The sequence below is a fragment of the Phoxinus phoxinus genome (genome assembly GCF_949152265.1).
Source record: "Phoxinus phoxinus genome assembly, chromosome: 21".
NCBI classification, from domain to species: Eukaryota; Metazoa; Chordata; class Actinopteri; order Cypriniformes; family Leuciscidae; genus Phoxinus; species Phoxinus phoxinus.
This window is the reverse complement of record NC_136896.1, coordinates 27,503,769-27,633,299: the sequence shown is the minus strand read 5'-3', so window position 1 is coordinate 27,633,299 and position 129,531 is coordinate 27,503,769. Positions and strand designations below refer to the sequence as shown.

At 38.9% G+C, this 129,531-nt stretch overlaps 3 protein-coding genes across 5 annotated transcripts; all 3 read right to left on the bottom strand.

Annotated features, from left to right (window-relative positions):
- Window positions 1–29,309: 29,309 nt before the first annotated feature.
- LOC306989195 (carbonic anhydrase 4-like) lies at window positions 29,310–33,644 on the bottom strand. The gene is made up of 9 exons (XM_079594634.1): window positions 33,490–33,644; window positions 33,302–33,371; window positions 33,134–33,160; window positions 32,832–33,002; window positions 31,760–31,911; window positions 31,569–31,670; window positions 31,397–31,469; window positions 30,053–30,219; window positions 29,310–29,922 (listed from the first exon to the last, which is right to left on the bottom strand). Exons 2-9 carry the CDS (start codon window positions 33,369–33,371, stop codon window positions 29,737–29,739), a joined length of 948 nt encoding a protein of 315 aa, XP_079450760.1. The 5' UTR covers window positions 33,490–33,644; the 3' UTR covers window positions 29,310–29,736.
- Window positions 33,645–46,408: 12,764 nt separating this feature from the next.
- LOC306989188 (uncharacterized protein) lies at window positions 46,409–53,295 on the bottom strand. The gene is made up of 6 exons (XM_079594625.1): window positions 52,190–53,295; window positions 48,492–48,580; window positions 47,330–47,398; window positions 47,122–47,176; window positions 46,912–46,948; window positions 46,409–46,758 (listed from the first exon to the last, which is right to left on the bottom strand). The coding sequence occupies exons 1-6, from the start codon at window positions 53,043–53,045 to the stop codon at window positions 46,737–46,739; spliced, it is 1,128 nt and encodes a 375-aa protein (XP_079450751.1). The 5' UTR covers window positions 53,046–53,295; the 3' UTR covers window positions 46,409–46,736.
- Window positions 53,296–54,403: 1,108 nt separating this feature from the next.
- LOC306989182 (transient receptor potential cation channel subfamily M member 4-like) lies at window positions 54,404–128,975 on the bottom strand. Of its 3 annotated transcripts, none has more exons than XR_013795595.1 (29): window positions 82,980–83,226; window positions 81,976–82,037; window positions 81,726–81,903; window positions 80,757–80,937; window positions 80,054–80,223; window positions 77,575–77,743; window positions 76,402–76,466; window positions 76,087–76,320; window positions 75,877–75,979; window positions 75,601–75,722; window positions 72,907–73,143; window positions 71,662–71,763; window positions 71,395–71,523; window positions 70,290–70,419; window positions 70,056–70,201; window positions 69,849–69,961; window positions 66,384–66,488; window positions 66,243–66,292; window positions 65,858–66,093; window positions 64,719–64,834; window positions 64,068–64,200; window positions 63,168–63,342; window positions 62,896–63,061; window positions 62,613–62,794; window positions 62,182–62,314; window positions 61,428–61,500; window positions 61,247–61,340; window positions 55,982–57,264; window positions 54,405–55,946 (listed from the first exon to the last, which is right to left on the bottom strand). XR_013795595.1 is itself a non-coding variant. In XM_079594613.1 (29 exons), exons 2-29 carry the CDS (start codon window positions 128,676–128,678, stop codon window positions 99,148–99,150), a joined length of 3,678 nt encoding a protein of 1,225 aa, XP_079450739.1. In that variant the 5' UTR covers window positions 128,679–128,801; window positions 128,885–128,975; the 3' UTR covers window positions 96,790–99,147. The 3 variants fall into 3 exon arrangements, 2 of the variants coding, with proteins under 2 accessions (XP_079450738.1, XP_079450739.1); XM_079594613.1 differs by lacking the exons at window positions 54,405–55,946; window positions 55,982–57,264; window positions 61,247–61,340; ... (24 more) ...; window positions 81,976–82,037; window positions 82,980–83,226 and adding exons at window positions 96,790–99,170; window positions 101,670–101,766; window positions 101,853–101,922; ... (24 more) ...; window positions 128,622–128,801; window positions 128,885–128,975; XM_079594612.1 differs by having other exon boundaries at window positions 54,404–57,264.
- Window positions 128,976–129,531: the final 556 nt, after the last annotated feature.

Genomic DNA, 129,531 nt, shown 5'->3' with positions numbered 1-129,531 from the left:
CTGCGATTTTGGCTGGCCACTAAACTGAGCAAAGAGGACGGCAAAGTGCAGGTCAGTTCGCTGATTTATGCCATGGGGCCTGAGGCTGAGAACATTTTCAAGTCTTTCACATTTGAAACGGAGGGGGATGAGAAGAAGATTGACGTTGTGTTGGGAAAATACGACGCATACTTCTATCCTAAACGCAACGTGATTCACGAGCGCCCCTGTTTTCACCAGCGATCGCAGCGGTCTGGTGAGAAAGCTGAAATGTTTATCAGAGCCCTTTATGAGTTATAAGAACACTGCGACTTTGGTGTAAATAGAGACGAACACATCCGCGACCGCATTGTTGTGGGCATTATGGACAAGGATTTGTCACGCAAATTACAGCTAATGGCTGATCTTACACTTTCCCAAACGATCACAACTGTTCGCCAGTCTGAGGAGGTTGCACTCCAAGTTCACTAGCAGGGGGAGTCACATGCAGCAGTACAGGAAATCCGCGAGAGAGGATTAGGCAGAGGGAAGCCCAAGTGGAAACCTAAAAAGAGAGAAAACGATCAAGGAAACTCAAACTGTGGAAAATGTGGAAAATTGAAACACAAAGATCCGGAAAGGTGCCCAGCCAAGAACTCCACATGCAACAAGTGTAAGAAGGTGGGTCACTGGGAAAATAAATGTTATAGTAAATCAGTCAGAGAAGTGACAGAGACTGTTTCACAAACACCATACTTCCTGGGTGCAGTCACAAATTAAAACAGAAGTGATGAACGATGGACAATACAGTTTACAATTGGAGCAACACCGGTCAAATTTAAAATTGACACGGGTGCAGATGTAAACATTATGGGAGCAGAGGCGTTCAACAAACTAGTTCCAGACAAGAAATTGGAGACATCTAATATCACACTGTGCAGTCCAGGTGGTCAGTTGGACTGTTTAGGAAAGTTCCAAGCCAGCACAGCATATAAAAGGAAAGCCATACTCTTTTCCAGTATATGTCATCAGTGGACGCGAACAATCTGCTAGGCAGAGCCACCGCAATGACCATGGGGCTTGTGAAACGTGTCGAGGAAGTCCATACAGCATTCGGTGAGCACGGAACACTCAAAACCGAACCTGTTAAAATCCGGTTAAGAGATAATGCTGAGCCATACACAGTGCACACTGCTCGGCGTGTCCCGCTGCCTCTACTTCAAAAAGTAAAAGAGGAATTAAAACGTATGGAGGAAAATGAGATGATTGAGCCTGTGACTGAGCCCACTGACTGGTGTGCGCCTATGGTGCCAGTTCCAAGGAAAAATGGTAATGTGCGCATATGTGTTGATTTGAAGAGGTTAAACGAGGCTGTAAGGAGAGAGAGGTACGTCCTTCCAACTGCTGAGGAAATTACTGCTAAACTTAGTGGCGCAACCATGTTCACATCCTTGGATGCCGCCTCCGGGTTTTGGCAGATACCTCTACACCCTGAAAGCACCAAGTTAACCACCTTCATAACACCCTTTGGGAGATATGCATTTAAAAGACTCCCATTCGGAATCACGAGTGCTCCGGAAATCTTCCAACACAAAATGACAGAGACCCTCAATGGCCTGGTAGGCGTGGCTATCTTCATGGATGATGTCCTCGTGTATGGAGATACTTCAGAGCAGCACGACCAACGTCTCAGCATGGTGCTGGAAAGGATCGAGTCAGCCGGCCTGAAGTTAAACAAAGAAAAGTGTAAGTTTAGGCAGGACCAGCTTCACTTCTTGGGTCATGTCATTGACAAATCAGGTGTAAGACCCGACCCTGAAAAAGTCAAGGCAATCCGCGAGCTCCCACCACCACAGAACGTGCAAGACCTAAAGCGTATTTTGGGCATGTTCAATTACTTGGGGAAATACATTCCAAATTTGTCTACAGTGTGTAACCCACTTTATGACCTGTTAAAGTCCAAGTCAGTATGGACATGGGACCACTCCCAACAGGAGGCATTCCAGCGGATTAAAGACATCCTGTCCACTTCTCCAGAATCTCCCTGAGATTTGTTGTGGACATTTGAATTATTTACATTTTCAGCACTGAGTGTAGCTGACCGTAAAGTTTATGCTAAAGTTAAATCAGCAGTTCTGAAGGTCTACGAGCTTGTGCCAGAGGCATATCGTCAACGTTTTCGTTACAGAAAAAGAAGGTCCAGAAAAAGGTGGTCTACTATTCCTAGGAGTAAAGTTATTTTTATGGTGCATGTCACTGTTTGACTCAAAATGGCTTTTATGTGTTAGCCTGTACTCATCTGCAAGGAATGCTGCATCACTTGGAGACTTAACTTTACGTTCATTAATGTATCTAGCAACCTGGTCAGACACAGAATTTTTAAACTGTTAAACCTGCTGTGAAGGCAGCTCCTGTCACAGCCTCTGACCACCAGGGTGAGCTTTTTCAGCCGCTAGTTGAGTTTGGTTCTCAGTCTTCCCACTGTGATTTTTCAGCCTTTATTTCAGATGGTGTAGTGTCCCTGGTAGATGGTAACCAAAATGTTCCAATTATGATCTTAAGAGACACTGTGCTCAGGGTCTAGGAGAACCAGTTTTTCAAATAGTTATACCTACTACTTTGCAAAATAAAGTGTTGCAAACTTCACATGGTGATGTGGCAGGTCACATGGGTGTTCGTAAAACTTATGATCGCATACTCCGTTATTTTTTTTCTGGCCACGTTTAAAGCGGAATGTAGCTCAGTTTAAAGGAACACTTCACCTCTGGAAAGATGAATGTGTATTTAAAATGGGTCATTTATGTAGAAGAAATGTGAAATTATTTTTGAATTTGGAGCCTTCTAGACTGAGAAAAGCCAGAAAATGTATTTTTGGCTTATGGGGATGAAAGACAACAACTCCCAGAATGCACTTGCTTCGCTGCCCTAGGAGGCCACGACTACCGGTAAGAGATCGCAGTAAACAACAAGGCTATGCTACTAGTGAGTCTCCGTGAGTCTGCCCAGTATTTTGATGTCGCCCAAAATGTCCAGGATTCGGCTTTTGCGTTCTTCAGTCGCCATTCCTCATGTTTACTGTGACGAGCAGGAACGAGACTGACGGCCGCGGAGAACGATGCGAGGCCGGTGGCGTGATTACTGATGAGTGGCGCCGGCTACTGTGAGACGCACCGGTCTCGTATCTCTCACGGAGGATTTTCCTAGCAATGTTAAAACGCACATCAAACGATCACTTGTTTAGCGTTTATGTAAACACTACATTCAGATTCACCGATCGGAATGAATTCAGTTAGATTGAAACAAAAGGTGTGCATGTAAACTATGAATGCGACTGCAGAAAGCAAAAGCCGAATCCTGGACATTTTGGACGATCTCGACGGCCGGACATGTCCGGGAAAAAGAGGATGGTCACCGCTACTACTCAGCTTTCTCCACAGAATAAGAAACTGTTTGCTTAGCTTCCAAATAAAGAATGGCTGACACTATATGTACATTCTGTGAGTGAGATCCCTCTATGGGTGGGTTGAAAACATGCGGAACAGCGCCTTCTACTGGATAAATGATGAGCTAGTGTTTGTAGTCTTACCCTTATTCAAAGAAATTTGACTTCCTGCTTTTTATGACGCAAATTGACGATTTTTGCGTCATAAAAAGCAGGAAGTGGAACACTTAAATCCTTATTTCTCCCATCTCAGGGGAAAATAAGGGAATAAACCATGACCATTCGAAAATGTGACTGGGTTTCTAAAGATACAAAGTCTAATGCAAATGGGTGAAGTGTTTCTTTAATAAACTTGTCATACGTGTCAGCGCACAAGCAAGCCAAACCAGGTTGTAAAGCCAGCACATTTGTATCCAATACCAGCCATAGGGCAACCTTTTGAGCATCTTATTATTGCTTGTGTTGGGCCTTTACCACGGTCCAAGTCAGGTCATAGCTACTTATTAACTGTTATGTGTCAAGCAACATATATCTGGCATAGATAGGCTAACATAGATATCTGGCAGCTTTTTCCTTACGTACCATAACATCAAAATCAGTAATAATAATACATTTTATTTATAATGCGCTTTTATAAAACCCAAAGTGCTAACTAAACGCTTTAAGTAGTTAAAGCGTTAACTAAATTTCAACATTTGGATTCAAAAAATCATCCAGTCAGATCAGGGGTCTAACTTTACCTCCCATTTATTTGCTCAGGTTCTCAAACAGCTTAAAGTTAAACACAACAAGTCTACTGCATTCCATGCCCAGAGCCAGGGAGCTTTGGAACGTTTTCATCAAACTTTAAAATCCTTGCTTTGTGCATGCTGTACAGAACTGTCTGCAGATTGGGAGGAGGGGTTACCTTGGTTGTTATTAGCTGCTCGTGAAGTAGTGCAGGAAAGCACAGGGTTCAGCCCTAATGACTTAGTGTTTGGTCACAAGGTACGTGGGCCTTTAGCAGTGCTGCAGGATGGTTGTTTGCCTGAGGAACCACCTCGGAACCTTACTGACTATGTAAATGGTTTTAGGCTGAAGTTCTATAGGGCTGGTGAACTGGCGAAAGAAAAACTAAAATGTTCTCAAAAGAAAATTAAACTGAGATATGACAGACAGGCTGAGCTGTGCGAGTTTAGTCCTGGTGATCGTGTCCTCGCTCTTTTGCCTATTGTAAGCTTTTACACCTTTTCAGGCAAAATACTGTGGTCCTTTTACTGTGTTGTGCAAAGTGTCAGATTTGAACTATCTTATTGAAACGCCTGGTCACAGGAAGTCCTCTAAATTATGCCATGTGAACCTGTTAAAATGTTATCACTCTCGTGATCTAAGCAAAGTTGAAGGCACTCCAGCGGTGAGGTCAGCGTTGACTGCTGCTTTGTGGAGGGGGGAGAAGAGGAGGTAGTTAGGGTTTCGGAGGAGGTCTTTATAACTCCATCTGGTTTGTTCTCTTATACAGTGATGCCTTTCGGCTTGTGGAATGCTCCAGCACCTTCCAGAGATTGATGAATCGGGTGGTCTCAGGTCTGGAAGGTTTTTTTTTTCCAGGCACATTTTTCCAATTCCAAACCACATTAATCTTAATTAACTACTATTAATTTTGTATTTAATCATTTAGAAGTGATAATTGTTCATGAAGGGTGGAAATGAAAATCACCTTATTTTCAGGTGTGCATAATTATTAGGCATGTTTTCTTTTGCATGTTTTGTAAAAAGAGATTTAATGAAAAAAATATTAAATTCCCATGAGAAGGATGGTAAAATATTAAAATATTAATATTAAAATATTAAAGGCCCAATACTAATGCAATACTAGAAATTGCAGTTAAGGCATGACCATTGGACAGTGAAATGCTCATTCGGTCAGTAGGGTCAGACAAAAACAGGTGGGGAAGAAAAGACACATGTTAACTGCAAAATAATTATGAATTAAGGTGAATAATTAAGTGTGAAACCATCAGCAACCATTTAGTCTCCAGTGCCACCATTTTCCAGAACTGCAACCTACCAGGAGTCTCCATAAGTGCAAGGTGTCTCAAGGAATTAAGAGAGTCAAGGTGAGTCAAGGCACCTCAGAGACTTATGACATCTCAGCAGATGTCATGACAGCAACATCTCATGACAGCAGAGCGATGACATCTCAGATCATTATCTAGTCTCGTGTAAATTACATTTAGCCAAGGCTGCAAAGCCGACTCCGTGTTATAAATATGTTAGACCTATCACTTCTGCCACTAAAGATTGCTTTATCAATAATCTTCCTAATCAGTTTCATCATCTCAGCATCCCGGATAGCTTAGAACAACTTGATATTGCAACAGAAACGTTTAACTCTCTCTTTTCCAGCACTTTAGACACAGTTGCTCCGTTGCGCTTAAAGAAGATTAAAGAACATAGTCCAACGCCGTGGCACAATGAGCACACTCAGGCCCTTAAGAGAGCAGCCAGAAAAATGGAGCGCAACTGGAAGAAAACAAAACTAGAGGTGTTTCGGATTTGATGGAAGGAGAGCTCGATTGCTTACAGAGAGGCTTTAAAAGTTGCTAGATGTGCATATTTTTCAACCCTATTAGAAGAAAATAAACATAATCCTAGGTATTTATTTGAAACAGTGGCTAAACTAACGAAAAAGAAAGCTTCAAGCCCAGAAGTTTCCAAGCAACACAGCAGTAATGACTTTATGAACTTCTTCACTTATAAGATCGATAATATCAGGGACAAAATTATAACTATGCAACCGTCTAATACAGTATCGCATCAGGGAGTGCATTGTAGTCTCCCTGAGGGAAAATTTGATTCATTCATTGCTATAGGAGAGGAAGAATTTTGCAAACTCGTCAAATCATCTAAATCGATAACGTTTTATGTTAGACCCTATACCGATTAAGCTACTGAAAGAGATGCTTCCAGATGTCATAGATCCTCTTCCTAATATCATTAATTCATCTTTGTCTCTAGGATACGTACCAAAAACCTTTAAGCTAGCTATGATTAAACCGCTTGTTAAAAAATAGCAATCAAGAGCCAAGTTCTTTAGTGACCCCTTCTGGTTTACAAAAGGTCTCTTCGTAAAGGAAAAGAGCGGCAAGCTGGTAACATCAAAAGAAGACTTCGAGGCATATTTGAGGGAGGTCCATTCAGACCCCCATCGTAATGACCCAATTGTCCTCCCCTCTGACATGCCACCTATACATCCTCCACACTCTTCATTCAAAACCTGCCCACCAAAGTGGAATGAGGTAGTTACAACAGTCCGGGGTGCAAGAACAGCATGTTCCCTGCAAGATTTACAAGAATGCACCAGGTGTTCTAAAGTTCTTGTGGAAGCTGATGAAAGTGTTGTGGCAGAAGCAGGAGATACCAACGGTATGGAGAAGGGCAGGAGGGGTCCTTATCCCCAAAGAAAAGAACTCTACTACTGTCGACCAATTTCGTCAGATCTGCCTCTTGAATGTGTTTAGGGCAAGATTTTTTTCAGCATTCTGGCACGTAGATTAGCCCTTTACCTTGAGAAAAACGGGTACATTGATACAACAGTGCAAAAAGCAGGTATTCCGGGCTTCTCAGGGTGTTTGGAGCATACATCCATGATCTGGCACCAAATCCAATCTGCCAAGAGGGAGTCCAGAGACCTGCATGTTGTTTTTCTAGATCTTGCAAATGCTTTTGGATCTGTCCCACACAATCTTCTCTGGGTGGCATTTTGCTACTTTGGTGTGCCAAAACCGATCCTTAATCTAGTCCAGTCCTACTTTCAGGATATACAGCTATGCCTCATAACAGAGCAGTATACTACTGCATGGCAGCACTTGGAAGTAGGGATAATGGCTGGATGCGCTCAGCAGCCGGACTCAGGCTCCCTCCAATCAGGGCATACATTGATGACCTAACCACTCTTACGACCACCAAAGCTTGTACCCGGCGACTCTTAGGCAAGCTTCAGAACACCATCAAGTGGGCTCAAATGAAAATAAAGCCTTGTAAGTCCAGGAGTGTATCTATTGTGAAAGGAAAGTTGGCAGAGCATCGTTTCTTTATTGATGGAGAACCAATACCAACAGTGGCAGAGAAACCTGTTAAGAGCCTCGGACGATGGTATGACGCTTCATTGAAGGACACAGAGCAGGTTGTCCAACTCAAAGAGGTCACCAAAAATGGCTTGAAGAGCATCGACAGCACCTTATTGCCTGGCAGTTTAAAAATCTGGTGCCTGCAGTTTGGCCTCCTCCCACGCCTAATGTGGCCACTGACTGTCTACGATATTTTTCTTTCCAAGGTCAAAAAGCTGGAGCGGCTGGTTAGCTCTTTTGCAAAGAAGTGGCTTGGTCTTCCCAGGTGCATTACCAACACAGCACTGTATGGAAAAGGTGTTTTAGAGCTACCTGTGTTCTGCCTTACCGAGGAGTTTAAGTGTGCCAAGGTGAGGCTTGAGATGACTCTGACAGAGTCTCGAGACACTGTAGTTGCCAGAACTGTCCTTACCCGATCGACTGGAAGAAAGTGGTCCTCAGCTGTGGCGTTAGAGCAAGCAAAATCTGCTCTCAGGCACCAAGAAATTGTTGGGCGCGTGCAGTTGGGGAGACAAGGTCTAGGAGTTGGGACATTCTGGCACAAAGCAACTTCTTTACGACGGCGAGGTTTAGTCGTGGAAGAAATACGCAAACAGGAGCAGGTGATGAGGCTTACAAAGGCAGTTTCACATGTGAAACAAGGCCAATGGACACATTGGAAGGACGTAGAAAAGAGGAAACTCTCCTGGAGGGAGCTGTGGGGGATGGAGGCATACCGAGTCAGCTTCCTCATTCGAGCAGTTTATGATGTCTTACCATCACCAACTAATCTTCAGCAGTCGTATGGGGAAGATGCCACCTGCTCCCTGTGTCCCTCTTCAGCAAACCTAAAGCTCATCTTGGTTGGCTGTAAAACAAGCTTGGCACAAGGTCGTTATACATGGCGGCATAACCAGGTGCTAAGGTGCTTTGCGGCCAGCCTTGAGGCCAAGCGAACAGCCACAAATACCCTCCCTCCTCTGCCAGCCAAGCAGTATCCATCAATGGCCTTTGTTCGTGCAGGTACAACACCAAGTAGATCGCAGGGATCCAGCTCATATCCGGGCCTGCTGCACAAAGCACAAGACTGGAAGTTATTAGCGGATCTAAACCAGCGGTTGAACTTCCCCATTGAGATTGCTGTAACAAACCTTAGACCTGGCATCGTCTTTTGGTCCTCCACCCTTCGCACGGCATTCTTAGTGGAACTGACAGTGCCATGGGAGGACTCAGTGGAGGAGGTGTATGAACGTAAGAGACTAAAATACTCAGAGCTGGCAGCTGATGCTGAGCAGCGTGGGTGGAAAGTAAGGATCTACCCAGTGGAGGTCGGCTGTAGAGGGTTTGTCGGCCACTCCTCAGTCCGGTTTTTGAAGGACCTAGGAATGCGAGGTCAGGCTCTGCAACAGATTGTGAAATCCCTTTCCAATGCAGCAGAGGAGGCCAGCCGATGGCTGTGGTTGAAGAGAAAGGATAGTATATGGGCCTGTAGACAGTAACCGTAGTTGAGCAAGGGGGGATCACAAGCCGAGGGGGGCTCACCTGGGACGCTAGGTGTTGCCGATGAGCCCTCTGGAGGTGTTGTGGGTTAATCATCGAAACACTCGTGAAGGAGGGTGCCCACCTGATGACCCCAGTGAAGCCAGTGATCCTCAGCACTTGTCTCAATATCTCTCCTATTTCCTGCTTATAGTATATCCATCTTGGGATACGTGGATTCCAGGATTGTAACATCTAGTCCTTTACCTGAGAGTTAAATAGACTCGAACATTATGTTGGCATTAGTGGAATTGCACTAGCATGGTTTAAATCATACTTATCTGACCGTTATCAGTTTGTAGCAGTAAATGAAGAGATGTCTTATCAATCACAAGTTCAGTATGGCATAGCACAAGGCTCAGTACTAGGACCGCTGCTGTTCACTCTGTATATGCTACCATTAGGAGATATCATTAGGAAACATGGAATTAGCTTTCACTGTCATGCCGACGATACTCAGCTGTATATTTCTTCAAAACCTAACGAAACCTACCAATTCACAAAATTAACGGAATGCATAGCTGATATAAAAAATTGGATGACTAGTAATTTTCTACTACTAAATTCAGAAAAAACAGAGATTCTAATTATTGGACAAAAAACTCCCACACGTAATAACTTAGAGTACTGTCTAACACTTGATGGCTGCTCTGTTAAGTCTTCGTCGTCGGTTAGGAACCTGGGTGTGCTCTTTGATACCAATCTTTCATTTGAAAGTCTAGTATCTGTAAAACCGCTTTCTTCCATCTTAAAAATACATCTAAATTACGTCATATGCTCTCAATGAATAATGCAGAACAATTAGTGCATGCGTTTATGACCTCAAGGCTAGATTATTGTAATGCTCTACTGGGTGGTTGCCCTGCACGCTTAATAAACAAACTACAGCTGGTCCAAAACGCAGCAGCTCGAGTTCTTACCAGAACCAGGAAGTATGACCATATTAGCCCCGTTCTGTCAACACTGCATTGGCTGCCTATTAAACATCGTATAAATTTTTTAATATTGCTGATCACTTACAAAGCACTAAATGGTTTAGCTCCGCAGTACTTGAGCGAGCTCTTAACGCATTATAGTCCTTCACGTCTATTGCGATCTCAAAATTCCGGCCAGTTAATAATACCTAGAATATCAAAATCGACTGCTGGCGGTAGATCCTTTTCCTATTTAGCTCCAAAACAGTCTTCCTAACATTGTCCTGGAAGCAGACACACTCTGTCAGTTCAAATCTAGACTAAAAACACATCTCTTTGATCTAGCATACACATAACACATTATAGACTTCTATAATTCAATGTTAGGCTGGATAGTTTAGAACAGCCGGGACCGGGAACACTTCCCGTAAATCCTGATGTACTTGGTACATCATAAGAAGGATGGCGTCTACGCTAATATTAGTCTCTCTGTCTATCCCGAGGTTTACCGCTGTCCACCGGAACCAGGCCGTATCCAGATCTGATGGACCAGCGCCAGGACACGACGACGCCGCTGAGCTGAAGTGTCAACCAGTCTCTCCTCCTCTCCACTCCGACTTCAACCAACCGGAACTGGACAAATACTCTGATTCATTCTGACTTCTGACCTGTAATGCTCCTGAATCATAATCATACACTGTTCACTCATTGGCCAGAGGAGAACTGGCCCCCGACTGAGCCTGGGTTCTCCCAAGGTTTTTTTCTCCATTCTGTCACCTGATGGAGTTTTGGTTCCGTGCCGCTGTTGCCTTGCCTTCTGGCTTGCTTAGTTGGGGACATTTAATATTCAACAACATTATAGATCTGCCTTAAAGGTGGACGATGATGAAATTGTTTTTTTGTATTATTTTCATGTTATCACTGTGAAGCTGCTTTGATACAATCTGTATTGTAAAAAGCGCTATATAAATAAAGATGACTTGACTTGACTTGACTTAGGTTATGTATGGAATCCTAAAAAATTACCCCCACTTAATACGAATCACAAGTTGAAGTGCAGTAAAATACATGAATACTGTTTTTTTATAGGCTTTATAGACAGACAGATTGAGAGTGACTCTTGAAGGACCAGTAGCACGTCCTCTTCTCTGTTTGAAGAATTCATCTTCCAGAATCTGACAGTAAGTTTAGGAAGTACATTTTTACTCTATCTCTGCAGAATAAGGATGCACGTATCTTTGTCTTTCGCTTCGGAGCCGAGCAGTGGACTGTAATTTCTCCAGAGAGTCAAAATAAAACGAGCAAAGAGTTCCTGGGAAGAGTCTCTTGGCGGTGTTGGTGTTATGACACTTTCAGCGGTGACCGCGAACTTACAGCTCAATAATTTCTGTTTTTACAGCACTGCAGATTTCTGTGTCGGTATCGAGGGCGTTACCCCGATGGTAACCGCACCACTCCCTCCCCCAGAGGATTTAGAGTGCACAGCAGGCTGCACTTTATCCTGCTTGTGCACCCTGAGTGTTTCAGCACTATAAAAGAGTATATACCGCACATACCCACTCCTGAAGCATACTCTGGTGAGCCTAACTTCTGCAAAGCATTTCTTACCAAATGCTTGTTGTTCTTTTCTCTCCAGCCCTGACGTTTTCCACGGAACAGTCTAAGGTTGCATTGGTTATGACTTTACTGTTGGGGCGCGCAGCTCAGTGGGGAACGGCGGTGTGGAAGAACCAACATTCTGCTGTTCCTCAGTGTCAATCAACAGTCGTGGGCGGCGCTTGTGCAATTCTACGTCACATTGCATTGATTCTGAGGACAGCTCGTTCTGAGACAGTGCTTATGATTTATGGGGATTAAAAAAAAAAAAACACTGGTTGGATTTTTATCATTATAGGGTGGTTGTGTACACACACTGCCAACACACATTTATGTTCAAACACCATGAATGAGGTTTGAGAATGTCATAATGTAAGGTGTACAGTATGTAGAATGCAGGGATGCGTGAATCTCTGTGTGTGAACATGACTGAGTGGAAACTAAGTAAAACTACAAAGGAACAGGATAAAAAGGATCATACCTGGAGGAGCAGAGAGAGAGAGAGAGAGAAGAGTGGTTAGTGAAGCAGTTTAAATACCCTGAGCCCAGGTGGCTCCAATCACTAACGACCCTCCTCTGCCTGCAGGAGGAACCGCCCCTTTAAGGCAAAGGAGGGGCCGTGATACATTTTAAATAAACACACAAAAAAAGCTGAAATTATCAGGAACAGAGAAATGAACTGAATTAAGAAATTTACTTTTGCTATGGTTAAATGTTCAGTGATATCTTCCAAAGATTTTTTAATGTTGCACATTTTTTAATTTTTAATTTTAAACTTTCAAAGACTATATTTTTTCTCTATATAGTCTTGATATGGCAACTAGTAAGTACGCATGTGTGGAAAGTTTTAAACCATGTGTGTTACAACTAGCCGCGCGTTAGTTTGTGCCCCGCTCACCCCTATTTAAAAACATTATGATACTTATGACCAAATAAATTCATCATACAATTCCAACTCCACTGGATTTTATCTTAGCTTCCAAAATATCTGGAATAATAAATATTGACAGAGGGATTGCATGATGCAATACGATGCCAAATTGTTGGATTTGTATAAATAAATAAATAAAACCAACTATCTTAATCCCAGTCCCCCAATATCAATACGAGGAACAATGGAAAAACAAAACATGAGATTCTTTGTTAATGGTGCATGTATTTAAAAGAAAAAGAAAATGGAACAAAGTTTGGTATTGTCACAAAAAAATATTGAGAAAAAAAAAAAAAAACTAGGCTTATTTAAAAAAATAAAAAGGCTTTTGACTGATTTGAGCTTTGCTTTCAGCAGTCCTGCCCTGAAGTACAGGGATTAGTGCACTGGAACTGCTTACTACTGAGGCACACACAATATTACACGACAACGTGGCATTCTAATATCTGCTTGTAGTGGCATCCTGCCAGTATCATAGCCTGAAGCCCTGGCGTTCTTACAGTAAATCTTAAGACTGTACATTTTTTTATTAAATAAAAATTTTGCTTTTGTAGAAACTGTCACTAAAGTGATGTGATGTGCCAGCTATCGCATCTCACAAGATTATGTGCATATTTTTAGGGCTGCATATGACATCTATGATGTCATTATGAGATTCCAGCTGTAGAAACTTCTGAGCATATTAAGATTTGTCATGCAGGTTACATTAATGCTGTTGATCATATTAATTTATATTTTATTAATGCACCAAGTGCAAATAGCTTCTTAGTTGGCCGAGGCTAATAGCACAAACTCCACCCACCATTGTCTGATTGATCCAGACAAAATTAAAAAATAACAGATGCCATTCATCTGAACATTCGTGAGAATGTGAAACGCTCTTTACAGTAACCTCTAAAGAAGAATGAGGATGACTGACAGTTTGCAAAACAGGTATTGAGCTCTCTCTCTATATATATCTACAGATGCTGACAGAATTATTTGCACCCTTGGTAAATTTTATTGAAGCAAGGATACATTTAACAAGTATTTAACAATTAAAAACATTTAAAAACATGTAATGTGGTTAACCCCCTACTTTCAATTATTTAAATTCAATGTGGTCAGATGTTTGCAACATTTTTGAATGAAAGATCAAAAACAATGCAGATTTATGTATTTTTTACAGCCATCTTTGATTATATTTACCAGTGGTGCCAATAAATCTGTTATCGTTTGAAGTTATTGCTCCGGTAATAATAAACTATTGTTTTTATGAAACCTTAGACTATTCAACACCCAGAAGTGTTTAACTGTTGATATAATTCAAATAAACTTAAACTATTGCTATTGACAACCATTTATTTAGGTTATTTTGCCAAGTTGACAGCTAAAAAACATTTTTACTCATTTTAAAGGGAAAGGAAATGAACAATCATGAACTGTGCTTTTCACCTCCATCACGAGAGGGTTCGAGAACATGACCTGAGAGGTGAGAACACTGATGCTGAGAGTTACGAATGTGATCATTCAAGTACTGACAGCAACTGGAAAGTAGGATGAATAACACTTAGCAATGTGATCACATGCGTTTGATGTGGAATGTAGACGAGTGGATTAAAAATGAGTTGCGAAGAGTATATAAAGTGAGTGTATTACATTGCTTCGTGATATCACGTGCGCAAACACAAATAACCTATATTTATATATATTTATACTACAGGGCCGTTGAATGCTTGTATCTGAAAACCGAGAAGCTATTGTAATTATTACTTTACCCCACCTCTTCATGCCGAGTGAACACCAGCTGGTGCAGTAAACATAGCCTCGCTGGGTCAATATCATTATAAAGTGCCTTTGGTGTCATCATGAACATAATGCAAAATAATGATATTCTGAGGTTTTATTATAAATGGCCAAACACTTACACACATACAAGTACAATGATACATCTCTTGAAATGTGTTTGTCTAATTTTATACCATTTTCTTTGATTGGATGTAGCCTATGTGATTTTGGCATGTCCCACACGCTGCTCAGCTAACTTCAGTGAATTACATAAAGTTAAAATACTTTTTGAATGTGCTTATTATCCTCAGCAAGTTATTTAATAAACAAGTAATTTTGATTATTTATATTTTATTTTCATAATAATATTAAGCAGTTTGCATGTGTCCCTGAAATTGCTGTCCACCCTGTCATTATGGGGTAAACGCCCCTTTAAGAAACCAACTGATGTACTCGGTGACATCCTCTCCCCCATTTGGTCTTTCTTCAGTGGATGTTAAAACATCTGCAACATACACAGTAAGTATCTGCACTTATATTTCCTAATTTTCATCATATTGTGTTTGTAGTTGCGTGTTGTCAAGCTTAACATGTCCACCCTATCATTGTGAAATATTAATTAATATAAAAACTTTTCAGAAATTCAAAATATTTTAAACAGTGCACAGTCAGCTTCAACAGTGAATCGCTTTGCTAACTGTTGACACCATGTGCTCATTAAATGCTAACTTTAGCCAAAAAAGCTAACTTTTGCAACTCCTGAAAATCAGCCTGAGCCAGGCCCCTCCTTCTTTATATTGGTTAAGGGTTTCTTGAAGTTCCTGTTGTTTTTCTAATTTTATGATGAAAATAAACAAATTATTTTAACAAGTTAATAAAACCTTGTGTGTGATAATAAACAAATGAGGGCCAGTTAGTATTGTTTTAAAGTTGACTAAATATCTTTGTTGTTAGATTTTATTTAGAATAAAATGTGCAACTATCGCATATTTGATTGGGCAATACGTATTTAGGCAGTAACTTCATTATTATCAAAATAGTTTTACCATTAACTAAAATGTTTTGTTGGCAAAGGGACACATTATCTTTCTGCAGATCTACATTTTATAATCTCCATGCAGTGAAAATTTATTTATTCTAATATGAATTTGTCCATGACAGGGTGGACATATTTTATGGTTTGCTCGTGTATTGTCAGCTTGCAGTTAATTTATAAAAAGTGCTGGAGCTTGACCAATGTGCATTTCTAACAGCCTAATGTCTCCTTAATACAACACAAATTAAGTTAAATGTAAAATCTCAGATTTTTTGGGGGAAATTGTGAAGTCTCAAAGGCACTTTATGGTGATTTTGACCCAGCTAACGTTAGCTGGCTACGATTTAAGTACAATAAGATCAAAGATCCTTGCTCCTTCTCAATTATCTGGTAACTGTAATGATCACCGGCTGGAGTGCCCTCGAGAGCCACCAGAGGGCGCTCCACAATAGACTGATCACTTCCTCATGAACTACATTTCCCATACTCACTGCCCGGACTCATCAGCACTCATCTCATTCACCTGTGACACCTGCAGCTCATCCACACTCACCCATATAAACCTCATTCACTCTCAAGTTCATTGGGAAGTATTGCATTGCCCCGGCTTTCAATTCCAAGCGGTTTTCTCTGTCTGGTGTTCTGTTTCTGACCTTGGACTGTTTATACCGAACTCTGATTGTTCTCCGCCTGCCTTGACCCGGATTGCTTATTGGACCTACCCTTTTGCCGCCTGTGGATATCGGACAGGTTTGGACAATGCACGTATGTTATTAACCCTTGAGCAGGGCTCTCGATCGCTCGAGGATTATATCCAAGAGTATTTACATCTCGCCTACTTTTCTGATATGCCGGACTCTGTGCAGGGCTGAGCTCCACATCAGCCCTGCCCAGCCAGAAATGATTCACGTCCAGCCTGAGATGTTTCAAGTCACGTCTGTCGACCCAGAGGCCGTTCAAGTCACGTCTGCCCACCCAGAGGCCGTTCAAGTCACGTCTGCCCACCCAGAGGCCGTTCAAGTCACGTCTGCCCACCCAGAGGCCGTTCAAGTCACGTCTGCCCACCCAGAGGCCGTTCAAGTCACGTCTGCCCACCCAGAGGCCGTTCAAGTCACGTCTGCCCACCCAGAGGCCGTTCAAGTCACGTCTGCCCACCCAGAGGCCGTTCAAGTCACGTCTGCCCACCCAGAGGCCGTTCAAGTCACGTCTGCCCACCCAGAGGCCGTTCAAGTCACGTCTGCCCACCCAGAGGCCGTTCAAGTCACGTCTGCCCACCCAGAGGCCGTTCAAGTCACGTCTGCCCACCCAGAGGCCGTTCAAGTCACGTCTGCCCACCCAGAGGCCGTTCAAGTCACGTCTGCCCACCCAGAGGCCGTTCAAGTCACGTCTGCCCACCCAGAGGCCGTTCAAGTCACGTCTGCCCACCCAGAGGCCGTTCAAGTCACGTCTGCCCACCCAGAGGCCGTTCAAGTCACGTCTGCCCACCCAGAGGCCGTTCAAGTCACGTCTGCCCACCCAGAGGCCGTTCAAGTCACGTCTGCCCACCCAGAGGCCGTTCAAGTCACGTCTGCCCACCCAGAGGCCGTTCAAGTCACGTCTGCCCACCCAGAGGCCGTTCAAGTCACGTCTGCCCACCCAGAGGCCGTTCAAGTCACGTCTGCCCACCCAGAGGCCGTTCAAGTCACGTCTGCCCACCCAGAGGCCGTTCAAGTCACGTCTGCCCACCCAGAGGCCGTTCAAGTCACGTCTGCCCACCCAGAGGCCGTTCAAGTCACGTCTGCCCACCCAGAGGCCGTTCAAGTCACGTCTGCCCACCCAGAGGCCGTTCAAGTCACGTCTGCCCACCCAGAGGCCGTTCAAGTCACGTCTGCCCACCCAGAGGCCGTTCAAGTCACGTCTGCCCACCCAGAGGCCGTTCAAGTCACGTCTGCCCACCCAGAGGCCGTTCAAGTCACGTCTGCCCACCCAGAGGCCGTTCAAGTCACGTCTGCCCACCCAGAGGCCGTTCAAGTCACGTCTGCCCACCCAGAGGCCGTTCAAGTCACGTCTGCCCACCCAGAGGCCGTTCAAGTCACGTCTGCCCACCCAGAGGCCGTTCAAGTCACGTCTGCCCAACTAGAGCCTGCAATTCACGCCAGTCCAGCCGAGCCTGCTCTTCACGCCAGTCCAGCCGAGCCTGCTCTTCACGCCAGTCCAGCCGAGCCTGCACTTCACGCCAGTCCAGCCGAGCCTGCTCTTCACGCCAGTCCAGCCGAGCCTGCTCTTCACGCCAGTCCAGCCGAGCCTGCTCTTCACGCCAGTCCAGCCGAGCCTGCTCTTCACGCCAGTCCAGCCGAGCCTGCTCTTCACGCCAGTCCAGCCGAGCCTGCTCTTCACGCCAGTCCAGCCGAGCCTGCTCTTCACGCCAGTCCAGCCGAGCCTGCACTTCACGCAAGTCCAGCCGAGCCTGCACTTCACGCCAGTCCAGCCGAGCCTGCTCTTCACGCCAGTCCAGCCGAGCCTGCACTTCACGCCAGTCCAGCCGAGCCTGATACTGAAAGTGTCATGCCCGCCGAGCCAGAGCCAAAGCCCTCTTCGCCGCTGGTCCTGTCCAGCCCAGAGTTTCACAAGAGGCCGGTCCCGTCCAGCCCAGATGGCCGCCGCCGAGCCTGTGTCCCCTGACAAGATGGCCGCCATCGAGCCGTGTCTCTTCCTGAGCCGGTGTCCGTGTCTCTTCCTGAGCCGGTGTCCGTGTCTGTTCCTGAGCCGGTGTCTGTTCCTGAGCCGGTGTTCCTCCACCCTGGCCGCCCGAGGGGTCGTCTCCGCCCTGGCCGCCCGAGGGGTCGTCTCCGCCCTGGCCGCCCGAAGGTTCCCCTTCTCCCTGCTCGTCTGCACAACACGCTCCGTCCTGGCCTTCCACAGTCTCCAGGTCCTCTTCTGCTCCACAGACCTGGCCCTCCATCCTGCCCCCGGATCCGCCTCCGCGCCACCTCCCACCTGGACAGTTTTGGAGCGTCTGGAAGCTGCTCTTTGGGGGGGTGGGGGCTATGTAACGATCACCGGCTGGAGTGCCCTCGAGAGCCACCAGAGGGCGCTCCACAATAGACTGATTACTTCCTCACGAACTACATTTCCCATACTCACTGCCCGGACTCATCAGCACACATCTCATTCACCTGTGACACAAACACCTGCAGCTCATCCACACTCACCCATATAAACCTCATTCACTCTCAAGTTCATTGCGAACCATTGCCCCGGCTTTCAATTCCAAGCGTTTTTCTCTGTCTGCTGTTCTGCTTCTGACCTTGGACTGTTTATACCGACCTCTGATTGTTCTCCGCTTGCCTTGACCCGGATTGCTTATTGGACCTAGCCTTTTGACAGCTAATGTCAAAACCAACCACCTGACAGTTTACAGTTTTTTTCGATTGCTAAACGACAGTGAGCACAACTGGAGCTACATGTGCAAAACTCTAACTACAGTCTGCACAGCAGCAGTTCATGTGGACCAAACTCTAGTTCGTTTTTCATTGCTTAAACACAGTTTTCAAAACTCTACACACTTATCCCATGACTTTAACCACAACCTGCACAACACTGTGGATTTACAGCACTTTGTTCAAATGCTAACACACTGGTGTCAAAACTGTGAACCACACATTCAAAACAGAATAGATATCAGCCTTGTGCCTTTCAAACACTGCTGATGGCAACTTCAGCTGAAACAGGCGAGAGTTACATCCTTACAGTAAATGAGAACATTACAGGAATTTATTTTGTTTTGCAATTATAGAATATTTACACAGATATATATTACAGTAAGTTTGACTGTAAAATATATTTTTACTATATTACTGTATATACTGTAATATACAACATAACCCAAAGGCTGGCCCCAACAGGAGGAAGAGGAAACATATTTTCAGATGCGCAGGAAAATGCTATTGCCGCAGATTTATGGTTTTGTACCTGCCTGCATATTCACCCTTCCTCAACCCAATAGAGGAGTTTTTCTCTGCCTGGAGGTGTAAAGTGTTTGGTCACCACCACCCACATGACCAAATGTCTCTTTTGGAAGCCATGCGTGCCGGATGTGAGGACACGAGTCCAGAGGACTACCAGGGATGGATAAGGCACTCCAGAAGGTTCTTCCCCAGGTGCATGGCAAGAGAGAACATTTGATGTGATGTTGATGAAAACCTGTGGCCTGATGCTAGAGATTAGCAGGATTTGCCCCTCAATTATTTGTTTGAATTACATGTACTTTTAGTTTCTACCTTTTTTTTCCTCATTACTGTAATTCTGTAAATTACTACAGACTATTGTGAAGCAAACTGCTAATTTTCATTTACCTTAAAGAATTATGTTCTAAAAATTTACTGTAAATAAATCATGTGAAAGAATGTCACTCTTTTCTTTGAAGAAAATATTACTTTGTATGAAGTCACTGAAATTGTTCAAACTGTAAAGATGAAAACTTTGTATTTTCTGTATTGGTGTTTGATGCTAGTGTTTTTACTCTCAGTGTGTTCTGAGTGACAGTGTGTGTTATCTCAGTGAGGGTTGTGCACAGTGTTTGGCTGCACTGAGCCTGTTTTGAGCCATGTGTTAAGAGTTGTGTTGCTTGGAGTGAGTTTTGCAGGTGATGTGAACTGTTTAGCTCAGGTGACTGTTGGTAGTGCAGACTGTAGTTAGAGTTTTGCACATGTAGCTCCAGTTGTGCTCACTGTTGTTTAGCAATCGAAAAAAACTGTAATGTAATGTTAACCCATAAAGCTAAGTGGTTTCTTAAGTTTGATAATTAATCTGCTATGTTATGTAATGTGCATGTTTAAGACATATTTATGACAGGTTATGTTGTCTTGGTTTATGTCAAGGTCTCATAAAGACATCTCAAACGATGTCATATTTGCATTACAAATGTCATAATTGAGCGAATGACACTTAATTACAGTTGTCCTAAACATGCATAAAACCTCCATATTCATGACATGTGTCATGTTATGATTATGAAGGTGTCATGTCAGTCTTATGCACACCCCTTCAAGTAAAGTGTTACCAAACAGTTTCTCAAAAAAAAAGTGTTTCTCTCAAAACGCTTTTCTTTGCTCTCGATGCAATTTCTTGCTCTCTTGTCAGAAATTTGCTTTCGCTGTGAAAATTGTGTCATGGGCAGGGCCACATTCCTATTGGCCAGTCGGGTGAGCATCGTCTTGTCTTGGGAGTCGAACTGAATCCTTAAACCATTGTCACCATTGTGCACTCAGACAGGGGGACTTGTGACTTGGTGACTTGGACTCGAGTCGACTTGAGTCGCTATTTGTATGACTTGTGACTTGACTTGACAAAAAATAAAATACTTGAGACTTGACTCAGACTTGGAAGTTAAAGACTCGGGACTTCACTTGACTTGAGACACGATGACTTGAATGACTTCAAGTGTTAATCACATCATGTTTTCAGTTTGAATATAAAATATATAAATTATTTAAAAAATAAAGTTGATTCAGCTGGAGCACAGGCTGAGAAAAGCGTTGTCATGATGGATCACGACGCTATCATCAGTCTTGCCCTCTCGTACCTTACGCACACCACGCCCACTTAGATCAGATATCACATCAACATGTCAGCCGGAGGGGTACCGAGGGTCACCGCTTTCGGCTGCATGAATTATTCACAAGATGGCAAAAGACGAACAGCGCTTTGCAAGACATGCAACATTAACATCGCGGACAGCCAGACTAATGTCAATTTGTTAAAGGGTTAGTTCACCCAAAAATGAAAATAATGTCATTAATGACTCACCCTCATGTCGTTCTAAGCCCGTAAGACCTCCGTTCATCTTCGGAACACAGTTTAAGATATTTTAGATTTAGTCCGAGAGCTTTCTGTCCGTCCATTGAAACTGTATATACAGTATACTGTCGATGTCCATAAAGGTAATATAAACATCATCAAAGTAGTCCATGTGACATCAGTGGGTTAGTTAGAAGTTTTTGAAGGATCGAAAATACTTTTTGGTCCAAAAATAACACAAAATAAGACTTTATTCAGCATTGTATTCTCTCCCGGGTCTGTTGTGAATCTGCGTTCAGGACTCCGCAGTGACGCTACTGACGTAAGACGCTGATGACGTGTTATCTGGTGCGCCCGAGCTTCGTTTACAGTCTGAGGGAGACGCACGCTATATTCAAGCTATTCTACATTGTTTGCGTGGATATAATTTTTTTAATGCTGCGTAAATGTGCATGTCGCGGATGAGACACTTTTACAGCGTGCGTTTCCCTCAGTCTATAAATGAAGCTCGGGCGCACCAGATAACACGTCATCAGCGTCTTACGTCATCAGCGTAACTGTGAAGGATTGACAACAGACCCGGGAGAGAATACAATGCTGAATAAAGTCTTATTTTGTGTTATTTTTGGACCAAAAAGTATTTTCGATGCTTCAAAAACTTCTAACTAACCCACTGATGTCACATGGACTACTTTGATGATGTTTTTATTACCTTTATGGACATGGACAGTATACTGTATATACAGCTTCAATGGAGGGACAGAAATCTCTCGGACTAAATCTAAAATATTTTAAACTGTGTTCCGAAGATGAACGGAGGTCTTACGGGCTTAGAACGACATGAGGGTGAGTCATTAATGACATTATTTGGAGAGGAGGCGAAAAGAGGAGGCGTGTTCCGGCGCAAAACTCCCCTGGTGCTATTTTCCAGTTTTAGAAAGCAATTGCGCCACTGACTAGAAAAAAACAGTCTAAAGACAGTGGCGAGTTCGTTGCGCGTTAGTGATATGCTATTTTAAGGGCGCGTGCTTGGCCATAATGTAGCGTGTTAACGCGCATCCACTTTGATTCTCTAATAATTATAAACAAACGCAGCAGTTTTCATTTTTACAAATCATACATTATTACAAGGAAAAATATTAACACACGAGGGAAATCATTGTTGTGTCCGTGAAGATGTGAAAAAGATCTATCTAGATTTTTTTTTTTAAATCTAGATTAGGCTACACATTTACCCAAATTATACGCCTGTTTAACCGAAGCTAATTTGGGTGGGTTTCTCCCATCATCCCCAATGTCACTTCTCTGTGTTTTACGGCCTTGACGAGAACGTCGGTCTCCTCGGCTGTGAACTGCTCCTGGCGTGCGCTGGCAAATCCGCCGTTATAATAGCAATCCGCCGTTATAATAGCAATCCGCCATGGAACAAGCGCGCCTGCTCTTAAAGGAAATGTGAGAGGACGCTCTGATTGGTTTATTTCACGTTACGGCCAAACCACACCTATGAATAATGAAGCTACGTCAGACCAACCCCTTTTAGATTTGCGCCAGGCGCAAGTGGCATTTATCCCGCCGGGAAAATAGCAACAGCGCCGGGATCCGCCCACAAAGTTACTTGCGCTTTGCGCTTTGACACTTGCGTTTCAGATCGTTAAAATAGGGCCCCTGGTGGTAAAGGCCAAAGAAAAAATTTGGGTTTTTAAGAGAGATTTAAAACGAGTAATCGAAAGTGGCCTGTTTTATCGGCTGCGGCAGATCATTCCACAATTTTGGAGCTGCCACAGCAAAGGCGCGATCCCCTCTGAGTTTACGAATTGTTTTGGGCACATGTAGGAGCAGTTGATTAGCTGACCTAAGAGAACGAGTGGGTGTGTATTGATGTAATAACTCAGAGATGTAAGGTGGGGCAAGACCATTTAGTGACATATAAACAAATAAAATAATTTTAAAATTAATCCTGAACTGTACAGGAACTGAAGCGAGGCCAAAATGAGTGTAATGTGATCATATTTATGTGTTCCTGTTAAAAGACGTGCTGCCGCGTTTTGTACCATTTGGAGACAAGCTAAAGAAGACCCACTAACCCCCACATATAGTGCATTACAGTAGTCCAGGCGGCTAGTAATGAAGGCATGGATTTCTGTCTCAAATTGTTGTCTTTGTAAAAAGGCTTTATTTTGGCCATCTGCCTCAGCTGGAAAAAGCTTGTTTTAACTATAGCTCTGATCTGACTGTCGAGCTGAAGGTCAGCGTCGATTTTAACCCCTAGATTATTGATAACTGGCTTAGTATTGGGCCAAAGCGCCCAACTCAACGGAGCGGGTCCCAGTATTACCAAAAATCATCACTTCTGTTTTATTTGCATTAAAACTTCCAGGCTTTTACATCATCAAGACACTCCACTAACAGTCTGACATTGTCATTATTTTTAAGAGGCGTGTAAATCTGACTATCATCAGCATCACAGTGGAAAGACATGCCATGCTTCCTAATTATTAAGCCAAGCGGCAGCAAATAAAGAGAAAAGAGGAGAGGGCCTAGAACTGAACCTATAGTGGGAAAAACCTCCTTAAAGGATTAGTTCACTTTTAAAATGAAAATTCTGTCATCATATACTCACCCTTAAGTTGTTTCAAACCTGTATGACTTCCATAGTATATTTTTTTCCTACTATGGAAGTCAATGGGAACCAGAAACTGTCTGGTTACTGACATTCTTCTAAATATCTTCCTACGCCAGTGATGTAGAGCCGAAAAATGGCAGAGGGAAGCTGGGATCTCAGATAGGAACGGGGGCAGTGTATTTTGCTCACCATGATCAAACTTAACAGTAAGTCGAATATCCAGTAAGCTTTGGTGCTCATACACTAGTAAAGAGTCAACATGTTGAACAACGAGTGACGCAAACAACATAAACACACACAATGACTGCAGGATAAGATGGCGGGCCACACGCACTGGCGCCATCTTGAGCCTCTGTCAAAGTCAATGAATCAAGTTTGACTTTGTTTGAGAGAGAGAGAGGGAGGTGTTCAGAGAGGAGTCTGTTGGATGTTAAGCTGTGTTATGGAAATTTTACTTTTTAATGAGTTCTTTTACTTTTAGATGGGTACAACTTTTATTAACGTTGAAGATTAATTTTTACTCATGAGAATTTAAAGGAATATAATCATATAAGCAAAAAGCACATTATTAAAGATATAAAACCAAGCTTTTAGAAATGTTAAAAGTTAGGACAAACTTTCAGGAACGAAATGTTCTCTGAGTCATGTGAAATGTGACAATATGTGTGTGCGCAGTTTCGATCAGCAGTTGAGATCTGTAGCTAAAAGCAGGAAACTTTTGCTGACATGACAAGTTGTTCTGTCTGATAGAAATAATGTTGGACATGAGAATGAGATCATGAGCACATGAGACCATGAGCTAAGAAGTCTGGGTTTTACGTAACAAAGTTTTTTTTTACACAGGATGTGTTAGGGTATATAACATTGGCGAAAGGGACTAGCCTTCGCCTTCTCATATCAGACGCTGTCTGTGTGAGAACATCTTATTTCATGCATGAAATAAAATACTTTGTTTAATCTTTTGAGAATCGACTTTGTCTCCTTCATCCAGGTTTTAATATTGATTAATTTCCACAACAGCTTTTAGTTGTTTTATGGACTCAATGTTGAAAATGTAAAACATTTCAAACACTGTTGCTCAGGTATGCGCAATGGTGGCTTTGTTGGGAACTACTTTCATTGCTGAAATGGAGCAAAAAAAACAGACAAAAGTGTCTCAAAAATGTTAAGCACTCAACATTTCCTTCCTTCTTGAGTGTTGCCCTGTATCTCAATGTCCATACTATTCATCCTAATGTGAGATTAAGTGTGTCCTAAAGCATAGTATGTTGATAAGAGTATGCCAGAAGTCTCCGGATGGTCTACTATTTCCTGTCGATTTTCGAAGTGTGGATCCGTGCACACTCTAAATATTGCCCACAACCCATTACGCTTTGGAGCATCATTATGCAATAAGATGAGGAGATTACTCTGCATGAAAGACCCGCAACTGCAGAACAACGTGCTACTGCATTTCTCTCCGATTTGGTAGCAAATTAAATGTGGAGGATTTTAACTGTGACAAGATGATTGCAGGATGAGACAGAGAGCAACCGTTAAAGATGCAATCATGACCTGATAGTAGGCTATGTCCTCAAAAGTATGTACTTTCTCTTCACAAAAAGAGTACATACTTTTAGGGCGTAGGCCTACAATAAGTAGGCGAATTGGGACGTAGCAAATGTTTACAATGGAACTAAATCAACACTGAACTGACTTCAGCTGAACATTGACACTTTTTTTTTACTTTTGCTTTATAGCCAACTTGAATCATTAAATCAATATTTTACTGTTGTAAAGCTGCTTTGAAACCATTTGTATTGTATAAAGCACTTTAACAATAAAGGTGACTTGACAACACTTTGCAGAACAGTGGCTGTCAAGGAGTGGAGTTTGACTCGTGTGCGGCTGTCAGATAGTTAAGCTCAGTTTGGTTCTGGTGAATGAGGTGTAACAGGTCTCCACCCTCAGAAGACATGCAGCTTTGATGAATAGCCTTCCAAAAGCAATTAATGTCAATTCATACTTTTTTAGGCGTGGAGCCAGCTGGGGCCAGTTGCATAAACGTAGCCACTATGTGAAGACCGTGTCTTAAGAACTAGTTTGACCAACTAGCACACCTCCCTGTTTTAAACAGTTCATAACCAATGATCTCATTCACAGGTATCTTCCTCCCTTTCCTTTTTGGCTCATCTTAAAACTCACACCATAATCATTCTTATATCTATATATTATAAGATTATTACTTCACTTTATATGATTATATTTCAAAAAGTTTTCTAAAATGTATAAAGCATACATATTAAAGGTACACTCAAAAAAATAACTCTTTGAATGAACATAAAAAAAATCATGGAAAGGATTTTCACATGATTAACATGCTTTATTTCAGCATTATGCAATTATGTTATTCCAATTTATTTGTACTTGCGTTGGGTCAACTTAATTTAATAGTGTCAGCCCAACTAATTTTAAGGTTTCCTGACTTCATTCAGGTGTTTTTTTATTTTCATTCATTCATTAATATTTCATTTATTTTAGTGACACATAATTAAATTGATAGACTATAGCTAGCTATTTGCTAGCAATAGCACTTAAATGCTAAGATGTACATGCTCCTTCAACCAAAGCAGTTATAAGTAACTGAATCAGTAGCCTGGGTGCCAGCCCGAACCCCGCCCACAACATTTTTTGGTCGGGAAGTTCGGTCTGGACTCGATCCGTTGAGGAGTAATTATGCTCGGCTCCCAGAAAGCCGAGCCAATCAAATTGCCAGGGCGGGCTTTAATCGATGATGGACAGATGATCTGCGGTTACGTAATCACCACGTCATCAAAGAGCGGTTGGGTTGAATTGGTTTTCAACAAAGATGACTGCAGCTGGAGAATTGAGATGTTTAGATTCCGCGTCTGTTATAAAATAAATCGACAGCGCATTCATTTTAAAAGACGAACAGAGAACTGCAATCAAGGCATTTGTCGATCGGAAAGATGTGTTTGCCGTCCTTCCTACGGGATTCGGCAAAAGTTTAATTTATCAGCAGGCTCCGATGGTTGCTAAGAAGATGGGACGCAATGAAAACCAATGGAAGGGATTGGCTCACGATCTCTTTTCTCTGAAGCCTCAGATGAACACGCTTCTTCAGCCTGGTCTCTTTTGTCATCTTTCCGTTTTTTTAAATCAGTCAAGTCACGTTAAAACCGTGTTATAAAGTTGAGACAGGGCCGACAAATGCGAGAAGATTTATTTCCTTTATTGACGAGATCTAATCCTAAACGGAGAACTTGTTCGTATATACATACACCTTTTGTATTTCTCTCAAAAATGCTATTCGTGCTTGTAAGCAACGTTATTAAACGCAAATTCTTAAATTCTTTTTACAACAACGACAAAGATCGTTTACACTACTTCCAGCGTGTGTGCAGTTGAGCTCTGTTGACAACTATGCATTGCTCTGATTGGTTGTAGGTCTATCCAATTGAGTGCAGAGTTTATTTTTCCTGGTTCGGTTAAGACACACCTCATAATCAAAGCCCTATGGAGCTCTGACTAGAATATGAGTATGACAAAGTCAAGTTATGATGGTTCTAATTCCCATGTAATTGAACATTAAACACAATTACACACTATCAAGTCTTCCCCTTTTCTCATTTTCTAAAAAAAAAACCCACATAAAATAACACTTAATTTTAACATTTATTCTCTCTTAATTCAACCATATGCAAAGCATGCTGGGAACTAACAAGCACCGCCCAGTTTCAGTTAATGCAAAACAAATCATTCCGGTCCAACACAAACCGATCGAGTAAACTTAAAATTTACATTTAAGCAGATTGAACACAATCAAATTAAGTTAGGGCAAAATGGCAGTTGGCGTCGCACTATACTGTCACCCTCTGGATGTAAGAATTTTTTACTTAACATAAATGGTTTGTGTTTAGACAACACATTAGGATTTTGTACTGTTAAGTTGAGACATAATTACGTGGACCTTAATAGAAGAAGAAAAAACATTTCAAGTCAACAAACACAATTATTATAAGTAAACTAAATATAAATATATTATGTAAAGTGCACAACCTTCCTAGTTAATTTTCCTAAAAACGGAATTCCTAAATATATTTAGGAATTCCGTTTTTGTCAAACAGCGACCCTAGAGTCGCTGTGGAGTACTTGTACTGTGGTAAATACCACTCACACAGAGATGGCTCTGCGCTCACGGCCTGATCCCCTCCCCCTGTATACCGGTACCTATTCAGTAGAAGGGAAGCTGTAACGAATGAAAGGTGTGACCCCTTTAAGATCTGCGCGCGCCCTGTTGAACTGTCGGCAGTCTGTATTGTATGTGCGCCTCGAACAAGCCATGTATGCGGCGCTGGGTTATTTGTGTTTGATGCTCATTCTTATCCTGTTTTTGTTTATTAAGTAACGGTAGAATGTGTGACCGACAGTTACACGAGTTCGATTGGGGAATAAAGTGTAAGTTGTGAGATGCCAATCGCCTTCGTGAGTCTGTCTTGGCCTCTGTAATAACTTCCACCTGTGAGCCTATCTTTCCTCCTGACACAACGCGTTACAAAGCATCGGACATCGAACCGGCACAGATAGCCTCCGAAGATGTCTACTAGTCCATCAACAAGAACGCCAGGTAAGCATTGCTGTTGTATCCATTGCTGTTTTTTAGCTCTCGCCAACAAGTGAAAGCCTGACCGAGTAAGACTCTTGTCCAGTTCCTCACGCGGTCAGTTTCTCGTTTTCTTTTCCTTGACCGCGTTTTCTTCATCGATTCTGCCATGGTTCACATCTGAAATGCGTGCTAGTGTCTTCCATAGAGTCTGTTTCATAGATTATTGATGTATCTGACGTCGTGCCATAAAGGAAGTCGTGATTCTCGCGAGATTTGTCGGAGGCGCCACCTCTCAAACTTGCATTGCTGGTTTCTCCAGCCCCCCCCCCCCCCCCCCCCCCCCCCCCAGCTTTGCTATAGGGATGATTCGCCCTACTACGAGTTTGTTTACCATCAAAATGATTTTGAAGCTGTTATATTAAGGTACAATTATTGCATAGTGTGCCTTTAAAAGGAATACATTGCCTACATGATGTAGGCATAATATCCCTGGTACAATGGAGAGGCTGGAGTTAATGATAATAACTTAACATTGAACTTACAGTACATAGACTTAACAGTGTCTTATTTCTGCTCATATTGCCCAAATCATACCACCAAATATATATTGTATTTCTAATTAAAAAAAAATATATACAGGCCTGTCAATTTTCAATCTCAACAGAAGAAAAACAAAAATATGTCAACAAAATGCAAGTTTTGTTACAAAAAAAATGCTTAGTGTGAAATGTGTCTATGTAAATAAAAGCCTATATTAAATATGTTAATATAAAGTGAAAATTCTGAAAATTTGGACTGAACCTCTCAATTCATATGGATTAGTTTTACAATCTCTTTATGAACTTTTTGAAGCATCAAAATGTTGTTTCATAGGCTGTCAAAGGAGGGACAGAAATCTCTCAGATTTCATAAAAAATATCTTCATTTGTGTACTGAAGATGAACGAAAGTCTTACAAGTTTGGAACAACTTGAGGTTGAGTAAATGATGACAGAATTGTCATGTTTGGGTGAACTATCCCTTCAAATGGTAGTATACACACACACAAGCATTTTGACTGGGAGACATTTTGTTATTAAACAGCAAACATTTATTGATTTAATTTTAATAACAGGTCTGTCATAGCTAGACATTTAAAACATAAATCCTCTTAAATACTACAGAATCATCTAATGTTGAATATAATTACAGATACAATAAGTCTCATATAAAACATTATATCCTAACTCTAGGCCTCATGTTGTTGTGACAGATAGCAAATTGGCCGTTTAAAAATACAATGGATAGAATTATGAACAGTCAAGTATCATTAAGATAAGATGATACAAGTGACAAAATTAAAATATTTACAGAAAACCATTATCAAACATGATCAATAAAGCTGACATATAATGTACAAGAGAAATCAATTAAATTTAACAAGCTCATATTGGTGTGCACAAAAACACAAATGTATTTTTTACAGCCAACACAAACTTGACAAGAGAAGAACTGTGATGATAGATATAGTGGATGTGGCCGCAGTTGAAGGTAAGGGCTGTGATGTCACAACTCTGCCATTCAAGGGCTGAACTCCTCTGAAGTTGTTGGTCATCAGAACTGAAGGGCTTGCTTTGAAAAAGGTAGTTGTGCTGAAGCGGTTGATCTGTTTGGAGGAATAAATTAAACTGAGTGACTTTTAGGTTTTAACTCAGAATGTGAAGAATGTTGTCATCCAGTAATAGACGAATATGATTTTTTATGAATTACTCTACTATAGAGTTGCCTTGACTTACCAAGTCCTGACTGACTTTGATGGGATCTTTGAACACAGTCCAAATCACAACTTCATTGCAGTTGGGTGTGGTAAGAGAGCCTCGGTACCGGTAATATTTAGTCCTGTTCACCCCTTCAAGCAGACTGTCCATTGTGATTTTATTCATGATGTCTAAGGTTGTATTACCTAAAACACAAAAACGTCAAGAGGGTTAATTTGTGCGGGTGAAATCATATCGGTTAAGAGAAATTAACAAAATATACCGCGTTTTTAATGGTGTGAATTGCAAGACTCTTCATACTGATAAAATTTGTTACGTGCTTGATGTTAGAGGTTTGATTGCATTTAAGTGAGATATAATTGCTGCAGCGTGTGCAATAAACCGAAACAACCGATAAAAAAGAATAAGGTGGAGTACTGAGTACAATTTAACAGAAAAAAACGCAGTGTGAACAAGTTACAAGACAATATAAATAAAATAGAATACAAACAAAACAAGTGTCAGCAAATTGAAGAGGAGATATTAAAAAAATTAAAAAAACGATTCCCGTAACTGATAACTCAGAAACCACAAAAATAACTAGAAATTGTAGAAACAAAAGCGAAATCTTCAGCGTATTCAACGCTTAACATTAACTACGCTAACTAAAACTAAAAATACAAAAAGTGGTGATCACTCTTAACCCAACGAACAATGAAGATGTAACTGTAGATGTTTGCAAATTGCTGTAAGAACACCAATTGACAGAATTAGAAAGTGGCACAAACCGGCAACGTATAGTAGTAAACGAGTAGTAAATTCAAGAATTAGGTAATTAACAAAACAAACATGATCAAGTGGCAAGACCACAAACACACCAAGCTCGTAACTTTGGCTAATCAAGAACAAATACTACACGAATTTGGGCTCTGATCATGTCTGATGTTGCACTTAACACAAGACTCAATCACTAACGCTGAATCAGTGAAGACTATCAAACGGAGATAATATTTGCAATACATATCGTTAACCAAAGTACGAACCCAAAGATAGTTTGAAGTTCAAGATCACATGGCAAACATTGCTTCCTTTCACAGAATTGAGTGAAGTCTGACGCCGATCTGGCTCACTACTCAAAAAATGAAAAATCTGTCAACATTGTTGTTCCAGAACCTTTATGACTTTCTTTTTTATGTGGAAAACAAAAGAAGGTATTTCTCTGTGATTTGTGCCTGAATGCCATTGTTTTCTTTTGTACCCCACGGGTTGCAAAAACAGTTGAAACATTCTTCAAAATGCGTTTCAATGGGGAACGACATGAAGGTGAGGAGTGACAAAATGTTCATTTCTGGGTAAACTTTCAACAACCAACTATTCCTTTACCTGAAGAAGGGATCTGTGTCAAAAAGGATGTTAGGATATCCCAACTTTTTGTTTTGTTTTTTTCATTGGTTCCCTGTTGGTTAAATAAAAATACATACACATGAGCACACACAATTAAGCCATGAATATACTTTAAGGTTTGCGCTTCCCTCTGGATATAATAAATGCTCACCTCAATGAAGAAACCAAGAACAGCCAATCCTGTGCTGTCCTTAGCAGCAAGAGCATCTGCCACACTCCCGTTGTATTTTGAATGGACATTCACAATGTGCAGCTGAGAAACAGAATCAGACAGATAAAGATAATGCATTTGGGATAATACTGTGGAATAATGCATTTGCAGTGAAATTAATTTATTCATACCTCCATTGGGTATTGTTTGCCATTCACAGTGTGTTCGGAGCCAGCCGAGGAGCTGCCGTTACCCCAGTGGAGATGGAATTGTTTAGTGTTGTATAGACCTGGAAGATCACCTCCTTGCACTGCCATTTTATAATCATCCAGGTTGACCACCACTGTGAAGACAATGGACATATTATATACAAGGTCCAGGACATGGAATACAGTGACGTTGTGCATCTGCGCCCCATCCTCATTGTCATTCACTTCTGGCTATTTTAGCTATACAAAACGTTATGCTGCTTGATATTGCAAACTGGTATTTGTTACCATATTATTTTAAAGTATTGTATCAGTTATAAACATGCTGGTGGTTGCAAACATCTTTACAGTTTACTGAACTTTGATATTGCCTACAGGTATTTCGTATAGCGGCTAATAAATCGGAAGTCTCGCACATTCACAGAAAACACCTTACGTCTGCGTTGAAAAATAAGGCGAATACCTCTTTTACTAAATTAAAGGGGTCCTTGATTTCACTTTTTTTAACTTTAGTTAGTGTGTAATGTTGCTGTTTGAGCATAAACAACCTGCAAAGTTACAACGCTCAAAGCTAGTTAACCAATCACAGCACATTTTGTGTTTTGGAAGGAGGGGCTTCACCGAAAATGACGAGTTCAACCAGGGGAGAGAGGAGCTGTAATAATTTAAAATATGTGAAAAATGAAGGTTTTTTTTTTACAATCAAGCATGAAAACATATTCTAGTAGCCTACACCCTAAAAACAAAATCAAGACTTAGTAAAAGGGCATAAAATGACCCTTAGTTGCCTCTATAGTCAGTGAGGAATCAAATAACTTGTATTCTTCTGTTGTCTAGTTTATCACCTAGATCTCAGTTTTGTATACTTTTCTGGAGCTTTTTGTGAAACTTCTCATGTTACCGTTTCTTAAGGATTGGTTGCTTTTGTTAGTATAGTAGCCTAAATTCATTCGGAAGCCCCTTTGAATAAATCTGCTAAATAAATGTAGCACTAAATTTTGTAAAGACGAACAAATCCTATAATAATATATATATTTAAATCAAGGTTCCTTACCAGAGTCGCCTGAGTTAGCGATTGACAGGAAAGTGGAGTTGTCATCAAAACCAGTGAAGTTAAATGAGGTCAGGTTAGGATTTCCCTGAACACTTGTAGTCACGATATTAATGGGAGATTGCATGGATCCATTGCAGTATTGTGGAGCAATTTGGGACCAGGTGGTAAAATCTATTACAAATTAAGGATAACAAAAATCTACTTCAGAACAAGGTTTAAATAGGCTATATAACATGTTATAATAAGATTTATATTAACTTTTATACCGTGGAATATTTTATCATATTATAAATCACACTTACTGCACGTTGGCTGGTTATAGCACCATGCTGTAGGTTTAAAGGAAAGCATTAATAAATACAACAAATGAAACAGCAGAATTTCCATCAAAAAAGTTTCAATCGCCTTTAGTGCCTATTTTAGGAGTAGTCTTTTTTAGGAGTAAATGAAGTTGAACTTGAGTTTCTTACCCACTGAAGAAGAGTCTGTGTGGACGGGGCACAGAAGAGCAGCAATGAAAGTTACCAGCAGGACAATCATCTAAATCAAACAAGAAATCATTACAATGGCAATCAATGCTGCTAACAGAATTTAACCAAGTTAATTGAATTTGATTTGAGAAACAAAATAAGTCAAGAATAGGTAGTTAAGGTCTTACATCTTCTGCTTGATTCACCTGTCGGTATGCTGAACATGAATGGCTTCTTCCCCTCCTTTAATACTCTTCTCAGCTCACCTGTGGGTGTGTCACTTTCATCCACTCGGCTACATTCCGATCAAACGCATGTGATCCCATATCTTTTACATTTGGATAGCAGTCAATAGGCCACACTTGATTTATCTTGTCGCGTTCCTCTTTCAGCATCACTTCGGTCACGGTCTCCAACCCTCGTGATGACGGAGAAAGCACGTTTTTGCAATCTCGGGAATGATCAGAGGAATATCAGTTGATTTATATATCCTACTTGTCTGTTTAAATTACCTAAACTCTTTAATGTTCATCTTTTGATGCTTCTCATTTTTAACATGTTTTTGCTTATCAAAGTAGTCAATATACTCGGTAGATCTGGTGAGATAATTTCGAATTTGTGCAATTTTAAATTCAAAATATCTGTATAAAATAATGAAACATTTGCGATTCTGCAAAAATCTGAATAATATAATCAGAAAATATAATCAGATATTTATTTGTTCTGATAAAATATCATTGGAATAAACAGAAACTTTTGAATGGATGTCAATGGTGAAAGATGCTTCCAGAACCAGATGGTGGGAGTTATGACATCTCCGGGGTTTATGGAACCATGCAAACCATGCAAACCTTCAGAGGTAACAATAAAACACAGGTAAAAGTCAGGTAAGGGAGAAGGCAGTGCCAGTGCAGGAGATCTTACAATGTGAGATTTTTAGAACAAAATGAATGCAAATCTGTTAGTGGTGCCGGTGCGTAAGCAGATCGCACGAAACCGTATGAATGAGATCATATTCATATGAATAATCCAATTCGCCAAAACATACATGGGGAGTAGACAGACAGAGATAAAAGACGTAACGATGACAATGGTCAAAGTACTGAAATATTCTGTATACTTTGGGCATACATTATGTACATCCAGCATTCATCTAAAGTACAATGACCACTTTTGACTTTTGTATCGCTGAGATACCTGGGATTTAAATGTGCTATTGTATAACGAGTGTATTCTTCATATACAAAAGATTTAATTTCTCAAGAAAGGAACCACATTGTGATTATTACTGTGATCACAATTGTTTAGCAGTTAACAGCTGCTATTCATTTTAAGGATAGGCAAAACATTCCATAATGCAAATGTGTCCCGTCAGACAAATCCGATGGGTGTCATCATTTCAATTCAATTCATGTCCAGACTGATGCTGGGATGGTCTATGAAACTGAACTTCTTAATTAGAAAGGATAATAAAGCCAGAAATGCAGGCTCATCCAAGTCAACAGCAGCCTCTGCATTATTGTCATTAAAACACCAGCCAGCCAGTCAAAAGCTGTCTATACTGATTCGTTGTTTTTTTTTATCAGTTAGCTAAGGTAAAAAAAAATTATTCGTTATCCAAATCTGAATACATTTCTCTCATTTTGCCAGTTTTAGTCACGCAGATATACAGAACAGAAAATGGCAGGGTGAAAAGGGTGACAGAAAAGATTCTTAACTGCATTGTCACAAGCTCAACACATGATTTGAAATGCCACTGAGTCACTGTATCTAACAGTTTGATCTGTTTCAGTCTCTTGACTTTTCGACTACAGGTTCTTATGAAATGCATGACTGACTATTTCAAATCTTACATACGATCTTTGTCAGCTATCTTGCATGGCACTGCCTTCTCCTACCTGATTTAGTCAGCTCTAAAGTTGTTCTGCTTAGCATGGTCCCATTAACCCCTGCTGATATACGTCATAACTCCCAACATTTTGTCCTGAAAGCATGTATGATAACACTTTAGTTTAGGGTCCTAGGCAATTCTCACTATTAACTAGTTGCTTATTAGCATGCAAATTACTAGGATATCGGCTGTTAGTACTTATAAAGCACATATTAATGCCTTAGTCTGCATAATCATAATCATATTCTACATCCCTTAATCCTACCGATACCTAACAACTACCTTATTAACTATTAATATGCAGTAATTAGGAGTGGCAGAAGTCATAGTTATTGAGAATTGGATCCTAATCTAAAGTGTGACCGAAAGTATTTGTGTAAAAATACTTATTTGTTGTTGAAACCGATATAAATTGCAAATATTTCATAATTTTATATTTTTTTTTTATGTAAAATGGACCTATATTTTCTGTCTGCTGCCTTTTGTCACAGCTCAAGATAGGCTCTAATAAAGGGTTTGGGACTGTTCGCATTCTTGTGAAGCTATCAGCCAATCAGTGAAGTGATTTGCTCAAAAAACCCACTGAGCAACTGCTACAAGATGAAAATGTGTTATAAATTACCTCACATTCACATCGAGCTCGAAGGAGACTAAAGTGAGGCTTTCTTCTGAAACTTTATCCCCCTGTGTTAGACACTTGATGAGCTCTTTACACGCTATGTGATCTTACACTATAGCATTAAAGAGATGCACTAGATATAATGTAAATATTTGTTAGATGCTATTTAAGCCAATCCACGGAATGCGTGGCCATTTCTGTCCCCAGGACATTATGTCAAATATGCATGAAAATTAACTCTAAAATATATTTATATATTTACATATTCCTAATGCACCATTTAAAAAACAAATACATAAATACTGCGCCATTGACTTTAGTCCAGGTTTCAGTTGGTCAATGGCGCAGTCTATTTCAGTTTTCTCTCAAAATAGCAACTCGCCAACAATGCGCCTGAACAAGCCTCGTTTTCAGACCAGCAGCCCATTGGGCGCACAGATGGGCGCAAATGCATTTGCTATTTAAACAACGTGGCGCAGGATGGGAAAATGACAACTGCGTCAGGCTGAAACTAGCAAAAAACACTTGGGTCGCACCTGGTGCCGCATTGCGCCTTTTTCATTGGGTGTATGAAAGGGCCCATAGTATTGCTTCAGAAGTCTTCAATGTCCTTTTCAGAAGACGGCTTACTTCCTAGGGAAAAAAAGCCCCTCAGTGTATATAAAGGTCTCCTGTTAAAACAGCTGTTTTAAAAAATATATATATATTGTAAAAATAACAACCTATGCAATGACACTGAAAACCAAAGTGAGGCATTACAGAGAAAAACTATTTCAATTATTATTTTTTTGCATAAGTGTGCACACAATTTTATAAATGGGTATGTGGCTGTGTTCAAAATGAACAAGTCATCAAGCTCATCCCTGCTGAAAAAATCTGTCTGGTTGGTCCAGGCTGGTTTTTGCTGGCCCAATAGCTCCCCTGCTTCCCATGCAAAGCACAAACCAGCTGGTCCCAGCATGCAAAGCATAACTTATGCTGGTGACCAATACTGGATTTTCCAGCAGGGGTGTGAAATAGTACACTCCTGTTTTCACCTGAAGTTACTATGATTAACTCCAAATAAATCGAAGCTGTTCTTGTAAGTTTGTTCTAACATCTTCTTGGTTGCATGCAATAAGAGCTGGCCACGAAGATTCACACATTTCCAAGGCATTAGATATATCATAGAACACTTTGAAGACAGTCATCAAGTGGAGAAAGTAGGCCATGGCACAACAATGACTTTTTCAAGAACAGGGCGTCCCAACAAAACTGTTTAGAAGACAGAAAGAAAGCCGGTCTGTGAGGCTGTTAAGAGGCCTACGGGAACATTAAGAATTGCAGCTCTTTCTGGTCAACACTATTGCTCAATGCTCCCCTACACGAAACAACAATCTCCTGGATTCTCCATCTGTCTAGGGTGTGTGGCAGCAAATGCAAGAAAAAAAACATATCCAGTCTCTCAAAACAACATGAGCACGGTGCTCATTATACACACGGTGAAGCGTGGTGGTGCAGCATCGTGCTCTTCTCTGCTTTTCTTCAGCTGGGGCTTAAGTGAAGGTGGAGGGAATCAAAATGCCCTAAGCTCCAGTCAATTTGCCCCAAAAAAGAAGTTTAGTCAAGTGTGCTATTCTACTTTTAAACTAAAATGAAGAAAGTATACTTTCAGTCTACTTTTTATAATTTTTTCAAAGAAATATTCCTAAAATTGCACTTAAGTACTTGACTTATACTGACAGAAAAGTCTAAGTATATTTGGAATATACGTGCATGTAGCCTACTCAATCTTTTGATTGAGATATACCTAAAATATAATTAAGTATACTTGTCTTGTAGTTGTGTTAGTTGTTAGTTGTAGTGGCTGTCTCTTATAAGCTTACATTGTTTGAAAATATTGAACAACATAAAATTTATTATTTCTGAGCATGTGAATTTTTAGTCCACTGGTAGTAGAAGGAATTTATTTCAAATCTACTTCTTTCTCCAGCTATCCATGTTTTCACTGATGTAGAGGGCGCGTACAGAATATCTGGATCAAAACACAGGTGAAGAAGAAGCAGATAGAAGCCAAGAGGAAGCCCATAATCCATCCGCCGGAAACCGAAGCTTAGTTTTACAATATCTTTATGAACTTTTTGAAGTGTCAAAGTGGTAGTTGTGTAGCTGTCAATGCAGGGACAGAAAGCTCTCAGATTTCATCAAAAAGATCTTCATTTGTGTTCCGAAGATGAACAAAAGTCGTATGGGTTTGGAACGTTTTGAGGGTGAGTATAATAACAGACTTTTTAAACATTTTTGGTGAACTATCCGTTTAATAATCGAACCACTTGCCAATAGAGCCTTGTCTCTCCTGGTTTGGACTAAACCCTGACACACAGTTAGTTATTGCCAAAAATATTAAAGTGATTACAGTAGTGCACTGGAACTGCATACCACTGTGTACTCACAATACCACATGACAACAGGCATTTTAACGTCACTATCCCAAAGCTTCTTAACTATTTAGATTGTCTATGTCATGAAAAAATGTGAAAAAGTGCGTCTTTAGAAATTAAAGTCATGTGATGCACCAGCTGTGTGTGTCGTTGTTATGAGGTTCTTTCTGCATAAACTGAGCACATGAAGATTTGTCATGGGGTCATGCTACATTCATCCTGGATATTAGATCATATTAATTTATATTTTTGAATGAAATGACCCCACGAACCCTAAATAGGACAGGGGGTTTGAAGAATGGATGGATGGAAAGATGGATAATTAAATTATACTGAATATTAGTTACATTTACATCATAAATTATCATGATTCATTATTCTATAACCGATGAGTATTGCATGCATAATGAATGCTTATTTATTAAACATTTGAGATTGTTATATCAACTGTCTCAGTATTTTTTTTTTGTCAAAAAGATTGGTTGTAATTTTTGTTCTAGCTATTTCCTAAACTTACTACGCAAACCCACAGCTTTTCCTGGACTTTTTTAAAAAAAATTATTCTCTTTGTCTCCTCTTTCATTCTTTTCTTTTAGAGTGTATATGTGCATACAAAGGGAAAAAGGTCATGTGGTTTCACTTGTTCTTTTGCAGTGGTTTTATGTTACCCATAAATGCATTTTTGGGTGTGTGACCTGTCATTAAACCTTTGCTTATTCAACTTGTGTTGATTAATCACGCAGTGACGTCCACTATTGTCACCCTTGATCAAAATGTGCTTACTTTTTGTGAAAAGTGTTTCCTGTTTATCCTATTTGTCTTTCATAAAATAAATAATTAGATATATTGATTAAAAAAAAACGGTTTCACTTTAACACATTCTGTTGACTATAAGTAACATTGCACTTGTCTACTGACTCTCATTAGAGTGTTAGTAGAGTAGTAGTAGTAGACTAGTAGGGTTAGGGTTAGAATACTTGCAACGATACATTAAATTGCATAGCTTTTTTTCCAAATGACAATAATTAAAATAACAGCTTTTGTATTTTTATGTGCATATAATTTGCTCATGGAATAAAGATGTTTATATTCAGTTGGTAATGTATTTTCACTTGCAAGATTTCAATAGTACAAGGAAAGACATGCGTTCGGCATCGAGTGTGCACCCACAGGTAGAAACATAAATCGTAAATCATATCAAATGAACAACCTGCAGGTGAGGAAACGTCAGCAGTGAGAGCAGCTGACGCAAAGACATCGCATTGTGAGAGATTGCTGTGGGCGATAAACGTCAAAATACATTTTTGTCAGGAATCTGAGCAGCTTCAGAAAAAAAAGAGTCACAAGGGAATGAGTTGACTGAAAAATGATATGACATGTGACATAATTTTACTGATTGCACTGATTTAGCAGAGGCGCGTGTGTGTGGTCCCATTATCAGATCACAAGTCTGCTGCACCTGCTGCCCAAAGGAATTTAGTAAAAAATGTGCAGGATACTGTAAGATAAGCGTATGATAAGACAAGACACAGACTGCGTGAAGATACAAGAAGAGATAGAGGGTGAAAATGAGGGAGGGAGATGGAGGGCTAATTCTTGTGAATAATGTGACAGTAAGATACAAAAAATGATACATCACATCACCTGAGCAGAGATAAACACACAGATATCCTCTAGGTGCAGTGCTCGAGTCTTTTTGTATATATATTTGAAGCAACATTTGAAGTGGATCAAAACCTTTCATCAAAGTTATATATGAATTATAACAATACCTGTTATTGTCTTAGGACAACATTGATGAACTTTTTTTGATCCACTTCACTATATATATATAAATTAATTTGATGATCTTAATCATTGAAGTTTGACAAATATGCAAAAAATAATAATAATCAATAATAATCACAAATACATTTTTCACCTTTCTGATTTTTTTTTTTTCAAACTTAAATGATTCAGATCCATCAAACAGTTGTTAATATTACACAAAGATTACCCGAGTAAATACAAAATGCAGTTTTTAAATGATTATTTCATTTATTAAGGGAAAAATATTGTCCTAACCTGCATGGCCCTACTATGTAAAAAAGTAATTGCCCCCAAAACCTAATAACTGGTTTTGCACCCTTGGCAGCAACAACTGCAAACAAGTGTTTGCTATAACTGGCAATTAGTCTTTCACATCGCTGTGGAGGAATTTTGGCCCACTCTTCTTTGCAGAATTGTTTTAATCCAGCCACATTAGAGGGTTTGAGTATGAACGGCCTGTTTAAGGTCATGCCACAGCATCTCAATCGGACTTTGAATAGGCCACTCCAAAGCCTTAATTATGTTTAGACCCGCATAGTGAGCTGTGCACAGTCAGCCATTGTTTCGACGCTGGAGCAGGTGGAGACAAGAATGCCCCCTAAGCGGTTGAGGTGTTTTGTTGTTTGATGTAAGAATGAACATCGCAGTCTTTTGTGTAATTCAGTGTGTTTGTTGATGATAATGAAAGGGAGAGAACGAGTTTATGGATAAGACTTTAATGCGCACTTTGTACTGTGTTTTATTCAGCTCTTACTGTGATTTTCTGGAGTAAAACGAACACTTCATCTTTTGTGTGAAGTACAATACACTTCAGAAAACTCATTAGTAAAGTTTTGAGCATCATTCAAATGCTCATTTTGTTGGCGTGTTTTTGCTCACCCCCAAACAATTTTAAATTGGCAATTTTAACATGCTGTAAAAAAAAATCAGCTAAAACTTCACATACACTCTGTGGGGTCATCAGAGACTTATTTTAAATATTGTTCAAAACAAGCTTGATGATGCAGAGATTGAGCGCGAAATCATGGGATTTGTTGTCTTCAACTCACAGCTGGTGGAAAAGAATCTGACGGGACTCGGGTAGAAATAATATTGATGGATCAATGTTACTGTGGTATGAAGCAGAGTAGGGCCGAGTGCTGTGGGAGCGGATCGAGGCCGCTGGAGTGATTGCTAATGAGAGACGAGCGCGAGACACGGCTTGAGAGCAGAGGAGCTTTTATTATGCAGCAGACGCAGCGTCTTCAGGTCAAGCATATGTGCATGGCCAGATTAACCATTAGGGCAACTGGGCACTTGCCCAGGGGCCCAGGACATCCAAGGGGCCCTGGGCACCGTCAAATATTATGTTAGATTAGGGGTGTGCGATATCACGATTTTTGATCGTGGGCGATTAAAATGTCTCCATGATCTGCTTTTGAAGAAATATCGTAGGATCGTGCATTCTATCAGTTTGCAGTTCTGGCGCCTCCATCTCAACATACTGTACAGCACGACGTATATTCACGTGAAATGTAGAGGAACGGGACACTGTAGTTTATAAAAAGTAATTATTTGCATGTGCTTTAAAGCCTTGCCGGTTAAACATGTCATTCGCTGCTGATGCGCTGTTCTAACGAGCGCTTTTCTGAGCGCAATAACGTTATACCCGACACGCACATGCACTAAAAGCCTGAAACGGGCGTAACAGCGTCTGGTTACTGGACTAAGTTATCTTTCGAGTCTTATTGCTCTAATACTGTCAAATACACACAAGGTTTACATAAACTAAGTTGGTTATGTCTAAAGTGAAAGAACAGTAGAAAAAAAAATAAGAAAAAAATCTGATTGTCAAATGCGTGTAGACTCGTCGCGGGCAGATCTTAAAGAGACAGTAGCCCTAATAGTAAACATGCTGCCGCTTGTCCTTAAAGGGGTAGTTACCCAAAAATAAAAATTATGCTGGTCCCCATTGACTACCATAGTAGGAAAAAAACTATTATGGAAGTCTCTGGGGTACATCAACTGTTTGGCTACCCACATGTCCTACAAGTCATTGTGCCCAGGGGCCTCTGAACTCTTAATCCGCCCTGCGTATGTGGGGTAACGCAGCACTGTTTTAAATGTTTTGTCTGTTGAAAATGACGTTATGACGTTACTCTGAGCGTTTGCTCGGCGGCTGCTATGAGACACGTCTTGTTGTAGACTGCAATAAGCTAGATAGATATTAGAATACCATATTAATAAATGCTGGAAGGCTTGTGTTGCTAAATGGCATGCAATTCATTTTAAATGGCATGCAATTAATTTTAAAACATGTTGTATGATGGAAAAAATGCTGCACTACTGTTACTAAAAATAAAGCTGCATCTGATTATGCTATGTTAGCCACTTGACAAAATAGTTTTTCTCTGAGGCACTGTAAAATCACGGTGTTCGCGGAAAATCAAGAAAACAAGCAATTCAAACAATAAGACTGCAGTGTTTACCTATATAACAATTATTCGTTTTCTGTCTATAAATGTATCTAAACAGTTTAACCATTGTCTAATAAAACATTTTACAAACAAAATTAAAGTGTCTTTGGTATTTCTATGGTGTCTGCCATATAAAACCAGAAATCAAGGGTAACGCGGGTATGATGTCATTGACAGGCGGTCCGTGTCCTGGCATCCCATTCTTAATCCGTAGGATTTAATATTGAGTTGGCCCACCATTTGCAGCTATAACAGCTTCAACTCTTCTGGGAAGACTTTCCACAAGGTTTATGTGAACTTTTGATCATTCTTCTAGAAGCACATTTAACCCTAACCCTAATTCATCCCAAAGGTGTTCAATCGGGTTGAGATCAGGACTCGCTCAACCATGTCTTTATGGACCTTCCTGTGTGCACTGGTGAGCAGTCATGTTGGAACAGGAGGGGGCCATACCCAAACTGTTTCCAAAAAGTTGGGAGCACGAAATTGTCCAAAATGTCTTGGTATGCTGAATTATTAAGAGTTCCTTTCACTAAAACTAAGGGGCCGACCCCTAAAAAACATCCCCACACCATAATCCCCCCTCCACCAAACTTTACACTTTGCTCAATGCAGTCAGGCAAGTACCGTTCTCCTGTCAACCGTCAAACACAGACTCGTCCATCGGATTGCCAGACAGGCATGCTTTACACCACTGCATCCCACGCTTGCATTGCACTTGATGATGTAAGGCTTGGATGCAGCTGCTCAGACATGGAAACCCATTCCATGAAGCTCTCTACACACTGTTCTTGAGCTAATCTGAAGGCCACATGAAGTTTGGAGGTCTGTAGCTATTGACTGCAGATTGTTGCCGATTTCTGCGCACTGTGCACCTCAGCATGCGCTGACCCCGCTCTGATTTTACTTGGCCTACCACTTCGCGGCTGAGTTGCTGTTGTTCCCAATTGCTTCCACTTTCTCATAATACCATTAATAGTTGACTGTAAAATATTTAGTAGTGAGAAAATTTCACGAATGGACTTATTGCACAGGTGGCAACCCATCACGGTTCCACGCTTGAATTCACTGAGCTCCTGAGAGCGACACATTGTCTCATTCCTGCATGAGTCTGCATGGGTGCTTGATTTACTGTGTCCATGGAAGGGATTGGAACACCTGAATTCAATGATTTGGTGGGGTTTTCCAATACTTTTGACAATTTATTGTATATAACACTGTTCTAGTGGTTTTTGTATATTTGAAAACAAAATCTTACAAATTGTGCCTTTAAAGTCTTGCAATGGTTATACTAAATGCAATCAGTGATTCTCAATCTGCAGTAGGCTACTTGTGGCACATGAATTTAAAAAAATTATCTGCACGGATATTATTTATAATAAACCCTGCAATATTCCATAAAAACAAGAATTGACTATATGATTTCATGGGGACTTTAAAGCAGAAGCAGGGGCGTATAATTTAGTAGGGACGCTAGTGTGTGTGTGTGTATGTGTGTGTGTGTGTGTGTGTGTGTGTGTGTGTGTGTGTGTGTGTGTGTGTGTGTGTGTGTGTGTGTGTGAGAGAGAGAGAGAGAGAGAGAGAGAGAGAGAGAGAGAGAAAGAGAGGGGGGGGGGGGAGAGGGGGGGAGAGGGGGGGATGCATTTGTGTGCAACCCTATTAAATGTCCCCACAAAGATGGCAATATACCTAGTCCTTGTGGGGATTTTTTGTGTTTGGGGAAAACAGCTTATAAATCAGACTAAGTGATATTTTTTTTTAAATGTAAAAATGCAGAAAGTTTTTTGTGATAGGTAAGGTTAGTAGGGGGGTAGAATACACAGTTTGTACAGTATAAAAATCATTATTTCTATGGAAAGTCCCCATAAAACATGAAAAAATAACCTTGCTTGGTCTTGTTGAAATGACAGGCCTGTTTGATCATATCATGCCAGTCTCATCAGCTGAACTGAAAGAAGTTTCCGTGCTCTCAGAACACTGAAAACTTGGCTCAGAGCAATGGTCACAAGTGACACTTGACAGTATTGCTGTGTGCCGTGTCCAACAGGACAAACTGGAGAGTATTTATGTGAAACAAATATGCCAAGAATTCATTTCTGTTAGAGGGTTAGAATTTTATTAGGGTTAGAATAAAGGGTTACAATTATGTCATCATTCTGTCTCAAGTTGTTTCAAACCAGTTCCTTTTGTCTGCTGAACACAAAAGAAGATATTTTGAAGAATGTCGGTAACCAAACCGTTGATGGTAGCCATTGACTTCCATATATTTTTTTTTTCCTTCTATGGAAGTCAATGGGGTCCATCAACTGTCTGGTTATCAACGTTCTTCAAAATATCTTCTTTTGTGTTCAGCAGAAGAGAGAAATTCATACAGGATTGAAACAGTTTGAGGGTGAGTAAATGATTTTCATTCTTTGGGTGAACTATATCCCTTTAATGAAAGATACAGACGTGTTTGGCTTCTTAGATATTGCACTATTGCATTGCACTATGAATGAAGTAAAGTTAAGTCTCTGTTAAACTGCCTCCTAGTCTTTATTAGTTATCTTTACATAACATTACAGAATTAATGAATTAACGTAGCCTATTGTTAAGGTCAATATAGACTAAAAACCTTAATACATTATCCTATTCATTTCCTGATTCCTCCACTTCTGGGGATGTCCCCACCAATCTCAAAATCAAACCTACGCCCTTGAGCAGAAGACAACATAAAGAAGAAAGAATGTAATGGGTCCATCATTCAGCTCATTTTTCATTTCTTTCAAGCTTTTGCTCAGATCAAACAGTTCAGTTCAGTTATGGTGGAGGAGGTTTACCATAAGAATATATCAAACTAGAATACAAGACATTATGTTTTTCTAAATGAACGAAAAAGAGAGTGAGTTTAGTTTCATCACTGCACTGTAATCATAGCTTACATTTTTCCATAATTATAATTAGTTAACCAGAATTGCTTGACAAGCATTGGTTCAATATAGTTCAAGACAAGACGTCCTCAGCAGGATTCTTATAGCTAACTACAACTAAAACCATTAAAAAAATGTTTTACTTTAAATAAACAAATAATAAAATGAAAAACTTAAACTAGTTTTATTTCAGCTAGTTGCCAAAACAACATTTTTCAATGCTTCCTAACTAAATTTAAATTTGAATACTGCTCTCTAGTGGATGTACACTGCAAATGCGACTCACAATGAAAAAAAAAACATTAACAAAGCCACCTTGAACATTTGTTGCCATGATGCTGTCATACACAAAAAGGAAAATTATTTAATTATGATGTCACCCTCATGTCTTCTGCTGAACACAAAAAAAAGAGATATTTTAAAGAAGGCTGGTAACCAGACAATTGACAGTAACCATTAACTACCATAGTAAATTTCTTCCCTATACTATGGAAGTCTGTGGCTACCGTCAATTGACTGGTTACCAGCCTTCTTTAAAATATCTTCTTTTTTATTCAGCAGAAGAGAGAAACTCATACAAGTTTGGAACAACATGAGGGTGAGTAAATAATGAAAGAATGGGTGAACTTTTTTGGGTGAACTATCCTTTTAATAGGAAATAATAAAAATCGAATTTATTCAAATCAAATTTTGAATAGACACAATTACAGTAGATGCGGAGGGAAAAACAAATTGTGACATACTGTATGACATTTATCTATTTCTTGAATACTATATTGTGTTTATCCTGTTTATTCACACACTCATAAATTGTACCAAATTATTGAGATTGAAACTGAGTAATCTGAAAACAGAATGACACTTTATGATGAACTGACACATATTTATATAAATAGACATTAACCTGAACTGTTTCACTATTATTATTCTATACTGTATATACCATTCAAAAGCTTGGGGTCAGTGTGCTTTTTTTTAAATACGTCTATATAAAAGAAGAGTCTTATGTTCACCAAGGCTGCATTTATTTGATCAAAAACAGTAATATTGTTCAATTTTATACAAGAACCTTTGACCACTTTATCATATTTAATTGTTATTCATTTAACGCAGCATGTAAAGTCACCTTTAAATGGTAAACATTAGGGTCCCAGTAGTTCCTCAGTTATATCTAGGATACAGTAGGTTGTCCACTCCCATTATTGGCCTAAGGGTGAAAATGCCCTGATCTGGTCAGTCAAATAATCAGGCCAAAAACTGAATGATCTGACCGGTGGTCTGTAGTTCCTCTGTTCACCAAAAGATGGCGGTGTGAAGAACACCAAACGTATTCAGAGTAACGTGTTCACCGTCCTGTAGGTGAAGATGAGGACAAAAACAAAACACACACACACACACACACACACACAAAACAAATTATATGAATGATAACAGGTATGAAGGAATATTGAATATATGAATGTGATATTTCTGCAAGTAAAGTCTGGATAGATTTGATATCCTTACTGGTAGAGAGAACCGCTCAATACATCAAGAATTCCACCTAAAAACAAACATTTCCAAAATATAATCCAAAAACACTGAAAGTAATTACATAAAATATATAGGTCTGAAAAAGTTTTTGGATCAGCATAAACTATGCACTGAAATTTTCCAAAACGTTGGAACTACAGCATTAATCGAGAGTGTGCATCCTATTCATAGCAGTATCCATACCTGGCTGGCAGACGGTCTCGCAGATCACAGGACAAATGTAGCAGTATGTGCAACCCTGTGGAAGGAGACATGTAAGAGGGTAGTTTGATGTATTACATCTTCATAGACTTTTTAAAATTAGGTGTATTATTCGGTTGTCCACATACAATACTTTTTCCCATGTAGTGTATTAATATAGATTTTGATAATATTAAGAAGCAACACTTACTTCACAGTGATGGCAGTGAGCTGACGTGTCTCCTTCCTCACAGGGACATTTGTCACAGGTACTGCAGTGCTGAGGAAAGAGAGAGCCAGACACAGATCGAGTTAGTTACATCTCTGCCCTTTACTGGGGGAATTTAGGAATGGATCACTCCAGGGCTACGTCCGAAATCGCATTCTCTCGAGTAGATCGTTATTTTGAATAATTACTTCACGACCACTAAAAAAAGTATGTTCTATATAGTATGAATGTGTGTAGTATGAATGTAATCTGGACGTACTACACTACCAAATATTGTCATTATCATGTGACCTACCAGTATCAGTTGCATTGCTTTACTACCATTCATAAATCCTCGAATGTGGCCTCACGGGATAGTAAAGAGTCCATCATATGCACTTCAGAATCTAATCAGAAGTAGTAGGTCATCCAGGTACTTTTTGCCTAATCTTTTATGAGTACTATGAATTCGGACATACTTCTTTTGTCACATAGGCCTACTGTTTTCCACCTACTATGGAAGTATGTGACTTCAGATGCAGCCCAGATCTGTACTTCAGCATGGGTCATGCAAGTGAGTTTGGAATGTGGTAAACATATTAATGCCTCATGCACTGATCATGGTGGCATGGCATGATGTTTTACATTATTGTTGAGTTTGTTTTAAACTCCTTAAAGCTACATTGTGTAGGATTTTCTCCCATCTAGCAGTGAAATTTTATATGACTACCAACTGAATATTACTTTCTAGCCCCTCCCATTCCGAGGGCGTTTTAACTCCTGTGGCCGTATTATTTATACAGTCGCGAGTAATCTCCCCCTCGCATTCGTCACGGTGCCACTGAGTGTAAAAACGCGAAAGGTGAAGCTTGAATTTCCAGGTATGTCCCTCTTTGGCTAATGTATTTTCAAGATGGAGGCGCAACATGACTTCCGCCATTCGAGCAGCTCACCCGTATGTATTTTACATGGCAGATTCTACGCTTACGAGAATACTTGATTAGTTGGTAGAAGTAATTATACATTAATGAGCACATATAATTTTGAAAGAACAAAGTGGTTTTTGCTAAAAATCAACTAAAAAAAATGACACAGTGTAGCTTTAACATATGTTGAGGCTGTGGAATGTGTAAGTCAGTAAAAGTGTGGTAGAAGCAGGATTTACCTCGCAGACTGAGCAAAGGCCACAGAAAGAGCCTGATCTATAGTGTTCATCCTCCTTGGAGACCACCTCTTCTGACTCCTCAGCAGTTTCTACAGCACAAGGGAAAGATGGGGTTTGACAAAGGTCTTCATTAGTAATGGGTAAGGCACCAGAGGTATATTTAACCGTAAAGCAAAAAGTATCCGTCAGTATTGTTGCGCCTGGTTAGAACAGTGTTATGGCGCTTTTCCATTAACAGTACCAGCTCGACTCGACTCGACTCGACTCGTCTCGTCCTGGCTCGGCTTGCGTTTCGCTCCGTTTTCCATTGCAGATAGTACCTCCACAATAGTACCTGGTCATCATAGCGACGCGACACACACACGGTACCCACACACACAGGACAATGGAGGAAATCGAGTGTATGCTGTTTTACATAATATTAGTAATAGGTATATCACGCAATCTCTGGCAAAACTATTTAAAAATGTCGGGTTTATTCAGGATACTCCGTCTGGCGCGTGCAATGATGACGCAGTGAATAGTGACGATTCTCTCTGACCAATCAGCAGTCTGCCGTGTTTCACGTCACGTTTTAGTATCGCCTCAAAACCTGGAAATCAGACTACATGGATCTAGCCAGTAATGCTGCTGCCTACAGCAGGGGTGTCCAATTCTCTGCCTTTAGGCATAACTTAGCTCTAGCCCTAATTAAATACACCTGTGACGCAAGTGTGAGTATTAGCACAAGCCCACCAGAAATTTCCAGGCAGGTAGGTGTGTTGCAGCTAAAATGTGCATGTAAATAGTATTGACAGCTAGCGGTTGAAATGGGTACTGCAGTCCAAATTCAAAATATTGGAGAGAGTTGTTTCCCCGCCCCCTCCTCCTCAGACTCACGCCGGTTGCCAGTTTGAGGACACGCAACAGGAACGAGCGCAATTGACAACGGAAGGCGAGAAGACTTACAACACTGTAAGTTGATGAGTTGATTTATCCGTGTTTTAATATGCTCCCGTTCATAGAGATTTTTAGATCGGGTAGAATCTGCAATCTCTGACCCAGTTAATTTGCCGGCTTCCAAGGCTGCAAATGGGTTTTTTACCGACTGGCAACCTGGGGTGTCAAAATACTATTGGGTAAATTGGAAGTGGGCGGGATCACACAGACCAATACAAAAAAAGACATCCCGACACAGAACACACATTTAAAAGTAAAATAACTGTCTGTAGCATTGTTTTTCAAAGAAATGAGTATGCGAACTTAGCATGTTTCCTAAATATCTGCAAACATATTATGGTATTTTTATGCTTTAGTACAGTCAACAAATTACATACAGCACCTGTATATTACTCTGCAGCTAAATGCCACTAAATGCCAGAAGTGTGGAAATCTATGGGATGTTTGCTAACCGTAAATGTATTTCAAAGTTTGAATAAGAACTAAGAAAGAACGAAAAATAACTTTGCCGTGAGTATCGGGGCCTTTACCCGTAACTATATCCCCTAATAATCGAATCACTTCCTTGCATTTCTCTGACCAACTCTTTCTCCAGTTATCTGTCTCACACTTCATTACTGCTGACCAATGCAATTACTGCAAGTATAAATCCATCATCTCATTCTCCTCCTGTTGTTTCTGCTGCCAAGGTCACTTACTACCGAAACAAGATCAGCAACACTTCAGACACATGCAAAATAATCACAGGATCTTTAACAAGAGATCTCTCCAACTCCACTCTCTCACGTCAATGCATCTCTTACTACTGGCTACTTTCCCACCATATTTAAGCAGGCTCAGGAACAACACTTAACCGTACTGCAGTTGAAAGCTACAGAATAATCCTGCCAACTTTGTCACAAGCTCTTGAAAGAGATGTGTTCATTCAACTCTCAGGTTTCCTGGAGAGAATTTGTGTCCAAGACATATCTGCTAATCACTGGGGTGCAAGGTTCATTGCTGAGTCCTTTCTTATTCTTAATATACACTGCATGCCTTTCGGACATCTTCGCCACTTTTCAGCTGAACCTTGCTAAGCTAAAGGTCAATCTAAACTATCAGTCAATCATAACGTCATTGTACAACTGGGTTCAACAACTCTAACTACAGCCTGTAGTCAACATTATTTCACGATTTATTTGTTCGATAAATTGCTTCAGACCATTTTTCCTGCTCCAATCATTGAAACTGCCATTAATTGCTATAAGTTTGGTAAAGAAAATATTTATCGGACTGTAGTTAGTTTAATAGATAAGGTTTCTTTGTTCTATATCAAATGGCAATTAAAACGGAAATGTACTTTGTACTAGTAAATTTTACCTTGCTAAGTTAAACCCGGATCCTATCACTGGTGGCCATACAGTCATGTGATACCATGTAACATATATGCCATTTGTTATGTGCATGTCAACAGCATTCAACCAGAAAGGACTTAAAGTGGTTGGAATATTTCAGCTGCTGTAGCTGTTCAGATATAGTGAGCTATTTTAGGGCTCATGTGTGACTTCACAGACTAACTGAAGGGTATACACAGGACTTCAGACAGCCAACAATGACTGTGTTCCAAAACCTGGTGAAATGTCTACGTAGACAGCACAACCCTATAAAGCCAACTGTATCATGGATACAGCCATTTTCAAAGGCCTCTAAATGATCAACATGATCAAAACTACTAAAAAGCATGTTGTACATAATCAACTTCATGATTATGTCTGATTGATAGTTCTTAAAGGGACAGTTCACCCAAAAATGAAAATTCAGTAATTAATTACTCACCCTCATGTCTCATCTTTCTGATGAAATCTGAGAGCTTTCTGTCCCTTCATTGACAGCTTTGCAACTATTGACACTTCAAAAAGAACATGCTTGAGCTTCTGTTTACCACAACAAGTTGATTAATGTTTATATGTGAATAAAAGTCTAAATTCATCATATGGGGCGGTTTCCTAGCCTGGGAAAACCCAGATGAACTTCCGGCCAATTTGAGATTTGCTCTGCAAGTCAGTCTGAGCAGAATGAGCCCATTCAAGACCATTTCCAATTTTTCCAAATCGAGGCACCAATCACAAACGTTGAGGCGGGCTTTACACGATGATGATAGCTCTGATTGTTTTTAGGTCCGCCGTCCATTGGTGACGCCCCTTTGGAAATGGGCTGTGAATGAACCTTCCACTCTCAGTTAGAACTGAGAAGGGTCTGGTGTCAACCAGGCTAGTGGTTTCCCGGACAGGGTTTAAATTAAGACAGGAGTAGGCCTTAATCTAGAATTATTTTACCTTCCTTTGACCAATCTCATTATTCATTGAGACGAACTATTGAAAAAAAGCCATCGAAGATGGTAGATGAACAAAGAAATAATGAAAAGCATTGATTTATAAATGGAATAATTTGATTACAGTAACTGTTACCCAATATTTGTGTTTTTTATGCCTATTAGAGCATCACATTTTTTGTCTAGCAACATGTTAATGGTAAATTCTATTGAAATCAATTAAATAGTGAGTTGAATCTGAGAAGAGAGCTGTTTGTTTGACACACAGAGCTGATGCCTATCCAAAGCATTCCAAATCAGTCACTTATGCGGTTCAGTTTCAGTTAGGATGTGGCCTTGGAAGGCAGCTCAATAGGAACCAGTGATAAGAGCGATATACAGAAAAATAAGCATTTGTAAGTAAGAGCACATGACATTGATTTTCTGTAAAGGCTAATTCAGTAGTTACCTTCAGCATCATCCTCAACTACACCCTCTTCATCTTCATCAGCAGCTACCGTTTCCTCATCTGCCTCTTCATCTTCTTCCTCTGCTGTCTCTTGTGCTGATTTCTCATCTTCTGCTAATCCTTCTTCATCCACCGCCATCTGCTCCTCCTCCTCTTCTGCTTCTTCCTCCTCCTCTTCTGCTTCTTCCTCCTCCTCTTCTGCTTCTTCCTCCTCCTCCTCGTCTGCTTCTTCCTCCTCCTCGTCTGCTTCTTCCTCCTCCTCGTCGTCTGCTTCCTCCTCCTCCTCTTCTTCTGCTTCCTCCTCTTCTTCTGCTTCCTCCTCTTCTTCTGCTTCCTCTTCTTCTTCTGCTTCCTCCTCTTCTTCTGCTTCCTCTTCTTCATCTTCTACTCCCTCCTCTTCACCTTCATCTGCTGCTTCTTGTTCATCTTCTACTCCTCCTGTCTCATCATCTTCTACTACTTCTCTCTCATCTTCTTCTTGTTCATCTACTCCTCCAGTCTCATTATCTTCCTCTGCAGCTTCTTGTTCTTCCTCTACTCCTATCTCATCATCTTCCTCTTCAGCTTCCTCTGCTTCAGCTTCTACTTCCTCTTCCGTTATCTCAGCTTCTCTCAGAGACGCCTCTTCCTCTGGAGCTTTCTCTTCTTCTTCCCCATCTCCTCCTGTGCCATCAGCTGCTTCTTCCGGTGAGTTTCCACCTTCCTCCTCATCAGCCACCTCCTCTTTCTCACCTCCATTAGTCTCCAGACCTCCCAGCTCCTCGGCTTCCTCACTTCGGAGCCTTTCTTCGGCCTGCGCTCCAGAGCAAAGCAGAACTATGATAAGCCCTGACAGCCAGCTGCGTGAAACTGCCATCTTGCCTTCACTCCCTCACACAAATGAAACAGGGAAAACAAGACAGTCCAGTCTATAAGAATGTGTTCGTATCCACCTAAGATTCCAAGACTTGACTTAGGTCCAGGATTCAAGATCACAGAGAGGGACACCCTTCAAACCTTCTCCGAGCTGCAGTCGCCCGATCCACCCGAGAGAATTAGAGTTAGTTGAGTAACAGAGAGGGGGGCTGGTCTCTGTTGTGCGGTCACATGTACACTCACACCATTCTCTGCACAGAGGAACATACTGAGATGACTGACAGGGCCACATGCACGAGACATACTCGTAATGCCCTTTATTAATACATCTTTGTCTATATGTGAATGTGCGAGAGAAAGCGAGATTAATAAAAGGAAGATTACAGGGAGGAACAAATCAACTTTAGGACCAACACAAACATTCACACAATTGAGTGGAAAGCTATATAAAGAGGAGTCCATGCATGATCTGACCTTCAGTAGATCACTCAGCTGCTGAAACTCCATCCCTCTCTCTTTCCCTATACCAGCTCTTTTTCTAAAGGTCACATCTGTAGGTATACTCTTTTTTATTTCTTAACCATATCGTACCCTTTTAACTCCTCTCTCTGCAGCTGCTATACCTTTCTGGCAATGAAAATTTAAAGAATTTGTATTTTCTTTCCAGAAGATTTTCACATCTAAAAACCAGAGTTCTCCACATGTTCCTCTACTGTACATGAAATCAAGATTTTAGTTTTTTTTTAACCCAAGTCTTTAGGTCAGATATATTTAAACGGCATATTAGAGTGAAACCGCAATCCCATACTAACTATGCGCATATTAAAAACCCGACACAGTCAACACGTTTCCATATCGAAAAAAAATAATGTGGTTCAGCAAACAATATGTTCGGATAACGTCTTCCTCTGGCATTCCAAATAAATTAATACGAGTGGAGAAAATCTTTCTTCTACCACGCGGTTTTTCTGCAGATCCTCTTTAGCAACTATCGCAGCATGTCAAGAGCAAAATGGCTTAAGATTTTTTGGGTGTTAAATAAAGGCGCAATTATCATTAAATTGACTTCCACAAACCTTAGTAAATCATGTTGCAGAATATATTTGAATACTTAAATACATTTTGCGTCTGAAAGGTAAACATATTGGCATACGCAATATGCTCAGCCACAAAAATATTTTGTTTTAATATGCCAAAAGAGGGTTTTCACCGGGGCAAGCTGTTAGTAAATCTGGCCAAAAAGTACTTTAGCAGTAGGCTACATACTTAAAAGGGTCATGAAATGGAAAATCAAAATGTCCTTGATATTTAGGCAAAACATAAGAGGTTATTCTGAAGACAGATAATAGATCTCACAAGGTTAATCGTTTATTTTCCACCCTTCTGAAACCAGGATTTGACATCTGTCCATCAATCACAACATTATTTCTATTTGTGAAACTTATTAGCAATATCTGAGTGAAAATGGTTTTAAAGAAAGCATTTTTTTGCCTGCTCTTGTATCAGTTTTATAATATAGATATTTTTACACATTTGCATAAAAATAGTCTCTTATTGGCCTGAACCACAAAACAAGCCCTACAAATGAATAAAAGAACAACTCATATTATATACAGACACTTTAATAGTTTCTGGATGATTTGTAGATCACATTTAATAGATTACACTTTCAAGAAAACTTGTGTGGTCGTGTACAAGTCCAGAGAGTAGATTGGGATTATTTTAGCTTGTTTTAATTTGTTTTGGAGAGGTAAGGATTAGGGTAGAGAGAACATAGTGAAGGATCTTTGTTGCCCCTGAAATCCGAGAGGCAAACGTGGGACACAATCTATTTATCTCACCTGCTGAGGTTGCCAAAACATTACAATCCCTTAAATAGTTACACTTACAATCCTTTAAATAGTTAGATGTTATCAGAATGTATATTAAAATGTAGTCTAATCCAAAAACAACAGGCAAATACAATATCATAAAAAATAATGAAGAACTCTGAACTCTTTCCCCGCCATTGACTGGATTTTTCAGCTTTCTCATTTTCACTGTAATACAGTAGTAGGGGGCGCTATTATGCATCTTCTGAAAGAGTACTGAATCCCCTTATTAAAACACAGGTAAAGAAGAAGCAGAAACAAGCGATAGCATATGTAAGCAGATGCATATGAAAACGAATGCGATCATCAACATTAAACTGCATATAAATCAAAACTGTCTAATGTTCCCGAATGAAATGTCGACCCAGGACGAGCTGTAGGACTGTGAAGCTTTGATGGACTCGATCTGCTCCATCTGTTTTTTGATCATCGTCCTGCATCGTTTGCTCAAAATGTTGCTTTTTTAAATTAAACACCCAACATTCAAATGTTGATTAAAAAAAGAATGCACAAGGCGCTGTTCTTTCCTTTGAAATATTGCATGTTCAGATATTTATACAACAACATATTCTGGGGGCCATGAAACTTGTGAAAGTTATCAAAAATGCTGGCACTGGCTGGCAACTTTTTCTAAAACGCTGGCGAGGAAAGAGTTCATAAAATGACATCAAAAAAATGTACATACATAAATATCCACAAAAACAAAAATCAAAGAACATTTAAAATCCAAGAACATGGTTACAGCATGCAATAACATTTGAACGTATGAAAAAGTAAAAAATATATAGCTATATTTAAAATGTAAACATTCACTGCGTCGATCCGTTTCATGTTTGACTGTGAAAAACACTCAATTATAGATGCTTAATTTGTTTGTTTTGTCAACTAATACAGTGATACATTAAAAAAAAATATCGCTGAATTTTTTAAAGAATTATTTAAATAAATTGGGGCATTTTACAAAGTGATGATTTTTTGGGAAATGTATTTCCAGATCCTCCAATGATACGTTTTTTAAAAAGGTGACCAACCTTAGGGGACAAATCAGTTCATAGCTATTCCCCACCCACTCGAGGAAGCTCCTGTAAGGGGTTAAACCTAAGGGTTGCTTTAAAGGCCATCATGTTGTACAAGATAAAACGTTTCTGGATAAGACAAATAAGATCTATTCTATTAAACATTCTATTAACTGTCAAACTACTCATGTCATTTATAGACTGGAATGTCCTCAATGTAACATTTTATATTGGAAGAACAAAAAGACTTATTAGATCAATTGGCTGAACATAAATATGCCATCAGGAGGGGCAATGAGATATCCTATGGCAAGATATTTTAAATGAATGCATAACAGTAATAACCCTTCAATCCTGAGAATGTTGATTATGTGAACACAGTACTATTAGGAAAGGGAATAGAGAACTTAAACTGAATCAGAGGAAGACATTTTGGATTTAGAAGTTAAAGGAGAAGTTGATCACATGACAACTGATAACTAATCCGATGTCTTAATGAATGAAACTTTTTGTCGAGTTGCTCTCCCTGAGGAAGGCATTGGCCGAAACGCGTTGGCGAGTTTAGATTTTTTATATGTAGCCATCTGATTATAAAGCTTTTTAATTTTAAAGAGTGCAATGGTCATCCTAAAGTTTCCTTTGATGGTCTAGTAAAAACTCTAGACCATAGAGCACCTTGACTGGATGCTTCTCCTTTAGATGCGCTCTCTTCTATTGGACTTTATATACAAAATATCCTTTTGAACATTAGGCTTATTTGATGTACTTTAACATTATTTGCCAAGATTACATAATCAATAAATGTAAAGTGTTTTTAGTTTAAGTTGTATGCTTAAGTTCTAATATACTTGCTTTGTTCCCACTGAAGCTTTTAAGCCAGGTCGCTTTCTTTTAAATAATGTTATAGCTCTGTAAAATAAGACTCTATGAATACAATCACCTTGACCTTTAAAAAAAATAACTACATTTACCGACAATAAAACTATTATTTGATGAATCTATGAATGTAACATGATGACATAACTGACCTTTCAGTGGACAGAAAGTTCAAGGACATTCGGTGCCCTGTTCTCTTACTCCAGTCATTCCCACAAACACATGGAAAACGAGGACAGGTCATTTGGGAGTACTAACGTCGAAAGAGCAGGATGAACCATGAAAAGGCCAGGATGAACAATTTAAAAATGGAAACCAAAACAATGAGGGTAATTTTTTGACAAGTCATCACTCCTCCTTTAACTGGCTCTCTGTGGCTTCTTGCTGAATGTGTCCGTGAGAGGGAGAGACAGAAGAGAAGGCTCTTTTCATTTCTCAGGGGAGGCTGAAGCAGCAGCTGATGACAAAAAGATGAATGTGACAACATCAGTACATGTTGGAAATTAAAATGTCTTCTAATTGTCAGGCAATGGCAAACGCATCCACTAAAGCTGTGGTTCTCAACTGGTCTGATTGGACAATCGTTTTTTGACATCAACAACATCCTTCATTTTAAAAGCTGATAAATATATGTATAATGCTATCCTAACTATGCATGAGTAGTTACAATTAAATGTATTTTACACATTGCATAATTTCCAGACAGAAGTTTATAGCATTTTACCAGTATTGCTCCAAAATAAAAACTTTATTATTAGAAATGTTAAAGGCTTGAGAGTTTAAAATGTTTGAAAGTGATGAATTTAAGACATAAATATTAGTATTATAACTGTGTAAAATAAAAATGATGTTTTTTATTTTACAGTACAATTGTAATTTACAACAGTTATATATTTCATACATTTTTACAATTAGAGTTGACACTTAATACAAACATTTCAAATCGCAATATATAACAAAATATTACATAGTATTATAAAATATATTAGTATTACAACTGTAAAATAAAAATGTATATAACTTTCTTTTAATTTACAGTACAATTGTAACTTACAACAGTAATATATCTTTCACTTTTTATTATTAGAATTAAAACCAATAACAATAATAGTTTTTATATATATCATGTGACCATTAACCGATATCAGAGAACCGAAAACATGAGTATGTGTTGTTAAATGATTGAAATATTACCTTCAAATCTCTCTTGGGGTACTTAAAGTAAATTATTTTAAGAGTAAGTTGTTGGACTAACAAAAAAGTTTCGAAGCACTTTATTTTAATTACCATTTATTATATACAGTGGGGACAACAAGTATTTGATACACTGACGATTTTGCAGGTTTTCCTACTTAAAAAGCATGTAGAAGTCTATCATTTTTATCATAGGTAACAGTGATGTGCGGGTCAATGTGTAAACAACCCGCACCTGACCGACGTTTTCAACTAACCCGCCCTCAACTCGGACCGCAAAAAAAATGTAAAAAAGATTTTGTACCCGGCCGACCCGCTTCCTGACCCGCATTTTTTAAAAGTAGTAAATGCTCATCGTAGCGTTATTGGGCCATAGACATAGGAACTAGGGGTGCAGTTGCATTTTTCTGAATGCTGTATGATATAGCCTAGTGCAGTTTTTATTGGCCCGCGGCAAATTCTGAAAATATAATTGAATATGGCCCACACAAGAAGCTTGAGCTCAACTCTGTTGCACTTCTCAGTTTCAACACTAGATGGAGCCAGGCAGCCAGCCACAGAAACAGTGCTTCTCAACAGTTACCGCTAGAAAAACTTTTACCGCGAGTCACCAGAAATGGCAGCACCCAAGAAACGAAAAATAGCAAGTGAGTGTAGAAGATTTCAAACACGGTGGGAAAATGAATATTTTTTCAAAGAAATCAACGGAAAGTGTGTCTGTTTGATTTGCAATGAAGATGTTGCTGTGATGAAAGACTATAATGTCCGTCGGCACTATGAAACCAAACATCAGAGATACACATCGTACACCGGTGCCGAACGAACACAGAAAGTCAAGCAAATGGCAGCTAACATTAGTCTGACAGTTAGTTAGACAGTTAGTCTGCAAGCTCAACAACAGTTTTTTTTTCGTGCTAACAAAATACAGGAAAACGCCACAACAGCAAGCCATGAAGTCGCTAAACTTATTGCCCAGCACAGAAAACCGTTCTCAGACGATTTGGAAAGCTCGGCCGAACAGCTGATCATAGCTTCCTCATCATGTACTTCCTCCTCATCATGGAGAGCGAAGTTTGCACCGCTTTCTCCTTTTCACAAGCGCGTGCTTTCCCGTTGCGTCTGTCGTTGCTATGCAACCAGTTCTTTATTAATTTTAAATTTTAAAACCTAAACCCGGTTTGTTCCTGTTCCTTTTTATGTTGAGACCTTGAGTAACAAGCCAGGTTGTAAAAACGCAGTATTCATGTGTCAATATAGTGTGTGGCCCGGCCCTTTGTTTATTTTTCTGTATTTGGCCCTCACTAAAAAAAGTTTGGACACCCCTGGCCTAGTGTTATGTAATAAAGGCTTGATTTATTCATTTATTTCATTTAATTTTCTTAACAATTAAGATGCAACATGTGTTTATCCAGTCTAATCGAAGTGTGCGTCTCTCCCCCGACTTTCCCAACAAAAATCCTGCCCCCTTTTAGAAAATACATAAAACTGACATTACTGGGCTATATGCGTTTAAAAGTAGCCTATTAAAATGGTACAATGGGATTGCTCAGTTCAACGTGTTGGGAAATCGGGCATTTTCCCACGTCAGCATTTATTCAAAAGTTAATTACGCGCTCAACATTCAAAAGGTAAATAAGGATTTCCCACTGTCATCTCTGCCTGCAGACTGAGCTTGTGCGTCATCCTCGCAGCAGTTATTAAGCCAATAAAGTGTAGGCCTTTTTTGCATTTTTTTTGCAAAATTTGCTTTTTATTGCATGACATAAGTATTTGATCACCTACCAACCAGTAAGAATTCCGGCTCTCACAGACCTGTTAGTTTTTCTTTAAGAAGCCCTCCTGTTCTCCACTCATTACCTGTATTAACTGCATCTGTTTGAACTCGTTACCTGTATAAAAGACACCTGTCCACACACTCAATCAAACAGACTCCAACCTCTCCACAATGGCCAAGACCAGAGAGCTGTGTAAGGACATCAGGGATAAAATTGTAGACCCGCACAAGGCTGGGATGGGCTACAGGACAATAGGCAAGCAGCTTGGTGAGAAGGCAACAACTGTTGGCGCAATTATTAGAAAATGGAAGAAGTTCAAGATAATGGTCAATCTCCCTCGGTCTAGGGCACCATGCAAGATCTCACCTCGTGGGGCATCAATGATCATGAGGAAGGTGAGGGATCAGCACAGAACTACATGGCAGGACCTGGTCAATGACCTGAAGAGAGCTGGGACCAGAGTCTCAAAGAAAACCATTAGTAACACACTACGCTGTCATGGATTAAAATCCTGCAGCGCACGCAAGGTCCCCCTGCTCAAGCCAGCGCATGTCCAAGCCCGTCTGAAGTTTGCCAATGACCATCTGGATGATCCAGAGGAGGAATGGGAGAAGGTCATGTGGTCTGATGAGACAAAAATAGAGCTTTTTGGTCTAAACTCCACTTGCCGTGTTTGGAGGAAGAAGAAGGATGAGTACAACCCCAAGAACACCATCCCAACCGTGAAGCATGAAGGTGGAAACATCATTCTTTGGGGATGCTTTTCTGCAAAGGAGACAGGACGACTGCACCGTATTGAGGGGAGGATGGATGGGGCCATGTATCGCGAGATCGAAACACAAAGCCAGGGGAACTAAGGAGTGGCTCCGTAAGAAGCATCTCAAGGTCCTGGAGTGGCCTAGCCAGTCTCCAGACCTAAACCCAATAGAAAATCTTTGGAGGGAGCTGAAAGTCCGTATTGCCCAGCGACAGCCCCGAAACCTGAAGGATCTGGAGAAGGTCTGTATGGAGGAGCGGTCCAAAATCCCTGCTGCAGTGTGTGCAAACCTGGTCAAGAACTACAGGAAACGTATGATCTCTGTAATTGCAAACAAAGATTTCTGTACCAAATATTAAGTTATGCTTTTCTTAAGTATCAAATACTTATGTCATGCAATAAAATGCAAATTAATTACTTGAAAATCATACAATGTGATTTTCTGGATTTTTTTTTAGATTCCGTCTCTCACAGTTAGTACCTATGATACAAATTACAGACTTCTACATGCTTTGTAAGTGGGAAAACCTGTAAATTGGCAGTGTATCAAATACTTGTTCTCCTCACTGTGTATATATATATATATATATATATATATATATATATATAAACTATTTTTTTCATGCTCTCCTTGATGCTATTATTTTTAAATTGTGAACCACCAGTTGAGAAACACAGTTCAAATGTATGTACTGCGACACAAGCAAGTGTACCTTTACGTGTCGGGTGTGCTTTAGAGCCCTTCGCCGTACTGCTTTGAGACATAGCTTCCATAATCCACTGAAGAGAAGATGTACAGAACTCCATCTGCATATAGAGGAGTATTCCTCTTTGAACAACAGCTTCTACAGTCTATATACAGTGCAATACAGATATCACATCATGTGTCTTTACCTCTGATTCTAATGTTCGCAGTCTGCGGTCAATATCTCTGATCTCGCCAACATGTTTGAGGACACCATCCACCCTGAAACATGCACAGAACATTCCACATTTATCTGAGGTAAAAAGATTTACAATCACATCTGTCTCAATGGAAAAGTAGCAGCGACACGTTTTCTTCCATATTTCGACATACACCCGAATGAAACAGGATTATTAAAAAAATAAAAAAACATTTGTGGGTGAAATCCAGTCATTTTAATAGGAATACATGTGATCTGAAAATTCATGTGAGGGCAAAAAAGCTTCCAACACAGATTGAATTGCGGGGTGGACCAACAGAAAGCTGCTCGATTTGAAAGTGACTTCTGTGTGAACTGAGCTATCGCTTCACTACTAACAAAGAACAATGATTTGCAAAATTTCACTTACAGTGCTAAGTATAAGTGAACACACCCATGCTGAAGTTGACTAAAAAGAGGAATAAAAAAAAAATCATCTTTTGGAAGTTTTCCTCCAATTTTTTTAAATTAAGGCATTAAGATCAATTTCCAAAAGATGATTTTTTTTATTCCTCTTTTAGTCAACTTTAGCATGGGTGTGTTCACTTATGCCAAGCACTGTATGTGACTGCATCTTAAGATCTATAACATATTTTCTTGACATTTTCCACCCCCTCTTTATCCACTGTTAACGACTTGTGAGAAAGTTGTAAGAGTATGTCTATATAACAGTGAAATGTGATTTGTCATGCAGATTGACACACTTAGCACTCATGCGTTTCATCCTCTCAGAGTCAGTCCCTTTTTGTTTTTTGCTCTCGAAAGCCAGGAAGTTCTCCTTCTGCAAGGTCTCCCATTTCACCAGCTTGTTAGCCTCTCTACCCTTCAATTGGAGGGCTATTAAAAAGAGACAAATTCATAAAATATTTACATTAAATTTTAAATCTGCTTTTTGAACTATATCATTGGGTGTGTTCACACTAGGCATGTTTAGTTTGATTAAAAAGCACTTCCTGGCATTGTTTTGATGCAAAATATACATCACCAAAAAAAAAAAAAAAAAAACATTCTTAAAAATGACAATGTGAGCGAACCAGGACTAAATGTATCGTTTTCCATTTTGGTTAGGGACCAAAAGAACTGAACTACAAGTGTGAACACACCCTAACATGCCAAAAGGTGTACTATAATTTACCAAAATGCTGGATTTTGGTGGATTTCACTTTGCGGAGCTTTCTTTTGATAAAGAGGTTGATGTGGGATAGGATGATGAAGGGTGGAGCGAGATTTGGACGAGAATGATACTCCACTATTAGATTATAGCGCTGAAACTTCCAGTAAGTGTCACTGCGCTCCTGAACCTTAGAGAATGTATAGCTGCACAAACAGACACAAGGAGAAGAGAAATACATGGATGGATGGATGGATGATTTGATGGCTGCATGCACCAGATGGATGAATGAACAGAAAAAGAATACCTGAATGTGGCAATGAGCAGGTTGACAAGTAGGATGTTGGTGACCAGTAGGAAGATGACCAGCAAAATGACCACAAGCCAGTTGTGGCTGGTGTCTCTACATGGCTCTTTCCCTTCATCAATCAATGTGATATTATCTGTGCAGTCCCTATCCCAATACTTGCCAGCTTAACACACACAAATATACAATATATTCAGTGGATGCTAACAAAAACTTGCTAAATATTATTACCGGTAATTGTAAAGTGAAGTGTAAATCAGAAGTGAGCATACTGTCTATTTCTTCCACAGGAATCTGTCCAAATATATGCAAATATGGTCTGTACAATACTCGACGAAACGCTCTGGTAGGGCTTGGATCGTATGTATATAGTAGAGCTTGATTGGCCACTCCATACGCACTCAGCCACACCGCCAGAAAGAATAAGAAGAAGAACGCATCCTTTATCTGTGTTCAAAAACATTCAAACAAAATAGAGAGGAGTGATTTAGTGAATATAATGGTCTCCGGCATTTTTCAAGTAGCCTACTGATATATATATATATTTTTTTTTGCTTTATTTACTTTTTACATCTGGAATATGTTCGACACACAGTGAGATTTTAGCATCTAAAGAAGTCAATATCTAAAGAAGTCAATAAAGACATTTATAACACAGAATTAATGATCAATTAACCCATTTTCAACTCTATAGATAGAATCTGTGACATGATGTTGATCACCACAGAACATAATTTCAACTTGTCCCTCAATTCCTAATATCAAACAAAAATCATGGTAACACTTTATATTAAGGTACACATATTTACTATTAACTTTCATATTACTGACATGCATATTACTAGCACATTATTAAATATAAACTCAGTTAATGGTCTATTAGTTGTAGAATATGGTCATGCTGGATAAGGCATTAATATGTGCTTTATAAGTATGAATTAACAGCCAATATGCCAGTACATATGCATGCTAATAAGCAATGAGGTAATAGTGAATGTGTACCTTAATATTAAAGTGTTACCAAAAATGTTAACTAAGCTGTAAAGTTTTAAAAGTCTAAATCTTCCTTCTACCTCTTTAGACAGAACCAGTGTTCGTAATGAGGGAGGGTTCTAATTGAACGCTTAATTTTCACTAAAACTAGAACTACAACGTTTTTCTGTTTGTCTCACCATTTTGACAAGTATGATGATTTTGGGACCCAGCTGTCTGTGAACAGCGAAAATGTGAATGAGTCGGAGTGTGAAGATCATGTAGTCAATACACAGTATACCACGTCCCATGCTGTATGACGATTTGAACATCCTGAGACAGACACACAGGCACATATACAGGTGATTACAAAAACATGTAGTAGAATGAACACAGGTATGATGAATATTTAGTACATAACTGCTAAATTGACACCACAGCCTGCAATACTTGAAAGATTTTATCTATCATGTGTTTTTAAAATATAAAAAGGAAAAGTCTCTATAAAAAAATAGTGTAGTAAAATATACTGTGCGGTATATTATATACTGTATACTGGCTTCATATATTTGATAAAAAAAATTAATAATAATATTGTGAATATGATTTAAAATGTAAAATAACTTTTCTATTTTAATATATTTTAACATGCAATTTATTTCTGTGATCAAAGCTGAATTTTCAGCATCGTTACTCCAGTCTTCGGTGTTACATGATCCTTCAGAAATCATTCTAATATGCAAATTTGCTGCTCAAGAAACGTACCTGTATCTTATTTTTAGCAATGTTAAAAACTTTTTTGCTGCTTAATATTTTTTATGTAAACTTGCAGGACTGTCAAAGGCCATTACCTGCAGCACAGACCAGCAATGAAGAGGGAGATGGCAAGAACATCACACTTATTCCACACATCCTGAGCATACAGCATCAAACTCTGAGTAAATGTCTTACTGCCCACAATGAACGCCTGGGATTGAAAGACAGGAGAAAGTAGAATAAATGGATGGATTAATCATCACTCAACTGAAAAACTCTTTCTCATTTCTTTGTATCACTTGCAGTGTTGGGGAAAGTTACTTTTAAAAGTAATGTTATATTATAGAATATTATGCAATATTAGGTTACTCCCGAAAAAAGTTACTCATTGCGAGTTACTTAGTTTCTTGTGAAAAGTAATGCTTTTAATTATTACATTTATTTATTAAAAGGAATTATTTTTGCGTTACTTTTTCTCACCTGGGCTCGCTTGTTTGTTTTTAAATAACAACAAAAAAAAGTTTCTATTTTTGGCAAAAGTAAAGGTCCTTTCAAACCAGAAGTCAAATGAATAGCCTCAGGCTGAAGGAAATGCAAACTCAAGCCTGTACAGTAGAGGGTGCAGAAACAAACCTTTCAGATGTGCTGCCCATTCTGGATCACAGAAGAATAGGATTGCAAAAATATAAAGAAACACAAATGTGATATTTAACTAAAGTAATTTTTGCTGATTTGTATGGTGGAATTGGATCATCAAAGGTCAGTAGCAAATACATTGGTTAATAAAGTGAGATTAAATACATAGTATATAGTATATTTGTGTTATTTAACATTTAATTATTCCAGGTTTGCATAGTTTTCTGAGTTTGCATTTCCCCATTTTATTAATTTAGAATACTGCATGCGAGTATATCTGTAGTCTAGAACTACAACAACATGTACTATGAAACTCAAAAACTATAATATCACGTTTACACTGCGCACAAAAAGCCTCTGCACTCACCCAACATGTAGGCAAGAGAGCTGTCACTCAACAAATGGGAAAACAGAAGTAACGAATTATTTATTTGAAAAAAATTACTTTGTTGTAAATTTAAAAGTAACGCATTTTTTAATAGTTACTTGAAAGTAGTAATCTGATTACATAACTGGCATTAGTTGTAATGCGTTACCCCCAACACTGATCACTCGTAAGCTGATTTTCTACAAGTGAAGCACACGTGTCGCCACCAACCTCTCGAATCTCCTCACACACGATCGTGAAAACCCAGAAATACAGCACATACTCCGAAGGGGCAGGACCATAAGGGGGAGGTGGCTTGAAGTCGACCAATAGCACGTAGGCGTACAGAAACAGGAACAGGAAGTACATCAGAACGTTGCCGATAAATGAAGTGACAGGAGCGTACCAGTATTGCCTCCAGCGGGAAACCAGAAAGGGCAGCTTAGGTTTGCCGTGTGCAAGAGTACCTGTTACAGGAAGGAAGAAACAGGGAAAAGTAATAAGGGCAACAAATTTCGGTCAACCCGATTAAATAAAAAGCCAAAAAAAGATATTTAATGAACAAATCTGTGAAAATTGTTCATTAACCCATGGGTTTCAAACTGAACAGTCAAACCTTTTGTTGGTCGTCTGATCATATTAGGCTCCTCTTGCTCTGCTTCACTGCTAAATATCATAAGAAGAACACAGATGAAGGTATGTTGGTCTACAGAGATCTTATATTTATGCATGATGTATTAAATAAAAGCTAATTTACTGGTGTTTGATGTCATTGAAGGAGAAGACCGTTTCTGTGTAGTGACAGTCTGTTGCTGAGGGTGGAGGTACCATCACCGATTTGTCTTCTGCGCGATCCTCTTTCCTGTGAGAAATAAATAAATTGGTCATTCCTAATAAGCAATAGATTTCAAACGTTAAACTCACAGCTTGTAAAAATGGAAGTATTAGTTAACACATCACTGGGTGATGCTGCTTATTCATTAAGACATTTACCAGGTGTTACTTCATTTGTTTCTTTTTTTGTAATCAATGTATCAAACTAATTTTTTTCTTGGGAATGCTGTACAGTACGTGTCAAAAGTTTGGATATACTTTTATTTTTTTACATTTTTGGAAGAAGTCTCTTCTGCTCCAAGGCTCCATTTATTTAATCAAAAATACAGTAAAAGCAGTAATATATTTTAAAATATTAATACAAATTGAAAGAATGGTTTTTGAATTTTCAGCATCATTACTTCAGTGTCACATGATGCTTCAGAAATCATTCTGATATGCTGATTTGATGCTAGGGTACCAATTCTTATTATTATTATTGTTGAAAAAAGTTGTGCTTCTTGATTCTGATTTTAATTCTTTGATAGACCGTTAAATTAACAGCATTTATTTATTAAATGTATTAAAGCATTTATTAAACAGACATATTTTGTAACATTATAAATGTCTTCACTGTCACTTTTGAAATAAATGCAGCCTTGGTGGGTATAACAGACTTTAAAAACCTGTCTCTCTCCTACCATTCATTGCGAAAACACTTGAACGAGTTGCCTTCAACCAAGTAACATCCTTCCTCTCTCTGACCAACCAACTAGACGTAAACCAATCTGGCTTCAAGAAAGGGCATTCAACCGAGACTGCATTGCTGTCAGTCACAGAAGCCCTACGGATCGCAAAAGCTGCCTCCAAATCATCAGTCCTCATTTTCCTGGATCTGTCTGCTGCCTTCAACACCGTGAATCATCAGATCCTCCTGTCCACCCTCTCATCACTGGGCATCACAGGAACTCCTCTCCACTGGTTTGAGTCCTATCTCACAGGTAGGTCCTTCAGGGTCGCATGGAGTGGCGAGGTATCCAAAGAACATCAACTGACTACAGGGGTTCCTCAGGGTTCAGTTCTTGGACCGCTCCTCTTCTCCATTTACACCACATCACTGGGACCCATTATACAGGCACATGGCTTCTCTTACCATTGCTATGCTGATGACACCCAGCTCTACCTCTCATTTCCACCTGATGATCCCACAGTAGCTAAACGTATCTCAAGCTGTCTGGCGGACATCTCGGCGTGGATGAAGGAACATCACCTGCAGCTCAACCTGGCAAAGACTGAGCTTCTCGTCCTCCCTGCCAATCCATCCCTACAGCACGACTTCACTATCCAGCTAGATTCAACTTTAATCACCCCATCAAGGTCGGTCAGAAACCTTGGAGTAACATTTGATGAGCATCTGACCTTCACAGACCACATCACAAAGACAGCTCGATCATGCAGGTTTGCACTGCACAACATCAGGAAGATCAGGCCCTTCCTAACTGAGCATGCAACACAACTTCTCGCCCAGGCCTTGGTTATCTCTAGGCTTGATTACTGCAATGCTCTTCTGGCTGGTCTTCCATCATGTGCAATTAAACCTCTACAAATGATCCAGAATGCTGCAGCCCGTCTTGTCTTCAACGAGCCCAAAAGGGCCCACGTCACTCCTCTGTTCATCTCTCTGCACTGGCTACCACTCGCTGCTCGCATCAAGTTCAAGGCATTGACGCTCGCTTACAGATCGACCACAGGCTCAGCTCCCTCCTACTTTCACTCGCTCCTACGAGTCTACATCCCTACCAGAAGCCTGCGATCGGTCAATGAGCGACGGCTCGTGGTACCATCACAGAGAGCCACAAAATCACTCTCCAGAACATTCTCATTCACGGTTCCTTGCTGGTGGAATGATCTCCCTACCCTCGTCCGGAATGCAGAATCCCTGACCACATTCAAAAGACAACTGAAAACTCATCTCTTCCGTGAGCACTTGACATAAAAAAAATAAAAAAATTAAAAAAAAACCCCTCTCCTTTACCCTCCCTTGTTTTGGCTTGCTACTCTGAGCAATGCCAGAACTTTGTATTTTGAGCACTTCTTGCGTTATTTTTGCTTCTTCACGATGACTCGCTTGTTGTAGTCCTCAGTTGTAAGTCGCTTTGGATAAAGGCGTCTGCTAAATGACTAAATGTAAATGTAAAAAATATATATATTTTCAAACTTTTGACAGGTACTGTAATAAATCAATTTAAGCCTTGTTTACTGTTCGGGTCTTTTTTGACCCAGATGTGGGGTAAAAACCTCACAAATGTAATCTTTAGGTTTGTTCAAAATGCTTTCAGTTTCCCCACAACATTATTTTAATGGGACTGTATTTATGGAATGTCAAAATTCTTTTTATGTCAAATTTCTGCAAATATTAGCAATAAATTAGAATTTGTTTGTGATGATTTGTGGCATTAGTTGGTTTGTCTTTTACTCCATCCTGTCAAATAAAATGATCAACATTGGTATTAATAATGAAAAATACGTCTAAAGCATTTATTAATCTTGGTTAATGTTAATTTCAACATTTACTAACACATTAAAATCAAAAGTTTTATCAGTAAATAATATTTAACAGACCTGTTCTAACATCGACTAACAATGAGCAGTTGTATTTTTTATTAACTAACATTAACAATGATCATTATATTTGCTGAAATATTTATTATTTGTTAATGTTAGTTAAAGGTCCTGTTCTTACTTTAAAAAAATGTAATGTGTAATGTTGCTGTTAGAGCATAAATAATACCTGTAAAATTATAAAGCTCAAAGTTCAATGCCAAGCGAGATATTTTATTTAACAGAAGTCCCCTTTCAAAGCCTACAGCGAACGGCCAGTTTGGATTACTTCCTGCTTTAATACACAAAAAAAGGGGGCGGGGTCTTGTTGCGTTTGGAAGAGTTGCGTTTGTAGAGTGTTTGTTGCCATGTCGTCGAGGCGCTGTAATTTTCATCCCGGAGTCAAATCACCTTTGTTTGGCCATGTTAACAATAACACCGAGCCATGCATCTCCACGTAATGGTAAGAGGCGTGACCTTTCCGGGCAACGTGCACTAAGCTGCTGTCGAATCACAACACAGGAACCGCTGGCACAATCAGAACTCGTAACGTATTTCTTCATAGAACAAGGAAGTCATCAGCTCGTTTTTAGGACAGTGAAAACAGCGGTATACAGATAAGTAAATTTTGTGAAAAATACTGTGTTTTTTTACAATCGAAACATGAACATGTTATATTGCACACTGTAAACACAATCAAAGCTTCAAAAACACAGGAAAAACGGGACCTTTTATGCATTAACTAATGTTCACTAATGCGACCTTATTGTAAAGTGTTACCGGAAAGTTACATGGTTGATGTACTGACTTGAATTTGATGAGGTTGGTGTAGCAGAGAGGAGGAATGACCATGGCCAGTGCAAGTTTCCAGAGCTCAGTTCCTCTTTCCATCTCACCCCACCAGATCTGAGACAGCATCGACTAAAAAAAAGAGACTATTTAAGAAAAAAAAAAGAGACAAAACACTTATCAAAACCAAACAATGTTATTAATGCCTGTTTGCATGTCAAAAGACCTGTACTCCATCGTGGCTGAAGAAAATACGGGCGTCAGCAGCCATGGCCATCTTCAGACAGGTGGCGTCACCCCACATTCTAGACATGCGAATCAGTAGCTTATAGGAATCACTGGCTTTGGTTTGGTAGCACATGCTAAACACATCTGTCAAAAAATGCCACGGAAGAAAACAGGGTTTTATCTCTAGAACGTTTATAAGATGCCAAAAACTGAATATTTTCACGCATCATACCGTGAGCCATATTCTCAAACTTCTGGGCCAACTCCTTCATGGACAGCTTGGCCTCGGTCTCAATCCCCAGTTTAGACAGCTCCCTCAACAGTTTACATCCTCCCAGAGCCGTCAGTACCGACTCGCCACACTGCGAGAACAGCAGCACAGATCAGAGCGATGCTGTGCAGAACATTTACTTTTATACATTTCACTTTTGATAAATGGCTGACAAATAAGGTTTCCTCAATATTTTCTATTATTAAATACTGTAATTAAAACTAAAATTGGTCATTTTAAATGCTCAAAGTTTAGGAAAAAAAAAAAAAAAATTATATTTTATATATATATATATATATATATATATATATATATATATATATATATATATATATATATATATATATATATAAAATACATTTTCTATTGAGCTTTTCTCAATACACCGTTTCAAACTGCATTACAAAAAATCATGATGTTGATTCCACACAGTTGCATTTAGAAGATTAGAGCTAGCTGATAGTATAGTTAATCTAGAAACAATACAGTGATAACAATTTTGCACCAATCAATCAGTTACTTTTTGCTATATAGTGTATATTGCTGTATGTAAACAGATAATGTTGGACATACTTTTATATCCAACTTCATATAAAGAGCTAGGTGAAAACGGTTACATTTTATGATTAAATAAAATTCAAGCAGTTGAGATTTGCTATATAGTATAAATTGCTTCATGTGAGTTTACCGTATTTATGCAGGTAAAGTTAAAAATAAAAAAAGTTAAGAAATTTAGGTTTATTATATGATATATATCACTTTAAGTATACTGTATGTAGCAGAACAGTGCGATAATACAATTTGCATCCTGCGACAATATAAACAATCACACACCCGAGATGTGTGATACTCATTTTGAGGTTTGCTAAAGATTTTACTTTGGCAGTAAATACATTTGGTTGAATATTAACTTTAAGTGAGTTTTCATGTAATCTAAAAATAAAACAAAATAAATATCCAATATGACCAATAATGACAGAACATAAAATCTCTGAAATCGCTCCATAAATGATACATGGTGCAGCATCCCTAACAATATGACAGTAACTCATCAGAAACATGTTACCATTTCCCAGCAGAAGATGGCCATCTCACTGCGGTTCTGCAGCACTGCCCAGATGAAGAGACATAACCACGGGTGATCACACGGCTTCTTCCGATAGTCACACTCCCCCTGCAGGACCTGGCATGCTTTCTGAAGGGTGGTATTTAAAGACATTTTATTTTTGGGGACCGAGCAGAAATGGAAGAAGGGGGGGGGGGGGGGGGGGGGGGGGGGGGGGGGGATTCAGACTAGACATACAGTATTTAAATTCTAAGGTAAGTCTGGTACCTTAAAAGCTTTCCTTTTGGTAGAATTAGTGTCCACCTTCAGTACAGAGTTGTAGATGGGCTGGCATACCTCCCCTAACAGATGCTCCAGCAGTTGGGACACCTGGGATGAGAAATCGGTGAAATTTAAAACAGCGCAGATTCATAGTTTTCAGTCACATGACTAGCTGGCAAAACATCTATTTTTTATTTTACCTTTATTTAACCAGATGATCTCATTGAGATTTAAAACCTGGCCAAAATGGCAGCATACTAACAACGCATAGTTATAAATATGATCACCAAGCATATACAACAACATTTAAACAAGATCCTCAAGATACATACACAAACTACATCAACATCAGACTACCCAAAAATAAAATTCACGCCTACCATAGGTATAAAGTGATTTAGGTATTTTAAAAACTGTGACAATTTATGGCATCTATTTCTAACACTTTCATACGATGTTTAAATTCACCAAATGAGATCAGAGTTCGCAATTGCAGATCAGTCTGTAATGTGTTCCAGGTGTCTGGAATGTCTCCTTACTGACAATGAGGGCCAGTTTGTCATTTTGTACAAGGTACAATGATGTACTGATGCCTTACATCCAGTCACAAATCTTAATGCATTATGGTAGACAGTATCCAACAGAGACAAACATCGATCAGGCGCATTTCTATAAAGCAGAATCAGATCACCATAATCGAGTGCAGTGAGAAAGGTGGTAGCAACCAATCTCCTCCTGGTTTTCCAATCTCCTCCTGGTTTTGAAAAACAGGCTTTATTTCTAAAATAAAATCCTATTTTTAATTTGAGCTTTTGTACCAGTTTATCAATGTGCAACTTAAAAGAAAGCTGATCGTCGATTAATCTAAAGAACTGCAGCACAGGCCTGTCAATTTTGCAACAGTTTTGATCAACAAATATTTACCTCTCAAAAGAAGAAAAACAAATATATGTGAACAAACTGCAAGTTTTGGGCACTTATGATCCATATACAATCATCACAGTATTTCATTAAAAAACAGTGAGACATTCTACAATGCTTAACGTAAAAATACTTAGTGATTTTAAAAGATCAGATTCAGTATACATCTTATTGATGATGCATTCTTCAAGCAAGCAGATAAGCCCAGATTATGAACAACACAATAAGTTTAATGTTATGAGTTTACTTTATAATAGTTTTCAAAGGGAAATAGAGGGCTAACACATTAATTAATCTGCCGATTTTTGTTCGCTAATTTTCAGATCTCACCTCATAAATGCTAATGCGGTACTTCATTTCGTTTCTGGACTCGTTCCTGCGCTCCTTCAGGATATGCTGCAGCAGTTTGCCGACCTGGCTGGTGTCAGGGATGGAGTTGTAAAGATCTTCCAGTTTTTCGTAAGTCAGGTAGCTCAAAATGTTCAGACCATGATCAATGAAGAGACGCACAAACTGGGGTTTATTGTTCATCAGCGCGTCAGTCATGGAATCTTTCAGATCATCGTACTGCATGTGCCAGGAAAGAAATACCAGGTTATCACCACATACCAGAAAAACTGCTCACCAAGGCTGCATTTATTTGATCAAAAATACAGTAAAAACAGTAATATTGTGAAATATTATTAACTATTTAAGGTGAGACACTACAGGTGAATAGGGTACATTTTAGCAGATATCACCATGAAACGTTCCCAGTTGATTACCTACATTAAAGGTGCATAGCACAAGATTCTGAGTTTTTGCAGAACTATGCCACCTCTGGCGGCAAGCGAAACTGCAGCCAGAGATGTGCACGCTCATGGACCACACGCACACGCACGCTTGCACGAGCACGAGCTGTTCATAACCAAAGGAGCATCAGCGCAGATCTTTTGTTTACAATCATAATGTCTTCAGAGGTAATAAAGTTATAAATCTGCAAGTCATTTTAAATATGTGAAAGGAAAGGCAATTGAGTAAATTACACACTTATGTGTGAGGGAAAAACGGGGGTAGTAGAAAACTTCGTTTTTTATTTCCATCTATCTCCATGTTGAACTGTGTTATGCGTTTACTGTATCCACTTATGATTGTATTATTATGGAAACACGTTCATGAACAATATAAGTTGTTACTTTGTAAAAGCTCAAAGCTACACAGTCGGTCAAAAAAGTACACTCAATTGTCTCAAGGTAATAAACAATTAAATGGCACTATGACGTTACCATAAAAGCCAAACAGGCTAATCCGCCGAAGATTTGGGGGGGTTTAGCCTGTTTTATTGATCTGCTAAGTAGCATATTCCAATAGCAATACATCCTAATTAATTATCCTAAATTATCTAACTTATATATCAGCATTTTATATCACACTCAAGATATTTGAACTGTTTTAATCGAATAGCAAATCATTAAACTACATGTAGTGCAGATTTATTTAACGGAGCATCCCGTTTGAGCCCTAGAGCAGACCGGAGATGTCTCCATTTGTTGAAAGCCTTCCCTATGTTTACTCTCGTCTTATTCCGACGCCTGTCTGAGTCCAATTTGGCCCTTTTGGTTGCACTAGAGTAGACAAAAGTTTTCTTTTTTTTTAATCTTACGTGGAGTTTGCGTTGGTGTTTGAAATGAACTACAAGCAGGTCTCTTACAATCCATCTTCTACGGAGAATGCCGGCGAATACACAAACCTGCCAGACATAGCTATGTGAGCGTGCCGTGAACGCGCATGACGTCACGCCCAGTCTAAAATTCCGGCCCGAATCCTTCTTATTTATTTTACTTTACAGGATTATAGAGACAATCTCAGTGATCAGAGAAGGGCTCATTTAGCCCATCAGGCAATTGTTTAAGCATGTATGGGTTAGAAAAACGGGTATTTTTAACATCAAAAGTTGCTTAATGCCACTTTAAGATGAGAAAAAAAATGTATTACTAGTTTTCTGTAATTTAATGTTTAAATATGTAAATTAGGCAATATCTAAGTAAATATGCGCTAATTTGCATACATTTAAAAAAACGAAATCTGAGTATTGGATAAAGCCAGGTTCAAAATTATTTTTTCATTGTGTTCACATATTAGATGGGGAAAAAAATACAGAGGGATTTATGGATATCTACTTTTGTTATCCTGTAAATCAGAATATACTGTCAATAGCCTTAATCGCCATGTTTTTTGGAATAAAGTGTGATATAAATCAGGCTATGAATAATACATTTACAAATCCCTCAGTAAATGTCTTTATAATATAACTAGGTATAAGACTGGAAAGTTTGGTGTACATAGGTGCTACTGAAGTGGAGATTTCAGACTTGGAGTATGAGAGAAAAGTCATTTTGAGAAAACGGGCTTTAAAAATTTAGCATCAGCCAATGAGATTCAGCCCTTTTACTTTCTCGATTGGTTGCTGATAAAAAGGAAATGACCATATTTGGATCTGACAGCATTGTAGAGAGATTTCTAACAGTGTATGTGATGACGGGGTGCAGACAGCGATCGCGGAGCAGCGGGATGATTTATAACAGCAACTTTTGTTGAATTTATGAGAAATCTACAGACGCAAACAGACAAAGTGTAGTAAAATAAAGACCTAAATGTGTATTTCAGACTTTTTTCACCACAAGTCTGAAAGTAGACATGTTATTAAAGACAAATATCCCAAAATCTCAAAATTGACCAGTGAGAAAAAGTGTTTTTGCCTGCCATGTCTCGCCTTAAAGGGGTCCTATTATGCTTTTTCACTTTAACTTTAGCACTATTGTTCAAACTTTTGAATTTGAACAATAGTGTATATAAACATTTTATCCCACCTTTAGATATTTTAATTTTGCCACTTTATCCAAAGTGACCAATATCAAGGTATACATGTAATCAGTTCAAGCATTCTAGTCTTTTCTAGTGCCCTGTTGTACGGTTTAAAGTGCAGGAACACTCAACAACAAACCCTAGTTTAAAAGCTAATTTATATTTCCCACAATCCTCTACCTTCCAGTCGATGTTTCCATTGAAGAGTTCACTCTTGGCAATGTCCACTCTGTTCCACGTTACAGCAAGCCTCAACTCATCAGTATAGGGATTAGAATTGTCCATAACATTTTTTTTACTCGCTAACACACACACACACACACACACACACACCACACACAGAGAGAGCGCAAAATTATATACAGAAAAAGATTTAATAAATAGGTCCACTGCAGACTGAAGGGGTTACAAGTTGAAGAGATGTTCAAACACTGTAATAAACAGTTTAAAGTTTACCTTGAACAAGGACTTTAAGCATCACAGTGTCAAAATCATCCGCTCCTTCCTGTTCCGCGTTATAAATGCAGATGAGGTCTTTGTTTTGGTAGATGCTTAAAACCTTTCAGGTACCAGCCAAGCAACAAGAAGAAGAAAAAACAGCACTAAAAAACAATTCAGTTTTAGTATTTGGATGTTATATGATCGAGTAAAGAGTGTAACATTTACCCTGTCAACATGTTTGTCCATCTCCTGCTCTGAAGGAAAGTATATCTTCACTTTCTCCGCCAATCGTTCTCTAAGCTCCATGCTGGGAGTCCCGTCCTCCTTCTCTGCTCCTCCAGTTGAGGGCATCGGAGCAGATTGCACGTTCTCCACGATGTCACACACAAGATTGGCAAGCCCCCCCGAACCAGCCAGGACCAACCAGGGCGTGGAATTCTTCAGAGAGATATCTATTGCCTGAAATGAAGAAACATTGTAAGAGAATTGAGAGATAGGACTGAGGACGTTTTGCATGTAATTAAACTGGAATCTGCTCACCTCCAGCATGGAAGCTTCTCCAGATATCAGCATATTCAGAACTGGAATGTCAATACTTGCACTGCCTGCACATGAGATTGCGTTTTTTTAGCAATTGCATTTAAGTACATATTCCTCGATGCTTTTATTAAACAGATCTTAACCTTAAAATATATAACGCACACACATACATAGGGCTGGGCGATACGGCCAAAAATATTATCACAATTTTTTTTTCCATATTATACGATATTGATATATCATGGTATTTATCACAATATTAATTTGCCATTAATGGGGTAGGAAATGCTTTACAAATATTTGTTAGACCTTGAAAATGAATGTAAAAATGTAAACTTGTTAGTTCACAATTAAACTTCACAGAGTGGCTACCTTTTAATTTAGGCCCCCGTGAATTTAATTTAATTTTCCCCTAAATTCTTTTAAGGTTCTGTGTTTTATGATTTAATACAAATTTAAATAAACTTAACCAATTTAATGAAGTTTTAAAATGTAATCGAATGAAAAAAATAAATTTACAACAAAACGTTGCATTTGTATTTTTTTTTTGTCAAATAAGACGCTGTAAAACAAAACTGTATACATTTAAAACATGGATGAAAAAAAAAGTCTTATTCCTTTAAGATATTCTATGAACCCTCTACATTGATATTCCTTAGAAATATTATTTATATTACTTTGAGAAGTACGTTTTAGTATACAGTAGTGATATATATGTGTCAAAATTTCTTGAAGTTAAACCAAACTTTTATTTTTGACGGTTTGTTGTGAAGATCTTTTAGTTTCAGTGAAATTAGCAACATTCACTGACTGGCTGTTGTCGCGTTTATTTCCACTTTGCGATTAATCCATACCGAGTAAAAATGTCCACAGATTATCGTTATCGACGTACATTTTATTGTGATTATCGCGCCTAATACACACACAGAGATTATCATTAATATTTCAGTTCTCTGAATCACTGAACTCTTACTAATATCATACTTTGTCAAAATTAACCTTCACATGACCTTCTACGAAAACTTTCTGAATGGTTCGCCTAGTAGCCTTTTAAACTAAAAGTTGGGTCTTCTCTTGTAATACACCCAAAATAGCCATTAAGTATCTCATGAACATCAAGTTTAATGCTGTAAAGCACGTAAAATGCTCTAAAAGCAGCATTTTATTTTGTACCTGTGCGCTGATGTGAAATGTAATCCTCTAGACGGGCTCTGAAGGCGACCTCACCACCATTACGCCCTATGGTCCCATCATCCACCAGAAGGAAAGCCTTGTAATTATTATCCAGATAGCAAGAGTCTCGTGCTCCGTTTCTGACAAAATACTTTGCGGGGAAACTTCCCTAAGAGAAAGAATGAGACACTGTTGTTCTGAAAGACCATATGCAAATGCAGTGTGGAATGGCAGTTTATCTTCAAATTGCATACACTATACTGCTAATGCAGTACATAGCATATGGACATATTGGTACCCCTAGAAATTTTTATGTATAAAATAGCTCTGAAGAATATATCATATTTACCGTATTTTCCGGACTATAAATCACACTTTTTTTCATTGTTTGACTAGTCCTGCGACTTATAGTCAGGTGCGACATATATATACAAATGTATTCATACTGACTGAGATGAACCAAGAGAAAACATTACGGTTTACAGCCGTGAGAGGGCGTTCTAGTTGGCGGAGATGTTCAGAAGCGACACAGAGGAAGAATTCAATGGATTCAGTGATGTGTGGAATGAGATCGGGAGCTTGGTGAACTTGCTTACCGGTAACTTGCTTGTTGGACTCGCTGGCTTTTGTTAATTTAGCCTATTCAGCCTCCCAGGTATATGCTCTTTATGCTATTGTGTAGCTGAATAACTGTTAATGTGTTACTTTAACATGCCAGACACCTTCAGCCTGTTGTTCTGTGTGCTATTGTGTAGTTCAATAACTTGCCTTTCTAGATTAAATGTCTGTTCTTGGTCTTGGATTTTGTGAATTAAATTTCTAAATAAATGCGACTTATAATCCAGTGCGACTTATATATGTTTCTTTCCTCTTCATGACGCATTTTTTGACTGATGCGACTTATACTCCGGAGCGACTTATAGTCCGGAAAATACGGTACACATTTTTAGCACACCAGGGTGACTAGGAGCATGAAATTGCAGAGCCTTGAAGAGTATAAATATGAGGTAACACAAAAGGCAAATTCCATAGATCAAACATCACAATGGGTAAAAAAAAAAAGATGATCTAGTTCAGTTATGAAACTCTAGAGGGCACAGGCTGATAGGTCCTTTACATGCAATCTACAAGCAGTCACACTATTGCCACATTGGCAAAAGCTGATTGGCCTCTGCTGATCCTGCAGCCAATGAGATTGCTTGCTCAACATTTAAATAGTCTGGTTCAGTGTTTGTTGTAACTAGTCCTGCATCGCCCTATCAGAGTTCCTCTGAAACCCTCCACCTCCCCCAGCTCCACCTGCCTAGATCTGCTACGGGACTTATGCATGTCTATTTAGCAGCAGCAGCGTATCTTACATGCTCACAGCAGTGTGTCTGTTAGAAGTAGCAAGTCTATACTTGCTCAGCAGCAGCAGTGTAGCAGATCAAGTCCGCCAAGACCAAATGCATCAACATTGCCATATTCAATAACTTTTCCGGGATTTGTCATGATTGAAATGTAGTTCTGATGTGCAGCAAAAGATTGTTGAGCTTCACAATTTAAAATGTGGCTATAAGAAAATTCCCATTTACACCATCAGGGCAATAAATAAGTTCCAAAACAGGAGATGTTATGAATCTGTCTGGCAGAGAACGCGTGTCTACATTGTCTTAATACAAGTAATGAGGATAGTTCAGGACTCTGACAGAAGACTCTCCAAGGATCACAGCTGGAAAATTGCAGAAATTAGTTGAGTATTGGGGTCAAAAAAAAAAAAAAAAACAGCACCTACATCACAAGTTGTTTGATAAAGGAAAAATGCTCTCATCCAAAAACAAACTTTAGCATATTCAGTTGCCAGACACGACTGGAACAAAAAGAGCTTTTTGGCAGCAAACCCACCAGATTAGTTTGCTGCACACATGCATAAATTGGTACCCCATGTGTAAATTAAATAATAAATATACTGCTGTGGGCATATTTTACTTCCGGGGGATCTGGACATCTTTTTGAGATACATGGCATCATGGATTCAATCAAATACCAACAGATAAAAAAATTAAAAATAAAAACCTGACTGCATCTTATAGAAATCGTATAATGGGCCATGGTTGGATCTTCCATCAAGACAATAATCCAAAACAAACATCAAATCCAACACAAAAATGGGTCACTGATCATTGATCTCGTCAGGTGTTCTTTAACCTCACTCATTTATAAGAGAAGAGCTGTTATCTTGTTTGCAAAAAGTATTGAATAAAAGGGTGCCAATAATTCTGGATAATGTGAATTGGAGAAAAACATTTCATAATGAGATTCCCCCCACATTTTCCAATTGTTTTACTTCAATGAAAGGTTAGATTTTTGTGGGTTTAAAAAAAAAAAAAAGAGATCAAAAGGATTGATTCAGATTTTTCTTCACAGGCTTCTGTTCATTCTTTGTTAGGGGGCCAATGATTCTGACCAGGACTGTTAATCTTTTTTTGAGTTGCGTTACCTCAGGGTTGACGAGCTGTTCCAGATTCTTCACAAGGCCCCAGGGAGCGATGCCGATAAGAACCACTTTACTGAGAGTGACAGCAGACGTTGCGGTGGCATGATCTTTCACAGCTTTTCCTACACACCTGCCGAGGCCTTCCATCAACCCTCCGCTTATGATCCACGCACCTATATGTAATGTATAAGATGTATGTAAGCCACATATAAAATCGACTTTTTATTTATTTAATAGATGATATTTACTAGTCATAATTCTTATGAATTATTATTATATTTTATTGTTTTTTATATGTTTTTGCTGCTTTTCATAGTGATTTTTATGCAGGAATTTATGTCCTGGTAACTGGCTCTTTAAATGACTTGCAGTTACTCTAGACATGAATGTATGATTCATATTCATACTTCTTGCATATTGTCAGTTTACAACAGAAGGCAGAGTTGAAGTTGCTAAAATCACTGTGGTCATGCAATTTTCGGTTGTTCATCGATCATTTCAGGTATGAGATTTACGAACAGAGTCGCATGGCAAACCTTTTCACAAATTACAGTCTGGCAGTAAATCAAAACTTCTACTCTGATATCATAACTTTAACATAGTTGTAAAAGTAGCATAATGAAAACCTTTGTATAACATGGATGGACATGGATGAAAAACATGAAAACAGAAATTAATAATATTATGTGTGGAGAGAAGACGACACCTGTACTCTGTGCAGCTTTAACCAGTCCCTGCCTCAGCACCTCTCGCACCCAGGTCTTGACCTCTGACTTTTTCTCACCACCAACCACTGACACCACCAGGTTGGGCTGCGGCAGTTTCCAATGCTCCCTCATGATATTGAAGACCCTGGAAGAATCAGTGGTGCTGGAGAGACGCAAAAACTGGGATAAAGAGAAGGGGAGTGAGATCAAAACAGGAATCAATGGCGAGAAGCAACTGTAAGTTACAGAAACAAGCTACTGAATTGTTAAATGTGGTTATTTCTTCAACTTTGGGCAATTGTTATGTCCCTGCCAGGGGTTGATTGATATTAAATATTTTTGTAATGTGAAGGCCAAATTTAGGGTACGTTTACATGACGATGTACTAAAAATGGAAAAGTTTTTCCTTTGCATTTTCCCCGTAGATCTCCGCTTGGTCATGCCCCGTGGCAATCCCTGCTGGACCCTTGGAAAGTTACATCAACTTTGCGCTGTGGACGAATGGATCCGTGTTCACAGTGGGCAAACCAGTGGATAACAGCAGCCTTGTCCAGCCACACCTCACAGACGTCACGCAACCAATTAAACACTTTTAACATTATCTTCTTCGTCATCGTCTGCATCTACAACTGTGTGTGGCAATTCTTTCTGTGTAGAGTTTGTATGTTCTCTACAGTATATACAAGATTATAGCACGCAAGTACTTTAAAGCGTTTAACAGCGTCAATAATGCGAATGAACTGCTGGAAACGTATTTACGGTTTATTTGTGTCGATTGCAAGTGACGTCACTTGCAGAGGAAGCGCAGGTGACTGAGAGTGCAAGTCTCCAGACAGACGCTATTTGCTTGTTTACCAAAGTGTATTCTCTATAATCTCTATTTTCCATGCGATCCAGATCACTAATATCTATATCTTTATAGCTCATAAAGCTCATATACAGCCCATCCACAATGGAGAGGTACTCACATAACTGTGTCTCTTGCTGGCCCCAACAAACTCCAGCTCTCCATAGGCGTCTGTGGGCTGTTCGGAGGAGTGCTGTGTGCTGTCCCAGTGACTGACCATGGCTGTGCTGAAGTTATCGCCCAGGGCCAGTGGGAGGTGTGTGTCTCGCGTGGACCCACACTGACAGCGACCGCCATTGCTACAAAACAACAGACGGATCAGAAGGAATCTAACAAGACATACTGAATACTCACCAAGTCAGACATCTTACCTGAAAGAGTCCTCCACAAATGTTGTGCACGCTCTCTTTTTAAAGAAATTTGGAATCCAGCTCTAAAATCAATGAAATAAATTATTTTTAATGAATGCACTAAAAACATTAATGCACTAAAAACATGAATGCTAGTGCAACAGTGGTCTTGGACTTATGGTGACAATGTCACTAAGTTAGCAAGATCAAGCTAGTATATTAAGCTGATCATGTGAGGGGGAAATATTGAGTGCAATTTCAAAGCTTGTAACACTTTATCTTATCTAATGGTTTTGCGCAAGGAAGGTCAGAGAGAGAAAATCACAACACTAGGGTAAACAGCTCACTTTATCTCCGCTTCTAATTTCATTATTAGATCCCCACCCATCCCTTTTCATCAGGAAAGCAAGTCAGACCAGTTTAGCCATTACGGAGCTTCATCACTTATTTAGATCATATGAACTGGGGTTTGTTTAGCTTCCCCGTTACATTGTTTGGTACACTGAAACACAAAAGCACAAACTTTTTTTGATGCACAGTACAATTAACTATTACTAAACAGTTCTCCAGAGGAATTTGCATAAAAACAGTGGGCTATATTAATTTGAATGCAACTTTGATTGAAATTATAATGTTTGATTTAATGATAATTTAGATTAACCTCAGGGTGACTGTAAATGAGACTAACTTCCATAAAATACTTGTTATTCATTTAAAAAAATACAACAAATGTAATTGCACTGTAATACATGAACACTGTAGTTAGTAAAGTGAGACCATATAAAAGACGCACATGATAAACACACGTGCACAGTCTTGTTTTAACCCATGGTATGTTGTTTTGAGGAACTCCCTGAAGCCCTGCTGCTCATAGCCAACACTGAATCTTAACGATACTAAATGCTTTAAAATACGGACTCTTTAAGAACATAATATATGACAAGCAAACAGCTGAAGCGTGTTTGTAACGACGATACAAAATCAAATGCAAAAACAGCGCTTCTGTAGCCTTCTGACAGACCTACCAGATCTGTTCTCGGCATCACGGCGACTCCACCTTGTTCAATGTCCTTTTCATTCATCTTGGTTAGTTTATGGACTATATAAAGTCGTTGTTAGTTTGTAGGAAGTTTCACTTCAAGCGCTCTGCAGCAGCGCGTAACGTCCATGCGGTAAGAAGAAGTCCGGGATCGTTAGAGACTGTCGGGTTATTACCTGAGAAAACAGGTGTAACCAGCGCTCGCGCAGGGTGTGGCTAACATACTATGGCGGGCCGGACGGTCCAAAAATAAGACTAATCATGATTTGTCGTGGGTAGGGGAGAGCGGAGCACAACGGAACGCTTTTTGACTTTCTCAGTTTGTGTAAATCTATTTTGGGTTTAGAGTATTTATTTTTCCTCACATTCATTTCCCACATGTCTAGTACAATTATGTGGTTTTGTTTTATTAATACAGTGTATACTTTTTTTCTTGATTTACCCCGAAAGAAGGGAAGTGAAATGTGACAACATGCCCCAAATGTGGGGTACATTGTAACATGTGAGGGGGACATTGTATACATCACCATATGACAGCTTATGGGGGCGGCAGTGGCTCAGTGGTTCATGTAGATTGTCTACAAACCGGAAGGTTGGTAGTTCAATCCCCGGTTCCACCTGACCAAGTGTCGAGGTGTCCTTGAGCAAGACACCTAACCCCAGCTGCTCCCGACGAGCTGGATCGCCTTGCATGGCTGACACCGCCGTCGGTGTATGAATGAGTGAGAGAATGGGTGAATGTGAGGCAATATTGTAAAGCGCTTTGGTGGCCATTGGGTCTGTGAAAGCGCTATATAAATGCAGTCCATTCCATTCCATTAAAATGCTATCTGATCTAATAAAAAAAAAATATACAAGTCAAACCAAAATATTTTCTCAATAAAATACAATTATTAACTATTAATTTTAAAAAAATGTCTAAGGTTTCTTTACATCCTTAGCTTTAAGTGTCAATTATCACTAATTGTTTTGCCTTATACTGTATAGTCTATTATATACAGAAATCAGCCTATCTTCATGAAAAAGGTTAAGTATTATTATTTTTAATGACATTCATGTGCAACGGGGAGAGTAATACAATATTATGAACCACAGCGTGTTTAACACACAAAAGTTAAGTTCAGTTAAATTAAGTGAAATTAACAGTTTTGTTTTGACAGCTGATGCTTTATTCCTTACCCGTCGAAGTTTATAGTTTGAATCGATCTGCCATGTTTTTTGTTTTGTTTTTTGCATCTTTTATCCACACTAGTTCACTTTCTGTTAATTTGTGTAGACAAAGCTTCCATGCAGGATCTGGGTGCTTGCTGTGTGAAAAATCTATCTATAAACGGAAATGCCAAAGGAAGTGCATTTTTGACAAGTAATGATGTATGACCTAGAAAAGTATATTCACCGTAGGTTTTTATATACAGTAAACTGAGTGAAATATGTTGTTGTGAATTTATATAAAATTACAATTAGATATTGCATATTAGCCCATTTCGATATAGAGTAGCCGTGTAATCATATGGATCCTCGATGAAATATCTGCTGTACTATTCTCCATTGCTCTCGTACTGCTACAAAACAGTGTCATATACACAGCCTTTTATGAAGACAAACACAATTGAACCCTTCTCTAAAATCATGTATCATGAATTATGATGACTCCCGATGACTCCCCTATGGCTTGCCACTCTTGTTTAACTGTTTTTTTTTATCCTCCTGTCAAAGTGCTCCTGCTCACTGATAACAAAATTAAACATTAAAAACTGTAAAAAAGGACATCCATGGTGAATTTGATCTTGTCAATGTGGGTGTGTGTGGGTGTGCTGCCCAGATTGATGTCAGATGAGTGTGGATTGCATCAATTTGCTCCTGATCTTCAAATTACAACGGCACAGGCATTTGTTGGTGGAACACTTTTGGAAAAAGTGTCTGATTTCTTTTGGCCACTGATGATTGACTGTGCAGAGAAAATTGAAAATGACATTAAAAACATATCCATGCATGTCTCTGTAAGTCGCTTATTTACTAAACAAGCTATTGGTTTGGAATGCAGTAAAAAAAAAGAGATGGGTGTTTATACAAGTTTAGAGACTTATAAGTAGCTAAAACAAACACACAACTTGAGATGCAAGTTAAAGAGAACTTGGTAAAGAGTCAAGACAGAGTATGATAAAACTACTCGGTTACTTACGTAACCTCAGTTCCCTGAAAGTAGGGAACAAGTATAATGAAGCCTATAATGTAAAACACATTTTGCAGCTGCACAGTTAGCACAGTGAGTGTCTGGCTCACTCATTGGCTGTGCTGCGGCAACTGCAAATCCAATGGCGCGGGCACCTCTGACGTGTGCGCCAATGAGCTAGCATCACATCATTACACGTCAGAGTCCGCCAAGGGGCGCAGCCTTAGTCTATATTAGTGCCCGAAAAACGCTATTTTAGCAGGTTTAAACGACTGAAGCAACAACTTGCCTGGTTACTATAATGCGGCCGGCTACGCAATACTCGTTCCCTACTCTCAGGGAACGGAGGTTACGATAGTAACCGAGTAGTTCCCATTCGAACGGTCACTTCGTATTGCGTAGCTATACGCAGTGGGGACGCCATGCAAAACGCTGCACCATAAGAAACTGGTTGCCACTGTAACTCAGGACCCCTGAGCACACAGAAAAACAAGCCAGAACCCAAGTATATACAGTAATGAACAGACCGGACACCGTTGGGTCTAGTAATATAATACATATACTGTATATAATAAATATATAGCCAACATAATGTACTTATAGGACCGGACACTGTCGGGTCTATCAGTATAGGGAAAATATAACCGGCCAAAGGCGGGTTTTATAATAATAAAATGTATATGTGATTGTGGACAGTAAAATAATTTATAGACAAGATCAGACACTGTCGGGCCTTAATGATACTGAAAATACCTTTGCCTGCAGGGAAGGTACCTTCATATTATACAACTTCATAAATATGGAAGGCGAGGACCAGCCGGCCACATCACAAATAACCTGAATGGGAAAACCAGAGGACCAAGCCCAAGACGAGTCCATGCCTCTAGTCGAATGAGCCTTGATACCTATAGGGCAAAGCTGACCCACTGAGGTACAGTATATGCCATAGATATGGCATCTACTATCCATCTAGACAGTCTTTGCTTAGTGACTGGATAACCCTTAGATCGGCCACCAAAACAGACAAAGAGCTGTTCTGATTGTCTAAAAGACGCAGAATGCTCCAGATAGATTCTCAGTGCTCTGACAGGGCAGAGTAGATTAGCCTCCCCATCCTCAGCAGAAGGGGAAGGGCTAATAATGTGATAACATTATTAGCCCAATGTGATAACACTTTGGGTACATATATCTGGGTTTGAGGATGACCCTGGAGTCATCCAATCCAAACTCCAAACATGAAGGGCTCACGGAGAGGGCCTGCAGATCTCCCACTCGCTTGATAGATGCCAGTGCCAGCAGGAGAGCAGTCTTTAGTGAGAGAGGTTTAAGATCAACCGACTGGAGCGGTTCAAAAGGTGGACTTTTCAGAGCCCCAAGAACTGTGGAGAGGTCCCAAGGCGGCACAGATGGAGATCTGGAGGGGTTCATCCTCCTAGCTCCTTTTAGAAACCGTGCCACCAGGTCGTTTTTTCCTAGTGATTGGCCAGCCACCGGAGCATGATGAGCTGCAATGGCTGCCACATACACTTTGAGCATGGACGGGGAACGGCCCGCGTCCAACAGCTCCTGTAGAAAGGAGAGTATCACAGATACCTCACATGACTCTGGATCAAAGAGTTTTTCCGAGCACCAGCTGGAAAACCCTGACCACTTCAGAGCATTAAGGCGCCTGGTAGAAGGGGCTCTAGCCTCAGTGATAGTGTTTAAGACCTTCTCAGGAAGGTCCCTGGGTACCCGTTTAGGGGCCAGACATGGAGGGCCCATAAGTCGGGTCGCGGATGCCATATCGTCCCGTTGGCCTGTGTGAGGAGGTTCCTCAGCGGAACAGGCCAGGTGACTCTGTCCGATAACTGAACCAGCTCTGTAAACCACGGTCTGGATTCCCAGAGGGGGGCCAGTAGGAGGACTGGGCATACGCTCTCACTGATCCGTTTGATGACCTGGGGGCAGGGGCGGACTGGCCATCGGGAGCACCGGGACATTTCCCGGTGGCCTGACGGTCGTTCTGGTCTGCCGGCTGCCAAAAAAAAAAAAAAAAAAAAAAGGCCTGCCGGCTGCCGCTGTGCAGACGATCAGCCCGATCTCATCCCAAGGCGTCATATACTGACGCTTTGACAAATCGTTTACATCCAACGCACATGGCACCCTTTAGCGTCAATGTGAGACGCAGATATTTGTCAAAAGTGTCAGTATATGACGCCCTAGGATGAGAATGCGTTGGATAGGCTGGTGTGCAACTACGAATTAATTGACGGATCTCTCAATCGACGAATCATAATGGCGGAGTGAAAATGACAATCCCACCCAACGTCACGAAGCACTGCCTAATATCTGACTAAATAGTTCAAAAAATGGAGCGTAAACGCAAAGGAGGAGCAGAGAGGGAGCGTTTAAAAAGGAAAAAAGCCCTGGCCACAGACGCAGCAAGCTTCTGCAAAATCTCAGCCATGTTCGCCAGTAAGGGAACAGGTCGGTCAAGATTACATTTACATTATATTTGTAATAATTTGGCAGATAAACGCTTTCATCCAAATAGTGTTAATTTCGTCAGACGAGACGAGACTAAAAATGTTCGTCAACGACCTTTTTTTCCATGACTAAGACGAGACGATGACGAGACTGCACCAATGTCCAAAAACGCTGACTAAGACTAAATTAACATGCATTATTGTTGACGAAAAAAGACGAGAATGTTTTGCATAAAATAAAAACTAAGATAAAATCTCTCTTCATTTTCGTCTCCAATCGTCTCTACTTGCCATCATCAGGAGATAGGATATTCATCTGTTATGAACAGATTAATGTTAAAAACTAGTTGCATTAAAAAAATCTATTACATTTTTTTCAGGTAATTATGACATTTAACCAATATTTTAGATTGAAACACTATTTGACTGAAATGGTTATCAGAAATAATCTCAGAAATAATTTGTTATTTAAAAAAAGACTAAAACGTTTTAACTAAAACTTAGAAATATTGAGTTTCTTTTGACTAAAATTAGACGACTAATTAAAATTTGACTAAAATAACCAGACTTTTAGTCGACTAAAACTTGACTAAGATACCTTGAGTTTCTTTTGACTAAAACTAGACTAAAATGACGAGACTTTTAGTTGACTAAAACTAAGACTAACTAAGACATTTGGCACAAGACTAAGACTAAATTAAAAATAGGTGACAAAATTAACACTACATACAAATCACTTAGATAATCACAATAGATAGAATTAAACCAACAAACGAGCAACAATATGTAAGTGGTGCTGTGTCAAGTCTCGTTTCGTCTACATGTAGCATATTTTTTATATAATAAATAAACATTTATAAAAAGTAGACAGAATAGTGTTAGTGGGTCAAATTGTTTAAATAATAAATAAATCAAGTAGATGGTATGGAAAAGAATACAGTGTTAGTTATTTAGATTTTTAATTTCAAGTCTACAATATGTAGCCTACAATGTTTGTTTGTTTATTTATTTTGCCAATTTAAGGCAATTTTCTATTTGTCATTGGTTTGGTAGTATAAATGGTGTATTCCTAGTGAGTTTGTAAGGGTTATTTTTTTATATATTATTGCATCTGGTAGTCTACCTGTTACATTAATAGGGTTAGCCTACAAGTTTATCAGTCCAGTAGATTACATGAATAGGGTGGTGGTGACTGCAGCAGCAGAGGTGGCCTGGCAGTGGAGTCAAATTCCCGGCCTGAATTATTGTCCCAGTCCGCCACTGCCTGGGGGATCATTGAAACGGGGGGAATCGCATAAAGGGGCCGGCTGGGCCAGCGCGTCTCTGTTCTTCAAGAAGAACACTGCGCAGTGGGTGTTGGTTCTCGAGGCGAAAAGGTCGACTTCGGCCTCGCCGAACACACTCCATATCAAAATGTGAAAGTATGCATCTTCCAGATCCATCGTAAAAAACAATCAGAGGCACATCATTGGATGTGCAGTTGCCATGTACTAGCTGTGCAGCTGCAAAATGCGTTTTACAGTAGGCTTCAGTAAATCGAGGAAAGGGCCCCACTGCGTATAATACGAAGTGACCGTTCAAAAGGGAACCCATATTAAGTGCACATAGCCTACATTTCAGTCCAGATCAGCAAGCAATTTTAATAACATGTATTAAAATATAAATAAGATAATTAGATCATCTCATTTATAAGAAACAACTAGAATCTACATTCAAACCATATGGAAAAGGTTTTTAATGTGGGTTTTATCATGACGTTGGAAATCAAAATATTTGAGTGAGCGGCAGTTCAACTATTTACTTAGAGGAAGAGATTTACATACATATATACATATATGCCTATTATAAATGTGTATTTTGTGTGTTCACACCATAGACTGTAAAAAAAACAGAGTTCACATATTTCCAATATCTACTGTAATGTTGCTCCAGAAACCAAGCTAAAGACAGGCAACAAAAGAAAATTTAAAAGAAAATTAATTTAGAAAGTGAGTAGAGAAGACTACGACTACGAGTAGAGAAGTGTATTAATTAGTTTTTATTGAACAAAGATCACAGGGGACACATGTATCACACACACACAAATAGGATAAGGAACTCGAGGTAGCGTAAGGCAATAAAGTACATTTTCAAACAAGATACAGTAGCCTAGCCTAGTCTACAAAAAAAATAATAATCATAAAACATTTAAAGCAATAGAAATTAAACATACAATATATTATTAAAAATAAATAGAAATAAATAACATGAACCAGCAAAAAAAAAAAAAAATTTGTAATCTTCAGGAAATCAGGAGCTACTACAATTTATTGAAATATGAAATATTGTTACTGAAAGTGTTAGATATTGCATAATTAAAATAATTAATTTACTTTTCCAACAACTGTTACAAGTCCAAAAAAGTCCATACTGTCATGGTGCTTTTCGGTCACTTTTGACAATTTTCTGTTTCTGTATCCAGCTGTGTGTATGATCTGAAAGCATTGTTTGATTTTGAGCACAGATAAAATGGTTTTGAGTAATTTTTTTTATTTTGACAGAAGAGTCAGAAGTTCTCTGAATGTAGTTTGAAGATTTGGTTTTGTGTTTAAGGTTTTGATAAAGTGGGTGATGGTTCCAAGAAATGTGTTTTAGCAATTCAGGAAAACTTTAATATAGATTGAAAACATGCATAAAAATTATACATTACATCAAACAAATAGCAAACTAATAAAAAGTGAATCTAATCAAGCATGATATTTTATTTCAAGAACTTATCTCAACACTGACTCTCGATCTTAATAAACTTACTAAATTATCATTATCTTTCACCAATAAACATCATAAATGTTAAAGTGGAAAGGTTTATTAAAAACATATGCATAAGAGTTCTAATATTAGCCTACATTTAAACATAATCAGCTGAATATACCTTACTTTGTAATTAAGGTTCGTTGATTTTCATGTCTGCTACATATAAACAATGAGCCAAAACGAAAGTATTGATCATTTTCATAAAATCATATGTAGCACGTTCCTACATGTGCGTACGTGTTGTTAACGCGTTCCCGTGGCGACCGGTCGGAAGTGCGAGTAACTGATCGTCTTCCCAACGTGTTGTTTACGTGTGAAGACACGTTGTAACACGTTTGTGTTTTTCTTACCTTAGTTTAACTTCTTATGCTTCGATTGTGTCCTCTAAGTAGTCCACATTTGATTATTGCAATGGCTAATTTAGAAAGTTAGGCTATTTACGGTGTATTATTATAGCAGAGGCTATTATTAACAAACCGGGCTTTGACGGCTAATTCAGAAAATCGATTTTACAAATATAACAATATTGTGCTCTAAGATAAATATAAAATGGTTATTCCTAGAGGTCAGATATGTCTGAATCTCAGGAGGATATAGATATCTCTGTAAATGCAAACTAAATTGATGTTCTTTATTTCATTCAAGACCTTACACTAAAATCAGCTTGGCTTCTATGAAAACTGAACATGTGTTTATATTTTATAACGTCAATTAACACATCCAGAGCTGACTATGAAAATATTCTAGCGGTTCATGAGAAGTTGAGAACATACTGAAAGTCTTTATCTTAAATGTAAAGTCCACTGTAAGAAATTGTAATGTTAAACATCAAAGTAACTAAAATATGTTTATGTTGAACTATTTTAATATTGAACAAACTAATAAATAAATATGTCTTTAATTTAAACCATACCTGTAATGACGACTCCCAATGTTGATATATTTGGCAGCCAATTTTTTTATTTTTTTTAATTGCTGTACAATATTCCTTACATGTTCTTAACCCTCTGGTGAGGGTTTGATGGTACGTAATATTTATGCAATAATTATGGTTAATTTTTGCCATTAAAAATAATACAAATAAATTGTTTTCTAGGTTACATAGTTTTTGTTTTTTGTTTTTAATTAATGCAGTATTTCAGATTAATATAGAGACTAGGCCTTTTAAATAATTTTTTTAAATCAGATTAGCGCCATCTGTTGAGAGAAAATCTCTCTCTGGATAGGCTTGTGAATTCTCTAGTTTTTGGACAAAATTACTTTAGGCTGTGGATCTAAATGTGTGTGTGTGTTTTTTTATTCTCAAATAATACTTTTTCATTTTCAATACTTTGTCAAGGTTTGTATATATATATATATATGTATATATATACAATAAAAAAATACATTTTGATTTAAAGTGTACACGTTTTTGCATTATTATTACTACAGTCAAATAGTTATAACAGAGAAAGCTTAATTCGTCTGGATCTGATCTCATCTCAACCTCTTATTTCAGTGTTCTGACTCAATTATGCTGTATGGTAATAATAGCCCTACCAGTTCATTTATTATTGTGAATTTTTTTATTCAAAACAGAAAATTGTTTGGTCAAAAGTGACCGAAAAGCACCATGACAGTATGGACTTTTTTGGACTTGTAACATTTGTTGAAAAAGTAAATTAATTATTTTAATGATGCTATATAAAACTTTCAGTAACAAAACTTCATATTACAATAAATTGTAGTAGCTTTAAGTTGTGAAAATATTTTAAACTGTAAATTCACAGGTCACAACCATTTAAAATAATGTGTGTGTGTGTGTGTGTATCCAAAGGTATAAATCTTATATTTATATTATGAAAACCTTATGGATCTGTTATTAAAGAACAGACACAGACAGCTCGTTTCCATAACGAAATAATGTGGTTCAACAAACAATATGTTCGGATAACGTCTTCCTCTGGCAATACGAGTGGAAAAAAATATCTTAATCCAGCATGTCAAGCGCAAAATGGATTCAGACTTTTCGGCCATTAAATAAAGGCGTAAATATCATTAAATTGACTTCCACAAACCTTAGTAAATCATCTTGCAGAATTTATTTAAATACTTTCCTCCCACAAATTTTGCATCTGAAAGGTAAACTCCTACAAATGCATATTCAATCAGGGTTTTCACTGGCGTTTAAAAGAACAACTCATATTATATACAAACACTTTAATAGTCTTTGGATGATTTGTAGATCACATTTAATAGATTACATTTTCAACAAAGCTTGTGTGGTGTACAAGTCCAGAGAGTAGATTGGGATTCTTTTAGCTTGTTTTAATTTGTTTTGGAGAGGTGAGGAATCTATTTATCTCATCTGCTGAGGTTACCAAAACATTACAATCCCTTAAATAGTTACACTTACAATACAAAAACAAAAGGCAAATACAATAATATATATATATACAGTATATATATATATAAATAAATATAGCCGCAAGCAGCGATTACGGGCCCAAGCCTGTGGCACCGCCACCCCGGTGCCTTTAGTTGCACTAAAGGCACCAGGGTGGCGGTGCCACCGGCTTGGGCCCTCCATCGCTGCTTGCGGCTATATTTATTTATATATATATATATATATATATATATATATATATATAAAAAACCGCCACCCCGGTGCCTTAGATTTCCTGTGCACAACGGGCAATAACGTAACTCTGCTTTGACTGTCGAGAAGAAGTCTGCTTTAGAGCTTGCATCAGTGTGGGTTTTGCAAAAGTGCGCATCGAGGGCACATATAAGAATTTTTTATATATATATATATATATATATATTAGTGTTGTCAAAAGACCCGGTACTTCGGTACCATTTCGGTACTACAAAAATTTAATGGTAACGGTACCAGCTTTTCTTAAGTACCGGTGTAAATTCATCATTTCATAAATTCGTTTCCTCGCCACGGCCAAAACGTTCGAGATATCAAAAATCCGTCCGCAATTTAGCATCCTATTCTAGCATGATTTACCTTGATTTACCATGTTATAGGATGATTTACCATGATATACCACATTCTAGAATGATTTACCAGGATTCTAGCATGATTTACCTTATTTACTATGATTTTCCATGTTTCTAGCTTTAATAACCATGATTTACCACGTTGCTAGTAATTATGTGAAGCATCAGAACAAATGAAGTGATAAACTGACAAAATATGATTGTGTTATAATAGTAATTGTTATATAAGGGATTTTTTTAGTGTCTAAATGAATGCAAAAGCACATGTGAAAAGACTATTAATAAGTAGAATGTCCAGCAGAGGGCAGTAGAAGACCACTTATTGACTCACTTTCATTTTACAAGTCTTGATGTTTACCAGTATTTTGCACCAAAGCAAACCAGTTTTTGCATGTTAACTCCATTATGCATGCTTACACACATTACACGTCCATCATAATAACAAATATATAGCTTTAAGCATTTGTTTGTTAGCCAATGCTGAAAGCTGATAAAAAGATTACAAATATAATCCTGCTGCTCTCTCTAGTTGACGACAGTGTTATTACAGCCTCCATCTTACAGTTGAAGTGAATGAATGAATGGAAATTTGGTTTCTCACATATATTTTGGGAACGAGAGAGCGAAAAAATCTGAAACTCGGAGCTTAGATAGTGCTCGAGGTGCCCTGTGTAATGAGACCATCCCAGTGTTGGTGGGCGATTGGGGCCGGGAGTTATTCCCGTTCAAATGCAAACATTTTTTGGCTTATATCTCGGGAATGCCCAGGCCAAATCGCACCAAAATATACTGTATATATATATATATTATGTAAATTCTTTTTTTCCCCCTATTTTTAACATATATATTATTATATATATAATAATAATATATATATTATTAACATTTTTGGATGCTAAACTATTCTTTTTATAGGCTTTGTACTTTGTACACTTTGTACACTCACGTTCCAATATAGAAAAATTAAAAAAAAATTATTATGAACGGCACAAACTGTACAAATGACTATTTAAACAGAGCAGTGTAATTTTTATATGTAAGGTTGACTATTTTATTATTATATTTTATTAAGGCTATAATGAACATTCTGCGATGTCAAGATTGCAATGCTGGAATGCTGTGTGTGTGTGTGTGTGTGAGGCTCGATCGAACAATGGAGACATAAAAACATACTCCGTCATTTTGTTCATACAGACCATCATTCAAAATGCAAAGTGTTTCCTTATATTTGTGTACACTCGCAATGAAACACAACATTGTGCTTTTGTTAAACTATAAACTCTTGTCAAACTGTAACCTACAACTGTCACCCAACCAAAATCTCACACACACACACACACACACACACACACACACACACACACACACACACACACACACACACACACACATCCCCCCTCCCCTCCCCTCCCCACACAGACAGACACACACACACACAGAATGGCAGAGAGACAGAGAGAGAGAAAATACACATTCAAACCACAATATCTGACTTCCTGTTGGTCGGAGCTAATGACTGTAAATTAGAAAGTTGTCCGGATCGAAGAGAAGAATATACGTACCGAGTTTGGTTACTGTAGGTAAAACATAACTAAGTTATAACACACTTTATGCATCCTTTTTTAATCATAAATTTGTTTCCTCGCCACGGCCAAACCGTTCGAGATATCAAAAATCCCCTGGCAATTTATCATCTTCCATGTCTTGACTTCATGCTGACCGAGTTTCGTGGTCATCGGATGAATTCTCTAGGAGAAGTGTTTCTAATGCGAGAGCAAGCGTTCTCCAATCAACCCGTAATAGCCGACTTCCTGTTGGGCTGGCGTAAAACTTGACCCAGGGAAAGTTGTTCGGCCCGATTAAATCTATATGTGTACCGAGTTTCATATTAATTCATGCAAGCGTGTTTGATATACGGACAAGTGTTCGAATCCCATTCCAGGGGGGCGCTGTCGAGCCCCCCTGCCACGCCCGGGTACCAGCTTCAGCCTGGCCCTAATGGCCGCGGGTTCTGACCTGTGTGCAAAATTTCAAGAGTTTTCGAGCATGTTAAGGCCCTCAAAAGTGCCAGAGATTTTGCACACAGCAGAGAAATGGTTAAACTAAACTAGCCCCCCTCCTCACACACACACACACACACACAGAGGGGCAGAGGGAAAATGCTCCAAACAGTACACATTTAAACCAAAATATCTGACTTCCTGTTGGTCGGAGCTAATGACTGTAAATTAGAAAGTTGTCCGGATCGAAGAGAAGAATATACGTACCGAGTTTGGTTACTGTAGGTAAAACTAATACCCCATTTTTGACTAAAGGTGGCGCTACTGAGCCCCTTACCACGCCCGTTTCTGAAACTTCGCACATGTCTATTACACAATAAATGTCAAATGCATGTTGAGTTTCATGCAATTTGAAGCATGTTAAGAGCCTCAAATGCATCCAAAAAGAATATAAAAGTTTAAAGCGTTGCCATGGCGACAGTATTAAAGATATCAATAATCCTTTCACAGGTCTACATCTGTCGTGTGTTTACATTATACAGATGAAGTTTGAAGCAAATCGGGTAAAAATAAGAGGGTGATTTCAAAGCATTTCAAAAGTGACACACTTCCTGCTGCCAGTTGGTGGCGCTATAACTTTGACTCACAATAGTCACATCCATGTGATCGGCCTCTTACAGCGAACACACTGCTTAAGTTTCATCAAGATCAGTTAATGTATGAGGATGTTATAACACACTTCCTGTTTCCAATATTCGCCATAAATTCGTTTCCTCACCACGGCCAAACCGTTCGAGATATCAAAAATCCCCTCGCAACTTTTCATCCTCCATGTCTTGACTTCATGCACACCGAGTTTCGTGGTGATTGTTTGAATCGTCTAGGAGGAGTATTTTAAATTCCATTGCATGTGTTTTTTAAACTACGCCAAATAGCCGACTTCCTGTTGGGCTGGGGTAAAAAGTCAGAGCATGAAGGATATATGAACCGATGAGATCTATAAGTGTACCGAGTTTCATATTATTTCATGCAAGCGTGTTTGATTTATGGACCAAGTTTTCGGACCCCGTTCCAGGGGGCGCTGTCGAGCCCCCCTGCCACGCCCGGGTACCAGCTTCAGTCCGGCTGTAATGGCCGCGGGTTCTGACCAGTGTGCAAAGTTTCAAGAGTTTTTGAGCACGTTAAGGCCCCCAAAAGTGGCAAAAACCTTGAAAAAAAATTTATTATAAAGAAGAAGAAGAAGAAGAAGAAGAAGAAAAACAAAAAACCCTTAGAAGAACAATAGGGCTCTGCGCCCTTTCAGGGCTTGGGCCCTAATAATCCTTTGGAAAACAATAGGGCCTTCGCCCTTTCAGGGCTTGGGCCCTAATAATGAAAAAAAACACAATGAAGAACTCTTTCTCCGCCGTGTTTTCACTGTTTTACAGTAGGGGGGCGCTATTACAAGAATCCCCCCACAGGCAAAGATGAAGCAGAAAGAAGCGATAGCATATGTAAGCAGATGCATTTGTAAAACATGATCAGCATATAAATCAAAACTGTCTAACGTTCCCGAATGAAATGTCGACCCAGGACGAGCTACAGGACTGTGAAGCTTAGTTGATGGACTGTTGATGGACTCGATCTACTCCATCTGTGTTTTGATCATCGTTCTGCATCGTTTGCTCAAAATGTTGCTTTTTTTTAATGAAACTTACCCACATTCAAATGTTGATTAAAAAAAGAATGCATGAGGCTCTGTTCTTTCCTTTGAAATATTGCATGTTCAGATATTTATACAACAAAATATTCTGGGGGCCATGAAACTTTTGTGAAAATTATAAAAAATGCTGGCACTGGCTGGCAACTTTTTTAGAAACGCTGGCGAGGAAAGAGTTAATAAAATGCCGTCACAAAATGTAACTATATAAATATCCAACAAAAAAACATGCAAAATCCAAGAACATTGTTACAGCATGCAATAATCTTAAACTTACCCTTAAAGCTACAATATGTAAAAAAAAAAAATGCCACTAGGGGTCACTAACCTCTTACAATAACAAAGGTGTAGGTTTATGACGCAGTGACAAGCTGAATGCTGGGACTTGCTGTCAAGCTGATGGTTCTAATAATGTTAATGGATGAGTTAATGTTAATGGATGAGGAACATTACAGTGGTATGAAGCAGGTCGCGATTGCGAATAATAGACAGATATCACACGCGAGTCCCGCGGATATAAAGGAAAAAGGATTCATTCTACCGAACTACCCGCGAATGCTGAATTACTACTCACACAGGTCAGTTTATTTGACGAATTCAACTTGCAAGGTAACGCAGCGCTGTTTCACTTGGTCTAAAGTTACACTATCATACTAAACAGCATGTATTGAAAGTTATAATGTTATTCTATGTGTTAGTTCATCTGCTATATGAAACTAACAGCTTACTAGTAAGCTAGATCAACATTAGAATAACATACAGATCATATTCTAACATTTCATCATGTTGAGCTATATATACCATTGATTTGTTTTATGTACATTTGCTCACCTGTCTAAAGAATGTTCAAGTGCGGTGTCGCTGTCAAGTCGTGACTCGTGAAGCTCTGTCAAGTCCAAGTTTGTCGCGGACGCTAGCTCTCGGCATCTCAAAAACACCACGCTGATATTGAGCCTCATTTTAGTTCTCCTTTTTTGTCCCAAAGTCTGCTTGCCATGGTCCATAATGTTTGAACGAAATAAGAACAGCATGCCGCTAAACGTTATACACTACGCAGTTGTCCACGTCTGTCGCCATGGTTACATCATGGCTATGGCAGTACGAGTGGAAACCGAGGATAGCGTGGATATTGCGTCATTGACAGGCGACATTTTTTTCCGAGACGGGCCATTATTTAAAATTGGAATTTCTCTGAAATAAAAAATCTTTGGAGACTTTTGGGATATTGTAAGTACACAACTGCAGGAAATATATCACACTGTGCGAGTGATTTTTGGATATTTTAGTACAAAATTCTTACATATTGTACCTTTAATAAAAAAAGTAAAACATATTTTGCTATATTTAAAATGTAAACATTCACTGCATCAATCTGTTTCATGACTGTTTTAAATTATAGACGTTTAATTTGTTTGGGTTGTCAGATATTATACGGTCAGAAATATATATATAAAAAAACTTTTGAACATTAGGCTTATTTGATGTACTGTAACATTATTTGCCAAGATTACATAATCAAAAAATGTAAGGTGTTTTTTTTGTTGTTGTTTGCAACCAATAAGGCATAACATGTTGTATGCTTAAATTCTAATATGCTTTGTGTGTTCCCACTGAAGCTTTTATGCCATGTCGCATTCTTCTAAATAATGTTATAGCTCTGTAAAATCAGATTCTATGAATCACATTGACCTTTAAAAAAAATAACCACGTTTACTGACAATAAAACTATTATTTGATGAATCTATGAATGTAACATGATGACATAACTGACCTTTCAGTGGACAGTAAGTTCAAGGACATTCGGTGCCCTGTTCTCTTATTCCAGTCATTCCCACAAACACATGGAAAACGAGGACAGGTCATTTGGGAGTACTAAAGTCGAAAGAGCAGGATGAACAATTTAAAAATGGAAACCAAAACAATGAGGGTCATTTTTTGACAAGTCATCACTCCTCCTTTAACTGGCTCTCTGTGGCTTCTTGCTGAATGTGTCCGTGAGAGGGAGAGACAGAAGAGAAGGCTCTTTTCATTTCTCAAGGGGAGCCTGAAGCAGCAGCTGATGACAAAAAGATGAATGTGACAACATCAGTACATCATGTTGGAAATTAAAATGTCTTCTAATTGTCAGGCAATGGCAAACGCATCCACTAAAGCTGTGGTTCTCAACTGGTCTGATTGGACAAAAAAAAAAATTCTGACATCAACAACATCCTTCATTTCAAAAGCTGATAAATATATGAATAATGCTATCCTAATTATGCACGAGTAGTTAGTTCATAATAAAAAATAAAATATATATGTATAATATATATATATTTCCAGACAGAAGTTTACAGCATTTTACCAGTAATGCTCCAAAATAAAAGCTTATTAGAAATGTTAAAGGCTCAGGAGTTTAAATGTTTGAAAGTGAGGAATTTAAGACATAAATATTAGTATCATAACTTTGTGTAAAATATAAATTATTATTTTTTAATTTTATAATACAATTGTAATTTACAACAGCAATATATTTAAAGGGTTAGTTCACCCAAAAATGAAAATTCAGTCAGTAATTACTCACCCTCATGTTGATCATATTTTTTACATTTACAGTACAATTGTAATTTACAACAGTATTATATCAAATCTTTTAATTAGAGTTAAAACTAAGAACAACAACAGTTATAAATTATATATATATATATATATATATATATATATATATATATATATATATAGATAGATATTAGTGCTGGGCAACGATTAATCACGATAATGCATCCAAAATAAAAGTTTGTGTTCACATAACATATGTGTTTGTACTGGGTATAATTATTTTGTATATATAAATACACCTATATGCATGTATATATTTAAGAACATATTTAATATATATGTATATATATATATATATATATATATATATATATATATATATATACACACACAGTATATAAATGCACATATTTCTTGAATATTTACATGCATATTCCGAAAACCAGTCAGTATCTGGTGTGACCACCATTTGCCTCATGCAGTTGATCAGGTTGTTGATCGTGGCCTGTGGAGTGTCGGTCCACTCCCGTTCAATGGCTGTACGAAGTTGCTGGATATTGGCAGGACCTGGAACCCACTATCGTATACGCCGATCCAGAGCATCCCAAATATGCTCAATTGGTGACATGTCTGGTAAGTATGCTGGCCATGCAAGAACTGGGATGTTTTCAGCTTCCAGGAATTGTGTACAGATCCTTGCAACATGGGGCCGTGCATTATCATGAGCAACATGAGGTGATGGTCGATGTTGAATAGCACAACAATGGGCCTCAGGATCTCGTCACGTTATCTCTGTGCATTCAAAATGCCATCAATAAAATGCACCTGTGTTCGTTGTCCATAACATAAACCTGCCCATACCATAACCCCAACGCCACCATGGGCCACTCGATCCACAACGTTGACATCAGCAAACCGCTCACCCACACGACGCCACACACGCTGTCTGCCATCTGCCCTGTACAGTGAAAACCGGGATTCATCCATGAAGAGAACACCTCTCCAAAGTGCCAGACGCCATCGAATGTGAGCATTTGCCCACTCAAGTCGGTTACGACGATGAACTGCAGTCAGATCGAGAACCTGATGAGGATGACGCTTCCCTGAGACGGTTTCTGACAGTTTGTGCAGAAATTCTTTGGTTATGCAAACCTATTGTTGCAGCCGCTGTCCGGGTGGCTGGTCTCAGACGATCTTGGAGGTGAAGATGCTGGATGTGGAGGTCCTGGGCTGGTGTGGGTACACGTGGTCTGCGGTTGTGAGGCCGGTTGGATATACTGGTAAATTCTCTGAAACACCTTTGGAGACGGCTTATGGTAGAGAAATGAACATTCAATTCACGGGCAACCGCTCTGGTGGACATTCCTGCCGTCAGCATGCCAATTGCACGCTCCCTCAAAACTTGCGACATCTGTGGCATTGTGCTGTGTGATAAAACTGCACATTTTAGAGTGGCCTTTTATTGTGGCCAGCCTAAGGCACACCTGTGCAATAATGATGCTGTCTAATCATCTTGATATGCCACACGTGAGGCGGATGGATTATCTCGGCAAAGGAGAAGTGCTCACTAACACAGATTTAGACAGATTTGTGGACAATATTTGAGAGAAATAGGCATTTTGTGTACATAGAAAAAGTCTTAGATCTTTGAGTTCAGCTCATGAAAAATGGGGGCAAAAACAAAAGTGTTGCGTTTATAATTTTGTTCAGTGTATATATATATTTTTATAATATACATATATATTGGGGTAATAAAAAAGCTGAAATACTCCATCTTTGTTGTTAAATTATTGAAACATTACCTTAAAATCTCTCTTGGGGTACTTAAAGTAAATTATTTTAAATGTTAGTTATTTGCCTAACCAAAAAGTTTGGAACCTCCTGATTTATATGATCGTTTATTTGTTATTTTTATTTTTTTACATGCTATCCTTTACGCTATTATTTTTGGGTTGTGACCCACCAGTTGAGAAACACTGTTAAAATGTATGTACTGCGACACAACAAGCAAGTGTACCTTTGCGTGTCGGGTGTGCTCTAGTGCCCTTCGCCGTACTGCTTTGTTCTTTGAGAACTTCCATCATCCACTGAAGAGAAGATGTACAGAACTCCATCTGCATATAGAGGAGTATTCCTCTTTGAACAACAGCTTCTACAGTCTATATACAGTGCAATACAGATATCCATCATGTGTCTTTACCTCTGATTCTAATGTTCGCAGTCTGCTGTCATCTCTGATCTCGCCAACCTTTTTGAGGACACCATCCACCCTGAAACATGCACAGAACATTCCACATTTATCTGAGGTAAAAAGGTTTACAATCTCATCTCTACAAATGGAAAAGTATCAACATGTTTTCTTCTATATTTCGACATACACCCCGAGTGAAACGGATTATCAAAAAAGAAAAAATGTAGGGCGGGGACTTGGTTCTATTCATCAGTTGTTGAGATGTGGGCGTAGCACTCAAGTGTAGGCAGCTGTGTATGAGCTTGACAGTTTCCCCGGAAGGTCCAGTTATCGGACATTTTGATGAAACATTACGAGGTCAAAACCTTTATAAAAATGTTTTTAATTCATCCATGGATGATTTGTTTACAATAAAGGTGTGGTCATTTACATTGCTTGACGACATTTTGTGGGTGAGGTCATTTTAATAGGAATATGTGTGATCTGAAAATTGCGGGGTGGACCAACAGAAAGCTGTTCGATTTGAAAGTGACTTCTGTGTGAACAGAGCTTCATAGATCGCTACACTAGTACTGACAATGAACAATGATTTTTGGTCTGTAAAATTCCACTGAAATTGCACTAATGTAACAGCACCTTAAGATCTAAAACATGCTTAAACCCTTTTTTTTTTGCAACCAAAACAACCATAATTTAGTTTAAAACATTTTTCACCCCCTCTTTATCCACTTTGTGAAAGACTTGTGAGAAAGTTGAAAGAGTAGCCTACGTCAATACAGGGACATTTTATTTATTTTTAATGCAAGTTGTACTCACTTAGCACTCATGCGTTTCAGCCTCTCAGAGTCGGTCCCCTTTTGTTTTTTGCTCTCGAAAGCCAGGAAGTTCTCCTTCTGCAAGGTCTCCCATTTCACCAGCTTGTTAGCCTCTCTACCCTTCAATTGGAGGGCTATTAAAAAGAGACAAATTCACACAAACATTTACATTACGTCATATTTTTTAAAATCTGCTTTTTTAACTATAATCAATGGGTGCGTTAACACTATGCATGTTTAGTTTGATTATAACGTACTATTATAACGTGTGATTCCTTTGTTAGTGCGGGTGGCCATCCGAACTCTGGTGCGCACCAAATAAGCGGACCGAGACGTTTACATTCATTTCCAAACAAATTTTGGTGCGGTTTGACTGATATATGAACGCAACATGGACAAAAGATATCGAAACGAACCAAAAACAGGACATGATGTTACAAGATAATATCACCTAGGCTACCCTAAATAGGACAGAATGCTCAAGTATATTTTTCGCGTCACGATGTTGCCCATGCCCATTACAGTTCAGGTTTTAGAACGCATATTTTTGCAGCAAACCTTTGTTTGTGTGTGATGGAGGAATTACTGTCGTTGTTTTGATGCTAAATTGAACTACAAGTGTGAACAGTGAACAGTGAATCAGGGCTCAACATAAATAAAAAAAAAAATCCCCACTGGCCCCCGGGGATGTAGATCAGAGTTTTGCTGGCCCCTTCTTTATTTTGACTGGCCCTGAAAGAAATATGTGTATATTATATTAATTTAATTACTTAAATAGGCTATACAGGATGAGCGTTTACTAGCCTAATATAGCCGCACTCTATAGCGCACGCCCGCACGCATAAATCTTGCCACAAAGAACCAGCGAAAGTAATTATTATTAATGTGCCAAAAATAGCAAGGAGACATTTAATTGTTTTCTGTGCGTTGCAAAGATGAAGTTGACGATGTGGACTCGCCATGACGAAATGCACATTTTATATGGATTACATAATCAGAGAGTAGCCTATTTCTTTTCGTTTTGAATATTTTCGTTTAAAAGTAGAAATCTCAAGCTTTTTATGATAGCCATATTTCTCAAATCTGTGAGGCACAAGCTGGGCGCCTTCGAGTTCACGTGCAATGCAAGTGATCACTGGTGCCTTACATTGTCTGCTATATATTTGCTTCTTATTTATTAAATACAGGCAATTGGTTGATAAAACATTGATCAAAATTAAGATACAATTTATACAAAACGAAAATCTTTAAAAAAGATCCTTTCTACAAAACAAAACTCAATGAAGTGGTCAAAATCATGTCTCCAGACATTTTGTGCATTTCGCAATGTAGGCTATAATATCTTTCTCACGCTGCATGCTCACTTTCATAATCAACATTGATTAAATAAAAAAATAACATTAGCCTATAATCAGTGTTTCCTCAAGGATTTTTTTCAGGTGTGGTGGCAAGCCCATTTTCCCAGGGCGAGGGGACGTCTTTTAGAGACAATTTAGAGCGGCAAAGTGATTATGCGCATCCCTTGTGCAGACTCATGCATTTGAAGCAACGCAAAGTCACAGCGTGCAGCTCTTCGCATTGAAAAGTTCAAAGCACAAAGCGAAGAGATTTTTGATGCTTAGTGTATTATATGCAACAGTTTATTGATCCTTTTCTTTTAACAGTTTTACATTTCAGTTACAGTGCGCATGAAGAACAATTCATAGTGCTCTCTACTCCAGTACTGTAATTTAATTAGGACCTAATATACCAAATTTACCCAAAAGGTTTACTATAACTTACCAAAATGCTGGATTTTGGTGGATTTCACTTTGCGGAGGTATCTTTTGATAAAGAGGTTGATGTGGGATAGGATGATGAAGGGTGGAGCGAGATTTGGACGAGAATGATACTCCACTATTAGATTATAGCGCTGAAACTTCCAGTAAGTGTCACTGCGCTCCTGAACCTTAGAGAATGTATAGCTGCACAAACAGACACAAGGAGAAGATAATTACATGGATGGATGGATGGATGATTTGATGGCTGCATGCACCAGATGGATGAATGAACAGAAAAAGAATACCTGAATATGGCAATGAGCAGGTTGACAAGTAGGATGTTGGTGACCAGTAGGAAGATGACCAGCAAAATGACCACAAGCCAGTTGTGGCTGGTGTCTCTACATGGCTCTCTTCCTTCATCAATCAAAGTGATATTATCTGTGCAGTCCCTATCCCAATACTCGCCAGCTTAACACACACAAATATACAATATAGTCAGTGGATGCTAACAAAAACTTTCAAAATATTATTCATTGTAAAGTGAAGTGTAAATCAGAAGTGAGCATACTGTCTATTTCTTCCACAGGGATATGTCCAAATATATGCAAATATGGTCTGTACAATACTCGACGAAACGCTCTGGTAGGGCTTGGATCGTATGTATATAGTAGAGCTTGATTGGCCACTCCATACGCACTCAGCCACACCGCAAAAAAGATTAAGAAGAACAACGCATCCTTTATCTGTGTTCAAAAACATTCATACCAAAAATAGAAAGAGGAGTGATTTAGTGGATATAATGGTCTCCTGCATTTTTCAAGTACACTGAAAAAAGTGCACATGGCTTGTCATTGGTTTAAAAAACTTTTTATACTTGATCTGACTTAATAAATTCACTTTTCTAGCTTGTCGTTGGTGTGAAAAAAATGATACTTTGGACCAACCTAAAAAAATTGCTGTAATTTGTTACAGCTAAATGTATTAGTTTTTCTCAAGCTATATTTTTGATTTGGTTGAAACGTTAATTGAGTTATGATTGAGCATTATTGGAGACACCTGATGATAACAAGCAGAATCACTGAAGGAGAAAATCGTAATTGGTGTGTTACCATTATGGTAATTAGTGTGTGTTTTAGTTGGGCTCTTGACCCTTAAATTATTAACTTTAGAATTTGTTTGGCTGCTGTACGTGAGTTATAACAGCCAGATGAACAAAGAGAAAATGTGATATGATGGTGTTGATTGAGTTCTAACATTACCATAATTTCACAATCAATTGACCTGAATCACTGAATTCACATAGAGCCCAATTACTGGGTTACTATTGCTTTACTGATTATAGCAGTACTGTCCTTGAAAAGCATGATTTCATTTTCATTTATGATGTTTGTTACTTTTACAATGTGATCCAAATCATTTCTTAAAACTTAATCACATACAAAACAGTTTTTTTTTTTTTTTTTTTTTAACACAGACATCAATAATCTGCCAGTGAATCTCAACAATGGTGACAATTATAAAGCATTGTGCAGTGCATTTTGGATGCCACCAATCAAATCTCATTCATGGCTCCCATCATGCATTGCTGCATGAATAAATAATGACTTATGTTCAGAGGTGATCTGTTTGTCACCATTGTTGAGATTCATATGCTAATTATTGATATCTGTGTGTGCCTACCTGAAAGACTTTTAAGAAGTTTTCTTCTTAATCTATTTAGATTTAATTGAAAAGGCTAAAAATGGCATACTCTACCAGGACAGTGCTGCTATAATCCATAAGGTAAACTTAACTCAGAAATTATGCTCTCAATGAGTTCAGTGTTTCAGGCCAACTATTGATTATGTTAAAACACAACCAACTCCATCAGATCACCTTTTATCTTTGTTCATCTGTCTGTTATAAATGAATTACAGCAGCCAGACAAAATCTAAAGTTGAACCAGTAAGGGTCAAGAGCCCAACTAAACTAAACACTGATCTCGATAACGGTAACCATTTTACATAAATTTTCTCCTTCAGTGATTCTGCTTGTTATCATCAGGTGTCTTCAATAATGCTCAACCATAACTCAATTAATCACTTAATTATCTAATTAACTTTAACACTGCTTCTGTGTTAATTTAACACTGGGGATTCTGCTGTGTAAAAAGTAGTTTTTTCCAAAATAAAAATGCTAGTTGTACCAAAATAAGAAAATGATTTATGGTCTCTATAATAAACAATATTTTAACTTTGTTTGAATGTAAAAAAAAATATTGGGTTAAAGAACTATTTTAATTTATATTAAATACAATTTTAACGTTTTAACCAAATCAAAAATATAGCTTGAGAAAAACTAATAAATTTAGCTGTAACAAATTACAGCAATGTTTTTAGGTTGGTCCAAAGTATCATTTTTTTCAGTGTAGCCTAGTACTGTTTTTTTTGTTTTTTGTTTTTTTTCCATCTGGAATATGTTCGAAACACAATGGGATTTTAGTATCTAAAGAAGTCAATAAAGACATTTATTGAACATAATTAATGATCAATTAACAACATTTTCAACTCTATAGATAGAATCTGTGACATGATGTTGATCACCACAGAACATAATTTCAACTTGTCACTCAATTCCTAATATCAAACAAAAATCATGGTAACACTTTATATTAAGGTAGATATATTCACTATTAACTTGCATATTACTGACATGCATATTACTAGCACATTATTAAATATAAACTCAGTTAATGGTCTATTAGTTGTAGAATATGGTCATGCTGGATAAGGCATTAATATGTGCTTTATAAGTATGAATTAACAGCCAATATGCCAGTACATATGCATGCTAATAAGCAATGAGGTAATAGTGAATGTGTACCTTAATATTAAAGTGTTACCAAAAAATTTAACCGAGCTGTAAAGTTTTAAAAGTCTAAATCTTCCTTCTACCTCTTTAGACAGAACCAGTGTTCGTAATGAGGGAGGGTTCTGATTGAATGCTTAATTTTCACTAAACCTAAAACTACAACGTTTTTCTGTTTGTCTCACCATTTTGAAAAGTATGATGATTTTGGGACCCAGCTGTTTGTGAACAGCGAAAATGTGAATGAGTCGGAGTGTGAAGATCATGTAGTCAATACACAGTATACCACGTCCCATGCTGTATGACGATTTGAACATCCTGAGACAGACACAAAGGCACATATATACAGATGATTACACAAACATGTAGTAGAATGAACACAGGTATGATGAATATTTAGTAAAAAAATAAAATAATAATAACTGCTAAATTTTGACACCATAGCCTGCTACTAGAGCCTGCAATACTTGAAAGACTTCATGTGTCATGTGTTTTTAAAATATAAAAAGGAAAAGTCTATATAAAAAAAAGAGTACAGTAAAATATACTGTATATATATATATATATATATATATATATATATATATATATATATATATATATATATATATATATATGCAGGCTTCATATATTTGATTAAAAACAGTTAAAAAAAAACAGTAAAATTGTGAAATATTTTTTACAATTTAAAATAACTTTTCTATTTGAATATATTTTGTATTTTATTTTGTATATTTTGTATTTGTATTTTGTATGTATTTTATTTCTGTGATCAAAGCTGAATTTTCAGCATCATTACTCCAGTCTTCAGTGTCACATGATCCTTCAGAAATCATTCTAATATGCTGATTTGCTGCTCAAGAAACATTTCTTATTTTTAGCAATGTTAAAAAAAAAAATAGCTACTTAATATTTTTTATGTAAACTTGCAGGACTGTCAAGGGCCATTACCTGCAGCACAGACCAGCAATGAAGAGGGAGATGGCAAGAACATCACACTTATTCCACACATCCTGAGCATACAGCATCAAACTCTGAGTAAATGTCCTACTTCGGACAATGAACGCCTGGGAATGAAAGACAGGAGAAAGTGGAATAAATGGATGGATTAATCATCACTCAACTGAAAAACTCTTTCTCTTTTCTTTGTATCACTTGCAGTGTTGGGGAAAGTTAATTTTAAAAGTAATGTTATATTATATATTATATTGTATTATATTATGCAATATTGTGTTACTCCCTAAAAAAGTAACTAATTGCATTACTTAGTTACTTATGAAAAGTAATGTTTTTAATAATTACATTTATTTACGGTAATTATTAAAAGTAATTACTTTTGCGTTACTTTTTCTCACCTCGGCTGAGCTCGCTTGAGCTCACTAATGCGGCAATGGCAGTTATGTAATCAGATTACTTCTTCCAAGTTACTAGTAAATAATGCATAAATAATGCGTTACTTTTAAATGTACAACAAAGGTATTTTTTCAAATAAATTATTCAAGTTACTTTTGTTTTCCCCCAACACTGATCACTCGTAAGGGACCGTTCGGTATTTATGGAATGGGCCACCGGAGGAAAATAGGGGAGGGTCATGCCTTTTTATTCTTTGTTGAGGGAAGGGGCATCCAACTTTTTTTTAGTCTAGGGGGAGGGTCACCCAACTTTTGTATTCATGAAAACAACAAACTTTCAAAGTGGCTTGTTTTGTGCATATTTTTCCATGTAGCTCTCTCAGTCTCGGTCCCCCCCATAGCTAGCAGATGGGTCTGACCCAACAAAAATCAGACGCGAAAGATGGAAAGACCAAAAAGTCCAGTTTGGCGCTGTTTGACAGTGCGCACGCGCTCAGAAAAAGTGCATCATGTCAGAACAGAACGCCAATGAAATGTTTACACGAGCAAATAATAAACTTTTGTGATTGCGAATCACAAGCAGTGTCCTGTGAGTGTAACTCTACCGCTGCATGTGATATGTAGCCTACGTCGAGTTTGGGACTGAGGCGCCAGAACTGCAGTTGATAGATGTGCGCTGTAGCACGATAGGCTACCATATTTCTTCAAAAGCAGATCGTGGAGATATTACATCATCCACGATCAAAAATTGTGATATCGCATAAGCACAAGTATAAAACGACTGTTAGGCTATCATGTCTGAAAACAAACACAAATGACGCGTGCTAGATTGGGGCTGTTTACACCTGGCCACTTCATGCGTTTTCTCAGATCGGATAGCTATCTGATTTATCAAAACGATTCTATTTACACCTGGTGTGGTCGCATAAATGCGTTTTTGCAAAACGGATTTTAAATCCTATCTTCAATTCTTCAAATAGTTTGCACGTTGGCTCATCTGCAGTGATGCGTGTTGCAGTAGCGTCGTCATGTCTGGCTATAACATGACATATAGCCTATAACACGCTCTCAGGTTTATTTTTATTTTATTGCATTTTTTGGGAGGAGTACAATTTACATATGTGGTTTCCACAACCAGATGCATTTACACATGTCCAGTTTTGTCGGGAATGTGGCCCAGACCTCCCCTGAAGTGGTTTGAGCGATCGGATTCAAATCCGTCTCGAATGCGTTTCAGAGGGCATTTATACCTGGTCTTTTCACGATCGGATAGCTATCCCATCACAGAACACGCATGAAGTGGCCAGGTGTAAACAGCCCCTTATTCATCGCAAGACAGAGGCGAACCAACACTGAGTGGGGGCCCCAGGCAAAATTAACCAATGAGGACCTTTTTTTTATATATATATATATAGCCTAGGCTATGTTTTATATATAATATATAAGATTTTTTTGTTAATATATCTTCATTAGATATATTATTATACACAAGTCAAAAAGTAGTAAACACAGAACATCTAACAGAACATTTTAACAACCTTATGTGCTCATTTTTTTAATTAACGAAATGTCAATCTTTATAACAGAAGATACAACACAATACAACAATCTTCAAGATACAGTAAATCTTCAAATGTGAAGATGTGAAAACAGATTGTCACCTTAAAAACAGTCATTTGCGTGGTTGAACAAGTCATGCTAAATAGAATTATAGTTAGCATCTTAACTTGTTCTATTATTTTATTAGTTCATTAACTAGCCTAATTGTTAACTCAAAAAATGTAATGTAAAGAGTTGGATACTTACTAATTAAATAATGTCAAATATAGTAAATGTATTGTTGCCATATACTAATTATTTGACTAGTCGCTCGCACGTTAATTTCTGCTTAAATACTGCATGGGATATAGCCCATTCTGCGCTCAAGCGCATGTATAATCTTGATGCAAAAGTAGGCTAATGATAATAAATATATATTTAAAAATAACGATGCATGTTAATTGTTTATTAATAAACTCTTTTTTTCTAAATCAGTGTCCGCTGCAAACATGTCTCCATACATCTCCGCTGTAAAGTGCGCCTTTAAGAGAAATGCATCTTATACGGATTACATAATCAAATTATATTTGCTTTCGATTTGATTTTTTTCGTTTAAAAGTGGACATATCAAGCTTTATATAGACATTTTTTCATATATTTGAGGCTAGTATGCTATATAGCCTACGATATGTTTCTGTTTTGTTTTTGTTTTGTTTTTTTGACAGTTCACGGAGACCATGAAAGCGCGCCCTGATTGTTTTATTTTATTTTACGAAAGCAAAACGTTTTCTTGTTATTGTGAGTTTACACAAATAAAAGTGTTGCGACTGATGCATTATTCTTTTCTGTATGGCCAGAAATATAGTATTTTAAGTTGTTTCCACTGTTGATAGGAAAATGCAAATCGCATCGGCGCCTCCATGTCATGCAGTGCGCGCTACACACTCCGCACACACACTTGGTTATGCGCCTAAGAACAGCGAACAATTATCTAGGTTAACGTTAGAGTGAGCGGCGATGCCAGTCGGATAATCCTCATGTTTAACAAATCAAATCATGCAGTTTCTACCTATCGCGAGTCAGCGCTGCGCCAGTTTGAAAAAGGCGTGTGTGCAGGAGTCTTTTAATGAACGTTTGGTGTAGAGGCATAGAGATATCTGAACATCTTTGCCAAGCGCAAACCAGTACAGAAGTAATCAATAAATGATCGGGGAGGGTCATGCCTTTTTTCACAATCATTTTGGAGGGTCAGAGAAAAATGTATTGCTGGCGAAGGGAGGGTCAAGTCTTTTTTGACTATAGATCTCAAAACTCCTCCGGTGGCCCCTTAAATAAATAACGAACAGTCCCTAAGCTGATTTTCTACAAGTGAAGCACGCCTGTCGTCACCAACCTCTCGAATCTCCTCACACACGATCGTGAAAACCCAGAAATACAGCACATACTCCGAAGGGGCAGGACCATAAGGGGGAGGTGGCTTGAAGTCGACCAATAGCACGTAGGCGTACAGAAACAGGAACAGGAAGTACATCAGAACGTTGCCGATAAATGAAGTGACAGGAGCGTACCAGTATTGCCTCCAGCGGGAAACCAGAAAGAGCAGCTTAGGTTTGCCGTGTGCAAGAGTACCTGTTACAGGAAGGAAGAAACAGGGAAAAGTAATAAGGGCAACAAATTTCGGTCAACCCGATTAAATAAAAAGCGAAAAAAAGACATTTAATGAACAAATCTGTGAAAATTGTTCATTAACCCATGGGTTTCAAACTGAACAGTCAAACCTTTTGTTGGTCGTCTGATATTATTTGGCTCCTCTTGCTCTGCTTCACTGCTGAATATCATAAGAAGAACACAGATGAAGGTATGTTTGTCTACAGAGATCTTATATTTATGCATGATGTATTAAATAAAAGCTAATTTACTGGTGTTTGATGTCATTGAAGGAGAAGACCGTTTCTGTGTAGTCTGTTGCTGAGGGTGGAGGTACCATCACCGATTTGTCTTCTGCGCGATCCTCTTTCCTGTGAGAAATAAATAAATTGGTCATTCCTAATAAGCAATAAATTTCAAACTTAAACTCAGCTTGTAAAATGGAAGTATTAGTTAACACATCACTGGGTGAGTGATGCTGCTAATTCATTAAGACATTTACCAGGTGTTACTTCATTGGTTTCTTTTTTTGTAATCAATGTATCAAACAAAGGGTTTTTGGAAGAAGTCTCTTCTGCTCCAAGGCTCCATTTATTTAATCAAAAATACAGTAAAAGCAGTAATATTTTAAAATATTATTACAAATTGAAAGAACAGTTTTCTATATGAATATATTTAAAAATGTAATTTTGTTCCTGTGATGTGAAGCTCAGTTTTCAGCATCATTACTCCGGTCTTCAGTGTCACATGATCCTTCAGAAATCATTCTGATATGCTGATTTGATGCTAGGGTATCAATTATTCTTCTTATTATCAGAGCCGGACAGTAACAGCCTATCAGCAATTAGCTTTCAGGTTCAGGTTCAGAGGTGTGTCAGAACATTGCTATATTGCCTTCTTTGCTGGTTTAGGTTTATTGATTTGATTGATGAAAAAACAGAGAAACTCACATGTACACACAATTGTTAACTGAATTTTCTTTTCTGATATTACACATTAATGTAAGCTGAGCATTTGCTTTGATGTTCTTGAGTATGCGGTGTGTTTAACACAGTCAGGTTCAAATGTGGGTGCAAAAAATCCATTAAAACTCTAGCAGAGGTTTGTCAGAGCATTGCCATTGCTATTGCCTTGTATTGCCTTTATTTAATGTTAAATAAAGCAACATGATGAAAATTATGAAAAAGATGAAAATGACTTGATTTTACTTTCAATTCCTTTTACATTCTCCAAAGTATTAACATTAAAAAAATTCATAACTCCATGTAGGACGTTTCAGTACATAAATGTAAGCACTGTGGCAGTAGTAATGCAATATTTAGAAAATGTGCTCTTGTACTCTTGATACTCAAGTACTTTTAAAAACAAGTACTTCAGTACCTTTACTTGAGTATACATCTGACTGTAGTACTTTTACTTGTACTTGAGTAAAATTTAGCAAGGGGTATCTGTACTTTTACTCAAGTAATGAAGCTGTGTACTCTGTCCGCCTCTAAGTAATGTTGAAAACAGTTGTGCTTCTTGATTCTGATTTTAATTATTTGATAGACCGTTAAATTAACAGTATTTATTCACATTTATTACATTTATTTATTAAATGTATTAAAGCATTTATTAAATAGACGTCTTTTGTAACATTATAAATGTCTTCAATGTCACTTTTGAAATAAATGCAGCCTTGGTGGGCATAACAGACTTTTTAAAAACATTTGAAAAAAAATATTTCCAAACTTTTGACAGGTATTGTAATAAATCAATTTAAGCCTTGTTTACTGTTCGACCCAAATGGGAGCTAAAAACCTCACAAATGTAATCTTTAGGTTTGTTCAAAATGCTTTCAGTTTCCCCACAACATTATTTTAATGGGACTGTATTTATGGGATGTCAAAATTCTTTTTATGTCAAATTTCTGCAAATATTAGCAATAAATTAGAATTTGTTTGTGATGATTTGTGGCATTAGTTGGTTTGTCTTTTACTCCATCCTGTCAAATAAAATGACCAACATTGGTATTATTAATGAAAAATACGTCAAAAGAATTTATTAATCTTGGTTAATGTTAATTTCAACATTTACTAACACATTAAAATCAAAAGTTTTATCAGTAAATAATATTTAACAGACCTGTGCTAACATCAACTAACAATGAGCAGTTGTATTTTTTATTAACTAACATTAACAAATAATAAATACTTCAGCAAATATAACGATCATCGTTAATGTTAGTTAATGCATTAACTAATGTTCACTAATGCGACCTTATTGTAAAGTGTTACCGGAAAGTTATATGGTTGATGTACTGACTTGAATTTGATGAGGTTGGTGTAGCAGAGAGGAGGAATGACCATGGCCAGTGCAAGTTTCCAGAGCTCAGTTCCTCTTTCCATCTCACCCCACCAGATCTGAGACAGCATCGACTAAAAAAAAGAGACTATTTAAGAAAAAAAAGCGACAAAACACTTATCAAAACCAAACAATGTTATTAATGCCTGTTTGCATGTCAAAAGACCTGTACTCCATCGTGGCTGAAGAAAATACGGGCGTCAGCAGCCATGGCCATCTTCAGACAGGTGGCGTCACCCCACATTTTAGACATGCGAATCAGTAGCTTATAGGAATCACTGGCTTTGGTTTGGTAGCACATGCTAAACACATCTGTCAAAAAATGCCACGGAAGAAAACAGGGTTTTATCACTAGAACGTTTATAAGATGCCAAAAACTGAATATTTTCACGCATCATACCGTGAGCCATATTCTCAAACTTCTGGGCCAACTCCTTCATGGACAGCTTGGCCTCGGTCTCAATCCCCTGTTTAGACAGCTCCCTCAACAGTTTACATCCTCCCAGAGCCGTCAGTACCGACTCGCCACACTGAGAGAACAGCAGCACAGATCAGAGCGATGCAGAACATTTACTTTATACATTTCACTTTTTAAATAAGGAAATAAGGGATTCCTCAATATTTTCTATTAATAAATAAGTAAAACAAAAAAGGGTCATTTTAAATGCTAAAAGTAAATTTAGGCATTATACATATTACAAATATATAAATAATACAAATTGATCTCAAGCAGTTGAGGTTTATTAAATAATAAATAGCTTTACGCGAGTATAGTGTATGTATGGTGAAAAAGTTGGATAAAATACATATCAAACTTTATGGAGAACTGTGCAAAAATACAATTTGCATTTTGTGAAGAAAAAAAAAAAATATATATATATATATATATATATATAAAATAAATAAAAAATCACACACCCAAGATGTGTGATATTTATTTTGAGGTTTGCTAAAGATCTTATTTTGACAGTTAATATGTTTGCTTGAATATTAACTTTAAGTGAGTTTTCAAAGACAGCACATAAATATATATAAAAAATTATATACATTATGACTAATAATGACAGTGTCACGTTTATCATGGACTTTCTGTTTGTTTTCTTCATCATCATTAGTTCATTTTCATCACCTGTCTAGTTAATCAGTTAATCATCCTTCATTGTCATCACCTGTTGTACCCTCGTCATCCTCTGTGTATTTAAGTTCCTGTCTTTCACCTTTCAGTTGTCGGTCAATGTTTATGTTACTGTGTTTGAGTGTTACCCTTCAGCCTGTACCAGCTTTTTGTAAGTTTATTCTAGTAAAAGTTTGATTTGGAGTATTGTACCCGTCTGCCTGTCTTCATCCGCACCATACCCGTGACAGATTGACCGACCACAAATGGATCTAGCAGCAGCTTTGGGGAGTCTCCAGCCAAAAAGGCGGCCACGCCTAATTCTGGTTCCCAGGATGGCCGCCTTCACGCTTCTTTCTGTTCCTGAGATCCCGTCTGCTGATCCTGCACCGCTGGTCCCGTCCAGCCCAGAGCTTCCTGCACCGCTGGTCCCGTCCAGCCCAGAGCTTCCTGCACCGCTGGTCCCGTCCAGCCCAGAGCTTCCTGCACCGCTGGTCCCGTCCAGCCCAGAGCTTCCTGCACCGCTGGTCCCGTCCAGCCCAGAGCTTCCTGCACCGCTGGTCCCGTCCAGCCCAGAGCTTCCTGCACCGCTGGTCCCGTCCAGCCCAGAGCTTCCTGCACCGCTGGTCCCGTCCAGCCCAGAGCTTCCTGCACCGCTGGTCCCGTCCAGCCCAGAGCTTCCTGCACCGCTGGTCCCGTCCAGCCCAGAGCTTCCTGCACCGCTGGTCCCGTCCAGCCCAGAGCTTCCTGCACCGCTGGTCCCGTCCAGCCCAGAGCTTCCTGCACCGCTGGTCCCGTCCAGCCCAGAGCTTCCTGCACCGCTGGTCCCGTCCAGCCCAGAGCTTCCTGCACCGCTGGTCCCGTCCAGCCCAGAGCTTCCTGCACCGCTGGTCCCGTCCAGCCCAGAGCTTCCTGCACCGCTGGTCCCGTCCAGCCCAGAGCTTCCTGCACCGCTGGTCCCGTCCAGCCCAGAGCTTCCTGCACCGCTGGTCCCGTCCAGCCCAGAGCTTCCTGCACCGCTGGTCCCGTCCAGCCCAGAGCTTCCTGCACCGCTGGTCCCGTCCAGCCCAGAGCTTCCTGCACCGCTGGTCCCGTCCAGCCCAGAGCTTCCTGCACCGCTGGTCCCGTCCAGCCCAGAGCTTCCTGCACCGCTGGTCCCGTCCAGCCCAGAGCTTCCTGCACCGCTGGTCCCGTCCAGCCCAGAGCTTCCTGCACCGCTGGTCCCGTCCAGCCCAGAGCTTCCTGCACCGCTGGTCCCGTCCAGCCCAGAGCTTCCTGCACCGCTGGTCCCGTCCAGCCCAGAGCTTCCTGCACCGCTGGTCCCGTCCAGCCCAGAGCTTCCTGCACCGCTGGTCCCGTCCAGCCCAGAGCTTCCTGCACCGCTGGTCCCGTCCAGCCCAGAGCTTCCTGCACCGCTGGTCCCGTCCAGCCCAGAGCTTCCTGCACCGCTGGTCCCGTCCAGCCCAGAGCTTCCTGCACCGCTGGTCCCGTCCAGCCCAGAGCTTCCTGCACCGCTGGTCCCGTCCAGCCCAGAGCTTCCTGCACCGCTGGTCCCGTCCAGCCCAGAGCTTCCTGCACCGCTGGTCCCGTCCAGCCCAGAGCTTCCTGCACCGCTGGTCCCGTCCAGCCCAGAGCCTTCGCCGCTGGTCCCGTCCAGCCCAGAGCCTTCGCCGCTGGTCCCGTCCAGCCCAGAGCCTTCGCCGCTGGTCCCGTCCAGCCCAGAGCCTTCGCCGCTGGTCCCGTCCAGTCCAGAGCCTTCGCCGCTGGTCCCGTCCAGCCCAGGACCGCCTTCGCCGCTGGCCCCGGTCAGCTCAGAGCCCTCTTCGCCGCTGGTCCAGTCCAGTGCTGACCTCCCCAAGAAAATTTTGGGGGGGGGCAATAAGTCCTCTGAGGGGATCGTGGAGGCCCTTCCGACACGGTTCCCATGGCCACCCGAAGGGTCCACACCGCCATGGTCGCCCAAAGGGTCCACACCGCCATGGTCGCCCGAAGGGTCCACACCGCCATGGTCGCCCGAAGGGTCCACACCGCCATGGTCGCCCAAAGGGTCCACACCGCCATGGCCGCCCGAAGGGTCCTGGCCGCCTGCACGTCCTGCTCCGCCCTGGCCGCCTGCACGTCCTGCTCCGCCCTGGCCGCCTGCACGTCCTGCTCCGCCCTGGCCGCCTGCACGTCCTGCTCCGCCCTGGCCGCCTGCACGTCCTGCTCCGCCCTGGCCGCCTGCACGTCCTGCTCCGCCCTGGCCGCCTGCACGTCCTGCTCCGCCCTGGCCGCCTGCACGTCCTGCTCCGCCCTGGCCGCCTGCACGTCCTGCTCCGCCCTGGCCGCCAGAAAGGCCTGCTCCGCCCTGGAGGCTTCCTGCTCCAGATCGGCCACCCCTTCATCAGCCTCCAGGGCGCCCACCCCCCCACCCCTTTGTTGTTCTACGGCGCGAGGTCGCGCCTTGTTGAAGGGGGGCGTTATGTCACGTTTATCATGGACTTTCTGTTTGTTTTCTTCATCATCATTAGTTCATTTTCATCACCTGTCTAGTTAATCAGTTAATCATCCTTCATTGTCATCACCTGTTGTACCCTCGTCATCCTCTGTGTATTTAAGTTCCTGTCTTTCACCTTTCAGTTGTCGGTCAATGTTTATGTTACTGTGTTTGAGTGTTACCCTTCAGCCTGTACCAGCTTTTTGTAAGTTTATTCTAGTAAAAGTTTGATTTGGAGTATTGTACCCGTTTGCCTGTCTTCATCCGCACCATACCCGTGACAGACAGAACATTAAATCAATAAAAAGTGATAACTCGTTATCGCATGTTACCATTTCCCAGCAGAAGATGGCCATCTTACTGCGGTTCTGCAGCACTGCCCAGATGAAGAGACATAACCACGGGTGATCACACGCCTTCTTCCGATAGTCACACTCCCCCTGCAGGACCTGGCATGCTTTCTGAAGGGTGGTATTTAAAGACATTTTATTTTGGGGGACTGAACAGTCATGGAAAGAATTTAAATGTAAAATTAAATATTTAAATTCTAGGTAATGGTACTAACTCTGGTACCTTAAAAGCTTTTCTTTTGGTAGAATTAGTGTCCACCCTCAGTACAGAGTTGTAGATGGGCTGGCATACCTCCCCTAACAGATCCTCCAGCAGATGGGACACCTGGGATGAGAAATCGGTGAAATTTAAAACAGCGCAGATTAATAGTTTTCAGTCACATGACTAGCTGGCAAAACATCTAAAGAACTGCAGCACAGGCCTGTCAATTATGCAACAGTTTTGATCCACAAATATTTACCTCTCAAAAGAAGAAAAACAAATATATGTGAACAAACTGCAAGTTTTGTATAGCCTACAGCCCTCATCACAGTATTTCATTAAAAAACACTGGGACATTCTACAATGCTTAACGTAAAAAACGTAATATACTTAGTGATTTTAACAGATCAGATTCAGTATGCATCTTATTGATGATGCAAGCTTTACAAGCAAGCAGATAAGCCCAGATTATGAACACAACAATAAATTTCATGTAATGAGTTTACTTTATAGTTTTCAAAGGGAACATAAAACCCTTAACATAAAACTTTGCATGTTTGGATCATATTATGGGTTAATCTGCTTGCCTGTATATAGTATGTATTATCAATAAGGTATATACTGGATTTGGTCTTTTAATATCACTGTTTTAGTATACAAAACTGTATACAAAAACGTACAAAACTGATAAGAATAACTTGCGAGTAGCAAGGGAAATCCTAGTTATGCCCTCCAGAGGGTGTTACTATAGACGGGTAATACACGAATGAATCTGCCGATATTTGTCAAATAATTTTCAGATCTCACCTCATAAATGCTAATGCGGTACTTCATTTCGTTTCTGGACTCGTTCCTGCGCTCCTTTAGGATATGCTGCAGCAGTTTGCCGACCTGGCTGGTGTCAGGGATGGAGTTGTAAAGATCTTCCAGTTTTTCGTAAGTCAGGTAGCTCAAAATGTTCAGACCATGATCAATGAAGAGACGCACAAACTGGGGTTTATTGTTCATCAGCGCGTCAGTCATGGAATCTGTTAGATCATCGTACTGCATGTGCCAGGAAAGAAATACCAGGTTATCACCACATACCAGAAAAACTGCTCACCAACACTGCATTTATTTGATCAAAAATACAGTAATATTGTGAAATATTACTATTTAAAGGGGTCCTATTATGCTTTTTCACTTTTTTAACTTTAGTTAGTGTGTAATGTTGCTGTTTGAGCATAAAAAAAAGATCTGCAAGGTTACAAAGCTCAAAGTCCACTCCAAAGAGAGATATTTTATTTAACAGAATCCACTTTTCAAGAACTACAACGAACGACTCATTTGGACAACAACATGTTTTTTCTGGGCTTTATGAAAATAAATTTAAATAAAGCCCGCCCTCTGAAAATGCAAAAAGGCGGACGAGGCCTGGTTGAGCTGTGTTAGAGAAGACAGTGTGGTCGCTGTCGAAGAGACACTGTTTTTTCCACGCCGTTTCCAAAACTTTGACCTTCCTAAGGCTGATTTTAAACACTGTTCCTGAACATTATAACCCTAATGTGTATCTGTTAAACTAAGAGAGTACAATGCAGGCTACGCACAAAAGCTTCTCCGGAAATGGAGCAGTTCCCACTTTGTCAGGACAATCTGTTGTTTGTGGATCACAACTTCTAAGTGTCTTATTATTTCTTCTTGCGTTTTCTATTAACAGTTCCAATTATAAGTTTAATGTTGTTGCCTCGATGTAAACAAAAGGCAAAGCTATTGCTTTTGTAAGGCTGTTCATTGCCCCTTAGGAAAATTTGTCATGGTTTTGTGATCGATTACTGTTTGTATTACCATAGTTTTCTGACAAATATCAAGATTAAATGGTGTATAACTTCGGCATCTAAAATGTATAAGAAAAAAAAACACTCTGAAGGCATGAAAGCATATTCTTTTACACTCCAAAAACAAAATCAAGATTTTGTAAAAGGGCATAATAGGACCTCTTTATTTTCTATTTGAATATATTTTGTAAATGTTATTTAACACTCAACAACGAGCCCTAGTTTAAAAGCTAATTTATATTTCCCACAATCCTCTACCTTCCAGTCGATGTTTCCATTGAAGAGTTCACTCTTGGCAATGTCCACTCTGTTCCACGTTACAGCAAGCCTCAATTTATCAGTATAGGGATTAGAATTGTCCATAACATTTTTTTTACTCGCTAACACACACACACACACACACACACACACAGAGAGAGAGCAAAATTATATACAGAAAAAGATTTAATAAATAGGTCCACTGTAGACTGAAGGGGTTACAAGTTGAAGAAATGTACAAACACTGTAATAAACAGTTTAAAGTTTACCTTGAACAAGGACTTTAAGCATCACAGTGTCAAAATCATCCGCTCCTTCCTGTTCCGCGTTATAAATGCAGATGAGGTCTTTGTTTTGGTAGATGCTTAAAACCTTTCAGGTACCAGCCAAGCAACAAGAAGAAGAAAAAACAGCACTAAAAAACAATTCAGTTTTAGTATTTGGATGTTATATGATCGAGTAAAGAGTGTAACATTTACCCTGTCAACATGTTTGTCCATCTCCTGCTCTGAAGGAAAGTATAACTTCACTTTCTCCGCCAATCGTTCTCTAAGCTCCATGCTGGGAGTCCCGTCCTCCTCCTCTGCTCCTCCAGTTGAGGGCATCGGAGCAGATTGCACGTTCTCCACGATGTCACACACAAGATTGGCAAGCCCCCCCGAACCAGCCAGGACCAACCAGGGCGTGGAATTCTTCAGAGAGATATCTATTGCCTGAAATGAAGACACATTGTAAGAGAGAATTGAGAGATAGGACTGAGGACGTTTTGCATGTAATTAAACTGGAATCTGCTCACCTCCAGCATGGAAGCTTCTCCAGATATCAGCATATTCAGAACAGGAATGTCAATACTTGCACTGCCTGCACATGAGATTGCGTTTTTTTAGCAATTGCATTCAAGTACATATTCCTCGATGCTTTTATTAAACAGATCTTAACCCTAAAATATATAACGCACACACATACATATACATAGGGCTGGGCGATATGGCCAAAAATATTATCCCAATATTTTTTTTCCATATTATACGATATTGATATATCATACGATATTGATATATCTTGGCATTTATCACAATATTAATTTACCATTAATGGGGTAGGAAATGCTTTACAAATATTTGTTAGACCTTGAGAATGAATGTAAAAATTCTGTGTTTTATGATTTAATACAAATTTAAATAAACTTAACTAATTTAATCAAGTTTTAAAATGTAATCGAGACAACAAACCGTTGCATTTGTATTTTTTTGTCAAATAAAACGCTGTAAAACAAAACTGTATAAATTTAAAACATGGATAAAAAAAAAAATCTTACTCCTTTAAGATATTCTATGAACCCCTTTATGATATTCTTTAGACATATTATTATTACTTTGAGAACTACTTTAGTATACAGTAGTGATATATATCTGTCATAATTTCTTGAAGTTAAACCAAATTTTTATTTTTGACGGTTTGTTGTGAAGATCTTTCAGTTTTAGTTTCAGTGAAATTAGCAACATTCACTGACTGGCTGTTGTCACGTTTATTTCCGCTGTGTGATTAATCCATACCGAGTAAAAATGTTTACAGCTTATCATCGTTATCGACGTAAATTTTATTGCGATCACAGCCCTAATACACACACACATTGATTATCATTAATATTTCAGTTCTCTGAATCACTGAACTCTTACTAATGTCATACTTTGCCAAAATGAATCTTTACATGACCTCTACGAACACTTTCTGAATGGTTCGCCTAGTAGCCTTTTAAAAGTTTGGTCTTCTCTTAAAATACACCCAAAATAGCCATTAGGTGGCCAAAAGTCTAAACCTCCAAGTATTTGCTAGTTACCGTGTTGCACTCCTGTTCAATGAAATAAACTGCAATGAAACCATATTATGTAAACTCATCTCTATATCAGTAATATTCTATTAAACATAAGTATCTCATGAACATCAAGTTTAATGCCGTAAAGCACGTAAAATGCACTAAAAGCAGCATTTTATTTTGTACCTGTGCGCTGATGTGAAATGTAATCCTCTAGACGGGCTCTGAAGGCGACCTCACCACCATTACGCCCTATGGTCCCATCATCCACCAGAAGGAAAGCCTTGTAATTATTATCCAGATAGCAAGAGTCCCGTGCTCCGTTTCTGACAAAATACTTTGCGGGGAAACTTCCCTAAGAGAAAGAATGAGACACTGTTGTTCTGAAAGACCATATGCAAATGCAGTGTGGAATGGCAGTTTATCTTCAAATTGGGAAACTGCATACACCATACTGCTCTATTAATGCAGTACATAGCATGTGGACTTATTGGTACCCCTAGAAATATTTATGAATAAAATATCTCTAAAGAATATATCATATTTACACATTTTTAGTACACCAGGGGGACTAGGAGCATGAAATTGTCGAGCCATGAAGAGTATAAATATGAGGTAACACAAAGGACAAATTCTTGCTTGCTGAACATTTAAATAGTCTGGTTCAGTGTTTGTTGTAACTAGTCCTGCATCGCCCTATCAGAGCCTCTGAAACCCTCCACCTCCCCCAGCTCCACCTGCCTAGATCTGCTATGGGACTTATGCATGTCTATTTAGCAGCAGCAGCAGCTGTGTATCTTACATGCTCACAGCAGTGTGTGTCTGTTAGAAATAGCAAGTCTATACTTTCTCAGCAGCAGCAGTGTAGTAGATCAAGTCCGCCAAGACCAAATGCATCAACATTGCCACATTCAATAACTTTTCCGGGATTTGTCATGATTGAAATGTAGTTCTGATGTGCAGCAAAAGATTGTTGAGCTTCACAATTTAAAATGTGGCTATAAGAAAATTCCCATTTACACCATCAGGGCAATAAATAAGTTCCAAAACAGGAGATGTTATGAATCTGTCTGGAAGAGAACGCGTGTCTACATTGTCTTAATACAAGTAATGAGGATAGTTCAGGACTCTGACAGAAGACTCTCCAAGGATCACAGCTGGAAAATTGCAGAAATTAGTTGAGTATTGGGGTCAGAAAGACTAAACAAACAAAAAAAAAAACAGCACCTACATCACAAGTTGTTTGAGAAAGGAAAAATCCTCTGCTCTCATCCAAAAACAAACTCCAGCATATTCAGTTGCCAGACACGACTGGAAAGAGCTTTTTGCACACATGCATAAATTGGTACCCCATGTGTAAATTAAATAATAAATATACTGCTGTGGGCATATTTTACTTCCGGGGGATCTGGATATCTTTTTGAGATACATGGCATCATGGATTCAATCAAATACCAACAGATAAAAAAAAAAAAAAAAATCAAAACCTGACTGCATCTTATAGAAATCGTATAATGGGCCATGGTTGGATCTTCCATCAAGACAATAATCCAAAACAAACATCAAATCCAACACAAAAATGGGTCACTGATCACTGATCTCGTCAGGTGTTCTTCAACCTCACTCATTTATAGGAGAAGAGCTGTTATCTTGTTTGCAAAAAGTATTGAATAAAAGGGTGCCAATAATTCTGGCTAATGTGTATTGGAGAAAAACATTTCATAATGAGATTCCCCCCACATTTTCCAATGGTTTTACTTCAATGAAAGGTTAGATTTTTGTGATTTTTTAAAAAGAGATCAAAAGGATTAATGCAGATTTTTCTTCACAGGCTTCTTTGTTCATTCTTTGTTAGGGTGCCAATGATTCTGACCAGGACTGTTAATCTTTTTTTGAGTTGCGTTACCTCAGGGTTGACGAGCTGTTCCCGATTCTTCACCAGGCTCCAGGGAGCGATGCCGATAAGAACCACTTTACTGAGAGTGACAGCAGACGTTGCAGTGGCATGATCTTTCACAGCTTTTCCTACACACCTGCCGAGGCCTTCCATCAACCCTCCGCTTATGATCCACGCACCTATATGTAATGTATAAGGTGTATGTAAGCCACATACAAAATCTACTTTTTTTATTTAATTGATATTTACTAGTCATAATTATTATTAATTATTATTACATTTTATTGTTTTTTATATATTTTTGCTGCTTTTCATAGTGATTTTTATGCAGGAATTTGTGTCCTGGTAACTGGCTCTTTAAATGACTTGCAGTTACTCTAGACATGAATGTATGATTCATATTCATACTTCTTGCATATTGTCAGTTTACAACAGAAGGCAGAGTTGAAGTTGTTAAAATCACTGTGGTCATGCAATTTTCGGTTGTTCATCGATCCTTTCAGGTATGACATTTACGAACAGAGTCGCATGGCAAACCTTTTCACAAATTACAGTCTGGCAGTAAATCAAAACTTATACTCTGATATCACAACTTTAACACAGTTGTAAAAGTAGCATAATGAAAACCTTTGTATAACATGGATGGACATGGATGAAAAACATGAAAACAGAAATGAATAATATTATGTGTGGAGAGAAGACGACACCTGTACTCTGTGCAGCTTTAACCAGTCCCTGCCTCAGCACCTCTCGCACCCAGGTCTTGACCTCTGACTTTTTCTCACCACCAACCACTGACACCACCAGGTTGGGCTGCGGCAGTTTCCAATGCTCCCTCATGATATTGAAGACCCTGGAGGAATCAGTGGTGCTGGAGAGACGCAAAAACTGGGATAAAGAGAAGGGGAGTGAGATCAAAACGGGAATCAATGGCGAGAAGCAACTGTAAGTTACAGAAACAAGCTACTGAATTGGTAAATGTGGTTATTTCTTCAACTTTGGGCAATTTTTATGGGCCAGGGGTTGATTGATATTAAATAGTTTTGTAATATGAAGACCAAATTTAGGGTACGTTTACATGACGATGTACTAAAAATGGAAAAGTTTTTCCTTTGCATTTTCCCCGTAGATCTCCGCTTGGTCATGCCCCGTGGCAATCTCTGCTGGACCCTTGGAAAGTTACATCAACTTTGCGCTGTGGACGAATGGATCCGTGTTCACAGTGGGCAAACCAGTGGATAACAGTAGCCTTGTCCAGCCACACCTCACAGACGTCACGCAACCAATTAAACACTTTTAACATTATCTTCTTCGTCATCGTCTGCATCTACAACTGTGTGTGGCAATTATTTCTGTGTGGAGTTTGTATGTTCTCTACAGTATATACAAGATTATAGCACGCAAGTACTTTAACCCTCTGGTGTTCTTCGTTTCAGAGTCACACTTAGGACCTCAAAAATCTTTTTTTTTTTTTTACTTGTTTTTTATAATATTTTTTCTTTTCTTTTTTGGTGTTTTAAGATAATTTTATGATTTGTAATTAATATTTATGCAATAATTATGACCCATTTTTTCCCATTGAATATAATATAAAAAAATTATTTATATGTAATTTTTTTTTTTTTTTTTAAGCTGTATTTCATTTTAGAGTCAAGCCTTGGCCTCATGAAAACAATTTTTTTAATTATATTGGTGCCATCTGGTGGATACACTGAGCATTTTTATCACGCAATAGCACATTTTTACCACTAGATGGATTTACAGCTTTCTGTAGAAAGGCTTGCGAATTCTAGTGATTTTTGCACATATTTGCCAATTTTTTTTCAGGTTGTTGATTTTAAAATATAATAACAGATTCTCAAAGACTATTTTTTGTCTTTTTTGTTTGTTTGTTTGTTTGGTTGGTTTAATTTTTTTTTTGCAATAATTATGACCCATTTTTTTCCCATTGAATATAATATACATTTTTTTATATATATGTAATTTTTTTTTTTTTTTTTATTAAAGCTGTATTTCATTTTAGAGTCAAGCCTAGGCCTCATGAAAACATTTTTTTTAATTAGATTGGTGCCATCTGGTGGATACACTGAGCATTTTTATCACGCAAATAGCACATTTTTACCACTAGATAGATTTACAGATTTCTGTAGAAAGGCTTGCAAATTCTAGTGATTTTTGCACATATTTGCCTATTTTTTTTCAGGTTATTGATTTTAAAATATAATAACAGATTCTCAAAGACTATTTTTGTCTTTTTTTTCTTAGTTTGGTTGGTTTAAATGGTCATTTGAAGTGCCAGTTTTACTTTATAATACAGTCAAATTAGCTTTCATTTGTGTGTGTGTGTGTGTGTGTGTGTGTCTGTTTTGCACTCTTGATGTTTTAGAGATTCACCCCTTCACTGTTGAGTCCTTTTTTTCTGCATCCTGGCTGATTTGTAGATTGTATGCACAAAAAAACTCTTGTGTTTTCATATTTTTGACAATTTCCCATTAATTTCCTATGGGGGTCATTTTTGACCAAAGAGCAGAAGTGTGATGACCACTTAGCATGCTTGGATCATGACCTCAATATTTTTTGTGTGTTCACATACCTAATACCATAAAAGTCACCTAGTTTCGTAACATTCCAAAGAAGCTGTGATTTTTAAAAATTCAAAATAGATTTATGTAATCTGAATTTATTAGTGTGTATGTGTATAAAAGTGTGTGTGTGTGTGTGTGTGTGGATGTGTCTGTTTTGCACTCTTGATGTTTTATAGATTCACCCCTTCACTGTTGTGTGCTTTTTTTCTGGATCGTAGCTGATTTGTAGATTGTACGCACAAAAAAACTCTGTATTTTCACATTTTTGCCAATTTCCCATTCATTTCCTATGGGGGACCATTTGGACCCGAAGGTCTTGAGTGTGACTATTTTTTTTACAACCACTTTTAGACTATTCAAATCCTGTCGCCAATTTTTTTGGGTGTTCATATACCAAGTACCAACAAAGTTACCAAATTTCGGACCATTCCGATGAAGCTATGATTTTTGAAAAATGTTTATTCAAAAGCTTCGGGACCATTTGGTCCGAAGAACACTAGAGGGTTAAAGCGTTTAACAGCGTCAATAATGCGAATGAACTGCTGGAAACGTATTTCCGGTTTATTTGTGTCGATTGCAAGTGACGTCACTTGCAGAGGAAGCGCAGGTGACTGAGCGTGCAAGTCTGAGAGTGCAAGTCTCCAGACAGACGCTATTTGCTTGTTTACCAAAGTGTATTCTCTATAATCTCTATTTTCCATGCGATCCAGATCACTAATATCTATAACTTTATAGCTCATAAAGCTCATATACAGCCCATCCACAATGGAGAGGTACTCACATAACTGTGTCTCTTGCTGGCCCCAACAAACTCCAGCTCTCCATAGGCGTCTGTGGGCTGTTCGGAGGAGTGCTGTGTGCTGTCCCAGTGACTGACCATGGCTGTGCTGAAGTTATCGCCCAGGGCCACTGAGGGGTGTGTGTCTCGCGTGGACCCACACTGACAGCGGCCGCCATTGCTACAAAACAACAGACGGATCAGAAGGAATCTAACAAGACATACTGAATACTCACACATCAGACATCTTACCTGGAAGAGTCCTCCACAAATGTTGTGCACACTCTCTTTTTAAAGAAATTTGGAATCCAGCTCTAAAATCAATAAAAGAAATAATTTTTAATGAATGCACTAAAAACATGAATGCTAGTGCAACAGTGGTCTTGGACTTATGGTGACAATGTCACTAAGTTAGCAAGATCAAGTTAGTATATTAAGCTGATCATGTGAGGGGGAAATATTGAGTGCAATTTCAAAGCTTGTAACACTTTATCTTATCTAATGGTTTTGCACAAGGAAGGTCAGAGAGAGAATTACAACGATAGGGTAACCAGCTCACTTTAACTCCGCTTCTAATTTCATTATTAGATCCCCATCCATCTTTTTCATCAGATAAGCAAGACAGACCAGTTTAGATTACGGAGCTTCATCACTGGGTTGATGTGTTTCATATGAACTGGGGTTTGTGTTTAGTGTTCCCGTTACATTATTTGGTACACTAAAACACCAAAGCACAAATTTTATTGATGCACAGTACAATTAACTATTACTAAACAGTTCTCCAGAGGAATTTTCATAAAAACCGTACAACAATTTGAATGCAACTTTGATTGAAATGATGTTTCAATCAATGATAATTTAGATTAACCTCAGGTTGCTACAGGGTGACTGTAAATGAGACTAACAACAAATGTAAATACAACAAATGTAATTGCACTGTACATGAACACTGCAGTTAAAGTGAGACTATACGACAGAAGAGACTCCCTGAAGTCCTGCTGCTTATAGCCAACACTACACTGAATCTGAACGATACTGAATGCTTTAAAATACTGAATCTTTAAGAACATAATATATGACAAGCAAACAGCTGAAGCGTGTTTGTAACGAAGGTACAAAATCAAATGCAAAAAAAAAGCGCTTCTGTAGCCTTAGGCGCTGTAAACTTTCTGACAGACCTACCAGATCTGTTCTCTGCATCACGGCGACTCCACCTTGTTCAATGTCCTTTTCATTCATCTTGGTTTGTTTATGGACTATATAAAGTCGTTGTTAGTTTGTAGGAAGTTTCACTTCAAGCGCTCTGCAGCAGCGCATAACGTCCATGCGGTAAGAAGAAGTCCGGGATCGCTAAAGACTTACCTGAGAAAACCAGAAAACAGGTATAGCCAGCGCTCGTGCAGGGTGAGGCTTCTGAGGAAGAGGTGTGTTGGACGGGACAGTACCTGTAAGATGAGATATAATGCTCATTGCTTCCTTGCTTCCAGAGAAAGACACCCACTCCAGCTCAACTTTACTTTAAGCGCCCCAAGTCAGACAGTCACAGCCTAGAGTTTTTTTTACATAGGACTGCAGTGTGTTGAGACCTCCATTTATATGTAGTATTCAAGTTAATCTAGAATAATATGCTTTTAACACAACATCACAGTGCTATTGCTATAATTTGGATGGTATATGAGCCACAATTAAAGTCTTGTGACACTCATGCCAGGCGTTATTGTAGTTGTTGAGTTTCCGTGCGCCAATTGCTTTGGGCCGGGCCTAGTCAAAGTCCAGGGCCGTTTTTTAGTCCCAGTCCGTCCCTGGCTCATTATGTTAGGGTTAATTCAGGATAATTGGTACATTTAGGTAATTGGAGTTATCTCAGTGCCAAAGAGTGTCCCAATTTACCTGATGTACAACGGAACTAAAATGCCATTTTGATGTGGTGGCATCTTGTTTTTAAATATATATATATATATATATATATATATATATATATATATATATATATATATATATATATATATATATATATATATATATATATATATATATACATATATATATATATATATATATATATATATATATATATATATATACATATATA

Excerpts from the sequence above, each read along its gene's own strand:
- LOC306989195 (XM_079594634.1), bottom strand. The coding sequence starts at position 33,371 with ATGATTGTCCTGCTGGTAACTTTCATTGCTGCTCTTCTGTGCCCCGTC. Across the intron at positions 31,470-31,568 it reads TTCTTGGTTTCTTCATTGAG|GGAACCAATGAAAAAAACAA; the intron begins GTGAGCATTTAT and ends TTTAACCAACAG. Across the intron at positions 30,220-31,396 it reads GACACAGATCCCTTCTTCAG|GTAATACAACCTTAGACATC; the intron begins GTAAAGGAATAG and ends TTTGTGTTTTAG.
- LOC306989188 (XM_079594625.1), bottom strand. The coding sequence starts at position 53,045 with ATGGCAGTTTCACGCAGCTGGCTGTCAGGGCTTATCATAGTTCTGCTT. Across the intron at positions 47,177-47,329 it reads CTCACTGCCATCACTGTGAA|GGTTGCACATACTGCTACAT; the intron begins GTAAGTGTTGCT and ends CTCCTTCCACAG. Across the intron at positions 46,759-46,911 it reads TTGAGCGGTTCTCTCTACCA|GACGGTGAACACGTTACTCT; the intron begins GTAAGGATATCA and ends CTTCACCTACAG.
- LOC306989182 (XM_079594612.1), bottom strand. The coding sequence starts at position 83,036 with ATGAATGAAAAGGACATTGAACAAGGTGGAGTCGCCGTGATGCCGAGA. Across the intron at positions 64,835-65,857 it reads TGTGTGAGGAGATTCGAGAG|GCGTTCATTGTGGGCAGTAA; the intron begins GTTGGTGGCGAC and ends TTTCAATCCCAG. Across the intron at positions 64,201-64,718 it reads ATTGCTGGTCTGTGCTGCAG|GATGTTCAAATCGTCATACA; the intron begins GTAATGGCCTTT and ends TGTCTGTCTCAG.